The sequence below is a fragment of the Rhinolophus sinicus genome, chromosome 16 (assembly GCF_057876585.1).
Source record: "Rhinolophus sinicus isolate RSI-liver-muscle chromosome 16, RSI-T2T, whole genome shotgun sequence".
In the NCBI taxonomy this organism is placed as follows: domain Eukaryota; kingdom Metazoa; phylum Chordata; class Mammalia; order Chiroptera; family Rhinolophidae; genus Rhinolophus; species Rhinolophus sinicus.
The window spans coordinates 93,998,660-94,142,838 of record NC_142516.1 but is presented as its reverse complement, the minus strand read 5'-3'; the positions used below and the strand labels follow the sequence as shown (position 1 = coordinate 94,142,838).

General features: G+C 45.3%; 1 protein-coding gene across 2 annotated transcripts in view; it reads right to left on the bottom strand.

The window, feature by feature from the left end:
• GPR12 (G protein-coupled receptor 12) overlaps positions 1-2,543 on the bottom strand; it is a 4,345-nt gene extending 1,802 nt beyond the window's left edge. The window contains exons 1-2 of one of the 2 annotated variants that reach the window (XM_074330055.2): positions 2,005-2,543; positions 1-883 (exon numbers count right to left, since the gene is read on the bottom strand). The exon at positions 1-883 is cut by the window's left edge and continues 1,802 nt beyond it. In XM_074330055.2, the coding sequence (XP_074186156.1) occupies positions 268-883; positions 2,005-2,282 (894 nt within the window). In that variant the 5' untranslated portion in view covers positions 2,283-2,543 and the 3' untranslated portion in view covers positions 1-267. Of the gene's footprint in view, positions 1,291-2,004 lie in introns of both variants that reach the window. The other variant, XM_074330054.2, reaches the window with a different exon arrangement.
• Between the last annotated feature and the right edge of the window lie 141,636 nt (positions 2,544-144,179).

Genomic DNA, 144,179 nt, shown 5'->3' with positions numbered 1-144,179 from the left:
AACCCCTCCGCCCCTAAACAAAACAAAATAATATTGAGCAAAGAACTCAACAATTGTTTTCGAAGGGTGAAAACAACTGGTAACATTATTTTCACTTCAATCACTTAACTCATCTAAATGAATGCTTCACGAATGCTAAGTGCTCCTGTGGCTCCAGAGAGAATCCAATATAAAGAAGTCACGGAAAGTATCTCAACCATTGGCCAGGCAGTGGAAGTGCTTGGTAAATGCAGCATCGAGTGTGCGTATCCTGTAAGTGGGGTGCTGCTACACATCGCTGGGTGACCGCGCTCTCTGGGAGAGACTGGAGGGGATGCAGCCACAGCAAATGAGGCAGAGGGCTTTCTGGATTTCTTGGTTTCTGAAAGCATATATGACAGGGTTGATGATGGAATTGTAGGTGGCGGGCAGGAGGGTGGCGTAGGTGTAGATGGAGGGATAGGTGTAATCAGCTATCAAGGAATAGAGGGTGAAAGGCATCCAGCAAGCAGCAAAAGTCCCCAGGATGATGGCCAGGGTCGAGACCCCTTTCTGGGTGGTCACGTAGTGCGAGGTGGCCAGGAAGTGGTGCTGCAGGGCTATCTGGTGGGCGTGCCTCATCACAATCTTACAGATCTGGATGTAGAGCTGAAGCATGAGCGCGAACATGAAGAGGAAGGAGATGGAAAGGATGGCCGCGTTGTTCTTGGTGAGAGGTCTGACCACGCTGCAGGTGGACTCGTCCCTGAGGCAGTTCCAGCCCAGGATGGGCAGCAGTCCCAGGCAGATGGAGGTCCCCCAGAGCATGATAAGCATGGCATAGGTAAATGTGACCGTCCTCTCGGAATGGTATGTCAGAGCGTAATACAGGGAGAGATAGCGGTCAACCGTGATGGCCAGCAAGCTGCAGACAGAGGCAGAGAAAGAGGCGACAATGAGTCCTATTGTGACCAGCTTGGTGGCTTCTGACTGAAGCAGGTAGGCAAAAACAAAATTGATGATGAGTCCAACGCCGGCCAGCAGGTCTGCAAGAGCCAGGCTGCCTATGAGCAGGAACATGGGCGCTCGCAGGCTGGGGTTATGGAAGATGATAAGGACCACGATGGCATTTTCACAGGAGATGAGGGTCCCTGAGGTACACAGGACAATGTCCCAGGGGTTGACAACCAGCGCTGTGTCTGGCTGGGCACCAGGAACCTGGGAGGAGACAGCAGCCGAGACGTTCTCCACAGCAGCACCGGCCTCTGAGGAGTCCCGAGGCGAGCCGCTTAAATTGACCTTCAGCTCTTCATTCATTTTAACCCCCGTCCTCTTCAATGAAAAGACAGGCTTTTTAATGGTTAGATACCGCAGGGAGACAATCCAAAATCATGCAAGACCACACAATCAGCAAGCCAGCCCCTACTCAAATACTGCTATCAAATGCCACAAGCTTCGGGAATTATAAACTGTAATGAAATAAAGCAAAAGCCAAAAGTCTCCGTGGTTTAAAACCCGCCACAAAACCTGTCATGTGGCGCTGGGGAAAGTACAGGAAAGGACTTCAAACCCGGGCCGCGAGGGAGGCAGGCACACGGGGAGCAGCGCGGTCTGCCTGCTCAAGTGCGGGCAAGACACGCTCCAACATCTCAGCCTGCGTTCCGAGAACGGACAGCTGTGTGACATCTGGCTGCCGCGAGCACACCACGCGCCAGCCGCAAGTCGCGAGCCGGGCAGCCATCCCGGTTGGAATATTTAAATCGCGCGTTTCCACCCAGCTCCCACCCTTCAAAAAATCCCCGACGCGCGTGCACACCCCTAGCCAGAACAAAGAGGGCTCCGGACTTGCCCCGTGTGCACGGGAAGTCGGGGCAAGGCCACGAAAGGCGGGTGTGTGAATGGAGGTGTGGAGGCGGACAGACAGACAGACTGATGCTCAGGCACTGCCACCGCTCCCCTGGCGGCGAGGACGGGCAGCAGACGGAGGGGGGCAGGCAGGACGCCGGGAGGCGGCCCTCGGGGGCGGGGGTCATCGAGGGGGGTCACCTTGGCGCGCGCAGGCCGAGGGGGCTCCTCTGGTGCGTCCGAAGCGCGTGGCTCTTCGTGTCGCAGGTGGGCGCGGGGGCCCGCGCGGTGAGGGGCGGCGGCCGCGCGGGAGGGGCCGGCAGGACGGGGGCGCGCTCGGCGCCAGGTGAGAGGCGGGCGCCAGGTGAGCGGCGGGCTGGGCTTGCGCGCCCTGCTCTCCCCTCCCGCCCTCCGGGCTCGCACGCTCCCCGCACGCGCGCGCGCCCGGTCCCGCGCCCGCCCCGCGCGCGCTCGCACATGGGAGCCCTGGGAGGCCGGCGCGCGTCCCCACGGGTCGCGGCTGCGCGGGGCCCCGGCAGTCGGGGTTCGCCTGGGCGCAGTGAGATCCCCACGCAGCCCTCGGTGAGGGAGCGAGAACCCCGAGGCTGAGAACTGCACAGTCACCCTCCCGGCCTGCCGCCCAGCATCCCACCGCAGTTGGCGGTCCTGGGCTTGCACCCGGGCGGGGGCGGGGGAGCGCTGCCTGGGAGTCCCGTGACCTATTTCATTCCTGAGGTCTCCCGGGGGTGTCCCAGTCTCCAAAGGCCGCTTCTCCCCGCCTCTCCCTAAACTGCTACATTCACGGTCAAAGAATTACTTCAGCTGATACTCAGGATTAGCAGCACGGACGTGGGGTGAGCAGGTTAGGGAGATGGATTTTAAAGCAGCAACATGCCCAGCCAGCTCTTCTAACCACCTGGCATCCCAATCCCAAAAGGGCCCCTTCCTCAGGTGTGTCCTGGACCTGGTTCATTATTACTGTTCCCAGAGCACATTTGCTTAATTGGATGTACGGTGCTGCTGTGTGAATCATCGTTAGCATCATCACATCGCACTTATTAAGTGTTCCTCCGGCGGAGTTTTCAAATGGAAATCATTTACCGAGTTCCTGCAGAAGCTTCCTGCAGATGCTGACCAAAACCCAATTCACTTAGGTACTGAAATGGCAGTGTTAATTTTTTTTTCCATTTTAACACATCAATAGGTTCAAAGATTAAGAACCTGATAGCTGTTAGGAGCCTATGTCACCTCCAGATACAAAAATCAGAGCAGCTAGCAGATCCTAAGTTTAAAGATGACCTCGCACTTTAAAGATGGGAGAAGGAAAAAGTCCCTGTCGGCAATGAAGGTTTTCCCAACTACCTATCTTCGCCCTCGGTGAGGGGCTCCTGTAGGAACAGAGATGGTCTGCAGAACACCAGACGCTCCCATTATTCTCTGGCCCATCCTGCCTCCCCGTGGTGCTCACTATTATTCCTTAACCCAGCCTTGCAGGCACATCCACCCTTGACATCGTCCCCTTCTCCCTTCTCCTCCCCTTCTCCCATCAGTCACCTCCAGCCTCTGCGAGATCTGTGCCAGTTCTCAACTACAAATCAGTCATTCTGGGATAGGGCTCAGATTCTGCATTTGCAACCCTCTCTCCCAGCAATCATAATGCTGCTGGTGTGTGGACCACACTTTGAGAAGCAAGGTTCTATGGAGTTTTAAGAACCACTTATATCTGGTGGAGAGTCATCAGACACCTGTATACCTGCCGAGAACCATGCTAAGAGCTGGGCATACCAATTCTGTAAGACGTGGTCTCTCTATTCACAGGCAGGTACGGTCTGGTGGTGACAGACACAGAAAGCCACAATAACACCAGGTAGCAAGTGCTGTGATAAAGGGATCATCTTCCTCTCAATTGCTATGTGACAAATCAAAGCATTTTTAGAATGGAGCCATGAAAAATAATTGTTTAAAATGCACACAGCTGTTTCAGCATGCTGCAGTTCAAACTACCTGCCAAAATTTTAGGAGCCAGCACTGACACGGCAGTTTAGGGAAAGCGAAGGCACAGCTCCAGCCAGACACTCTCTCAGTCAGTAATACTGACACATGCCCTGACCTGAGAGCTTCCAGTAGTGGGATTTATTCCCTCTCTGATATGTTTGGGAAATAAAAAGAAAGAAAGAGCTGAGGGTTGGGAAAGAGGGAAGGTAATGAGGTGGGTGGCAGAGGTACGTGTGTTTCTGCAGTGAAATCTGGAAAGGCTTCAAGGAAGAGACAGGAAATCAGCTAGCTGTGCACTTGCAGTTCTACTCAGTTACCCTTTCCCCTTCAGTGATTACTGGTAACAAAACAAACAATTTCATCGTTACTGTACTCCTAATTCTGTGTTCATTGGTGTATTTGCTCGTACTTCCGTTGCCAAAGGGCAAAAATCCGGTTCAAAATAGCTTAAGCAAAACTGGTTGTTACTGTCTGGCATGGCTGGGAAAGATCCTGGAGTGATTCATGGAGGAGAAGCTGCAGGAACAGGATTCTACCTGAGTGCCGAGGCTCTTGGTCAGTCCCAACCCTTGACTTATTTCTTGTCTTTGCTTCTCTGGGTTTGCCAGCCTCAAACTGTCGTTTCCTAGACAAACATTTCCCATGTAGCTGTGAAGGTGGCCGCAGGCAGACCCTGACTTGCACGCTGAGACCATCTTCCTAGCTGGTGAGAAGAATTTCCACAAAAAACTGGCCAGCCAGGTGTGCTCCCAGCTCTGACCAACCATGGGGCTAATGGGATGGGATGAACTGGTTGGCCAGGCCTGGGTCATGTGTAGGGTCCCTCAGTGGCATTTATGTATGAACTTCACCGAATGGGCATTTCCCCAGAAGGAAAGTGAGGTGGAACACCAGGCGGAGAGATACCAGATGTCCTCTGCAGCTTCAAATGCAGTAGTCAGAAAGGAACGTTTCCACGGCCTTCTGTAACGTGGGTCATGAAGTATATGTCTGCAAGGCTGCTTCTCAGTTTATTCGCCACCCATTATAGGACACTGTAGCAGATGCCCTCAGTGTGTGATATTTACTGCCTTCTTATCACTTACCATTTTTGTCACTTTATATATATATATATATATATATATATATATAACTTTGGCAAGAAATTGTAAATATTCGAGCATGGCCTGGCATTTGTACAGCCTAGGCTAACAATTACTGCTTGGTGACAGAAAGTCTGTGTGCCCATCTTAATGTACACACAGTGTCTTTGCCAACGTCACCCTGTAGCTGCATCTACTAAGGCTTCTTCGTAACTGAATTTGTAACTCGTGGGGTTGTCCCAGATCACCGACTGGGCCAAGTCTGAACCCAAGCCAGTGCTGTAGGGAATCCACGGTGTCTATGTGGAAATGTTACTAGTCCGCTTCTTCCCTGCTTGTGTTGACGATTACCTCTCCATTTTTCTGTATTTGGTTAACTGGTGCACTAATCCTGACCAGATTAACCATGCTTTCTTCTGCTTAGCCAAGTGTCTCTATCACACCTGAGAATAAAGCATGACTCCAAGTTTAACTTTATTTATTTCTTCATCTTACAGTTAATTTCATTGCAGAGTAACCTACATACAGGAAATGCCTATTTCACAAGTGTACAGTGTGATGAAGAGATACCAAGTGAATCTAACGCTCCTAAGAAATAGAATGTTACTGGCACACCAACACCTTCCTCTTGCCCCCTCCCAGTTACTGTCCCCACAGGGAGAAGGAAACCACTGTTTTACATCCCAACACCATAGATTAGGTTTGCCTGTTTTTGAACTATACACAGATGGAACCATGTGTGCTTCTGTGTCTGGCTTCTTTCACTCACTATTATTTCTGTGAGATTTATTTAGGTGCTGCATGGAGCACTGGCATCACCTTTTTCATTGCTGTGTCGTAGTCTATTGTAGAATATGCAGTTTTTTTTAATCCATCCTTTTATTGATCAACATTGGGTTATCCTCTGGTTTGGCTATTGTGAATAAAACCATGATAAAATCTACACCTGAAAGTAATATGAAATAATATTGAATGTCAACTATAATTAATGTATCAATATTAATATATTAATATAGCAATATTAATATATATTGCTGATTACTATATTAATAATTAATTTATTAATGTATTAATTATAGTTTACATCAATATTATTTTATATTTGTTATATTATTATATTATATTACTTTATATTAGTTTATATTAGTTTCAGGTGTAGATTTCATCATGGTTTTATTCACAATAGCCAAACCAGAGGACAACTCAATGTTGATCAATAAAAGGATGGATTAAAAAAACTGTGGCATATGACATATATGTATATGTCATACACAATATATATGTCATATTTCAAACTGTGGTATACTATATATATATGTGTGTGTGTATATATATATATATATATTCATACGCCACAGTTTTTTTATATATATAATAAATACAGAGGGTGTCAAAAAATGTATACACATTTTAAGAAAGAAAAAAACTATTAAAATTGTAATACTCAATATATACCGATAACAAAAGATGAATACAAGTCACGTTTGACTTCTGCAATTACAAGAGGTGCTCAAAGTGGTTACCATCAGCGTCCAGACACTTCTGATTATGGTGAACTACTGCTTGAGCAACGCTGACCAAAGTGTCCACTTGTACACATTTTTTTGGCACCTCTGGTACATATATATATATATATATATATATATAGTCACCAGATGCTGGATGTAAAGTACAGCATAAGGAAGAGTCAATGGTATTTAACACTTACATACGATGTCAGATGGGTAGTAGACTTGTTGGGGTTATCACTTTGTGAGGCATGTAAATGTGTAATCATTATGTTGTTTTGTACACCTGAAACTAATAATAATAATAAAAAAGGAGACAGAAAAAAAGAACCAACACAGAATGAAATCCTTGTACATGTCATGTAATGCTCCTATGCATGTGTTTCTATTTGGTATGTCCCGAAGGGTGAATTGCTTCATCAAAGTACACTTTAATGTTTAATCCTCCATTTAAACAAAACCTGTCTGCAATTTAAGGACAGTTGGGGGCCCATGAAAAAATCCCTCTTTTCCCCTTTCATAAGTCCCTGTAAACTTCCCATCTGAATGGAGAAAGAATATATTTCATGGGAAAATCAAAGAGATAAAGAAAGGAAGGAAACACCACTGAAAATATTTAGTCTGAGATTTGGTATGAGAAAGGAGAGCTCTGATGTCAGTGCTAACATTGCCTCATTTCTCTATATATTTTTGTGTTTTTAAAATAGTATTAAATTTTAAAAACTGTCTTTTTCTGATTATAAAGTAATACATATTCATTACAAAAATTTGGGGTCCTGCAACTAAAATTAAAAAGTAAAATTGCCTGTACTCTCACTTCCAGAGATAGCCACTGTGAACGTCTGCTAATAAATATTTTTAATGCATTTCTTTGGGATTTTATTTTTGGCAATGTAACTTGAGGAATTACTTTCAGAAATATTTCATTCTCATTGTTGCAAGGAACAGCAGTTTTTCTTTGGATTTGAGCTTCTCATTAGTCTGGTCTCTATGTCGTATGATGCAGACGGCTAGGCAGGAACCGTTCTGGTCAACTTTACCTGTTCACCTGCCTCTTGCTCTTCTCCATCCCCTGCTCTGGCCTTTCTTCCAGCTCCTCCCAGTGCCTCCAGGCCTTTGTGTTCTGCTGAGTAATCACGTCCTAATCCCAGGAACCTGTGAATGCCAGCTTACGTGGCAAAGGGCCTTTGCAAAAGTGTTTAAGACTCTCCAGGTGGGGAGATTAATCCAGATGAACCCTAAATATAATCACAGGGGTCCTTATAAAAGGGAGGCAAACTACTTAGAGTCAGTAGTAGGAGATGTGAGGACAGAAGCAGGGGGAGAAAGACAAGGAGATTTGAAGATGCTATGCTGTGGCTTTGAAGACAGATGAAGGACGCCAAGAGCCGAAGGTCGTGGATGCCTCTGGAAACTGCAGAGGGCAAGGAAACTATTCTCTCTGGGGCCTCTAGAAGGAATATACCTCTGGGAACCCATTTTTGACTTCTTACCTCTGGAATAAATATGTGGAGTTTAAAAAAATGAATACACTATTATTAAGTAAAAATCATTGTTCCCAACTCCTAGCATTATACATTCTATGGTTTTGGCACATTCATAATGTCACATCTCCACCATTACAGTATCATACAGAGAATTTTCCCTGCCCTAAAAATCCTCTGTGCTCTGCCCACTCATCCCTCCCCCCTCCCCCTGACCCCTGGCAACCACTGAACTTTTTACTGTCTCCATAGTTTGCCTTTTCCAGAACGCTCTATACTTGGAGTCCTACACTAATGGAGCCTTTCCAGACTGGCTTCTGTCACTGAGTAACACGGGCACAGGCACTTGCCACAGGGTGTGGAGAAGCCTCTTTATGGAATCCTGAGTCCTTCTGTGACCCTGACCATCAGAGGCGGGAGCAGCAGGAGACAGGCCCCAGTGTCCGTGTCAGGCCCCCATCCCACCCCGGGCAGGGCCAGCATTTCCACCTGAGCTAGATGGGATCAGGGGAGGAAGAAATGGCCGTGTGAAGATGAGGGAGGCTGAGCTTCTGACACCTCTTTGGGGACTCCCCAGATCACTAGAGGACACTCTCAGGGCATCTAAGTTTTAGCAGTCAAGCTAGTGGAGGCTTGGGCTGCTCTCATTTGGGTCTAAAAAGGAAGTATTCACCTAGGGTTTCAGTCAGGTTGTAAGCAGAAGAGAACCTGTTTTGGTCTGGCCTTGGAACAAGGACAACAAGTAGTGTGCTGCCAGCTCAAGGTTGCTGCACACCATTGGTCTGAGACCTTGGAAAGTCATGTTCACGGGCTTGACACTCTTGCTATGTTTGCACAAGAGCTCAAGGAGAGAAGCAGAGTGATCAGGCTTCTACTGCTGCTGTGCATCACTAAGGAGTGAGCACTGTTCACACAACCGAAAGCCTTTGGATTCAAGATGAAGAGTTAACAGGCTTTGCAGGCCAGCTCGACAACACACACTTTCTTTGCAAAGGAACGTTCCAGGGGATCTGTCACTTGATGCCCCGGGAGGCGTGTGTTTGTGATCCCTCTTTTCTTGTGACTTACATTTCGTTGTACCTGATGAACTTCCCTGTGTGGTTTGGAGGAAATGTGTACTGTGAGCAAAGAGAAGGCCTTTTCTTCTAATGAGGTGTTACATTCGTGATGCCCTCCCATGGACGAGCTTTCTTTCAAAGAAGAAATAGACAGATAGTCCGAGAGTGGCTAGAAGTAGGAAAACCGCATGTTTTGCTCATGTGCTACCTTACATCCAAATTTTCTTTTACTCTATTATGTGGCGCAGGCAGCAACTGGAATCAATCAATTTTAACCAAAACACTATAATTTGGTGTGCTCCCCATCCTGTGGCTCTTAGAATCCTGACTTGAAATGCTGGTGAGTGAAACGGGAGAAGGGAGGGGAAGAGAGGAAGGCATAACCAGGTTCCGGGGTGCTGGCTTCATGCCCTGTCCTTGGCTTGTGTAGGACATATGTATTGTCCCCTCTGTTCAACTCCTTCAGCAACACAAAGACTTTGGGGACACTGAATTTGTACCCCAAATTCTACAAGGTGTGTACACAGGGTGACGTGTGACTAGAGCTCTGGCAGTGGTCTCCTTGACAATGAAGAATGGTTAGCTCTGTGTTTTATTTCTGGATGATGCCCACCTACCCCAGGGTATCATGTGGGTGGGTATTTAACGCGTGATTTGCTTGGTAACAAAGTTCAGCAGTCCTGACGCTTGATCATTCTACATTTGAGTCTCACATGTCTGATTGCTTTAGTCAACTGAAGCAAATAAGGGCAGTGATACCCAGAAATTTGGATTTCTTGGGTTGGTAAATTTCAGCAGTATCAGCAACAACAAAACGGAGAGACTGACATGGGGTTTTATTTTGCTAAATAAGTTCATTTAAGCAAGCAAACATAGCTATTTTCATTATTATTTCATAATAGGAAGGACATTTTTAGCACGCACACACACACACACACACACACACACACACACACACACATCCCAAACAAAAGCGGAGTGCTTTAAATGAAATACATCTGGTTTTATGAAAACTCACTGCATTGTTCTGACTTTTCTCACCCATTTTCCAGATGGGTGGAAACTGTAACAGCCCAGATTGCTCAGGGATGGCTCTTGAGAACCACGGGTGGATGGGATGAACTTGCATCCACTTACAGGAGTCAGAGCAGAATTGTAATACTTTTTGTCAAATCAATAGGGAAAATGTACAGGTCAAGTTTCAGACAACTCTCAGTTTTCTTCTTGGCATGCAGGCACATTCTTCGCCTCTCCACACCGATGGGCTGTGTTTGTGGAGCCCCACGGCGTGCGGAGCCCCGTGCCACGAGTTCTTCGCTTTCTGGGAGTTAGAATTCTAACGCTCAGGTGTCAGGAGAAATGGCGAGCTGGCTGCCCCAGTGAAGCCTCATGTAGTGACATGAATTTCTCTGCAAATTTACTCCGATTTGGGAGATTTATATTAACCTGACTGATACGTTCCCATCAACATACCACTATCATATAAATATTTAGTGTCTCAGGAGCCAGATGTGAGCACAACTGTGTGACCTTGAGGAAGTCAACACCTCACCTCTGTTCTCTATTGGTAAAATGAGAATGTTAATAGCATGTACCTCCTAGGGCTGGTGTGTGTGTGTCACAGGATAGAACACACAGCACATATATCCCAGCCTGGCGCAAACCAAAGGTCTGTCAATAATAGTTATGATTATTTTTGTGGCCACTTTTAGTGCATCATCTCCCTGACTCCTTGTGCAAATGGGATCCCCGTGAACACCTTGGCCTCCCCCCGAAGTGTTTGCTCACAAAACACCCAACCTGTCAGGAAATTCTGTTGACTCTACCATCAAAATACATACAGAATTGGGCCGGCCCAGTGGTTCAGGCGGTTGGAGCTCCATGCTCCTAACTCTGAAGGCTGCCGGTTCGATTCCCACATGGGCCAGTGGGCTCTCAACCACAAGGTTGCCAGTTCAATTCCTCGAGTCCCGCAAGGGATGGTGGGCTCTGCCCCCTGCAACTAAGATTGAACACGGCACCTTGAGCTGAGCTGCCTCCCAGATGGCTCAGTTGGTTGGAGCGCGGGCTCTCAACCACAAGGTTGCCAGTTCAATTCCTCAACTCCCGCAAGGGATGGTGGGCTGTGCCCCCTGCAACTAGCAACGGCAACTGGACCTGGAGCTGAGCTGCGCCCTCCACAGCTAAGACTGAAAGAACAACAACTTGAAGCTGAACAGAACCCTCCACAACTAAGATTGAAAGGACAACAACTTGACTTGGGGAAAAAAAAAAAAAGTAAATAAATAAATAAGTGTCAATATTATTTTAAAAAAAAATACATACAGAATTTATAATGGCCCCAACTTAGAAACAAACAAGATGCCCTTCAGTAGGTGATGGATAGATAAACACTGGCACATCCAGATAGTGGAATATTATTCAGCACTAAAAAGAAATAACCTTGCAAGCCATGACAAGACATGGAGGAAACTTAAATGCATATTCCTAAGTGAAAGAAGCCAGTGTGAAAAGGCTACTGCCAACCGTATCACATTCAGGAAAAGGCAGAAATATGGAAACAATAAAAAGGTCAGTGGTTGCCAGGGGCCAGGGGTCAGGGGGAGGGAGAGATGAATGCGTGGAGCGCAGGGATTTTCAGGGCAGTGAAACTTCTCTGTATGGCGCTGTAATGGTGGATACACGTCATTATATATTTGTCCAAACCCATAGAATGTACCAGACCAGGCGTGGACCTTAGTGTAAACTATGGACTCTGGATGATCATGATGTGTGATGTAGGTTCATAGATTGTAATAAATGCACCCTCTGCTGGGGGGGCGAGTGTTGACAGTGGGGGAGGCTTGCGTGTGTGGGGCCAGAGGATGTGTGCGAACTCTCTGTACTTGCTGCTCAGTTTTGCTGTGAACCTAAAACTGCTCTAAAAGGCAAAATCTATTTTTCAAAAAGAGAATATTGTAGGAGATAAATTCAATGAATCAACTATTAGGTCATCAAATAAAAATCTCAGAAAGGAAAAGGATACCACTTCCCACCGCCTTCCCTGCCACCACCTTGATCCAAAGGTCATCCCTCACCTGCGTCACCTCAGGAGCCTGCCCGCTGGCTTCCCCCATCTGCTCTCACCCCCCTTCAGCCTGCCCTCAGGGCACCCCAGTGAGACCCCGCTCCTCCCCCAAAGCCCTCAATGCTGTCTCGTCTCACCCCGAGTACAGCCCAATCCTCACACCGTCCCTAACCATCCAGGCGTCCTGCCAGTCTGCAGCCCCGGGCTCTTCCCTAGATGTCCCCTGACTGCCGTGCCTCTCTCGGGTCTTTCCTCAAATGTCACGTTTTCTGGGAGGCCTCACCTTGTCTACACTACGCCCCCAACACGCACGAGTGCTCTTCCCACTTTATTTCTCTCCTACACTCACCACCACTGACATGCTGGGTGACTGTCTTTTTACCTTGCTGTTCATCTGTCACCATCCCACAACACTAGCTCTCTTTGCTCCATTGCTGCATGACCAGCGCCTAGAACGCTGCCCAGTGCATACGACGGCCTGATTTCTGACGAATGGATAACAGAACTAGAGGGGAAGTGAGGAGAATTGAATGTTTCCCGGTTGGGCCAAGATCGCCTGCAGCATGCCTCTGACCACTGGGCCGATCTTCCCAGTGAGCCTGGGACACGGTGTCCAGTGGCCGAGAGAATCCCTGGGCAAGGCTGGGGGGGCCTCAGACCGTTTCCGCCATGACTGAAGAGCTCCCCTCAGAGCAATATGTTCTTGCAGACACACTAATCTGTGAGATCAGACCTGAGACAAATCCTGCTCAATTCAGAGCCCTTTTGTCTGTCTCAGGTGACTGCCTTGATGTCCGCAGAACTACAGATGGGTATTATGGCCTGAATCGTGTCTCTCCAAAATGCACGTATGGAAGTCCTACCCCCCAGGACCTCAGAATGTGACTGCATTTGGAGATAGGGCCTTTAAAGAGACAATTAAGTTAAAATGAGGTCATTGGGGTGGCACATTAATGCCTGGCTGGCATCTTAGAAGAAAAGGAGATGAGGACCCAGACACATACAGAAAGAGGGAAGACCGAGTGAAGGCAAGGGAAGGGGCTTCAGAAGGACGCAACTCTGCTGCTGACTTGGTATTAGATGTACAGACTCCAGGATTGTAAGAAAAATACGTTTCTGTTGTTTCAGCCACCCTGTCTGGGCTACTTTGTGATGACAGCCCTTGCAGATGAATATGACCAAGTAGGAGCAGACGGACAGAATTCTGACAGGAAGCCAAGCTCTTCTGGAGGGTCTGAAATTGGTCTAGAATAGAGTTTTCCAAACTGGTGGAAGGAACATTACTGTTCCATCAGCTGCTAGGACACGCTTGAGAAGTGTACTATGTACTGTCAATGCCTAGGGTTTGCCCCCATGACCCTCTGGCTACACCGGGCAGCTTCCAGCAAGCAGCCATCCATCTCTTGCCCGAGGACTTTCTCTGGTGTAGAGCCTACTTTGCCACATGTACTGCAGGTTGGAGTCCCAGAAACTGTATGCCACTGGAGCAGCTGTCGGCCAGTGACTCACGGGCATTTGTGTATAAATACCCCAGCTCCCACCATCCTTTTTAGATCACAGTTAACGGGACTAACAAATTGGCATAATCTTTTCAGATTGAAGAAGCCACCGCAGCCCACGTGACATGTAAATTGCTCTGATGACATGGAAATTGGCCTGGTCGGGCTGCCCACTCAGTTCCAGGTATGCCAAGCTCACAGGCATATCCTACTATTGTTTGGAGATTTCCAATTCAAGCCCTTCAGTTTCTTTCCTTGTGGTTAAATAAGCCCCTGGTGTGTTTTCCTCTTACTCGTTACTCACAGTGAAATGTCTTAGTCAGCTCCGGCTGACCAGGTGGCTGAAACAATAGAAATTTATTTTCTCACAGTTCCGGAGGCTAAAAGTCCAAGATCAAGATTCTGGCAGAGTTCAGTTCAGAATCCTCTTCTTGTCTTGCAGATGGCTACCTTCTCACTATGTCCTTACAAGTCCCTGGTGTTTCTTCTTATAAGGACAGTAATCAATCAGAGCAGGGCCCATTCTTATGCATTCAGTTAACCTTAATTCCTTCTGCAAAGGCTCTGTGTTCAAATACAGCCACACTGGGGCGTTAGGGCTTCAAAATATAAATTTTGAGGGAATACACGCATTCGGTCCATAACAGGTAACTTGCTTTTAAAAACGTGCTTATCACCTGCCTTCTCTTTCCTGTCTCACTTCTCTACCCTTACCAGTGTTTCCTGGGATCACATCCAAAATAAATTACTTATGCTAAATCTTTGTCTCAGGGTCAAAGTGTTCTGGGGGAACCCAAACCAGGACAGAAAAGCTGAAGGCTGTATGTCCTTCCAGGAATATCACAGCACTTATCACAGCAGCCTGTTAAAGGCTCCAAGAAGTCTTTCCATAAAGAACCACTTCACTGAATTTAACCCCGGGTTTCACAAACTTTATTAGCCAGGGAACCGTTGCTTGGCCCCCTTAGAATGTCCTTGAATATTTCCCAGGATTTATCAGGAAGTGCTCCTCTAGGGTTGATGAAAGTTCGAAGATGCATGTAGGTGGTTTATTTTATGATGGCTGCTGGGTGAGTGGGGTTTGGTCCTCATGGACCTGCAGGCTGCTGAAGCCTTAGGTGCATGAGGGCAGAACTGACCAACAGCAGTTACAATTCTCCCAAACGCACAGGCTAGAGGTTCCCGACACCAGGCCCTGCACTCATGGGGCGGACGGCATAGCGAGGGAGAAAGAGGACGGAGCAGCAATTACAGTGCAGCAAGCTGTGCTGTGACCGGCATCACACTTGCTCCCAGCCTGGCTCCTGCGGACACTAATGATGGAAAATGGAAGGGGGCACACACCTGCGTTGGGCTGAGTCCCCAGATGCCTCGGGGTTGCTTACGCGCTGGTCGTCAGTTGTGGGACAATGTTTTATTCATTCACTCCCAGATTTATTAGAATTTCAGGCAACTATTTCTATGCCCACTAAAATGCCTCCTTCGTTTCCCCTGAGATGAGTCAGATTAAATGATGTTGAAATAATATCTCCAGTTCAACATCAGATTGCACATATTCATATTCCAAGTATTTAAAAGTGTTATTTGTGGGCTAATATTCTTCCTATTAAAATTAAATGGCATGAAATGTGAATTAGCTCAATTGAATTCATTTCCTTCTCTAATGTATTTATCCATGACTCAGGGGAGACTGGGTGAAGGCCATCTTGGTTTTGTTCAATAAGACACATTTGGCTTTGCTCCCTAATTTGGATTTTGAAGTTACCCCTGGGCCTGGAGGAAGTGGAAACACCCCACCTGCTACCCTTAGTCTCCTTAGCTGGGTAACAGGTTAAAATGGTACCAGTTTCATAGGGCTGGTGTTTTGAGATGAAATAATTAATGCATCTGAGGCACTTGGAACAAGGCGTGGCGCCAGTAGGTGCTCATGAAGCGCTGGTAGTAAGATGCGGTCATCAGTCCTGAGAGTCCCCTCTTATTCAGGCACAAGTGATAAGCACTGGAGGATTCGACTGGGAGCCCAGAGACCGAGATGCAAGTTCCAGCGTGGTCCCTAGCTTGAGAGTAAGCTAGGTCTTGTCCTTTTCTCTGAGTCTTAATTTTCTGATCCACAGAGGCAGCCACACTGTTCCAGGTTGGAAGATGAGTCACAGTAGCTGTGCCGCCCCCTGTGGGCCTGGGTTTTCCAATCCCAGCACCATGAAGCTTGTTTAGGCCCCCAGGATATAAGGAAAACGAGTTAGCAGACTGTGGTTATCAGGCCACTGCTTGGAGGTCTCAAACGCAAGGTCCCTGTTGTGTTTCTGTGGGTCAGCCTCGTCCCCGAGCCTCGCACCTGTGCTGACAGGATTGTGCATTGCCCAGGGTGGGCTTAAAGGTGTCAGGCGGTCCCACTGGGTGAGCACAATGTTCTCACCTGCCTCTGTGGACGCCAACGAGGTTCCCAACTCTTTAACAATACTAGTCTCGGGGATCTGCAAACCTAAGGGTGGTAGACACGGAACTTTACAGCAGGAAGGAACCATGGCTGCCACCACCTCAACCCCTTTAAGTTACAGCTGCGGTGACAAGGACCTGAGAAAAGGACTCCCCTCTGTTCTCTTCACTGCCCAGCCTTCAGCCTTATGTATCACCAAGGACCGAGCTTTTATTCCCCTTGATGTAAATCCTGTGGGAACTCAGGGGGAGGGGGAGTTTTTAATTAACCTCAATCAACCAGATTTACCACCATTCTCTCTTAAGCAGAAAGTGATTTTTTTCCCCCTGCTGAACTTTTATAAGAATGAGGCAAATGACAAAGATGATGTGACATTGAATATCCAGAACAACAAATATATCCCAGTGCATGTTAAAGGTTTATTGCAACGCAGCTAGTTCTTCGTTGAGAATGACAAATCTGGAGTGGGCGTGGTCATTTTCTAATTGCCCTTGCCATCCATTAGCAGATCATAAAATCAGTGAGCAAAGTTTCTTAGAAAATAAAATGGAAAAAATAATAAAAGAATGCCTCACAAAAGAGTATTTTTCATAAAACCTTTGTTTCGATTCTATATAAACATACATGTGTGTGTTGATGAACACTGAGTAGCAACCTGCCTGGCTGTAGGGTGTGGTCAGAATAAGGGGACAAACACTGATGCTGTCCATCCATTCTTCTCAGACGAAGACACACAGGTCCCCACAGGTTAATTGCCCCGCTCCCAATCATCAGCCGAGTGCTAGGACGAAGCAGGACTCATTCTAAGCTCACTGATCTGAAGTTCTCGTCTGTGTGCCTGGTTTTCTCCACCTCCCCATTATCGCATGGGATTGTCACCTTGGGTCCCCATGAGGTTCCAGCATCACTGAAAAAATTACTTTTGTTTAGTAAATAGTGTTTATTATTGCAGGGGATGGACTAACTAACCCATTTTAGAAAGATTTACTGTGAGGGTTAAAATGTATGTAACTATAATCTAGTCTGGGGAAGCATTCTTAAGCTCTGGTGTATATTGGCTTAGTCCAGATGTGATTGCCCAGATGTGATTGAGCAGCTCCCCCAACTTTGGTCAGTAAGTTACGATGTGTTTTGATCTTAGGAGTCAAACAGACCTGGGTTCACAGCCCAGCTCTACAATAAACTAACTGGTTATCTTGGGAAGTTCTGTAATCTCATTCAGCCTCAATGTTTCCACCATTCATTCAACAAACACTTCTTGAGAGCCTCAGTGTGCCGAGCGCTGAGCGAGGAGCCAGCGGTGCCTGTTCTCATGGAGCTTAAAGCCCAGCAGGGAAGAGCTTCATCACCTTCATCTCAGAAATGGTTGTTTAATTATAATGGTAGCAAATCATCAAAGAAATATAGGGTTAATCAAAAAAGAAATATTAACTGTCATAGGGTTCTTCAATAAAAGAATACTACAGAGTTAATCGATAAAGGAGTATTTAGGGTACTGTCAGAGCAGGAGAACCTAACCTGATTTACACTGGGAGCACTAGAGAAGCCACTTTGAGGAAATGGTTTTTGAGGTGATACCTGAAGAAGGTACAGCCAGAAGAGTGGAGGTGGTGGTGGTAGGGAAGAACACGCCAGGTGGAGGACAGCACGTGCAAAGGGCCTGTGGTTACAGGGTGTTTTGTGCATGCACAAAAGGGCGAGAAGGCCAGTGCAGACTGCTGACCAGAGGTGGAGGAAGAGAATGGTATAACATGAGTGTCTGAGGGATTCCAGGAGTAGGAAAATAACACCTGCCCTGCAGAGCTGCTGTAAAAATGAAACAAGGTATCTAACGTAGATGAGGAGCTTAGACCACAAAAAAATAATAGCTATTATTAGGGGAGTGTTGAATAATTTCCGAACTGTGTTTGGAAGCCCTCGTTTTGGATCACACCACGATTTCTGTGGCCAGTGTATCTCCCTACAGAATCTCAGCAGACAGCATCACCCATCTAGTACTCCAGGCCCTAAATCTAGAAGGCACCCTCGATTCCTTGTTTTCCCTCCCATTTCACATTTACTCCCTCAGCAGGTCCTATAGCTCTGCCGCCAACACGCATCTTCAACCTCTCCACCTCGTCGTCTCACACTTGTCACCTTCGTATCCATCTATCGCAGACTTGGGGCAAGTTCCCCAGGAAACTGTCTAAAATGGAGGTTTGTGTGCAGCAAGGTCACTGGGACAGGTTGGGGCAAGACAAGCAGGGCTGGGCAGAGGGAGAGGAATTGAGGTTTCATGGTAACAGAAGCCACTGCCAATCCCATGGGGAGCTCTGGGATGGCTTGGGATGGCCCCAAATCAAGGCACGAAGACTTGGACCTGTCACTGTCTGCAGCTGCACCTGGGCGGGCAGCTCCTCCAAAGGTGCTCAGCTATGCATCCTGGGCCAGTGGTCCCTCCAGCTGGAAGGATGAGTGTTTGGCCCCAAAGGGGATCTGTCTGCCTCTTCTAGAAGGTGAGCTCCCAGGAGGGCTGGCAAGTTGTCTTGTTCACCAATACATCTTCAGTGTCTAGAATAGTAAGTGCCTGATAAATATTTGTTCACTGGAAACCAATTACTAGATTATAATTCAATCAACTATTTTGAGCAGTGAGGTAGGATATGAGTGGAGATATAAAACTCTCACAGGATTACTGGTGGGATTTTTAAGGCAAGAAGCACAAGAGAGGACAGAAAATGGAGGATATATTTTTAAGGAGAAAACACATATAGTTTTTATTACTCTCGCAGATATCATATAGAGGATTATAGAGTTACTTTCAAACAGAGGTCGCCATCACAGGTTTCAGCCACACAGATTCTGATTTTGTTGGGCTGGCGATATGGGCTGGGCACTGGGATTTTTAAAAATCTCCCAGGTGATTCTATGTGTGGCCAAGATGCAACAATGGCATTTGACTCCATGGAGATCCACCTGGAAAATAATCGTGTACATTGTGAAGAATTTCTCCTCAGTTTGATCACAGAGCAGACACAGAGATCAGAGCCAGCTGTGTCGATAGGGCCAGGATGTGAGGCTACGGGCATCTGAGGTAAAAGTCATCTTCACGGAATTCAGCAATTTGCCAACAGCCGTGAGCAAAGTTCCCTGCTTCATTTGACATGGTGCCTGCTTTTATTTATCATGAAGGTAGTTGAGAAAAAATTCCAAATAAAACCAGTTGCACCTGTTTCTATAAATGACACTGCGGCCTAGTTTTCTTCAAGCTGACAGTCACTTGGTTCCCCTTTTTCAAAGTCATTACCGCCGTAAATTCAAAATGTTCACACACACAAGCAAATTGTACAAGACCATATTACATATTCCGATTTTCTCCGTGGAGATAATTGGTTCCATTTTCTCTATGTCCGTGCCTTCCTTGTTCTATCGTTTCACGCTCAGGTTAGTACCTGAAGCAGAAAACTTTTCTGCAAAACAAGAGTACAATTCAGTGGTACTAAGTACATTCTCACTGTTATCTTTGCATTAGCAGTTCTTTTTTAATTGTGGTAAAATACACAATATAAAATGCACCATTTAAATAATTGCTAAGTGTACATACAGTTCAGTGGCACTCTGCACATTCACACTGTGGTGTAACTGTCACCAACATCCATCTCCAAAACCCCTTCATCTTCCCAAACAGAAGCCCCACACCCATTAAACACGAACTCCCCCCCACCCACCCAGCCCTAGCCCCCACCCTTCTACTTCCTGTCTCTATGAACCTGGTTCCTCTAGGGACCTCATGTAAGGGGAATCACGCAGTATTTGTTCTTGTGTGTCTGGCTTATTTCACTCAACATAACATCCTCAAGGTTTGTCCATATTGTAACATGTCAGATTTTTCTTCCCTCTCTTTAGTAGCTTTTTTAAAGTTTTTATTGTTAGTTTTGGTAAAATCCACATAATATAAAATGTACCATCTTAACCATTCTCAAGCATACATTCAGTGGTACTAAGAACATTCTCACTGTTGTGCAACAGGTCTGTAGAATCTTTTCATCTTACAAAACTGAAACTCTGTACCTACGAAATAGCAACACCCCGTTTCCTCCTCTACCCAGCCCCTGGCAACCACCATGCGATTCTTTGTCTCTGTGGATTTGACTGCTCTAGATATCTCATACAAAGGAAATCACACAGCATTTGTCTTTATGTGACTGGTTTGTTTCATTTAGCATAGTGTCTTCAAGGTTCATCCATGTTGTAGCATGTGTCAGAATTGCCTTCCTTTTTAAGGCTGAATGATATCTCATTGGTTGTATAGACCACTTTTTGTTTATGCGTCAATGGACACTTGGGTGGCTTCCACATTTTGGCTACTGTGAACAATGCTGCTTACCTGGTTGCACAAATAAAATTAGTATTTCTTAAGTGAATTGCATGCGACATGGAGGCACGGCCCACAACCGAGGCCACGCGAGAGATGTAAAACCAGCATTTGCCGGTGGGTAAAACAATTTCATACTCCTGTTTGGAACATCTGATTACATTCTGCTGGACTGTGCTTTGAAGATTTTATATCCTGGCATGAACAGTCGTGTATAACTCCGGGCTTCTTCAGAAAGGCGGAAAGCAGTTCTCTCCGAGTCTTGTGAGAACGGTTGCTTAGGAACCATTTGATAATCCTCACTGATTAACCAATGAATGAGGGATGAGGGAGTTGCTCACTGCCTGAAATGTCCTTTTAGTGTAAGCTCATCGAACACCGGAGATCCTATATTTTTTTTGTCAGTGGCCAGGTTGTGGAGCCTACAAAGCTGTGAAAGACAAAATCTGTAATCAGAAGCCTAAAATCCAAGTCCACTTCCCTCTGTGCACAAAGGGGGTTGCAGCTACAGGATTTGAAAATAAAAACTAGTTTGACAGTTTTACCTGAGATATTTAAGAAAGATAAGATTGAGGAAGAACAAGGAAAAAGTTCCAACATCAGACCAATAGCAGAAACAAAGGAAGGAAGATATAAGCAGGAAGAAGGAAGAAGGTGTGATAATTAATTTTTATGGGGTGAATCAAAAAATTAGGAATACAGACCCATAATCCATTATCTACAATGCCAATGTAAAAAAAAAAAAGAGGTTTCTTTGTCTTTCTCATTTGATGGAAAAACCCAACATAAAATGATGCACTTAGGGTTCATACCCTCAGCTACAGAAATGCTAATGAGTTTAATTATGAGGCACCGTCCTAGGCCCTGGGACTGTTAGATAAAACACAGTGTTTGCACACTACTACCTTCCTGAAATCTGGAACTCTCTGAAATCTGAAATGCATTTGGCCTCAAAGGTTTTGAATAAGGGGTTGTGGGTCTGTTCAGCATCCTCAAAAGGTAAAGAAAAATATAACAGAAAAATAAAGACAAAAATGACAGTAAAGGAGGCATTCTGATTGCTTTTGGCATGCTGTTTTATCTGTATGGTTCTCTCTTTGGAAAATGAATAACCTAGTGATAATTAGACACACTTCTGCACTTGCTTTCTGGATGAAAAAGCTTCACATGTGCGTTATTTCCCTGTGGAACTGAGTTCTGAGCAAGAGTGTTGACGTAGTGAATAATAAAGGAGACTGTAAACAATAGTATAAATGGAGCCACTCTGCAACAGAGCTGGAGCCGGAGCTGGGCTGCCATCCCAGACGGACCACCTTGCACGTCTTATGCCTCAAGTCTTCGGAATGTCAGAACCAGGCCAAAGGACCTCTGCACTGGGCCTAGCACCCTTATGCCTTGCAAAAGAACTCTTGGCAAAAATAACAAGAAAGCAGTTATTATGACTACTGGACTGAAAAATTAAAGACATTGTTTAGCGTTAACATCACTATGCTAGTTTATCTGCACCCATAGAAATGCGTTCCTTCTGGAGATGTAATTGTTCCCCTTCCCTTTCTCATAAATACCCCTTGCCTTTGTGTCCTAGTTGGAACACTACTTGGGCTTCTGCCAGAATCAATGCTTCTCGAAGAGCTATTCTTATTGATCTCAATAAATGCCTGTTGTCCCTCACTTTAAAAGGCCTTTTTATTTCAGGTTGGCAAAACGGAACTGGCCTACAAGTTCTGTGTGTGGCCAGCAGGAGAAAATTGCGGTCCTCCCAGCAGCACCGCGTGTGTGTGTGCGTGTGTGTGTGTGTGTGTGTGAGTGTCTGTGTGTGTGTGTGTCCACAGATGTTGATCATTTGTTCATTCATTCATTCATTCAAGAAGATTTTTGAACCCTTGTTAAGTGCCAGGCACAGAGAACGCGTTTTGCAAGCGTTCAATATAGTGAGAGATGTCACAATTACACCAGAATGTAATAAATGTGATAATACAGATAAGCACAGGGATTGTGGGGATTCACAATAGGTGCACTCAACCAGCATTGGGAGTAAGAGAAGAAACATTTCCTGGAAGAACCAAAGTGTGAGAAAATGAAAATGGAGGGGAAGGACTTTGCAGCAAACGGAAGAGCTTACATGAAAGCACGGAGGTGTGGAAACATGACTTGCTTAAAAACTATGTGAAGTTTAGTCAAATAGAGCAAGGAGCAGGGCTCGAGGGAGGTGGGACATGAGTCTGAAGACGGGGTGGGGTGGGAATGTCACTGAGGAGGTTCTGGAAGCCGTTATACCTGGCTGCACTCTCTGTCCCCTGTGCTGAGCTGTCCCTGCTGCCCGGTCACACCCCCTGCTCAGAGTTGCCCAGGGTCGGGGTGCTAGCAGGGCTGGATCAGGAGCCAGGACCAAAAGCAGAGCCGGAGAGAGTCAGGGAGTTGCACGGGATAGGGAGCGCACAGGGTATGCTTCAGGGGTCAGGCAGGCTAAGGAACCAGGAACGTCAAAAGTGAAGGCAGCAGGAGTCCACAGCCTAGGCAGGCAACCAAAGGCTGGCTGTCCAGGAAGGAGACCCCAGAGCATTTGTTTTTCAGGCAGATGTTCTCTGCATTTTGTGTCTGTCCCATGCCTCATGGTGTGCCCTCCAAATCCACAGGCACAGCTCCTGCTGGGGCAAAAGCTTTAGGAAGATAGGTGTTCGCTGGCTGCCTCCTGGGATCAGCCCCATATGACCCACCTTACTAACCTCACAGGTATGTGGGGTCCTGTGAAGTGGGACATGGTCCAGAAAGGGCTCTCTGTGCCTTGTCAAATTGTGCTCCTCTGACACTCAGCAAAATCGGGTGCTGCCACGCCAGGCCTGACACCAACAGGAGTGCCCTGCAGTCCATTCTCCACACTGCAGCCAGAGAGAGATTTTCAACTTCAAATGTGATCACTAAAACCCTCTTCAATGGCTTCCCATTGCTCTGAGTATAAAGGTCTCATGCCCTCAGTTTTGGCCGGTAGAATGGGTTTGCAAATCCTGCAAAAGTGGCTTCATTTTGCTCCACCTCCGCCTCACTCTCTGAGCTCCATCCCCTTACTTTCTTTCTCCCTTTCTCTTGAAAAGACCCAAATCTCTCCCATCTTGAGTCATTCGCACACACCAGCCCTCTGTGTGAATGCCTCCCCCACCCCAGCCCAATAATGCACATTCGTTCTTCAGGCCTTTTGTCAACCCTCACTTCCCCACCGCAGGCTTTCCAGAATTTTCTGTCTGGATCAGTCCCCATATTTACTCAACACTCTCATGGGAGACATACCCCTTCTTCATGCAAGTTTCACAGACGTAAGATTACATTTGCGATATGGTTTCATTAATGCCCTTCCCCTCAGATGCTAACCACCACGTGGGCAGGGACCACAGTGAGCATTTGAACCTCCATTTTTGGCTCACTGCCATATCCTCACTGCCTGAACGGGGAGTAGAACCACTGCATTTATCAACAGATGGCCCACAGGCCAAGAAACGTTAGGATCCAAACAGTCTGAAAACAAAAGGGCTATCTGGTCTCCAAGGACCTGGCGGCTATAAAATTGTATGACAGTGAGAGAGGATTTCTAGGCAAATGACTGATACAAAAAGGAACACAGAGAAAAGAGGCTATCAGAAGGAAAGAAAACAGAAAACATGGCTGAAAGGTATTCTTTTCTTCCCAAGCTGATTATGGTGATTTCTGCCTTACCCACTGAGGTGGAGGAGTGTGTCTTATTCATCTTTATATCCCCAGTGTTCGGCATCTCGCGTGCAGCCAATAGGAAGTACTCAATAAATGCTTGTTGGGTGGAGAGAGCAATACATCACCTAGAAACATATGAACACAGTGGCATTATTCTCCATGATCAAATCAAATTTTACATTAATAATTGATTGTGGTCATTGAATTCTTTTCTTGTGATTTCATTAACTGTTCAGCAATCCATGTGTTTATATTAACCTCTCGGCCTCTACCATGTAACTGAGTGCAGTGGCTCAAAAGGGTTTGTGATAACAGGGTTAGGAAGCTTCCCTGTCCTGTTTGGCAGGCAGAGTGGGTTTGCACAGTTCTGGGCAGTTGATAATCGTGCACCGGCTTTTTTTTTTTTTCCCAATATTCTGCTGTATTTTATTTTATTTTATTTTATTTTTTAAAATTATTTTTATTGTTTTAACTTTTTATATTAGCTTCAGGTTTACAAAACAACATAATGATTAGACATTTACACCCCTCACAAAGTGATAACCCCACCCCAGTCTATTACCCTTCTGATATCATATGTAGCAGTTACATTGACTATATTCCGTATGCTGTACTTCACATCCTGTGACCACACACACACACACACACACACATTTAATTATAGTTGACATTCAATACTATTCTACTTCAGCTTCAAGTGTCAGGCATGTACACAATCTATGAAGTGATCCCCCTGATAAGTCCAGTCCTACATACTCTTTACAACGTTATTGACTATATCCCCCAGACTGTATTTCACACCCCCGTGACTGTATTGTGACTATCGGTTTGCACTACCTAATCCCTTCACCTTCTACCCCATCCCCACTTCCTCCCATCTAGCAACCATCAGTTTTTTTCTCTGTCTCTCTTAGTCTATTTCTGTTTTGTTTGCTCATTGATTCTGTTCTTTAGATTCTACATATAAGTGAGATCATATGGTATTTGTCTTTCTTAGTCTGACTTATTTCACTTAGCATAACATTCTTTAAGTCCATCCATGTTGCTGCAGATGGTAAAATGTCATTCTTTTTTATAGCAAGGTAATACTCCATTGTATAAATGTACCACAATTCCTTTTATCCAGTTGTCTATTGATGGGCATTTTAGTTGTTTCCATATCTTGGCTATTGTGAATAGTGCTGTAATAAATATAGGGGTGCATATATTTTTTTGAATTAGTGTTTTGGATTTCTTTTGAATTAGTGTTTTGGATTTCTTTTCGATTTCCCAGAAGTGGAATTGCTAGGTCATAATATCACTCTATTTTTAATATTTTGAGGAACCTCCATACTGTTTTCCATAGTGGTTGCCCAATTTGCAATCCCACCAACAGTGCATGAGGGTTCCCTTTTCTCCACATCTTTGCCAACAATTGTTGTTTGTTAATTTATATTCTGACGAGTGAGGTGGTATCTGATTGTGGTTTTAATTTGCTTTTCTCTGATGATTAGTGACGTTGAGCATCTTTTCATATGTCTATTGGCTATCTGTCTGACTCACTCTCCTGCACCCTCTGCCTGGTGGGCTCCTCCCTGCTCCCGCCACCAGCACTTCCTTCTCCCATCAGCTCAGCTCCTGTCTTGCCTAAAGTCACAAATGCACTGGCTACTTCAGGATAGAAACACATAGACGCTTCAGAAGATACATGCTCTGTCTCTGTAAAAATATGTGTATTTATGGAAAGGGTTTATCTCAACTCATTTTGGTCCATTTTGTTGAGAAATGTCTGTGACTATTTTCTGGATGGTTCTTTAAAAGAGTTTTAGTTGAGTTTTTTTTTATCAAGTTGTTACGCAGAGACCCCGAGGGAAGGATGTGCATTTACAGATTCATAGAGTGGATATTTGGTAGGACATGTAGGCAATTGCCAGGATTCCTCTGTTAACCCCAGTTCCCTAAATGAGCCGTGTCTCCAGGCCTTTGCTCCTGCCAGTTCCTTCTGCCTAGAATACCCTCTCTCTTAGCCCCCTTGCCTAGATAAGCTCAGTTCATCCTTGGCTTTTCAGCTTAGACTGTACTTCCTTCCAGAAGCTTTCTCACATCCTCTAAGCCTAAGTGAGGTGCTATCCTCTAAGCTCCCAGCACCCTGTGGGTTCCCCTGGGACAGTTTCAACACACTATACTTACTTACTTCTATCCCCCATTAGACTGAAGGTTGAGTGAGGGCAGGGGCTGTGTCTTAGCTACTGCCAAGTTCCCTGGACCTAAAACAATCCCGGGCACACCATAGGGACTTAATAACTATTTGTTGACTGTCAGATGAATCAATTCAGGATCCCTCCCATTTCACATCGCTGGGAATAAGGCTCTCTGAGATGCAGGACAGGATGAAGCCAGGCTATTGCTCTGGGGCCAGAGGTTTGAGACTAACCTATAAGGAAGCATATGAGCAAATACTACAGTTTAGTAACCAGGGCTCAGAATCCAGAAGCAGATGTCCTAGGGCAGGTATCTGGCCACTGGAGCACCTAAAGATACAAAATAAGGAATCCAGTGTAGACCACACCTATTTCTTTAGCCACAGAGATGGCTGAGGATCAGAGAGACAGAACCTGAAATTTATTGAACATTTACAATGCACTGTAAGTGCTTTTTATATTAAAACTCCCTTAATTCTCACAATTTATGAGGTACCGGTAGGTACTGTTTTTATTGTCAACTGAGGCAGACAGAGGCTACCCAACCTGCCCTAAGGCTGGAGCACATTTGGATATGACATAAACTTTCTAAGGACTGTGGCTCGGCTGGCCTCAATGAATTGTTTCGCTGTCTTGGTCAGCGAAGTGGGATACAAGGCCTTGTAGGCAGGTTACAGCGTGGGCTGTGGATGGAGAGGCCTGGCATGAATACAAGTCAAGTTTGCGGCCTCTGGAATTTCAGTCGTAGCTTTTCCCATTTGATGGCCCCAAATAATGGTACGAACTAGTCACATTATTTTAGAGTACAGACTTTAGTTCCAATTAAAGTTGTTTGCCCCACTTGCCCCACCCCTGAAGAGAACCTTAAGACTTTCACAGTCAGAAGCAGTTTCCATTCAACTGGGCCTGAGGCCCCCACTCACTGTCCCACACAGGATTATTCTGTGGGCGCCTGAAGGCTCCAGGTCAGTCACAAGGGAAAACTCCAGGTCAGGAGGAAGAAACAGATGCCCTCTCCAAGGCCTCAAAGGTATTACGTCTCCCTAAAAGTCTCCTTTCCTATCTCAGAACAATTGAGGTCCCAGGGAGAATGCAATTAAGTACCATCCAACCCCTCCTTAGCTGGGAGGGGAGGGGTCTGGCCTGACACGGCCTTTGTTTACCAGGAGTTTCAGGCAAGTTTGGGCTTGTGTGGCCATTTATAGCACAGGCTGCCAGGTGACTATGTGTGTGATGGGACAAGGCACCCACGGGGAGAGAGTCAACTCAAGGGAAGGGGTTCCGGGCACACGGACGAGGATGGCTAGTGAGCTGTGGGGGCACAGCAGGGTCCCAGCCCCACTGTGTCTCCCTGCCTGGCCCCAGGGCCTTGTCCCACTCTGAGCCCTGGGGGAGGGGTGTGGGGAAAACCAAGAAGAACAGCCGTTCCCCGAATCGTGGTGAATGGGGGTTACCGACACAGAGGAGGAGTCTCCCTGCCCTGGCAAAGATCCTGGTCTGATGATGCGCTGAAGACTCTAGAACATTCTGTGCAGCAGCATTCGCACTGTCAGACGTTTCAGGCTCACAGTGGAGGCTTAGTGGGCAGCCTGGCACTGACCAAGGACCGGAGCGCCAGCAGGAGCTGGACGCGGCAGCTTTGGCTACGATGGGAGATGGCTTTCCAAGACCTTGGAGGGGCTCTTGTCGGCCCTTTGGCCCATATGTAGCATCAGGGGCCTCAGCAGCAGCCACAGAAGTGACCTCCCCTGAGGAAAAAAAAAAATGGCAAGGGTGAAGGGAGAAGCCGGAGTGTACCATTTATACTCTTATTGTGATCTTGAATTTTACTCCAGAGTAGGGGAAGACACATGCTACAGTATTCTAGATCCACAGGCTGAAGGGACATTCTTTTCTCCCCTGGCTCCAAGCAAGAGCAGAACCCCTCCATCCCCCAACACTAAGCTATAAGGGGCTGTTGAATCTCCCATAGTGACCCATTCTGGGATAATTAGGGCAAGACCAAGAGGTGTGGATGCCCTAGGCCAGGCAATCATTTAGCATAGCTGGGCAGGATGACTGATCACTCTTTCCAGTCAATCCCCTTTAAATACACGTTCACCCTTTATTTGGGAGAGAGAAAGGCAATGACCACTGGTGGCTGGAGTCCGAGCCCCCTCATTACCCTCAGCGTTTGGGTGGGACAATTCTGCATGGTGCCAACTTTCCTGCACATTGCAGGTATCCCAGCATCCCTGGCCACTGTCCCGTAACTGCTGGTAGCACCCCCTAGTCTCATGGCCCCTAAGGTCCCCAGGGAAGCAGTGTCACCTCACAGAGAATCACCAGTAGACATTGCTGAGCACAAAACCTCTGCAGGAACCCAGACCTTCCTCCTCACCAAGAAGCCTCTCAAACATCTCAGGATGTGGGGGCCATACCTTTTGGGGGTCTTAGCCCCCTAAGGCGATTTATCAGAAACACTCCTTTTGACCATATCTAGTGCAAGAGGGAGGTTCTGGAAAGCAAATTTTTTTTCATCTCATTATATTTAATGCAACCCCACTGAGCCTGCCTGCCTTGCTAACCTGCCCTTTAACCTATTTCTGGGGGGGCGTTGCTACCCTACCAGTCAAAAGGTGCTTTCTGCTCATGTTTGCTCATTTTCATCCTGCTGACTGGTTTGTGAATCCATAGCCTCTCACTCAGTTTTTGGTTGAGGATCAGACTTACTCCTGCTAAGAGCAGTGTGTTTGTAAGGTCATCTCTTTACCCTTTGTTCTCCTTTCCTTCCTCCCTCGGTCGATCAGACTTAAAGCCCATTTATCAAGTACAGAGCACATAGTTGACTCCGAGTTCACATTAATGACACCGTTGAATATTTAATTTTATAGAACTGCATATAAATCTGGTACTTATTTTTGCTGCACCAATAGCTTCTGCAAACATGTTTCTAAATGAGCAGCAGCTCACATAACTCTCAGTGCCTGTCCCCCTTGGTGGCTTCCCAATACCCGTGTGGGAGAAGCTGGAACTCGGGCTTCTTATTCAGACCTTTCATGATCAAGCCTCATCTTCGTTTCCTCTCCAAGATTCCCTCCCATGTACTTCACTCTGAACCCACACAGAAAATGATAAGCAAACCAGTAGCTGTGACTTTTCTAGGATCACAAGAAAATCCTCACAGAGACAGACAGCCAATTACCCAGCAGACTCCCAGGACACTGTGTGCACCCCTGATCCATCTGGGGAAACAATATGATGTGATATCTCCAGCCCAATTCATAGTAATGATACTTACAAGTGCAGCATCCCACCCAGTGCACAGTTCAAATCACTCATTATCTCCTCGTTGTCCTTATGTCAAGACAGCAGCCCACAACCCACAGACAGTGATGACCCCCAGCAAGAGAAAGAGGGCATAGAACTTTGTGTTTGTACTCTAGTGTTTCGTGTCGTTATCTAATTTTCCTCTCTCAGACCCTGGATACACTACAATGCACAGTCCTTAAAAGTCCCATGTGCATTAGGACAGGGAGACCTCCACGTCAGCTGCCCGTGACAGAGTCTCATGATCTCCCCCAGCCGTAATACATAGCAAACTGGGCAAAGCACATGACATAAGAGTTCTCATTCATTGGACAGCAGGCAGCACAGGACTCGGAGAGCAGGGAAATGAATGAGCCGTACAATTGCCTCAGTTTACTGCTGGTAGAGAGTTCCCAGGCTAGTGTTCAGAGAGGGGCAGTCCAGATAGAACTTGGCAGTTTGGCCGACTGGAGTAGTCAGAGTTAGTGTTTAGAGAGGCCAAATTGGCTAGAATTTCCAGGGGGAGATACCAGAGAAAAACGAGTTTTAGAGAGAGAGAGAGCATGCTCCAGAAGCCTGCAAAAGGGTCCTCTGGGGGGTTCAGTAGGGACTGATCATGTATGTGTGTGCAAGGAAACTGCCTGGCCAGGAGAAGAACCACTGGGAAGAAGTCGGCGGGAAAATTGATGGCAACCACACAGGGCTAGAAACAATTTGTTTTCCCATCACTCAGGGTGGAAAGACCTCCTAATACATGGGGTACTGGTAGAGATATGAGAGGGTATTGCCTCTGTGGGGCCAAATTAACCCTAGATCTAATATAACACAGGAGCAAGGATTGATGTAATCCTTGAAAGGATTGAATTGCACCCCAGAGCAAACCCCAACAAAGTACAAAGGAATACAATGTAAGCAGAAAATTTATAAACCCAATGCACAGCATCCAGCAAAAAATTGGCACACATTAGAATCACCTAAAGGGCCTGTTAAAACACAGATGACTGCCACCCTCCTCTCCAACCCCCAGAGTGTCTGATGCAATAAGTCTGGGCTGGGGCCCAAGAATTTACATTTTTAATATGTTTCCAGGTGATGCTGGTCAGGGGATTACACTTTGAGAAGCATCAATCAAGACACTCCGCTCTCACAGGACATGAAAGATGTTATATTCATCTTTGTGTCCCTCACACCCAGTATGGTGCTGGCAGAGTAGATGCTTAATACACATTTTAGTAGAATAATTAGCTGGATACATGAATTGATTAAAATACCGTCTACTAACACCCGTAGAAGAGGTCAGTGTAGCTTCTTTCCAAATCCTACACGGCAGCAGAGCGCCTCTAAAAACCATCAAAGGAACGTTTAGCTGTTGGTCACTGACATCTTGCTGTCTTGCTCTCCCACAACATAATTTTGAGACAATTTTAAAATTTAAAACACACATAAAAATGGACACTTAAAAAAAACAATGGTGGCTCAGGCGGTTAGAGCTCCGTGCTCCTAACTCCGAAGGCTGCCGGTTCGATTCCCACATGGGCCAGTGGACTCTTAACCACAAGGTTGCCAGTTCGATTCCTTGAGTCCCCCAAGGGATGGTGGGCAGCGCCCCCTGCAACTAAAGATTGAACATGGCATCTTGAGCTGAGCTGCCGCTGAGCTCCCAGATGGCTCAGTTGGTTGGAGCGCATCCTCTCAACCACAAGGTTGCTGGTTCGACTCCCACAAGGGATGGTGGGCTGTGACCCCTGCAACTAGTGACAGCAACTGGACCTGGAGCTGAGCTGCGCCCTGCACAACTAAGACTGAAAAGACAGCAACTTGAAGCTGAACGGCACCCTCCACAACTAAGATTGAAAGGACAACAACTTGACTTGGAAAAAAGTCCTGGAAGTACACACTGTTCCCCAATAAAGGCGTGTTCCCCTTCCCCCAATAAAATCTTTAAAAAATAATAATAATAATAACAATAAAAACAGTTTCAGGAAGTAGGTAAGTAGAATATTGGGGTAAGAAATCAAAGGCAAAAATTAGCTCTGTGCTTCAGTACCTCAGGCAAACGATGAAGACCTTGGGCAGCAAAGACGACAGACCAGACATAAGTGAAAAGAAAAGCCAAAAGCAGCTGTCCATTCCATCTCAACTTCTGCCTGCCCTTGGATTAACTTTCCAAGGTCAACCCCAACTCCAGTCTCATCAGCATCCCGAAGAGGGTCTTCTTCCAACTCCGCTCCTGGATCCTGGCCTCCTCGTGTTCTTCTTCTTGTCTGCTAGGAGTGATCCCAGCCCTTCCGCAAAGCCTTACCTCTGAGGCTTAAGAGTGGTGGCCAGCGTTATTCACATTTAAGTGGCTGACGGAGGCCCACTATTTGCATGACAAGAGAAAAAGACAAAAATTATGAAGGCCCATAAGGTGGGCAAGTAGAAAAGCACAGATAATGTTTACCTCTCCTTCAATCCCGGATGAGCCCCCAAATGAAGTAGTAATATTTTTCTGTGAGTCCCCAAATGAAGGAGGAATATGTCTCTGTGAGTCCCCAAACGAAGTAGGGGACTTTGGAGTGAGTGAGTGAGCGCCGGGATCATTTCTCATGAGACCAAAGAATGGAAACACGGACCCAGGAGAGGCAAAGAGTTTTAAAAAGAGAATAGTTTATTGAAAGCAAAGGGTCAGAGCTCCCGAGCAGGAGGGGGTCCCGAATGGTGTGCCCCCTGACTGAGGCAAAAGCTCTTACTTTTATACCTTCCCTTGCCTGCTTGGGGAAGGGGAGCTGTTTGAAGAAAGGAACTTGTTTGAAGAAGGGAACTGGTTCCTTCTAATGAAATTCATCTACCAGGTTTGTTCTGCTTGCCCATCCTAAAGGAATTAGCAAAGTAACCCACTCATCTATCAGATCACGTCCGTTTGTCAGGCCAAAAGGAATTTTATGATTAACCTCAAGGCCTTGTTACATTATGTCCTGGAGTGAAGGAGTGATTTCAAAACCTGGAGTTTTAGGATATGGCTACATTTGTTTATTCCATCAGGGACCTCCCTGTCTACCTAGGGACATGCTAGCTAACCTGTCTCACAAGGGTCTTCCTTACAGTTTTTCTTGAGTTGGTTGATGACAATTGTCCCAAAAACACTGAATCTGAAACTGAAGCCAAACCATTTCCTGTCAGGGCCTGAGCGAGGCCCTGGTGAACTGTCCCCTTAGATGGCATCTGGTTTTTCTAACCACACATGGTAAGAGGTTTATCATATGCTGTAGACATGTTATAATAGATAATTATTACTATTGTTATTCCCATTTACAGGTGAGACTTTACTGAGGGTCACAGTGGTTATGACTCACCCATAATCTCAAAGCTGGTCCTTGATAGGGCCATGACCTGCCCATGGCTGAAGGTGTCTGGCGTCTCCAGCAACTCTGTCAGTGTGGATTATATTCCAAATGGCGCTGTATTTCTCGATCTGGGATGCTGCCTATCTATTTTTGTGTCTATATTTGCAAGCTTTACACATGTCAAAATAAAGCATAATTTTGAGAGGAAAACAACCCACTAATAATGGGACAGACATAACTGACATATTAAATTTTCAATGTTGGATATAAATCCAGTATCACACTCCACAATTTCTTTTATAATAGCGATGTGTTGGAACAGGGAGAAAACCTGTTTACCATTTGTTCTGCTTTCATACTTGGCATCTTATGAAATGTCACTTTTCAACAAAAGAGCTGTCACCAATTTCAGGTCAGGAGCCATAATGGATAATTAACTTTATTACTGACAAACTAGAATTTTTGCTTCTGGTATCCTATTAATAAATGAATGGGTATATATTTCAAAGTAGAACTAAGAAGATTCTTCAAGTTGTGGGTTTTCCATTTCTTATCAAATATATGCAGTATTTTGTCATTTCTATCATGGTTCTGGTAAGGAAAAGGAATATGTCCCTTGACTTCCTCCAGGAAGAGCAGGGCCCTTCCAGCAAGTTCTGTCACCTGGTTGGGCAAATCCAGGTGCCTCAGCCTGGCTACCTCCTTGTTGATAAATGAAGCTTTGCAGGGAACCAACTCTGTGTCAGCTGGGTTAAGCATTTTAGGACCTAATCAATTTTCTTTGTCAGTTTCTCTGCTTTATCTGATTCCAAACTCTTTCTAAATTTCACTCTACATAATAATCAGGTGGGAGTACGGTCATTCATCACTCCCTCCCTCTGTGATAACTTATCCTGTGGTGTGAGATACAAGCTGTCAGGCCCAGAAAACCCTGCTGCCTGCGATCTGTAAGCTAGCCATCATCTGGATGCCTGAAGCCACATTCTAGAAAGCACAGAGTAAAGGGGATCAAATATATGGTGATGGAAGGAGAACTGACTCTGGGTGGTGAACACACAATGGGATTTATAGATGATGTAATGCAGAATTGTACCCCTGAAATCTATGTAACTTTACTAACAATTGTCACCCCAATAAACTTTAATTTAGAAAAAAGAAAAAAGAAAGCACAGGAGAGAGTGGGAGGTTGCATCCAGACCTAGACCACTCTCATATTTCTTTGGCAAATAAGCAGAGTTTGCGTCTCTCATTAATAGGTGTGCTTTTGCAGGGCTCCTTAGGTTCTAGGTCTTCTTCATATCACATATGATTTTGTCTGCAATATTATAACCACCATCCTCCAAGGTAGCTACTATCCTGACGTTCACTGCTTTTAGAAGAGCAAATTAGAGGAGCAATTTGAGGCTTAGTGAGGCAACATAACCTGCCCAGGGTCATGCAACACACATGCACGTCTGACTGGTTCCCAGGTACAGGTCCTTTTCACCTCCATACCCAGGTGACCCTGGCTGCTTGTCCCTATTCCTGGAGCTCGTGGGCTCTAGAGGCTGGGTTCCTTTGGGAGTCACCTTCTTTCTAGCCCGCTGCCCCTTCCCAGCTCCTGCCCAAATGGAAGATTGGTTCTAATTCTTGCCTTCCCTTGGCTTCTTACGGCCCTTCTGGCTTCGCTCTGTGCACGCCTTTCTTCGCAGCCACCTTAGAAGCTTCCTGAGGACAGAGGCGCTTTATGCACGAGAACGCTGAGCATATGCTGGGGGTCAGGACACACAGGCACCTGCTTATGCTTTCCTGCCCGATGGCCCACTTCAGGACAGCTGCGCGCTTCTGAGGCGAATTTTAACTTTTATCTACATTCTTATCCTCTGTTTCAAAAGTTGCTTCAGCGCCTTCCTGAGGTTTTCTTTTCTCTTTCTGGAGATGACCTTGAGATGTGCTGTTCTCAGGTAGGTCCTCACAAAGAGGCAGGTGCACAAGCCTTTCATGTCCATTATTTGGGCGGGTGGACAGGTGCCCTCAGCACTGTCCTCCTGGAACCCTGGACGTTCGGTGTCAAGAGCCTCTGGAGAGACTGAAGGAACGTGAGTCGGCATGAGCCTGGCTTTGGTGTCCTCTTCTCCGGCAATTCCTACCTGTGGAAGAGGGATTTCCCGACCAGGCCGGGCGCAGCGTAGCCTGCTCCTCCTCCCCTCTGTCCAGCCCTGTAATGCCCGTCTGGAGGATGACTGCTCGGGCATCACCTGGGGTCTTCCATCAAGGATTCATAAACACCTGCTCAGGATCTTGACATCCCCCTGCAGCTAGGTCTCAAGGTTATCTCCGAGAGGGCAGTGTGGGGTGAAGGGCAAACACAGCACTGTAGTTCTGGAGTCAACAACAGCAAAAGCAGAGCCCAGAGGAGTATGAGACGCTCCCTTTACTAAGTGGACCCAGGCCTGTCTCCTTCGGAAGCCTGGGACACTCGATGTTTTAATCCTGTCTGCTCTCCATCCCTACGGAAGTCATCCTCCCAGCCTTAGGGTGGACACCATCGGTCCCGGGTGGACCTGCCAGGGCCTCCGAGTGACCAGTGGGAAAGCTGTGAGTCTCCCCCCACACCTGCCCTGTCCAGGACAATCCAGTCTAGATCAGAGAAAGAAGGAGAGATGTGAACACCACACCCTCCCTGGTCAGTGTCATTAGGAAAAAAGATGGAGGCTTATATTGAGATTCAGTTGTTTTCCTCCAGGTTCTTCACCCCCTGGTTCCCCCATTATTCAAGCCAGTGGCTCCCAAACAGTGGAGCACAGGGGAGTGGGGCCCTCGGTCCCCACCCAAGAGCGTTCCTCGCCCTGCCTTGGTTACCTCTGAGGGAACCTCTGAGCCCAGCCAGGATGTGCAAATGGGAATGCAGCTCTGGACTCAGATCTCTGTGTCTATGGCTCCTGCTCAAGGGGCCCATGTGTCCCAGACAGGAGCCCAAGCCAGGTGTATGGCCGATCCCTCAGAACCACCAGAGGCAGAGGAGCCAGAAACAAGGCTGTAGTCATGAACCAAGAGGGAAGCAAAGATCAAGGTCAGTTATAAGAAAGACCCTGTTAGTCTGCTAGGCTGCCACCAAGTGCCACTGACTGGCTGGCTTAAACAACAGAAATTTATTGTCTCACAGACTATAGGCTGGAAGTCCGAGATCAAGGTGTCCACAGGTCTGTGTTCCCTCTAAAAGCAACAGGGAAAGTTCTGCTCCAAGCTTCTCTCCCAGCTTCTGGTAGTTCTGTGGCTGGTGGTAGCATTACTCCATCTTTACATGGCATTCTCCATACACACATACGTGTGTGTGTGTGTGTGTCTGTCCCTGTGTCCAAATTTCCCCTTTCATAAAGACACTGGTCACATTGGATTAGGGCCCCACCCTACTCCGGTACAGCCTCATCTTAAATAATAATACCTGTAACGACCTTATTCCCAAATACATAAGATCCCATTCAGAGGGATAGGAATTCAACATAGGAGGTTGGGGGACTATTCAGCCCATAACAAAGTCCACCTCTGAGGAGAACAATTTGTGAGCCCAAAGGTGGGGCGTGAGTTGAATGGGTCCGGGTAGATGGATCAGGAACCAGGTAACTTCAGAAGGCATTGGAGGACGGCTTCTCCAGGCACAGGCTGCAGGGCACAGTGAGATGTGGAAGAGGCAGGGAAGGGTCCAGGGCAGTCCTCCTGAGACCTGAGTGTGCTGGTGATCTTGACGTGTGCCTTCAGCTCCGTGTCCCTGACCGTGCGTTTCCTGAGCCCGTGCTGTGTGCCGGGAGCTGCGCACACTGTCGCTTCCCTCCCCTGCCCCCGCCAAGAGCTCACAGTTTTGTGGTTAAATACCAATGTATCTGCAGAGTTCAAAAACAGTTACATTACTTTTCTAACCACACGTTGGTCTTGAGCTAGACAGAAAGCTAAAAGGCAGTGAAAGCATCAGCGGGGTGCTAAAACTGCGGAACGAAAGTTGTGAGGTGTCAGCCTTCTGTTGGTTTTGAAACAAACAGTAATGGGCTAATAGGAAAAAAGCAGTGGGGGTGGGTCCCCACAGAGAGGGGACTATGGATCATGGTGTCACTCTCCACATATAGTTTTACATTTAAAGAAATGTCTCCATTATTGAGACATTGCCTCTGCTGATGGCAGCTGGTAGCAAATTCATGTCTCACGTGAGATCCAAGACAGAGAGCACCTCTACTCAAGCCTACTCGAATTGACAGTCATTAATTTGCAGATATTTATATAGTTTAGTCTCCGAAAAACAGTTAAATTTAATACAGTGCATTTTCATCGGGAAAAGCATAGATTTTAGAGCCAGACACACCTGTCTCCTGTCTGCCATCACTCTGCGACTGTGCCACTTTGTGCAAGTGTTTGGTTCTGGTTGTCACAATGGGAAAAGTGATTAAAATTTTCTAGAATTTTGATGAGGACTAGACAAGATAGCACACGAAAGGCCCTAGCCCAACCCCAGCACACAGTGGGTATTTATAAAAACATTTCCTGGGCTTGCATCTGTCCATAGAAGATTTGAGGAGCCAGAGCTAGAAAATGGTGCCCCCTGGGACCCAGGATGGGACTGGCCAGAGACGGGGACAGAAACGGGGAATCAGAGGCACCAGGAACTGTCAAGTGAGCAGCTCGGGGCCAGGGACCAGCCGACCCGTGTGAGAGCAAGGCCAGGAAACCTGGGAGGCTGTGAAGGGCAGGTGTGTCTACTTCCCAAACACCGTTTGAACCCGTACATTTCTATCACCCCACTGCCACTGTCTGAGATCTGAGTAGCTTAGCTCTGTCAAGGTTCTCCTAACTCCTCTCCCTGCCTCCTCTTCCTTCTGTCCATCTGCTCCTCCCCTCAGCAGTGAGGATGCAAAACCCAAGCTCACCCACCTCGCCTTAAAGCCCTCCGTGACTGCTAGTTGCCTTCTGTGTAAGGTCACATTTCTCCCATGGTTTACAGTACCTGCTGCGTCTGGTCTCTCATATCCTACCAGCTTGACTTGCTGACAACTATGCTGAAGAAACTCAGTTCCTCCATCCTGCAAGTTCCATGTGGTCTCTGGGCCTTTGCACATTCTGTTCCCCAGGCTTGGAACACTCTTGCCCCTTGTCCTCTTTTCTGGTGTCTTTTATTCATCTCTCAGTCTCTTAATTATACATGTTTCTTCTTCCGGGAAGCCCTCCTTGCCTATGCACCCTGCTCAAGACTGAGCTGATGTCCCCTCTGATCTCTAAATTGCTTGAAGTCACCGCACACAGGGGATGGCACACGGTGGCACTCAGTGTTTGCTGAATAAATCTACCCAGCAGGGGAGCTGCAGGCTCTATTGGCAGGTGATGTTGACATAATTTACCCTGAAGCTCTCACTAGGCTTTTCCTGGTTGTGTCAGGGTTCCAGCAGAAAACAGATAGTTCAGTAAACCAGAGAAATATAGGAGCTTTTTCACAAAGGTGTAAAGGGTCAAGAGATTCTAACAAGGGAGGGCAAAACCCCTGCCCTGGGACTAAGACGGCAGGAAGCCACCACCTGCTAAGGCTGACAGGACAAGCAGAGGAGGAGGTCACAGAACCTCAGCACTATAGCGGGAGGAGAACTGGCCTTTGGTAGAAGAGTGCAGCCACCGCCCGCCGGGGCCCCCTCTCCCACCCCTGCCTCCATCAGCCAACTCCAGCCACCGGAGGACAAGGAGCCCTGCCAATGCAGTCGTAACCCTGTGGGCTCGAAGCGGAGCAGAAAGGATAGTGTCACACGGGGACTCATGCGAGGTCTCAGCTCCCGCTCCCTGCACAAGAACGCAGGACATGGTGAGGCCAAAAAGGAACACCCACGGAGCCATAGGTAGGGGAGTCATACCACTATATTCTCTCTGGTGCCTGGGTTGGAGACACAGGAAGCAGGAACCACACAATCTGCAATCCGCCATCCGCTTCTCTGCCAACCAACCAACCCCTTGCTAACTGCAACCCACCGTGCTAACTGAAATCCGTACCTGTTAGCTTACCCATGGCAGTTATATTAGTGGCCAATGGCTAACTGGTTATGACTGATGGCCAACCAGCCACAGCTGATGGCCATTACTACCTGAGCCAGCCCCTTTGCACGGGAGGTCGAGAGCCTGGAAACTGCTTTCTGGGACTCTGTCCCCACAGATAGGGTGTGATCAGCAGGAAGAAACAAAATATCCGCAGTTCTAATAACCTGTCTCATAACCTGTGCCAATAACCAGTCCTAAACTATTACAGGTAATGGATTCCACCTGCTGGTATTAACGCTTCTGTCCCTTGGAATGTTGACTTGCCAACTGAACAGAGATTATATAGAAATAACTTTTTAAATATTTTCATTGAATTGAAAAGATTACGATGTTTTTTAAAAAAAACTTAGTTTGATTTGGACTCAGTGTTTTGTTCGCAATTTAGTAAAACTAGCTTTTGCATTTTAATTTAAGTTTAAAAATCTGCTTTGAGATTTGTTCCGAACTGGACTATACATCTGCCTCCACTGTGCAGGTGAGTTTGCACACAGCTAACGTGGCTCGGGTGTGAGCAAGGGCGTTGCATCTGGACTGAGAGGCAGAGGACGAACGGGGGCATCTCAACAGGAACAAAGATGACAATTTCCCCATCGTTTGGCTGTAGGTCCTAGAAGTTAGATGTTGGACCCAGAGATAGCCTGGAAGACGTCAATATGGAGTCAGGACTCTTCCTGCTTGAACAGACACACACTTCCTAACTTGCAAATCCACAAATAGTCTCCTGTCTGCTGAACCCCAGTGCGCTGTGATAATTCAAAAGTCAGACAGCGTGCAAAGGCTGCCTGTGTGTACAAAGTGCTTGCAACACCATCTGCTTCTGTCTGCATTTAGGTGCTTAGCTTGTTAGCTCCAAGTGCTAACAAGTTAAGGATGCAGGAGCTGGATGCTACCTAGACCTCCTTTTATCCAAAGCAAACCTAATAGTCAAACAAAATCAGAGGAACCACAACAGGAGACTTTCGCACGTGCCACCTCCTTCATTCTCCCCCCAAGCTCAAAGTCCTCTCCTTTAGGGAACTGGCTTTGAACGGCCACACGTGTGTGTAACGCAGTCTTAGGACTGCTTTAGGAGACCACGAAATCTTTGCTTGAGGCTGGTTACAAGGATGTAACTTAGGTAGGCAACACATGCACAGTGTGTGGGTGCTGTGGACTGAATGTCTGCTTCCCCTCAAATTCACATGTTGAAGCCCTAACCCCAACGTGATGGTGTTAGGAGGTGGGTCCTTTGGGGGGTGATTAGGCCATGAGGGTGGGGCCCTCATGATGGGATTAGTGCCTTTAGAAAAAGAGACAGGAAAGTGGTGCTTTCTTTCTCTACCACGTGAGGACACCGCAAGAAAGCGGCCATGTGCAAACCAGGAAGCCGGCTCTCACCAGACACTGGATTTACAGGTGCTTTGACTTTGGACTTCCCAGCTTCCAGAACTGTGAGAAATAAATTGTTGTTTGAGCCACCCAGTCTGTGGTATCATGTTATAGCCGCCTGCACTAACTAAACCAGCGGGGTGTGGGTATATACGGTGGACACTATGCTAAGATTTGTTCCCAAGATTCCTTGAGTGAAACAGTTTGTCTCTGGTTTGTTATCCTAAGACCCTAGGAAGCTGTGGCTATCCAGGAGAACTGGTCAAAAAAAAAAAAAAAAAAAAAAAAAATATATATATATATATATATATATATGTGTGTGTGTGTGTGTGTGTGTGTGTGTTTTGGATTTCCTGTTTATTTTTTAGCTTTTCATTCAAAGTGTGACTTGTGGAAGAGCAGCTTTGCCTAAGAAGTTTGGAGAGCAAAGCTGAGAAAGGGAGAGAGAGAGGAAAAGAAAGAGAGATTTATCTAGGTGCTGTCACGGGCCAGCCGTGAAGGATCCCTTTGAGTGGCTGGTGCAGAAAGAGGAGAGGAGAGCAGGCCAAGGCCATTAGCATGGAGTCTGGGGTGGGATCGTGCCACAGCTGCAGAACAAAGTCTCCCCATCTCAGTGTCCCCCGTGGATGGGGCCCCAACTAAGCAGAGGTGAGTGAGAGTTTGACGTCAGGACCAGAGAGGTGCCGCAGGCAGAGCGGGTATCCCAGGCCCCGAGGGATGTGCTGGCAGTGTGTCCCCTGGGCTGGGGCTTCCTTTGAAGGCCTGAAGTCCCAAAGGCAGGACATGATTTAACTGGCACAAGACAAAATTGGAAAGGGGAGGGAGGCCAATACGGCTTCAGAGCCATGGAGTCTGGCCTCCACTCCGGGGTCTACACTGAGCAGCTGGGACCGACACCATTCCTGATCGTCCCGGGACCTCCATTTCTTCCTCTGTAAGATAGGAGATAGTCGTGCCTCACTTGCAAGGCTTTGCTGAGGGCAACCCCCTCCCCCGGCCCCGCCCGGCACACAATAGGTTCTCTGTAAATGGCAAACAATCACCATCATTAATGCAGGAGGAGTAAACTGGATGGGGTAGGTTTTCCAGAATCCACAAATGCTTGCTGACCCAAAAGGCGAGATGTATATGCTGTCAGTCATGTGTTCCGGCAACATTCATTGTTAAGCATCGCTGTGCCTGGGGCCGTGGGCACAGGTATGGCCACGCTCAGGGTCTCCCCAGAGAAACTCCACAGGCAGACGAGAGTCCCGGCTACACAGATGTCCCCCTGCTCCATCCTCTCCCCAAGCTGAGAGGTGTCTGGAGAGATGGAGCAAGGAAGGTAATAAGCAGCTAAGCAAATAATCGACACACCCAATTAAAGATGATTTTTATAGTGTCTGGCCACCAAACACTCAAGTCAAACAGAGCAAGTGTAAGTTCCTTTAACCACCGCCTTCCCTGGGGTTCCATAGATAATCTCTGCATCCCTCGGAAACACATCTCGGGCTCACAGAGCTGCCATTGCCAACTCAGGATGCTGCTTGGTCTTCCCTCGGTCGGGGGACAGCTCAGATTTCAGGGCACTGCCGTTTCTGAGAGGCCTTCCCTGGGCCTCTAGTAGCATGGCAGAACTTGCCTGCTGCCCACACACGTGCAAAGGGCCTCGGGTTTACAGTAAGTACTGCAGACGATGGTTGCCCAGACTCGGAAAGCTCCCTCAGACTAGCACGGGGGAGCAAGGACCATGCCTTCCATGTTTCTGTGGGGCAGCCCCATACAGTACTGCTTTAGGGGGCTCCTGCCACGGGACCCACGCTGCATGTCACCAACACACAGAAAATCAATGCCTTGCACAACACAAGCCCCTCTGTCACACAGGCCCCAGCGCTCGCCCAGCTCTAACACCACACAGGCCCCATGGACACACTTCTCCATTCTCTTGCCCCGTGGCTCAAACACTGTGCAGATTTGCAGCACCTGCATGGTGCACCAGAGACGGACACTTCAGAGCACAAGGAGGGTTTGAGTCTGGAAGCTTCTAGATAAGAGAAAGACAACTTAATTAAGTTGTCAAATCATTCCTCTTAGCAGAAATGCAGTCGATTCTTGCCTGCTGCCCATTTCCTTGCTTCTCCTCAGGTTCCCAGTCCTGGCTCTGGAGCACACGCTGCCTGGTGTGGGGTTCACAGTAGAGGCTGGGGGACATTTTGCGCTGTGGCGCTCTCCAGCGTGTGCACTAGCATGTGCAGACAAAGACACCAAGCGTCAACCCTGACAGGAAGGACGCTGAATGCTAGCACTGTATATGGCTCTATTTTTATAAAAATATTTCATGATTTAATGACTTTTTCAAAAATATGAATAAAAAATGGCAGTTTTATTTAAATAATTTTGACTTATCTTGATATTCATGAATAGTAACCTACTTACATGCTTTTAAAATTTCATAAATGATTTTGTATATTTCAGGAGGATAATAAGTGTTTTGAAAACACAAATGAATTTTAATTTACATTTTTGATGGAAATATATTCAAAACTTATACACTTTAAATGCAATTTTATATGTATGTATTTATATATTCAATCCTTTGAGCCATTGAGCATGAGTGTAGTTGAGATTGTGAAAGGTATAGAAAATACAAAAATAGAGCTCAAAAAATAAAAAAAGATGAAACAAATAGGAAGTCTTCAAAGAGACAGTCCGCTTCAATTTTTCGAAACTAGAAACAATGAAATTTAGCAGACCTCTCATGAGCGTGGCCCACATAAAATGTACAAACAGGATGTAACCAATTCTTTATTTAATGAAGATTCAATTGTTGATCAACACAATAGAAATAAGAAGGAAAACTATTCTAATGAAGTCAATAATTTGAACAGGTCAAATAAGATCTCTGAAGCTTCCTATTCCTACTATATGAAGATTTAATTACTAATCAAAACAATGAAAATGTAAGTGGGCCTTCGTTTCAACTCCAATTGGAGTCCCAGAAATGTAAGGGGCGGTCCTGGGCCGTCTGGATTCTTGTCAGCAAACCCGCCTGGGCAAGGGGTGTCCGTGGGCATAGATTTCCGTGCTCTGAACCCAGGACTTGCCACCAGGCCAAGCTCATCACATCAGACCCTCCCTCTTGGCAAGTTTCCATTCAAGATTTACAGAATCACTTAGCCAATAGCACAATCGGGTAAGAACAAGAAATGATATGTAATCTCAAAGTTCCCAGCACAGTGGCTTGCACAAAAGAGACTTTAATAATGCTCTTTAAATTTGCTTGAAAATCGTCAACAAGCTTGCAGTCCCCTAGGCAGCAGGAGGAGTCACCAGCTCCTGAAGTGAATATATACTGAGCGCCAGCCAGCGATGTGGCGGACACTGAAAAGGACTGGAGGAGAAGACGGTGGACACCCTGGCTTCCTGGGGCTTTTAGTCTCCTGGAGAAGGCAGATGCGATACAAAGTATCAGGCAAGGCGACCTGCAAGGAAATACTATTCTCATCAAAGAGAGATGCTTCCACAATGAAAGCCGCCTGGAGGAAGGACTGGGTGGGCCGGCATCCTGCCCCTGGGAACCCAACCTCCATCCTCTCCCTACTCCCTCCAGGGACCTTCCTCCTCTCTGCCTCCCTTCTGCAAGTAACCCCTGTGGTGTTATGTGAGATGAAACATGCAATTTTTATTAGGAAGAGGCAGTATGCAAATGAATGGAAATTCAGAGAAGGGCGACAGCATCATTGAAGCTTATGTTTAAAAATAATAATTGTGACGAATGTCCTCAGAGAAATAAACTTGTGCTGCAGTGTATGAGAAATGGCTGCCGGAGGCAGCTGGGGTGTAAATGTGGCTCCCGAGATTTTAGTTGGTGCTATAAAAAAAAAAAAAAGGGCTGAGAGAAAAAAAATAAGAAGCTGGAGCCGCAGATGGGTGGAAATCTCACTGATTCCTATAGAAATAGAGCATTTTAAATTAGCGTGGTATAAAAATAATCAGGGCTGTGTGGTTGATTTACTAACTATATTCCCCACTGCCTGATTCAATTTCTCTTCTGAGAGATCCATCATGTATCCAGGTTCCTTTAAATGCTCCATCCCAGCTTCCAGCCTCAGGAACTATGGCTGTGGCTGCTTCCAGAGAGTCCGCAGGTGGGGGCCTGACCTCACACCTGTGTTTCTGACCTCTGAGTCTGCCTGTTGTCCACTGGGGCAAAGTTCTCAGCTTCCTCCTTCGTGATATTCCTTGTTGTATGCCTATAAAAGTCCAGAAACCCTTGAGCCTTTTAATTTAATTTTTAATTTATTTATTTATTTTCATCTTTTTCCCCTGAGACTAACTCCTCCACCACACAAGGGAGCTCAGGCTCAGATCTTGATAGTAAAGAAATAAGCAAGTAAGTATTTTCATACAGTTGCACATGTAGGGTCTCAATCAAGGCCACGGGCCTTCCGGGACTCATGAAGTCATATCGTGGGTATAAATGTGTTCCGAGACGAGAGGTACACGAAGTACATTCCTTCATTATTCTCAGGCCTCCCCCTGCCCATTTCTCCCCCCTGGGGTGGTAGCAAAGCAAACCTCTGTCACTTTGAGGGTGACCCAGCACTCGGGAAACAGGCTCTGGGGCACCTGCTGTCCTTGGGAGACGTCCCCGCCCTTTGCCTCTTGTCCTTGGCTTTGGGTAGTTACGAAGGCAGGGTCGGCGTCACCTTTGTCCCAGGAAGGAGGGCTTGCTCAGACCCACAAATAACCCCAGAGGAAGGTGAGTCTTTTCTTTCACCTCTCATGTATTACTTCCTCCTATGCTTATTGTGGTGATGGAGTTATTGCAACTAGTCCTGAAGAAACTAAAACACAGTTACTGTTTTAAAGTCAAGCCTTTGCAGACCAGCAAACAGGGAGGCACAGATACAAGGCCAGACACAGGATCAGGACCTTTGCATCCGGGCTCTAGTCTGGAAAATGAACTGGCTCTCATTAACATAAGTCTGATGGTCAAGCCAATAATAATGTTATTACCACTGATAGAAGATCCTACTAAGGGCGGGTGGCGGGTCTGGGATTGCCTCCTGGGTACATGATCAGGACAGAGCCATGAAATCTGGACATCTGGCGGAATCCTGAGAGGCCCTGGAGGAAGTGACACAGAACACAGGAAGCATGTAGCCAGCGCTGTTCCTCTCATGACAGTATCTGACCTGGGCTTTGATTTTCCAAGGCTAAGTCAAAGCTTGGGTTGGACGGCAAAAGCCTTTCCACGTCCTCACTTTGTACCTGAATCTCTTTAATGCTAGAATGTGCTTCCAACGCCCGACAGCAGCACTGGAGGATGTGGGCACAGGAAGACTGACAAGTCACAGCCTGTACTGTACCACCTCACTCCATCAGTCCGTGAGGCTATGATGACTGCCTGGGGACCCTGGGACACTTTGGAGGGTCTTGTGAGCTCAACGGAGATCAACAAATGCTTTGCTGATATGGACTTGGCACATCACCTCTGGACCCTTTTCACAGGAGGGCATGGAATAAATCTACCATGCCGTGGGTGACTGCAGAGACCAGTGGCCCCTGGGCCAGCGCGGGACCTGCATTTCCTTAGGATGTGAGCAGGAAGTAGAATGCAAGACCCAGTGTGTATACACCAGGCCTCAGCTCAAATCCGATTTCGATTTGGATTGGTAAACCCTTGGAGAAAATATTTAATCTCCCTGAGCCTCAGGTGACCCACGTGACAAGATGGAGAAAATCATATTCGCCAAAATTCTTTTTGGAAAGAACGCACTGAATGTGTGCAGAAGAAACACATTGTGGTCAGGTGTGAAACCTCAAAAAATCAGCCAAGGAAATTGCCTTCTGAAGAGAGTGGGTCTTGCTAACTGGAAGCCAGGCTATTCCATGGAGTGTCTTGTCAAATCAATACTCAAGACATATTTTTGGGTGGGGGAGATAGGGCGTCTGGCTGGGAGAGAGCCCAAGACCTCCCTTCACTCCCCTCACCCCCTGCTTGCAGCCCAGAAGATTCTCCAGGGGATGGGCTCGCCTTTGGGGGCATTTTTATGTGGCTTGTTTTAGGACATTTGAGGTAACTCCCTCCTCTGCCTGCCCTACGAAATTTTTAGCAAACTTTTCCTACTACTCTGTTATATGTGGATGGAATGTGGGCAGGGGACTCCAAGAGATGGTGAGGTCTCTGCTCAAGTTAAATGGAGAAAAAATGAAATTTGTACACGTGACTGCAGCTAAGACCTAGTTACATGCTAACACCTGGTGCAGAGTGGGTGCTCCACATACAGTGTCTGGGAGCACTTTCACCATAAGGAAAATGAGTCTCTCCAACCTGTTTCCCCACCCTCTCTGTGTCTCCACTCCCAGCTGTCCGGATGCCCCACCCTCCTGCCCTATGTCCCCTGAGCTGTGTACCAAGGCCCTGAGGTTCCCAAATTCTGCTGTAGGGAGGGCCCGCAATGTTAAGCAGGGTCCCTGGTCTAGGCTCCTGCAAGGGACCTGCTGCCAGCTGCAAGCAGTGCCAGTCAGCACCAAACTAGGCTGGGCTGCTTGCATGATGCTGCCGCCTCCAGGCAGTCTGCCCGAAGCTCTCAGTCACCTGTATCTACTCTCTGACCTCATCACTGCTCCGTGAGGAGCCCTTGCTTGTCTTCTGCACCTCCTGTGTGGCACTTTTAAGTTTTCTCTGGTTATTTTCACGCTTCTGATATTTTTATTATTACCCTGTGTTTGGCTTGAGCTCCTCAAGGATGAGGACTTCCGGTGCATCCCAGCATCCCTCGCAGGCCTAGATATGTGCTTCTCCCCAGATACCCTTCAGACTTTTGCATGTGCACAAAACTTCCCTCCCCCAAAGAGCTTTTGACAAGAGTTCTAGAAGCTTCAGTGTCTAGCCCATGACTTGGAGTTGTTTATGGCTCTGAACACAGCTGGCACAGAGGGCTGAGGTCACACCCTCACCCTCGTCTGTATAGCTTTATGACTGGGGCGACCATATAGCTTATTGCCCAAGCCTGAGAGTGAATGGGGCACTATTCAGAGTTGGCCAGGACAATAGGCATAGGATGGGGTTGTGGCCTGGTGCTCGGGGGTGCACGGACACCACGTGTATGTCACACTTCCACCCTCGGTCTCCCTGACTCACCCCATCAAGCAGTATTCTAACTGAAGCCCCACAGTCTCAGCCTTGTTCCCAAACCACAGGAGTCTCTAAAACAAGATAGGGTGCCAGTACTAAGAATCATAGAATAGCAGAGCTAGAAGGAATCTTTACAACTTTCTAAGCACATCTTTTATAGATGAGGAAACCGAGGCTGGATTTACCCAGAGCTGCTTAGTGGCAGAGTCAAGGCTGGAACCCTGTTTCCCAAAACTCAAGACAGAGCTTTTTTTAAACGCTACTTTTAGAATACCATTACACTCAGCGGTTCTTGTTCAGCTTATCTGTCTGCTCCAGGTAAGCCAATGTCTACTCATTGTCAGGCTTAAAAACATGAATGATTGTGCATCTTCTGAACCCTGGAGAAGGTGACAGCTGCCCTCAGGGGTGTGCAGGGCACCAGGAGACATACGTCTGGAAACAAGAAGATGGGCAGAAGCAGAGAGAGGCTCTGCAAGCGAAGGGCGGGGCTGCTCTGGGGGTGCAGGATGCAGGCAGGGAGGAGGGGCCCAGAGCTACATGGAGACCAGGTGACATTTCAGCATGAGCAAGTTTTCCGTTTGTTTTGGTTAAAGCTCCTAGATTGGATCAAAGAGCCACTCTCTGAAATCATGACGAAGGGGAGGAGTGCTACACATTAGGAATTTAAAGTATCAAAGATTCTTGTTCCAATTTTTAAAAGAACATGTTTTAAAACTATATGCCAGTTAGTCTAATACTGAGCTTTATTTAAAAATCTAGACAAGGGTGAAGAGCTAAGTGACATCGAATGCACAGGCTTTAAAGTCAGATGGTCCAGGGTACACGTGAATCTTTTTGGTTCTATTTCCATGAATAACTTTTTGAAGCTAGGTTTTATTGTCTATAGACCAGGAAAAAACTATGTATCTCAAAGAGTCATTGTGAGAATTGAGTGAAAATGTGAAAAGTATTTTGCACAGTGTCCAGCACAGAATAAATATGTAATAAGATATTATGCTATAATTTATAATACAGTACATATTATATACAGTATATACAATTTATGATACAGTATGGTGAATAATTAAGAATGAATTTGGGTTCACTTCGAATGTTATCCAAATTAATTTTTATTTTGCTGTTATTATAGCCATAGCCATAGTATGTCAGGATTTTAGCTGCGACGTTGACCAAAATCTCTAGTAACATCTTTATGCTTTGATGGCTAGTGATTACCTCAGGGGAGGGGACCAGATCAGGGACAAATATATGGGAGACTCTGTCTATGTCTGTACTAGTTTATTAACAAACACATTCTAAGGAAATATGACACAATGTCTGGGTAGAGAGTGTTCACTTCTGACCAACAGCTTGTTTTTCTTTCCACAGTGACTTTCCCCTTAGAATCTCTTTAACAGCCTGCAAGCTGACTAAGCCAGCTGTCTCCGTCTATCGGCTGCGCTAACGGAACACCACAGATGGGGTGGCTTATAAACAACAGAAATCTATTTCTCGCAGTTCTGGAGGCTGGAAGTCCCAGATCAAGTTGCCGGCATGGTTGCATTCTGGTGAGGACCCTCTTTCTGGTTCATTAGCCAACACCTCTCGCTGTGTCCTCCTATGGTAGAAGAGGCCGGGAATGCCTCTGGAACCTCTTTTATTAGGGCACGAATCCCACTCATGAGGGCCCCACCATCGTGACTCATCTCCTCCCAAAGGCCCCCACACCACCACACTGGGTGTCAGGATTTCAGCATATATTTGGGGGACAGGGGGTGGGTGGAGACACAAACATTCAGACCATAGCATAATTCTGGTTTTGGTTGAAACAGCTCCCTGGACAACCCCGGATTTTTTGTGACCAATCATTACATTTTGAACAACGTTTTTAAGTTGAAAATGGAAGTGATGCCGCAGATACCATCCTCAGAGCCAGCAGTGGACCTGGGATTGGTCGCTGAAAGTAGGAACGAAACATTACATGTGACAGCATGGTTGTAGTTCATCCTGCTTGGTTCCTCGTAGGAAATGACATTTTCAAGACTCATCCGGGAGAGCTGAGACCTGACTCGCCGAAGCTCATTAAAACGCAGAACGTTGCTTTCTCCACATAACTGGGGGCAAACACTTTCCTAGAATGTAACCTTGACTTTCAAGAAACCCCTTTTTAAAAGTTGACCCTGACATTTTAAAACAACTACTTGGAAAGTAAAATCAATTTTTAGTGAGCGTTTATGTTGCCAGCCACATCAGATTGACTCTTGATTTCAGTTTCTTTTTCTCTTTAAAAAGTAAAATGCAAGTTTAAAAGATCTCAATTATATAAAATATGACTCTGGCTGTCACAAAATCCAAGTTATGTTTTACTAGGCAGTGAAAAGATCACTTACAAATCCAGTTTATGCCTGGTTTTGGTACAGCTGAGATCATACTTTTTTCCCCAATATCCAATAGAATATTTTTCCAATATTTGAGGAAATAAGCTTTCAACAATGTCTGTGGAATAGGGTACACTTGCTGTGTACGTAGCTGTACCAGTTAGCTATTGCTGCAAAACAAACCTCCCCAAAACTCAGTGGCTTAAAACATAGAAACATTTATTATTGTCCCTGAGTTTGCGAGTCAGCTGGGCAGTTCTGCCAATCTGGGCCAACCTTTGCCGAACTTGGCTGGGCTCTTTCATGCCTCTTTGGTTAGCTGAAGGTCAGATGGCCAGGGGAGTTGGTCCAGGATGACTTCATTCGCATGACTGGTGGTTGGCTGGCTGTTGACCTTGCCATTGAGATAATGGAGGGTGTGTGCATGTGTACACATGTGCATTGGAGGGGTGTGAAGAACAGTGATCACCACCAGGGGAAAGAGGATGTCACACGTAACAGGCCTGTGGGGAGGCTGCTAAGAGCACATGTGACCTGCTTTGCATTTTGTCCATTGCCCTGGAACCTCCAAGATTAAGAGGACATACTTTGAAGTCAGGAAGGTCTAGGTTAAAACTTAGATTGGGGCAAGATCCTAAACTTTCCGAGCCTTAGTTTTCTCATCTCTAAAATGGGGATAGGGATACCTACCTCTCGAGGGCAAGATTAAGTGAGATGTGTACTTAAGTCACTTAGTATGGTCCCTGGCACATAGTAGATGCATAGTGAGTGGAAGAAAACATTAGATTCTTAACCTTTTAAGGATTTCATTGCTCCTATGACTAAACCTCTGCAGGTTCTTCCTCCTCTTTTGCATGTAGATATGGGTACCTTGGTACAGTCCTGGTTGCAATGAGACCCACATTCTGTGTATGTTACCATTAGCAAGAGGAGGAGCTCCTGGTTAGAGGGCCTGGTTGGAGAGACACTGGTCGCATCATTAGTCCTTAGACTGGCCCCTCAGAAAGAGATGGAAACGAGGCACTAGCTGTCCCTGCATGGTGACACTCCAGCCCTCAGGGAACTCTCAGGAAACAGAGTTCTGATTTTCCACTACTGTTGTCCACCAACTCTACCGAGACGAGTAGCACAGACCATGCTGCCCAGGGCTCTGGCCACTTGCATGCGGGCCCCTGTCCAAGAGGAGGCTCCACGGGTGCCGAACCCTGGGGCCCTCAGATCCATCCCTGCCTGTTGGCTTGTGGGGAGCCCACAGCAGAAGTCCCTTCCTCTACTTACGAATGTGCTCTCAAGTGAAATGCAGCAATCCTTGGGGAAGTCTATACTTGGAGCAACAGACACAAGCCACCAGCATCAATGAAGGCCTGAAGCTCTGCCCAGCATCGCTAGGGATTTGTGGAGCCCCGTTTGGAAATTACTGGAAAAGTCCATCTCTAAGATTCGACTGCCAAAATCTAAGCTCCTATCAGCGCTGCTGGCGCAGATTGTGGAGGTAATGACTCCAGTACTCACTGAGGGATCCACCCGTGTCTGCCAGTCACACCCATCCTGGCCCTGTGACCTCAGCCCCGCAGTTTTCTTTCCTACAGAGCATTTCCAAGTTGGATCTACAGCCATCTCACCGTAGCTGGAAACAAACACTAGAACCGTCTGTCAGAGGGCTGACCCTTTGTCCTTAGGCAGAGATGGACAGGGTGGTACACAGCCAGATGTCAGCACTGCTGCTGAGAATCGCATCCCTCACCTTCTCAGTCATGCACACACAGCCTGCACCCTTCCCCGCTGCCTTCCCGGCTGGCACTAGGCCTGCCATTGAGCTGACGCAATGAGAGTTGTGAGCACACGGCAGATTGGGAATTATTTTTAAACACCCTTGCTGGGAGGCAGCAGCAACCTTAAAGTAGGTTGTCTCTGTTTTTCTGACATTTCAGTTTTCTCATAAAAGCATTCATTTGTAGAAATAGAGAACACTAAGCTGCAAAAGCACCCACGTTATGCAAATGGCAGATGTTGGATGTCTCCCATATTGACAAAGCAAAACAGGGGACAAGCTGTGACACACCCTTGGGGTGTAGGCAAACAGCTGTCAGCCCATCTTAAGAACGACCATTCTCATGAACGTGCTCCTCCTTGGACCCAGGGACCCTGAGGCGACCAGGAGATCCCCGAAGATGAGAGTCAGCCCAGGCCCTTCCAGGCAGAGGGGGGTGGGTTTTCTGGGGGGAATGCACCATCCACTCTCCCCCTGTAGCTGGTGGTTGTCCAAAGCCGGTGGCATTTCTCATCCTCTCCTGATGGAAGTGAATACACTTTCCAACAAAAGAGAAAAGAGATGAAAAGGAGTCAGTTTCTACTTATAAAGCCAAGGAATGTGATGGATGCCTGAAGGTTTGTAAGAGTTCTCAGGACTCTGATCTCCGAATAACAATCATAACAATGCATTGCAGTGTGCTAATAGACTGTTAATACAGTAATTAAATAACACATGGATTATAATACACAGGGTGCCAAAAAATGTATACACATTTTAAGAAAGGAAAAAACTATTGAAATTGTAATACTCAATATATACTAATAACAAAAGATGAATACAAGTCACGTTTAACTTCTGCAATTACAAGAGGTGCTCAAAGTGGTTCTCATCATTGTCTAGACACTTCTGATTACGGCGAACTACTGCTTGAGCAACAGTGACCAAAGTGTCCACTTGTATACATTTTTTGGCTCCCCCAGTATATAAAATGAAATAATGATATGTTAATATAATATTTTATACTACTATTAACATATTATTATCACTTCAATGAGTAGTTCTGCAAAAATGTCTTAGATGCCTTCTGTATGTCAACACTGTGCCAAGTTGGGGTCCAAAACGCTCAGGGGCTTACAGTTTAGGGGGAGAGGGAGAAGCATACACAGAGAATAACAGTCAAGTGTCAGGGAGCCCGGAAGGGAGTAGGACCGGGGAGGGCATGGCCCAGGCAGGGATGGGGGCGAGGGGTGGGACTCGTGGAGGAGTTTCCTGTGCCAGTGCGTGTTGCAGGTCCCAGGCTTCTGAACGGGCAAGCACATGGAGAGGCCTCTGAGACCTCAGCCCCTGCTGAGGTTTTGTTCTGTGTCTGGAACACTCCTGCTGAAGGCCTCACTGAAAGGCCCAGCTGATTCTCCCAGGAGATGAGGGGCCCTCTGCTGTGTGCTCAGAATTTTCCGCTCCCTTCTGTTGCAGCACTTGGCATGTTGCTGACTCCTTACCTCTTGGCTCGACCCTCTCTCCCACTGGACCATGGACCCCAAACAGTCTGCTTGTCACCTCTGTGTCCTCAGGGTTGAGCAGAGTGCCTGTCACTCTGTATATGTTTCTGGGATAAATGAACGAATGACTAAATGAAAAGCATTAGAGAAGACTGAGCTGCTTTTAAGCTCAGTTTACTAAGGAACCTTGAGTTCTTTTGGACGGAACAGAGCAAACACTCACATTGCTGCTCTTCTGGGTTTCAGACCTAGTGTCATGCGAGCACTTTATGCTTTCAGAGGCAAAATAAGGAGCACCTGGGGTTAAATGATTTGTTAAGATGATGGTTACAGCCCTCTTCTGAAATGGAAAATCCATGGGTCAGAAAAGCTTACTGGTCTCATTCCACATAGAAAATGGTCAGCAGAGAGCCCGCAAAATCTCACTTCAAGACAGACTTCAATCCAGAGTACACAGCATCCATTCCTGAGCTTGATTTTGTTTTTCCAGTTTCACTGGAAAAGGGGTGACTAGATCAGGGTAATGTCCATGAACTTCATGAACTCAGAGTCTGACTTCAATTCCCAATTTTTATGGGAATAAAAACCCATACAGATGACTCACTATGGAAAACTAGTACCGATAAGACTAAATGATGAAAACCCTGGGAGCTCGACAAGTTAAAGAGTCACCTCCCACCACCATTCTCTTCCCATTCTTTCCTGTGGTCAGATTTTTTCTGACCCAGATGCCCTGGGCTTGCTTTGTGGAGCCACAAACATCATGAGGTAATATCAACTGAAATGAAAACCCAGCATTTACAAAGAAATAGCAGCATCTCCCCTTTATTCTGCTGGAATCATAACTTACGTACAGGCTGCCCATCTCCAAAATGTGAACCAAAGGGTCCTAGAAATGATCCTTTTCTGCCCTGACTGAGATTTGTTCAATGAAATATGATTCCAGCAATATAATTCACTCACCTCTTATTATCTCCTGAACATTACACGTGACCATGAATGTAGATATTTGAGATGAAATGTTGATGCTCTTCCTTCTTCGTAAAAAAAAAAAAAAAGAGTGCGTAAATTGGCATCTTTTATTGTACCTCTCTCTATATAAGACTGCATGCTTCCCTAAAGAGATGGAAGTTGACTGATTCTCTGAGGATATGAGTTACACTCGTTAAGATTGTGATGAACAGGTTTTTATTCCTGAGAGAACCTGGGCAAATTCAGAAAGGCCTTGTAACACCCATTGCTTCTTGTCATTTTGTCCCTCGTGATGAAAGGAAAAAAAGGATTTAAAAAACAATTCTCACCATTTTTCACCTGATTGTCTTGAATTTTCTATCATGTAACTAAATTGTCCACAAATATTTTTCCTCTGCTTTTCTAATATGTATACCTATTATTTTGTTTAATAATATGCAGCTTTGAGGAGCTGAAGTTAAATAATAGAGGTGCTAGGAGGGGACCTCAGAGGACACAGCCTAAGATTTTGAGTCCTGAGTCCTGAGTTCAAGACCCAGCTCTGAGCCTCCCTAGTCACGTGACCATCAGGGCCCATTTCCTCCAGGCAGAGTGGGGGTGAGGTTGTTTCCTTACAAATGTGTCCTGGGGCACAGCAACAGTATCTGGTGGGTAGTGAGGGAGACATTCAGACCAGCAATAACTGTCATTTTTATGATTGTAGTGTCACCATGCAGCAGCTTAACCGTCTGTTTCCTTCTACCTGCCCCCAAAGAAAGGAGAGTGTGTAAGACGGATCCTTTCAGGGACTTTGCTAAACCTTTGTGTTTGCACCTTATGCCTCCCTGTTTGGTCCCAGAAAGATGACTGGACAGTCAATAACAAGTAAGATTCCTTACGGAAGGAACAACTCAAGCCAGATGCAGTCGTGGGGACCAACAAACGAATCCACGGGGTTCACAGAGGTGGGCACAGCCCGTCACCTTCCTCAGGCTAAGGAAAGCCTCTGCCTCTGTGGCTGCATTCCTTCCCAAAACCTGCAAGGGAAGTGATTCAATGAGGTGCTCTCTATCTATTCATATGCATATAGGTTTTGTCCCTTGGGGAAGTTGAGACTTCCAGCTGCCTGCGGACAAGGGTGACTGACTTAAATCGGTTTCCTATTACAGTGTATGGAATTCGCAGATCTTGAGATTCACCAGCTTTATCACCTTTACTTCCCCACCAAACTAATAAAAGCTGATGCAAGGCCCGATTCGTGGCTTCCAGTCCTTGAGATTGGGGGTCCCTTGAGATTGGGGGTCCCTGCTAAAACTCTATTCATGACTACTGTCTTTTCTTAACCCTGCGCCACCCTCCTCGCTCCTCACAACTCTCCTCACTTGGGACGCGACATTGTAGTACACTTTTCTGTTTCACTGCATTTTCCTTAACCTCTAAGATTTCACACAAAGAAATGATTTTGGCTGTTGGGGGTTCTATGTGAGCCTAAGCTCACAAGCTAATGGAGAGCTAGACAGAGATCCCAGATGAAATTAACATACAACAGTCATTTAATTGCTGTTGAATTGGGATAATGCAGTTTGCACCCTGCCACTGGAATGGATTCTCTTTCTATCTTCCTTCTCCCGTGCAGTGTAGGCCTGAGACGCGCAGGCTGAGGGGGTGGGGTCGGCCTACACTCAGCCCACCATGGACAACTGCAGCCTGCCTCCCACCCCACGGAGCCGGATAAGTAAGACTCAGAGAGCCAAGCCATGGGACCAAGAATAAGCAGTTATATTCACCAAATGATTGTTATAAACCATCATTTGGAAAACAGAGACCAAAGAATGACAGATGTTCACCATTCGCTCATGGGGAAGAGAGCATGGGGGTGAGAGGGAAACAAACAAACAAAAACTTAGGCCCTAATTCTTCCCGACGGAGCCAAGAAGTATTGGGGACATTCCTGTGTTATGAGCCAGGGCAGGAATATGAAGGGAAAAGAGAATGCTTCTCTCTTTGTTGGCTATTGGTTTAAGATATCCTTCTCTATTTATTTTAAGATACGGTCCTAAAAGCAATGAAGTCATAAAATTCAAGGGGGAGAAGGGTGGTAGATGAGGGTAAAGGGGATCAAATATATGGTGATGGAAGAACTGACTCTGGGTGGTGAGCACACAATGTGATATATAGATGATATATTACAGAATTGTACACCTGAAACCTATGTAACTTTGCTAACAATTGTCAGCCCAATAAACTTTAAATAAAAAAATTAAATTCAACACATCTGTACAGATGGGACTCTACTAGAATGGTTCGACTTATGATTTTTTGACTTTATGATGATGCAAAACCAATACTCTTTCAGCAGAAACTTTCGTACTTTGATTTTTGAATTTCGATCATTTCCTGGACCCACCATGTTTGGTACCATACTCTCTGGTGACACTGGGCAGTGACATCGAGCCTCAGCTCCCAGTCAGCCACACGCTCACCAGGGTCAACAACCAATACCCTAGTGTCCTGTGTTGCCAGGGTGTTTTGGATATTGTGATTTTTGTTTTCCCATCCCAGCATGTCTAGAAGACATCCATCCATGTCTCCTGCTTCTAGTGAGAAGAAGAGGAAGGCATGATCTTCAGATGAAACTCAAGATAATGGCCCAACTGCCAGCTAATGTAAGTGTCCTGAGCACATTTAAGGTAGGCGAGGCTATGATGTTCAGTAGGGTAGGTGTAGTAAATGCATTTTCAACTTAAACGATATTTTCAACTTAGGATGGGTTTATCAGTATGTAAGCCCATCGTTAGTGAAAGGCATCTGTATTGAATATTTACTATATGGAAGACAGAGCTTGTTGTATTGAACATTTACTGTAAATAAACATGTGGGAAAGTTTTAAACTCACATATTTAAACTTGGAAAAGGTGGTATTCTGCCAAGATAACGGTCACGACTTTTCAGAGCCTTTCATATTCTAAAGTGCTCTGTGAGGTTTCAGTTTCACAAAAGCAACATAAACCCACTGGAGCCCACTCTGTCATCTGATTGTGTTTAACCATTCACCGGTGGCCAGGCTGTGCTGCGGATAGAATATAACATGAGTGGCCAGGGTTAAAAGGTACATAAGTGCCTCTCACGGAAGAAACGAGTGCACGATTTGAGATGACTGAAAATAGAGAACGTGTACCTCAGGCTCAATGGTACAGGGTTACCTTACACCAAGAGGAGAGAGAGTGCACGAAATCCAGCCCCTTGTAATGCATTGGTCCCCCGTAGCCAGTGGACCCATTCCACAGCTGCTGTGGGCAGTGTGATTTCCTGAAGCCCACTTTGTGCTGCAATGAAAGGACACAACCCTCCTCTGTGGGTTCTGAAATATAGAAATCCGGGGTGTCCCTGAGGGCCGTTGACACATGCACTTAAGCAGACCAGAGGAGCATACATAGAGTCTGAAACCGGGAACGGTATTCCCTCACAAGGAGATGAGCCCAGCCTAGGCTGTGAGGGCTCTTTGTCTCTCAGTAAGGCAATGTTGTTGGCTCAAGGCCCATTCTTATAGAGCTGAGCGGGAGTCCACAGACTGCACACAACTGCCTCTCCCAACAGATTACAACTCAAAATTCTGAATGGAAACCATGCAAAACAATAATAATAATACCTGAGGAATCTGACTCCAGAAAGTATATAAAAGCAGGTGGATTGTTGAGGGGACTCAAAACTTTGAGAAGGGACCACACAAGGTGAGCTTCCATCTCTTCCTCCCTCTCATGGCTTTGCTCTGAGAATGGCCTCTAGTCGCTGAGGAACGTATCAGGGGGGTCGCATAGGTAGCTGAAACTCCAAAAGAAATCACATCTTTATGGTCAGAAAACTAAGAATAGATACCTCCTGAGGACTGGAGAGTGAGACAGCCAGAAAGAGAGGGTCTCCCAAATCTGTATACAAACCTTCCCAAGTCTCAGCATTACCTCTGAGGATACACATGCACAAGACAGACAGAAGGTGAGACAGAGCTAAAATAAAACCACTGCCATCCTCTGCAGTATTACAATAGGACGTGGAGTGTGTATGACGTAACATTCACCATGTGCAGGACACAATCCAAAATTTCTCGATATACAAAGAACCAGAAAAATGTGATGAATTCTCAGGGGAAAAGACAACCAACAGATGCCAAAGCCAGGATGACCCAGACGTTGGGATTATCAGAAAAAGACCTCAAGCAGCATTAAAACTATACTCCATGAGGTGAAAAAAGAAAAAAAAATATATATATATATGTATATATATATATGTGTATATATATATATATATACACACAGATTTGAAATAAATAAAAATATAGGAGTTCTCATCAGGAAAATAGAAACTATAAAAAGGAATCAAGTGGAAAATTGAAATATTTAATATGTGAAATAGAAAAATTCACTTGGGGGTTCAGTAGAAGAGTCAATGAAATCCTATTTAATAAGAAGACAGACAAAACTGAAAATAAAGGAACACTCAGGGTTCTGTGGGACGATATCAAAAGTGTTCACATACATTTCATTGAAGTCCAAGAAAGAGGGGAAAGAATGATTGAAACAAAAAATATTTGAAAAAATTACGGCCATAAATTTCCCAAATTTGGTCACAAAGACATAAATTTACAGATTTAAGAAGCTCATGGAACCCTAAACAAGATAAATTATCTTAAAATGCCTAGACACATCATAATCAAACCGCCAAAAACCAAAGATAAAGAAAAAATTTTGAAGGCAGCTAGAGAAAAATGATACGTTATGCATAGGGAAAAATAATTCAAATAATCGTAGATCTCTCTTCAAAAACCATGGAAACTAATGGAGTAACACCTTCAAGATACATGAAAGAAAAGAACTGTGAACTCAGCATTCTGAATCCAGCAAAAATATCCATTAGGAATCAAGACAAAAAAAAAAAAAAGATTCTCAGATGAAGAAAAGCTAAGAAAAATTCACCAGCAGAAGACATGCACTAAAAGAAATGTTGAAGGAGGTTCTCTGGCTGTTCCAGAAATGATAACAAAGAGAAAGTTGGGTCTTGGAAGGAAGGAAGAGCAACAAAAATGGTCAAGATAAAAGACCATTTCCCCCTCTTGCATTCCATAATAGACATGTGACTGTTGAAAGCAAAAATTATAAAAATATCTTTGTAGTTTACAACGTATACAGAAGTAATACATATGACAACACATATAAAGATCAGTGTAGGAAGATTAAAGCTTGCAAGGTTTCTAATTTGTTTCAATATTAACTCTAAGTAGATTTTGAAAGGTAGATATATATTTTTTAATACCTAGAGCAACCACTAAAGAACAAACAAAAAAAAACTGAACAAATAAATTAAAATGCAATATGAAAATTATTCAAATAATCCCAAAAAGACAGCAAAAGGAGGGGGACAAAAACGAAAGAGAGACAAAAAGAAATCAAATGCTAAAATAATAGACCTAAATCTAATCATATTAATAATTAAACTAAAAAGTAATTGTCTAAACTCTGCAGTTAAAAAAGATAAATTAACAGAGAGGGTTAAAAAAGCAAGACTCTACTATATTCTGCCTACAAGACACACACTTTAAATATAAAGGCCCAAAAAGGTTGAAAATAAAAGCTACACCATGCAAACAGGCAAGAAGGGCTATTTTAATATCATGTAAAATAGACTTCAAACCAAAGAGTATTACCAGAGATAAATATGGGCATGCCATAAGGATAAAATGGAAATTTCATCAGGAAGACAGAACAATTTAAGGGTGTATGCAACTAAGAACAGAGACTCAAGATACATGAAGCAAAATGGACAAAATTAGACAGAGAGAGAAACCATTCTAAAATGATCTAAGCAATTGACAGAACTGGACCCAAAAAAATCTGTAATGACATAGAATACCTAAACACTACTCATCACCTAGACCTCATTAACATTTTCATGCATCATCTGACGACTGCAGGATAAACATTCTTTTCAAATACACATAGTATATTCACCATAACACAAATTCCGATAGATATAAAAGAAACCTGAAATCACACAAAGGGGAATTGCAGAGCACAACGGAATTCAATTGGAAATCAGTCACAATGTGACATGTAGGGAAACTCTTAATATCTAGACATTAAACAACACACTTCTAGATAACTCAGAGGTTAGAGTAGACCATGAGTGTCCTAGAGAAGGTATCAAGTATTCAATGTTTGCCTAATTTAATTGAACACAGAAAGGTTTTTTGTTGTTTTTGTTGAGCTCTTCATAAGGCTAGTGCTTCATGGAGCACATTCTGGAAAACATCCAGAATTTGCCCCTGAAACTATGGTGTCTTTTCTTTTAAGGAGAGAGTGGTATTTTCATCTGGACACGTAGGGAGCTTTCTACCTGTCCTAAATGCTTAGTAAATTCTTACTGATGGGGAAACTTCCTCTGGCATGTCATCCTCATCCATCTAACATTGTTTACTTTTTTGTTGCTGCTTTTCCTGGGTCCAGATTCTCCTACAGGGACACAGTTGGCTTGTGTCCCAGAAATAACAATTCATCAGGTAATTGCCAAGCGATCAGGCTATGGCTGGAGCCGCAGGCACTGACGGACGGCCACTCACCTAATAACAAAGCGAGTCCAGCTGCAAAGAGGAGGGCGGAGTCCTTCCCGGTTCCCGGGAAAGAATGACTCTTTCAGAAACATGAGAGGGGCATTTCTTTCTCCTTTCTGTTTTCTTTTTTAAAAATTCCTTTGAGCTGCCAACACTAGAGAGTGCAGCTTGTTCTTGTTTAAGGGTAATAATAGATAACATCCATCAGGACTTGCTGAGGAAACAAAATTAAAATTGGAAATAGTTTGCTGGATAAAAGCTGTAAAAGAGGGCGGGGGTGGGGCTGGAGTGTTGAGAAGGGTCTGGGCTGGGAGGGGCGTGGGAGGAGGCCCCAGTGTTCTTCAGTTGAAGCTGCAGGTTCTAAAGACAGCCCCCCCACACGCCCCAGTCCTGGGTTTCCTCAAAGGGCATCCCGATGACCTAGCAGCGACTATGCCCCAGGAGACGCAGCACCGCCCCCGTCACGCACTGAGACGGTGCTTTGCAGATGTGCTGTCTTTTGAAATAAATTAGTGTGTACAGACAGCATCCACTTAGGAGATTTCCAGAAGTGAATTTCTGATTTTCAGGTACAGATCAAGAGTCCTGGTATATTATCCCAATTCTAATGTTTGTCAATTAAGGTCCCTTGGCCAGAAAAACAGCACACAGCTCCTAGGTAGCTGACGATGTCAGCATTCCAGCTTTGGAAACACCAGCTACTACGGAGCACTAAGGCCATTTCCCTCTCTCTGTTGCAACCCCAATTCAGTGTCTGGAGACGGGAGGCATGCCACAGCCAAATCCTCAGGCTTCGGGGTCTCCTTGTGCAGGCGTCTGGATTTGGCAGGCTCTCCTGGTGAGCCCGTCTGCAGCCCAGTTGAAGGGGCTCTCCTTGCAGGAGCATCTCCCCACAGAGCCCTTCTGAGTGAGCACAGACCCCTTGGAGCTGCTGATCCATCTCTCCCTGCGCTGCTGATTGTTCTTCTGACACGGCGGGATGTTTGTGTCTTGTGTCCCCTGCAGCTGTGACTACGGGGCCCAGCACCTTGGCCTAGCCTGCCGCAGTCTCGGCAGACCAAGAGCAGTGCTGGCTGCTCTGGGGGCCTCTGTCGCAACTTGCTGTCTCTGGTGCTCAGTAAGTCAAGAGGCTCCCTGTGCTGCCCTCCCGCCCACAGCCCCTTCTGCACAAGGGCTGCCTCTTCCCTGCTTTATATGAACCTGCTACCCTAACAACTAAAACCTGTCCTCCTACCCAGTCCAATCATGGTGCTTCAAGTGTGGTGTTTGTCTGGTGGATTAGGTTCTCCGGCACAGAGTGTCATGCTCCTGGGGCCTGAAGACCCCAATGGGGAATGAGAAAGGCTCATTCGCCATAGAGAGACCCTATGCTGAAGAATCTGGAAGGACTGAGCAAAGTCTCCGCCAGAACTGAGGGCATCCACTGCAGCCCCCAAGGACGGGATTGGGCCCTGGGAAAGGGGGATGGGGCAGAGGGCGTCCAGCAACAGGCTAAGTGGCTAAGGGGATAAGTGGAGGAGAGGATGGAGGGAGCACAGAAGCCCCCAGAAACCCACCTGAGACTTGCCCTGAGCAAGGTAACTTGAGGGAAAAAGTAGAGAAAGGTGTTTGGCGTGATCTGCTGGTCACCTTGATGTGGCTGGTGGGGTGACTGGTTTGCCTCTGGTCATTGATTGTCCGAGCACACCTTTCCCAACAAGGCAAGGCAACCCCGAGGCTCTGCCTCAGTGAGCCACTAGCCCCAGGTTAGGAGAGGCTTCAGGTAGAAGCACATTTTCCCGTTTTGAGTAGTTGTGTCCTTTTCTGACAAACAGATGTCAGCTGGCTTTGAACTGAATCCAATCTCCAGTGGTCTGCTTTTCTCCTTTAAGCAAGTTGCTCTCAATTCCCTCCAGATGGATAACTTATTACAGTGCCTTGGGTGGCCTTGCTTTTAATTGCTAGCTTCTTCCCCCTCTAAGCATAACGTGCTTTATGAACCAGCTCCCTGTCGGTACTGGGTCATGGATTTCAGGAAAAGACCGGAACTGAGGTCTGCTCCACTGATTACGACAACCCATCCGCCGAGCAGCAAACACAGTGAAACAAACCGGTCCCCACTGCCCTTTGTCGTTCAAGGCTCAAAGAAAATTCGTGGAGAGCAGCTCCTGTGTCATCAGGTTTTTGCAGCTGAGTCTGTGTTTATCTGGTAACTGTGCCCACAGAAAAGATCATTTATGTTTGTTCACCTTTTCAGTTGGAGGAGTAAAGTGAGATGATACATAAAGAATTATATCCGCGTGATAGAATCTGTTAGAGATGTGTTTTCTGTCTTCCATTTTTGGCAGGCTGCCCTCTACTCGGAATGACGTCCATCATTCATTTGCTCATTTAGTTCTTCCTAATGCGTGGTCCCAAAATAGATTCCGTCTTTTTGCTGTGACTACGGTGTGCTTTCACCAAGCGGAAACAGGGAAGCTTCTCTGTGTACTAGAGAAGTATTAGTGGGAAGAAAGGCTTGTTGACAAGCCTGCCTGGAGAAGAAACAGAAAGGATTTCTTGACTCCAACAGGAAGAGGGAATTAAATCTCTGTTTTAGTCACAGGGCACCAGCAGCTGATGAGTGAAGCTTGGTTCTATGGGAGGCACTGATAAAAAGTTATTGAAAAACATTGAAAGTTTGTATGTAGTTATGGAACAAGAAAATCATGGAATAGTCTATACAGTTTTTTGTTAACTTCTAAGAAATACAGAAATTTTATATCTCACCATTTCTCTGAACTCAAGAATGAAATAAAGAATTCAGTTTTCCTTAAAGGCTTAAAATGCAAAGCAGTCTCTTTGGCAACGTGAGCAGCAGGGTTTGGTTTTTCTTCTCTGTTCTGGGACTAGATGCCACCTGCCTTAAGAGGTTAAAGCTTCAATTTTCTCTGCAGGAGACTCTGCCCTTGGTCCTGATCCAGCCAGGCTGTGTCCCAGCTGGCCCTTGAGACCTTCCCTGGGCAGGGACAGGCTGGGCCTGTCACTTGTGTGAACTTGGAAAAGTCACTTAACATTTCTCCTGGCCTCAACACTCCCATCTGCAGTGGGTAGAATACCCCCCCGGGGGGGTAGAGAGGACTGCATGAAAGGACATGTGATAAAGCAGGGGCTTTCCATGAACACAGCGTGTTGTGTCTCCATTGTTGTTACTCCTTCTATTCTGGAGCATTTTTCTCTGAATACTCAGGGTTTTCTAGGGGGCACTTTAACTTCATACTATTTTACAACTGACACTTTTATATGGTAATTGGACAGGGTGATGTTTGGTGATTTAAAAAAAAATTCCTAGAGAAAGTAAGCAGTGAGGGTCAGAGTGAGAGGAGCCAAGAAGAACGGGGAGACTTCTGACCCCAGGAAATAGAGAAGAGGAAGGGAGGGTTGTATCTTCTGCATTTGTATTCTGGTTCCACCACTTCTTGGCTGTGTGACTTTGGGCAAGATATCTAACTGTTTGGGGTCGTTTCCTCATCCGTACAATGATGATTCTAATGGTACCTGTGTCATAGGGCTTTGTAAGAATTAAGAAAGCACCCAGCACAGCACCTGACTTATAATAACCTCTCAAAAAAAGGTGCACTATCTATTATTATGCATGTCTATGCTGAATACGGCCAACAAAGATTTGTTGAGTGAGTGGATTCCTTAAGTAGTAAATAAAAAACCAAAATGGAGAAAATTAAAGACTGAATCCCTTCCAAAAATCATCTCTGAATCTCAACAATGAGAATTTGCAGGAAATTCAACAAGTGTGTATTGATCTGGCCTCAAGTGACCACCTGAGCCCTGTCTGCTGGAATGTCCCTTCCCCTCCTCCCACCCCGTCCTGTTCCAACCTCCTGAGGCACAGACTGTTTTCCAAGTGCTCCATGGTATTTGCAGAGTATTTGCGTGCTTTGCAGAGTTAGCCTAGAACACTGTCCTCTGTTTATTCACTGACTAGAATCCTCATTGAATCAAATGTAATCAGTTTTTTCAAATAGGCTAGCAGAATGTTATTGTTGTCGTTGATGTTCATTTGTTTTACCAGCCTTGTCACTAATCCCTCAACAGTTCTGCAGGCCCAGCCCTGGGGGGCAAGAGCGCCCTTCCCAACCCCAGGTTAGGCACTTTGACCTTTTCCCAGGCCGTGGTTTCCTCCTCTAGTGACACCAGCCACTGGTGGAATAGATGGGTGTCTGTTCTCTTATGAGGAAAATGAAGGGGTTGGACTAGTCATTTGAGACTCCTACAACTTTAAACTCTAGTCATTCCTCAGGCTGGATGACCCTTACAAATTAGTGGGGGACATTTGTCACAATTCTAGCCCAAGTCTCTAGCTCTCAAACATACCAAGATAGACGGAAGAATTCCTGCTTTCCTCCTGCCAACACACACACACACACACACACACACACACACACACGTGGAAATCATCCCCCAAGTAGACTCGTGATTGTCCCCTAGGAAGACTTGGCCCACAACAATGTTTCAGGTTTATAAAGAGTCTTTGGGACCCCTTGGTATGATTGCATTCTCCCAGATCCAATAAGATCTTCAATATGATTATGTGCCTGAAACAAAGCAATTCATCCTAGAGAGTCTGTGAAAGACAACATGTGACAGACACGTAAGCTTTGTGCGATCTGTAGGCGGCTGTGTTCAGATGTAGGGGGTTACAGGAGTCATCCTTTGCTTAAGGAAAAATGTACTCTATTCCCTGGCATCATCCCCCACCTCCACGCTCTGTACACAATGTATAGGGGAATTTTCAGGCTTAAAGTCCTTTGACAGAGGTAAAGCACGTAGTTAAGTCCTTTTTCACCCTGCAGTTCTGCGTCGGATAAAATGCCATTTCATTACACTGTGATAGTAGTCATGATTGCTCAGGGCACTGAAAAGGAGAGATGATGATGGAGCTACAGACCGAAATCCCATTTCATCATTTTTAGAGGTTCCATTATTCCAGGACCAAGTGCTGTTCTCAGGCATTCTACTTGACATTCTATAGCCAGCGCCTCAGACTAATTATAATTCATCCGACCATCTAATTCTAATGGTCTAATTTTATCATTCTGTAATTAAACTTCTTCTGGCAGCATGCTATTTCACCATAAAAGGAAAATATTCCCTTTCCCATTTTCAAACTTGGTTGAGCGAGATAAGGGAAGGTAGTCATACCCGCTTACTCTACATTTCTTTAGAGCAGTGGTTTTTTCTTATTGACTTAAAGAACTGATAGATTAGTCCAAGAAAAAGCTTTTTGGGTATCAAATGTTTGAAACATTTTTTTCAAGAAAGACAGCAGTAAATCAGTCAATACTAATCAAACACTTTATTCACTGTTTTACAGCTAAAGACCCAAGAGGAGAGTAAACAAAGTTTCCTCAGCAATATGTCTTACAACTGATAATATTATGTGTCTGAGAGGCAAAGGTTGTTCATTGCTTATACAACATCCAATATCCTCTGATTGGATTGTAGAAGGAAGGTACCTAGCTGAAGAACTACATTTCCCAGTCTCCCTTGCAGAGAGGGATGGTCAAGTGACAAAAACTGGCCAATGAGACATAAGCAGGGCTATCAGAGCTTCTGCAAAAGACTCATAAGAGAGGTGGGCTCAGCTGCAGGTATGTCCTAGGCACTCCTTCCTTCTTTCTTCCTAGAAAAAGAACTTGATTACTGGAGATGACGCAACCTCCAATGACCATGAGGGAAAGGCCAAGAGAATTGCAGAGGCCTTGGTCCTGACGTCCTGAAACCAGTAAACCAACACAGGCACCTGCTGGCCTCTGGGCTTTTCTGTTTTTCTTCTTATTGTTTAATGGGCAGTCAACTCAAGTATGTGCGACATTGGGCTGTATTGGAGGTTGTTTTATGAAAGCCAGTTAGTAGGAAAAAGAATACCTAACATTTACACAGTGCTTTATGAATTTGCAAAGCATTTTCATGTACGTTCTCCTTACCTCTTCACTTCTGTTTCTCAGTTTACTGAGATGTGAATTGGGATAATAATTTCCCCACAGAGGGGCTCTGAACTGTGGTATAGAAAATGGCTACACAGGGCCTGGCCCACAGTAGGCCCTTAAAAAATGGAGGCTGGTGTTACCTCATTGGGTCCTCAGCTTCCCAGGGTCTCCACACAGTTCCTCCCCATCTTCCCAACACCTGGGCCACAGCAAACCAAATCCCACTCCTTCTCACTCTGCCACGGAAGGTATCCTCCATGTCATTCTCCGAGCACATGGCTCCCTCTGGGGAAGGGTGCTTCAGCTCAGCATGCTAGTGTGTGACCTGCTCTGCACCTTCCACGCCAGGCCTCCGGCCATCCCTGCCCCCATCACCGTCACCTGACATCTTCCACAGATGCCTTCACTCACTGAAGATGTGGTTCACTGTCCTCACGTCCTCCTGGGCACTCTGCGACTCCAGTACACACAGCGAGGACCCACCAACACTTAGCTCCTCACGTCCTTCCTGTCACGGTGCCTTTCTTGGGGTCAGTGCCACCCCAGAACGTATAACCACTTCACAAGTAACAACAACAGAAAAAAAATCATCTCAAACAAGAAGAATCCAGTCCTTAATGCTGAGGCTGGGTCACTCGTCGCTCCCAGAACAGGCTTCTCAGGAAGGGTGTTCAACAACGGTTCCAGTGTTCCACGTCGTGTGACTTTTTACTTTTTGCCTCTTCACCTTAGTCCCTGTTATGAGCTGAATTGTGTCCCCTTTCAAAATTCAAATGCCTCAGAAAGTGACTGTGTTTGGGGATAAGGTCTTTAGAGACGTAACTGAATAAAGAGGAGGTCACATGGGTGGGTCCTAACCCAATCTGATTGGTGTCCTGATAAGAGGAGGACATTCAGGCAGAGACACACGCTGAGAAAGGACCATGCAATGACACAGGGATAAGACCACCATCCACAAGCCAAAGAGAGAGGCCTCAGGAGAAACCAAACCTTCTGACATCTGGTTTTAGACTTCCAGCCTCCAGAACTGTGAGAAATAAACTTTTATAGTTTGAGTCACCCAGTCTGTTGTGCTTTGTTATGGCAGCCCTAGAAGACTAAAACAATGCCTTTAAAATATTTTGTCTTAGTGTTGGAGAGGCTGGGAAGAAAAAGGAACCCTCATACGCTGTTGGCGGGAATGCAGATTGGTGCAGCCACTATGGAAAACAGTATGGAGGTTCCTCAAAAAGTTAAGAATAGAATTACCATATGACCCAGCAATCCCTCTCCTGGGTATGTACCCAAAAAAATCTTAAAACATTTACCTGTAAATATATATATATGCACTCTGATGTTCATTGCAGCATTATTTACAGTAGCCAAGACATGGAAACAACCAAAGTGTCCTTGACAGATGATTGGATAAAGAAGATGTGGTATATATACACAATGGAATACTATTCTGCCATAAGAAAAGATGAAATAGTGCCATTTGCACTATTGCTAGGCAACATGGCTAGATCTTGAGATTATTGTGCTAAGTGAAATAAGTCAGACAGAAAAAGCCAAGAACCATATAATTCCACTCATATTTGGGATATAAAACTGAAAGCAACAAAGGAACAAGACAAAGAAACAAAAACTCATAGATACAGACACCAGTTTAGTGGTTACCAAAGGGTAATGGGGGAGAGAGGGTGGCAGGTTATGTCTTCACAAGTGTCAAGGCTTGAGATATAGACTGATTTGTCTGCCTAACTGAAAACCGCATTGTTAAAGGGGGTCAAATATATGGTGATGGAAGAAGAACTAATTCTGGGTGGTGAGTACACAATGTGATATATACATGAAGTATTATAGAATTGGACAAATTGGACATTTGAAACCTGTGTAATTTTGCAAATCATTGTCACTCCAATAAATTTAATTTGAAAACATAATAATAAAATAAAATGTTTTGTCTTTATTTTGATTAATGAAAAAAACAATAGTTTTTCATCTTAAAAAAAAATACATAGATTCTGTGGGTATCTTGGAAAAGGACATAGGTTACTTTCCTCAAAATTAAGGGATTTATTTTTAATCACTTCTAATTTCAAGTCTTGGAACGCTCTTTTATCTGGGTCCCTTTTTGAACCTGATCCCCAAATAATAACATCTCATTGTCTATTTGGTCTTATACCCTTATCAAGACAAGCCCTATACCTGATCTTGTTTTCTGTGGCAGCGGCCCCTGAGGTAAGTGGGTTGCCCCCACTTTACAGGTGAGGAACCTGAAGGCAGAGAGCTTGCAGGACTCGTCCTGTCTCACCCCATCTGAAAGGAGCTCCAAGGACAACGTATTCCACGGGTCTCCCCAGGCCCCTCACAGCTGCTCCCTAAGCAGCCTTTCAAATGCAGAAAACAGACAGCAGAATCCTATGCACTGAGAATATAGTACAGACAGGCTTAGTGCCTGGCACAGAATATTGCCAATAAATATTGATTAAGTGACTGGCTTAAATTTTTACTACTACATATACATTTATGGATTATTCTACCCACCAATCCTTGTTCAAATAAAAGGGCACATTTCCAGTGTTTATTTACTCCAGCCTAGCGTGAGAGAATTAAACTGGGAATCAGAACGAGGCTTGGCTTCTGGCTCTGCCACGTTCTAGCTGTGGGGCCATGGGCAAGCCCCTTATTCCTCCGGACCTAGGTTTTTATCTGTAGAATGAGGCTGTTGCATCAGATAATTTTCCACAATTTCTTCCAGCTCTATAATACCATCATTGTAAGACTTTTGATAGGAAATGCTCATGGGTTCCTACCTTCTGCTTTGTCTCACTTTTCATGCATATAAAGCGAGTTTTACTTTCTCCTGACAGTCATCTCTCAACTACCCACGGGGAAAAGGGACACTTAGTGTGGAAGACAGCTCTGCTAGCCTGAGGCCGAAGTCCTGCTTCCTAGGACAGGAGGGAACTTCGGGCTGCAGTATGGCCCCGTGTGACCCAGGGAAGTGGCAGAGGGGACTGGCCCGTCCTTGGCAGGCCTCTTTCTCCTGCAAGGGCTCCCAGACCCCAGCCTCGTGTCCCCTGAGCTGGGCACTGTAGGTGTAGCCAGCATGCCACCAAAATCCTGGGGCCAGCGCCGATGAGAAGTGGGCACGTTCCATCAGCACGCCAGGTGACTGCAACTCACACACACGCCTGGATCGTGTGGTGTTCCCCTTCCCGAGAGAGTCTCTGTCACTGCTGCTGACCTGGGGTCACAGGGCCTCTGGGGGCAGGGACTGTGGCTCAGTGCCACCGAATGAGGATGCTGCCGGAAAAGGCAAACACACTGCAAGGGAGAGCGCCTGCGCTGGCGGCGTGGTGCGTGGATGCCCCGCTGCTGGCATCATTTCTTACTTTCCAACAGGAAACAAATGGAACTTCATTTCCCTGTCCCTTTCCAGTTGGTTGGAATTACGTGACCCTGAAGAAAGTCTGCACTTAGGTAGTTCAGTGTGGCCTCCTGACTTCCAAAAAGATGACAATACTTAAAAAGCAATAGGGGGCCGGCCCGGTGGCTCAGGCGGTTAGAACTCCATGCTCCTAACTCTGAAGGCTGCCGGTTCGATTCCCACATGGGCCAGTGGGCTCTCAACCACAAGGTTGCCAGTTCAATTCCTCGAGTCCCGCAAGGGATGGTGGGCAGCGCCCCCTGCAACTAAGATTGAACATGGCACCTTGAGCTGAGCTGCCGCTGAGCTCCCGGATGGCTCAGTTGGTTGGAGCTCGTCCTCTCCAAAGGTTGCCAGTTCGATTCCTTGATTCTCGCAAGGGATGGTGGGCTGCGCCCCCTGCAACTAGCAATGGCAACTGGAACTGGAGCTGAGCTGCGCCCTCCACAACTAAGATTGAAAGGACAACTTGACTTGGAAAAAAGTCCTGAGTACACACTGTTCCCCAATAAAGTCCTGTTCCCCTTCCCCAATAAAATCTTTAAAAAAAAGAAAAGAAAAGAAAAAAGGCAATAGGACTGAAATAGCTGACCTCTGTCCAGAGGTGATGGGAGGCCACTGCAGGGTGGAGGCGAGCTCAGCCCCCGCTCCCCGCCCACCATGGCTTCTGTTTGAAGCCACTGAGCTGGAGGGAGGTCTCCATGAGCTGTCTGCACCCACAGCAGAGCCCTTTTGGGCCACTGTGCTACCAGGGGTGTGCAGGCTACATCTTCACAGGTATAAGGGCTTGCAATATTGACTGATTTGTCTGTCTATTGAAAAACTGTATTTTTAAAAACCAAACAACTGGTGGTTTCACTACTCAGACAGATCAATGGTTTCTTTGGCTGCAGAAACGGTCCTGATTCCTAACCTGCCAGTTTGAAGAGGGTTTGTTCCTTCTTCATCCTTTGCCCCTTGTCCCTGTAAGCCATCACAAGCTCAAATATCAACTTCGCCTCCGCCTGAGAGAGCGGCTGCTGCCCATGTTCCAGACACAAACTAAACCCCCTGCCAGGCTGCAGCATGGTCCCCAGGGGCGGGGAGGAGGCTCCAGGAAGGAGGCTTGCTCACAAGAGAGAAGGGCGCGTGAGTGTGAGCTAGGGACCAAGGCAGTGTGTGGGTGGTGTGCATGGAACAGGTAACAGCACCGGCTGTGTGGGCTACAGAAGGATTCAAGCTCAAGAGAGAAGGATGCTGAGAGCATCCCACCTTCTAGGCGTGGCAGGATTTCCCACTTCTCTCGAGCCAGCTCCATTTCCACATTTCCAGAAGCTGGGCCCACTGCCCCCTCTACCACAGCTCCTCTCAAACAGCCTTCCCAGACACAATCCAGCTCTGCCTCCGCACCCCAGCCTCTTCCCTGGTCTGCTGTCCCATCTCACTCCCTCCAGCACAGAATCTCGCTCCTGCTCAGAGCCTGACTGCAGCTTTGCTGAGCACAATTTGGGGTTGATTTGTGACTATAAATCTCTCCCCAGAATGTGCTTCCTTCCTATGCCCTCCCAGCTCAGCCTCATACCCCCACTCCCAGTGGGGCCTCGGGTGGGCTTGGGGTGAAGGACGACTTCCCAGCAGAGGGCAGGGGCGGCGCCTGTGCAGGTCACTGAGTCCCTGAAGCCCAGTACCTGTTGAGTAGCAGCACCCCGCACACATTTGCTGAATGAAAGGATGTCATTCACCTTTGGGTCTATTTTTGGAGGTCACGAGCCAAATAGTCAACTGGATGACTGCAGTCTGACTCAGAAAATTGTGTACGTCCTCAAATGCGTGGGCTGGCTCCTTCCTTATGTAATTCATTCATTCTACCCACTGCTAGACAGCAATTTCTAAACACGGTTTTCGCTATGCGTTTCCTCCACTCAGAAACCTCTCTGAATGCCCCCCTCCTCAGCCTGGCAGCCAAGACCCTCCACAAGCCTGCCTGCCTCTCAGAACCATGCGACACAACACTTCTTCCCAGCTAGACTGCTCTCCTAGCTGTCCCTGGGCTCAAACTCAGCTCTAATCTTCTGGATAAGCCCACTCCTACCCCTGTGCCAGGGCCCCACCCAGTGGTTACCTTGTCTGTGGTCCTCCAACTCACAGCAACTCCGTCCATCCACAGGCCTGTGGAGACTGACAGCCTCTGCTATTCACGGACACGGCAGTCTCGTGATGTCCTGTGCATCGCTGCCATAGATGATGTAACCCCACGTGTGAAACTCCTGCCCATGCTAACTGGACTGTAAGCCCCACATTCTATTTCTCTGTGTCCCCCATATGCCTACCGGAGTCACACAGTAGCAGTTTCTGGAAAGTTGGTTGAATGAATGATTGAAAGACTAATACTTCTTTCCTTCTTTCTCCAAACAGGCTGACCGAAACCTCCAAAGATTGCTGGAAGTAGGAGTAGAGACATCTGCCTGAACACCTTGGCAGTAGCCCGGGGTGGTGGTGTGGCTGGGGCTGTCCTAGGCTGAAGGAGGTGGGGGAGCTCACATGTGAGCTGAGGCAGCCCCCGCCATCACACCTCACGGGACAGCCCCCTGTGAGCAGGCTGCACAGACTGGGGACATGCTTGGGTGCCCGAGAAGGGGAAGAGTGCCCCCAAGGAAGGGCTCTGGAGCCCAGCCAGTCAGCATGTGTGCTGTAACTGTGGCCACTGGGGTCTTTTCTCCATAAGAATTAGTGAATCACATTTCAGCTTATCTTGTTAAGTGTAGATTTATCCCTCAACTCTGAAAATATAATCTGTTGCTTCTGTATCAAACCAGACATATCGGCTAAATAATATCTATAGATGGCATATTTTCCAGGAATCGGTCTTTAAATCTCCACAGAAAATGTCTGCAACTGGTATTTCTTCATCGAATGTGTATTGTCCTTACACAGCAACATGGATTTTCCCTTAGAAGTTGGCATATCAGAGACTATCGTGCAGTGAAAGGACACGTGATACGTCATGATACACATTGTCACTATGACGGATGTGTTCACTCTGCTTGTTATTGAAAACTGAGAAGGCTCTGGCTCAATCTTGGAATTTCTCCAGCTGGTGATAGGATTTTTCCTCTGAGATTGTAACCAAAAGCCAGTTGTCCAGCAGCATCCAATCTCCCCCTTTTACTTAGGAAGAGAACCCTTCATTTTTAGCTGGACACAAACTTCTTGGCATTGATATCCCATTTCCAGCCCCCTTTGACGTTAGGTGTGCTCATATGACTAAATTCTGACCAAGTAAATGTAAACAGAAGTGTCATGCATGACTTCAAATGAGTGCCCTTAAAGTAAGAAAGTGTGCCCTTCTTCTTCCCTTTTCTTTCATCTTCCTGCATGTTGGAATGCCAGCATGATATCTGGTGCTCAAGCAGCCCTCTTGGACCATGAGGTAATAGGCTGAGAAAAGGGGGTGTGTGTAGCTAGATAGAAGAAGTCTGGGTCGCCAGTTATCAACCCTGGACTTCATTTACATGAGACAACCTTCTAAATTGTTTAAGCCATGATTATCCCGGTTGTCTGTCAACGCAGCCAATCAGAATCTTCATTGTGATGGTTGTTTTATGTCTGTTTCCACCCAGATCCTATGGGCTGCATCACTTGTCTCCCTTGCCCTCTGGCTTTCGATTACATCCAGCCAATGGGAGGCACTGGCAAGAGAATGGAGAGTGAGAGTTGAGAGAGAGAAGGATATTTTTCTTCCTTGCTTCCTTCATGCTCCAGTGCTTCGATGTGGCCGTTTATTCCTTCTTTCTCCCCAGTTCTTGCCAAGAGATCTTCCTTCCCTCTCTCCAGTTCTCACTGGGCTCTGGCAACACTATTTCTTCCTCTTTTCCCTTTAGACCTGAGGTAGTAATGGCTTCTCAATTCTGCCCATCTCTGGAACACTCAGCAACCTTTGTGGATTTCCTTAATCATGCCCACACCTATATAAATAGTCCTTTTATTAATTTCTCTCTAGTTACATATTTCAGGAAAGTTCTGTTTCTTTCTAGGACCTTGGCTGATAGACCAAGTGAGGCAGGGACCAATGGGAGAATTGCTATCTTACTAGTTAGCACCTTCATGACCAGTCAATAAACGAGCATTTTACTAGTTCACTCTACACAGACTCTTATATGTGACCCGTGAGAACTACAGCCTGGAAGGGCCATCCCAGCTATGACGACTAACTATCCTATGAGGTACATTAGCCTTTCCTCTGGGTTTACCTACTATAAGACATAGTTCTGTTCTCAAGGAGTTTTCAGTCCACTCGGGGACTGCAAAGAATGGTGATGGGGATTAATTTTCATGAGAGGGACAGAGTGAAACTATGTCATCCTTGGGGTTGAGCTAATGTGTTGGATAGTAATGTCCAACAAAGTAAGGACCTTCCAAACCAGACAGAGAAGACTGAATTTAATTGGGAATAATGGAAACTGGCAAACGTAAGGTGACATGATAAAAAGTGTTGTTTATCAAAATTAATTTGGCAAAAGCCAATTGGCTAATTCTCCCTGCTTTCTGCTTGCCCCCATTCCTTTCAGGCCTTGTAACTTATATTTGAATTAACTTTACAAACCTAGATCTGCTCATGTCCCCTGTCAGCTCCCCAGTGCCAAAATGGATAAGCCCACTCTCCCTTAGCATGACTTAAACTGCCTTTTCCCACCCACATCCAGTTAATCTCTCTAGTGCCATCTCCAGCCACTTCCATCCACCTACCTTTTGCTACGGCTGGTCAATGTTTCCAGCCCCGACTGGTCAATATTTCCTGAACACACCAAAGGCTTCTGAGCCTTTGCATGTGCTGCTTCCTCCAACCCAACACTGTCCAATAGGACTTTGTGCAATGATAGAAGTGTCCTACATGAACACTGTCCAGTGTGATAGCCACTAGACATATGTGGGTATTGACCACTTGAACTGTGGCCAGTATGACTGAGGAACTGAATTTCTAATGTTACTTAATTTTAATGAAATATAACTTACATTTCAACAGTCACATGTGGCGAGCAGATAATTATATTGGCCAGCATAGCTGTAGCCAAAATGTTCTCTGTTCTTTTCTCCTCCCCTTACCCATAATGGAGATTCAGAAAACTCCTACATATCAACAAGGACAAATTTAAATGTTACCACCTCCCTGTAGCTTTCTGTCACTCCATCCTCACTCCATGAAACTTAATTATTCTCTCAGCTGGGTTTCCCTAGCACTTTACACATGCCTGTATCTATCACACAGTATAGGGCCTCTCTTCCTTCCTTCCTGGCAGCTTACTCATCTCACACGGTAGCTGTACAGTATTAATTGCATTTCTTCAGCTGACCTATGCTGTCTTGCCTTTGGGCCTTGGCATGTGCTGTTGCCTCTGTCTAAAGCTCTCTACCCTCCCCCTTTCCCCTGGCCAACTAATACCTTAAGATTTCAACTTACATGTCTCTTATTCCAGGACATTTTCCCTTATACCATCTCTCATCAAAAGACTAAATTAGGACCCTTCTGTCCTGAGTGCTTTTATAGTGTCCTATAGGTATACACTCTAGTTCTCTATACTGTACTTGTGTTTGTAGCCTATTTATCCCTATGTATTTTAAGTCTCCCTGAGGACAAGTACTGGTTATTATTTGAACATCTATCACAGTGCCTGGCACACAGTAACATGGGCTGAATATGACCAAAACGTTCCTTGAGGGATGCAGTGGAGAGAAAAATAGTGGGACTGCTGTCCATGGTCCTGAAATAGTATAGCTGGGTAGCGTGCAGACGACTTTATGTCCAAACTCTCTGGCAAAGTAGAAACAGGTTAAGGGATATGTTGTGGGGAGAAGAGAGAGAACATAAGATATAGATGATAGGAGAGAGAAAGAGACAGACAGACAGATATTGGTTTTAATGAATTGTTTCAGGTGATTTTGGAGGCTTGGTGAGTCCAGAATCTTCAACGTAGATTGGCAAGCTGAACACTCAGGCAAGAGTTACAGTTTAACTCTAAAGAGTCCGCTAGTAGAATTCTTTCTTGCTTGGGGATGGTCAGTCTTTTGTTCTATTATGGCCTTCAACTAACTGGGCGAGACCAACCATGTTATGGACTGTAATCTGCTTTATTCAAAGTTTCCAATTTAAATGTTTATCTCATCTGAAAAATACACCTTCACAGAAACATCTAGAATAATGCCTGACCAAATATCTGAACATCGTGGCCCAGCCAAGTAGACACATAAAGTTAACTATCATAGAGGTTACAGGATATATCATGGTGAGAAGAGAGAGTAAATAAGATATAGGATGTGAGAAAGAGACAGAGATAGAGGAAGAGAGATGCAATGGCATGGCCACTCCCCAGGAAAATAAAATTTTGCTGTTATATCCAAATCATTCGTGTGAAAAAGAAAAACGCCAGAACCAGAATAAGATGAACTAGTGAACCGTTGATGGAAAGTAAAGATTGTGTGGGCAAGTGCCAACTTGCACTAACACATTCACACAGGCGATGTCAGCTAGGCAGAAATGGAGCAACTGAAGTGACATTCTCAGCTGCTGCTAAGTGCTAATAGTTTGTCTTTGTTTTTATCTCCTTTTTAAAATATCTGTTCTTTATATTGCCCAAAACAAACTAGAATTTATGTCCTTTGTTTCATAACTTGCATACCTGATTTCCTATGGGTGGTTGTTGTTGTTTTTGTTGTCAGTTTTATCAAGTCATTGATAGATAATTTGATGAGATTCAAGCCCTTCTCCTACTCTCTGGGATGCTGTTCTTCCTTTTTCTCAAATTGTCTCAACATTTTGGAACCATTTCTCCTCTTCTTCCTCCATCACTCTCAGCGGATGACCTTACTTCTTCTTTCACTAAAAAATTGAAAAGAACTTCCTTATCCCTCACCAAAAAAAATGTTACCAATATAAATGTCTTTGCATCCTTCCTTTTTCTCAGTGGGAGATTCATCCACATAACTATTAAAGACCAATCCTTCACTTAAGCTCTGGGAGCCATCTCCTCTCCTCTATTCAAGGACTTTGCAGTTACATTCTCTCTGAGTTGAATATTTTCCTTTTCCTGAATCATTTCCTGTGCACACAAAGGTGCTCTGATATTTCCAATCTTTTAAAATGCACCCTCACCAAGCTTAGATCCTCCTGTAGCTACTGCCCCATTTCTCTGCTCTCTTTAATAGCGAAACTTGAAAAGGATGACGATCCTTTCTGTCTCCATCCTCTATCTGACCCATTCTTATCAGGCTGCTGCCCCACCACTTTACTAATATCAGTCTTTTAAGATCATGGATGAACTTTCACCAATTTTATTCAACATAGTATTAGAAGTCCTAGTCACAGCAATCAGACAAGAAAAAGAAATAAAAGGCATCAAAACTGGGGGGAAAGAAAAGAAGTAAAACTGTCATTATTTGCTGATGACATGATACTGTATAGAGAGAACCCTAAAGATTCAATCAAACACCTATTATGACTGATAAATGAATTGAGTAAAGTAGCAGGATACCAAATTAATATTCAAAATGTACTTGCATTTTTATAAACTAATAACAAACTATCAGAAAGAGAAATTAAGAAAAAAATCCCATTTACAATTGCATCCAAAACAAATAAAATACCTAGGAATAAAGACCTGTACTTGGAAAATTATAAGACATTGAAGAAATAAATTGAAGAAGATACAAATAAATGGAAGCATTTATTATGCTCATGGATAGGAAGAATTAACATAGTTAAAATGTCCATACTACAAAAAGCAATCCATAGATTCAATGCAATCCCTATCAAAATACCAATGACATTTTTCACAGAATTAGAACAAATAATCCTAAAATTTAAATATAGAACTACAAAAGACCCTGAATATCCATAGCAATCTTGAGAAAGAAGAATAAAGTTGGAGGTATCGTGCTACTTGATATCAAACTATTCTACAAGGTTATAGTAATCAAAACAGCATGGCAGTGACCTAAAAACAGATAGATGGAACAGAATAGAGCACCCAGAACTAAACCCCCCCATATGGTCAGTTAATCTATGACAAACAAGGCAAGCATATACAATGGGGTAAAGACAATCTATTCAATAAATGCTGTTGGGAAAACTGGACAAATACAAGCAAAAACATGAAACCAGATCGCTTTCTTACAAAAACCAACTCAAAATGGATTGAAGACTTAAATGTAAGATCCAAAACTATAAAACTCCTAGAAGAAAACATAGGCAGTAAACTCTTTGACATTGCTCTTAGTGATATATTTTCTGATCTATCTCCTTGGGCAAGAGAAACAAAAGGAAAAAAACAATGGGACTGCATCAAACTAAAAAGTTCTTGCACAGCAAAGAAAATCATCAACAAAACGAAAAGACATTGTACTGAACAGGAAAACATATTCTCCAGAGGTTAATATCCATAATTTGTAAAAACTCATACAACTCAGAACCAGAAAACTGAACAATAGTTAAAATATAGGCAGAGGCCCTGAATAAACATTTCTTCAAAAAGGACATACAGACGGATAATAGACATATGAAAAGATGCTCAATGTCTAATCATCAGAGAAATACAAATTAAAATCAAAATGAGATACCACCTCACATCTGTCAGGATGGTTGTCATCAATAAATCAACAAACAACAAGCGCTGGTGAGGATGCGGAGAAAAGGGAACCCTTGTGCACTGTTAGTAAGATTGCAAATTTGTGTAGCAGCCACTATAGAAAATAATATGGAGGTTTATCAAAATATTAAAAATATAACTACCTTATGACCCAGCAATTCCACTTCTGGATATTTATCTGAAGAAATCCAAAACACTAATTAAAAAAGATATATGCACCCCTATGTTCATTGCAGTGTTATTTACAATAGCTAAGATATGAAAGCCACCTAAGTTCTCATCAACAGACAACTGGATAAAGAAGAGGTGGTACATATATACAATGGAATACTACTTGGACATAAAAAACAATGAAATCTTATTATTTCTGACAACATGGATGGACCTAGAGGATATTATGCTAAGTGAAGTAAATCAAACAGAAAAAGACAAATACCATATGATTTAACTTATATGTGGAATCTAAAAAACCAAAATAAATGAATAAACAAAACAGACACAAACTCAGATACAGAGAACATTTTGATGGTTGCTAGGTGGGAGGGGTGTTGGGGAGATGTGTGAAAAGGTGACAGGATGAAGAGGTACAAATTGATAGTTGCAAAATTGTCACGATGATGTAAAGTTCAGCACAGGGAATAGAGTTAATAATATTGTAATAACTACGTGTGGTACCAGGTGGGTACTAGACTGATAGGGGAATCACTTCATAAATTATATGGATGATGTCTGACCACTATGCTGTACACCTAAAATGAATATAAGCTAATATAAAATAATGTTGCATGTCAACTATAACTTTTTTTTTAAGTAAGATCATGGATGATCTTCACATTGCAAATCCAATGATTGATTTTCACTCCTATTTTTGTCTTGATCTCTCACCCCCTCATTTGATGCCATCAGTCAGTCCTGACACCTTGAAACACTTGCTTCACTTGGGTGTATTTGTTCTTTTTTTTCTGTCTCACTAGGTATGCCTTCTTAGTCTCCTCTACTGGTTCTTCCCCTTCCTCCAAACCTCTAAAGGCAGGCTCTGTCTTTGGATATTCTCCCTTCTCCATCTATATTCACTCTCATGTGATTGCATTCGATTCCATGGCCTTAAATCTACAGAGGGCACCTCTCTAATTTAATTCTCTAGCCCCCACCTGCCTCCAAAAGAAAAGACCAGAGGAAGTTGCCTCCTTGACACCTCCACTCATGACAGAGGGAAGGATGACCCACATCCCAGATTTCTCAGAATAGTTCTTATTTATGATTGTTGTCCTGTTTAAGTATTGATAGCACTTCTTTCATTCAAAAATGTGCCAGTTTGGGCAATATATTATGTAGACACCTGTATTCATCTCCTATGGCTGCTGTAACAAATTACCACAAACTAAGTGGCTTAAAGCAACACAAACTTACTGTTTTACAGTTGTGGAGGTCAAAAATCCAAAATGGGTCTCACTGGGCTAAAAGCGTGTCAGCAGGCTGCATTCTTTTCTGGAGGCTCCAGGGGAAAATCTGTTTCTTGACCTTTCCAGCTTCAAGAGGCTGTCTGAATTCCTTGGCTTGTGGCCCCTTCCATCCTCAAAACTATCAATGGTTGGTCCATCTTTCTCAACTCACATCACTCTGACACTGTTGGCCTCTTTCCTCCACACTTAGGGACCCCTGTGATTACATTGGGCCCTACAATATAATCCAGGATAATTTTATTTTAAAGTCAACTGATTAGCAACCTTAATTCCTCCTTGCCATGTAATATAACATATTCACGGGTTCTAGAGATTAGGACATAGACATATGTAGGGGGCCATTATGCTGCCTACCACACCATCTAATAGGCTTCCCAAACTTACCATGCCCAATAGTGGCTCTTGATTTTCCCCCAAAGCTTCTTCCTCTGTGGTTTCCCATCTCAGTAAGTGGTACACCATTCATCCAGTTGCTCTGGCCCAGAACCATACATTCATTCTTGAATTTTTCTTACTCTCAAACTCCATATCCAATCCATCAGCAAATCCTGTTAGCTCTTCCCTTACCTTGTCAAGTGGACAGCAGAAGGCCTTCTGCAGGCAGGTAGGTGGAAGGGAGCATACAGAGCCCGAGAGTGAAGAAAACCAAATCACACCTGTGGTTTCTGACCCCTGAGCCTGTTTTGTTACTGAGATGAGTATATCCTGATTGTGCAGTTTCCTTCTGCAGCAGTGCCATTAGGCACGCAGCTCCCTCTTTAACCCGTGGGCCTGGGTTTGCCATGGAGATGACTGACAGCTGTGCAGGCTTCTACTCCTTCCTTAGGATCCATAGGTGTGTGGGAGGACACCAACAGCTCTGACCTTTTATTTTCGTCTGGGGGATGCTCATCTCCCTGCCTAGCTGAGCTTGAAAACATTTTCCTACAAAGCCATGTCCCACGCAAGACCAAACTCTGGGTCGGGAGAGAAGCGGAAATCGCCCACCTAAGCCGGCCTTGCTCCTGGAACTCCGGGGAAATGGCGCCCTCTAGCGTTGACTCAAGACCTGTGGGTCAGCCCTGGGGGCTGCCCGATTTCACCTTCAAAGGCGGGACTCTCCAAAGCAAACCTATTATGGAATATCGTTAGGCAGAAATCTTTTTCTACAAGAGAAATTCTCTGGGTCAAATGCGCTGTGTCTTTAATGAGAAAGGGTCAAATTATTTAAAACTCAATTTTCATCAGACAGTGGTTATCATTTTAATGGACCAAGTCATTTGGCAAATATGCACTATGACTTCAGAATGGGAAATACAAGTCAGAGAGAGAGGAGGAGATGCCTCCTCAAACTCAGCCTCTCTCTCTCTCTCTCTCTCTCTCTCTCTCTCTCTCTCTCTCTCTCTCTCTCTCTCTCTCTCCTTTTACTCCGATAGCTCAAAAAGTGTTTTAGAATAGAAGAAATGACAGTCTTCCCAGTGCTACAAGAATAACGTACAGTCCTTTTTTTTAACGTCGTCCTTCTGAGCTTTGCCCAGAGAGGGCAGACCCCTGGTCCCTGGTGCACTGCCAACCCATTGACTCCAGGCTTTGAATTACACTACTTGCATGAACTGCCCGGGGTCTGGGGTGACAGGGCCCCTCCCTCCCTTAGATGGATTATTCCATTAGATTAGATGAGAGGGGCCTTGGGAGGTGGCATCTTTGGCTCTAGGACACTGTGACTACTGAATCCCCTACCCCCTTTGCTTCTCATGAGCCTAGGGAAAACTCCAAGGTGATTGTCAGCGAGCAAAACTAGAGCTGAGGCAAGTGCTGTTATTGAAAGGGAACATATTAGAACTATTTCATTCTTTGCTTATATTTAAATCTTTCCATAATTAAGAAGAAAATATTATTGACACTTAGATCCTTTCTCTGAGCTTTGTGGAATAAACCACCAGTGACCCAGTGGGGGCAGCTCAGTGGCAGAGTTTTGGCGAGTGTTACAGCATGACAATAACTAGGTTTACTAACAACCTTTGCACTACACCTCAGGGGACCCCTGGCAGCCCCAATTACTGTAGTTCTCATTTTCCTTTGCCCTGTATTATCTTTAGTCACCCTTGAATGTAGAGAGACTTTTAGCTGGGAAATTTAAATTTTCTATTTCAAACTCGCCACAAAAAATGTCCCCCTCTCCTACCCTATATTCTGTGTATCTGGTGCTTGTACTCCGTGGATGGTGCACACTGTGTCTCGTCTCGTGTGATTCTGCTTGCTTAATTATTTAATTACTGTTTTCTCCTCTTCGTTGCTAGCAGTAATCTAACTATAATGTGCTTGCTACTGAGCACAGCTTAGAAGTTCCACATGTAAAGATCTGGAGGAGTCGTTCTTCCATTATCATCTCTGAATGTTCCCATCTGTTTTATCACTTGGCATGTGTGGAGGCAAAAATAATGAAAATTCTATAAGCTATGAGGATGTATAGTTTTCGTACAGAGAGAGTTGTGGCTTTCACTTAGACTTATAACATGCTAGCATCGAAAGGACCTGGGAAGATCATTTATTTAGACCCCTCTTTTTATATACGAGGAAACTGAGGTTCAATGATGTGCAATGTTATTTGCTCGGGTCACACAATGGCAAAGTGGGACCAGAACCCAGGCCTCCCAACTCCCTCACTGTGGAAATAAAATCCTTAAAAATACATTTGCTTATCTTGCTACTTGAATTAAACTTTCATAAATAAATAGACATGGATGTTCACTGCTGTTTTATTCATAACAGTGAAAATCTGGAGACAATCTAGATGGCCAACATTAAGAAAATCATAAAATAAATGGTGATATACCTAGATAACATTATCTAAATAGTATAAAATTAAAATTATAGTTTACATATTATAGTTCTATAATTTATATAAACATTAAAAATTATTTTTGAAAAATACCTAATACCAGTTAGAATACTCATAGCGTAACACTGAATGAAAAAATATCAGGCTACGAAATTGAATACATCTAGTACGATAGCAATTTTGTTTCACATTTATACTAATAAAGTAGAAGGATTACATCAAAGAGTGATTTTTTGAGGTGGTAGGATTATGAGTTACTTTTGTTCCCTTTTTTAAACTTTTCTGTTTTACAGATTTTCTACAATTGGCATGTCAATTACATTTATAATTAGAACAAAATTGTGCAGGTTTTTTAATAGAAAAAAGATATAATCAAGCCCTAATAACTTGAAAGAGATTTTTCTTAGACTAAGAGACAGCAGTTACAGAGGATTAAGAAGAAATTCATGGAGGCTAGAGTTATTTGCATAGCTACCACTGCATTGCTAGTAGCAAGACTTTAGCCTAAGGAAAGAAAAGTCAGCTCTTGTGCTCTTGCATTTCCTCCTGCTCCTTCTTTCCTCACAGAACATCTGCTGAGTGCTCAGAGACTGTTGCCATGCGTCTGAGCTGTTGTATGTGTGTTGACAGCACTAACAAGGTGGAGCATAGCTTCCCTTTCCAGGTGAGTGTGGGAGTGTGTAAGTGAGGTGCAGCGCCGCCTACCCTCCGGTGCCGGAATCACAGCCTCCTCCCATATTCCACTTACTATAAATAAAATTAATTGAAATGAAACCAGCCTCATATTTTTGTATATAAAAAAGAAAGAAAATATTTGTTGACACTCAATGCTTGAGAGGACATAGTGAAAATATCACAGAATATAAAATTATACCATCTGTTTGAAATTCAATCGGCAGGAAGTCTCAAATGCCATAAGTTATTTAACTTTTGTTCCAATAATTTTATCTCTGGAAATTTACACAAGAGGAAAAAATTTAAAAGAAGAAACAGCGATAGGTGTCAACGTATTCAGTACCAAATTATTTCAAACAGCATAAAATTGGGAGCAACAAAAAGTTCCAAAAAGAGAAGGATCTGTAATAAAACTATAGCACATTTGGAATGATATTATGACAAAGGCAATACAAATAAATGCTAGTGATACTTGTATCATATTTAAAATCAGAACATAGAAAGTTACAGAACATAAATATAATTATATAAAATATATGCAGAAATAAAATACTATGTATTTTGTTAGAATGGTAGGGATTGTGGATTACTTCCTCTATTTTTCAGTTTTTAAAAATACTAAAAAAACAAACAAACAACAACAACAACAAACACAATGATGATTGCTCCCTTAGTTTTGTTCAGTTTTGTGGGGTCACCCTCTAGTAGGCTCGAGCATTTATAATTGCCAAGTACAGTGTCTACACGCGGCAGTAGTGGAAAGGCTGTCTCTGGGGTCAAGTTGCTTGAGTTCACAAGCCTGGTTCTACCACTTTCTAGCTATGTGGCCTTGGATGATGTACTTTTGCCTCTGTTTTCTCATCCATGAAATGGGAGATCATAAAGCATCTGAACTCTGGAGAAAATTTTTAATTGTTCACATCTCCCATGGTGAACCAAATGGGTGAAGGTTTTGCCACATGCGGAGAAACAAACATATTGTATTCTACGCAGTGGCAGGGGCCAAAATCAGAGGTGCAGGCGAAGCTGTGAATAAAGGCAGAATCCTAGTTGATAAGTCTGAGAAGCAGGTCCAAAGGCTTCACCCACTCCAAGAAAAGGACTAGGCCCCTCAGAGAACAGCACAATGGACACTTGAGAGACAATAAGTTGAGCAAGGGGAAAAGGGTGTTCCTGGGGGCACGGGCCTCATTCTGATTTTGTTTTGTTTGGTTTTTTCACTATACCCTTTACTATCCATCTGTCTGTCTATCTATTTATCTATCTTAAACTTTCGGAAAATTTTAAGCCTATCCTAAGTAGAATGAATGGTATAACAAACTCTTATGTACCCATTACCAGCTTCTACAAAATGAACATTTTGTCTATTACCCCACCTATACCCCTTCCCTGGATAATTTTGAAATAATAACTTTATCACTACATCTGTAGGTACTTTGGTATGGGTCTCTAAAAGATACAAGCTTTTTCTTTGATATGACCACAACACCATTATCAAACCTCAAAAGTTTGCAGTGCTTCTTAAGGATGCCATTTGAGGACTTATCCCTTAGGGAACTGAATGGAAGGGACTGCTGCATTTAAACAGTCACAGTGGGCATGTGGGAACCCTGGGCCCATCTGTCTGACATCACACTTTCCCTCAGCACTGCAGAACAGGCAGTTCTGAGAATGACCTGAGTCCTCGTCCACCTGCTGGGAAGCTGGCGATTCGGCACAGGGCTTTGCAGTAGATAACTACTAAAAGACCAAAATGAGGGCTCAAACTCTGGGGGAATCCTTCACGTAAACCAAAAACAGTAGCCTAAGAGGAAGCTGTAGGATGGTTGTTCTTAAGCGGAGTCCACAGGGCCCAGGGATCGCTCACGAGGAACAAAGAGGCAGAGGGGAGATTGAAAAGGCTGCACCCCACCCAACTCAACCAACGAGTCCACTTTTATCTGTTTCATCTGCCAGGCTTCTAGAACAATATCGTGATGAAACTGTTCCATGCCAAAGTAAAACTCTCCGCCAGAGAAGTGATTTTGCTGGTCAGGGAGGCATCCATGCAGAGGTGGACACAGGTGGGAGAGTACAAGACAGGGAACTTGAGAACCCCCACTTCCACCCGAACTCAGATCAGACACTTACCCTCAGACACATCACCTGCAAAATGAGGAAAACACCTGTCTTTGCACGGATTAAATGAAATTAGGTAAGGGATGACACTTAGCACACATTAGGGGTTTAACACATTTTAGTTTATATGATCTAAATACATCTGCCAATCTGATGAAATGCCATATTGAGAAGCTTGCAAGATACAATTTTTCAGGAAATTTGGAAAAAGATACTGTCATCTTTCTGCACATTGCTCTATGTTCATTTACATAAATTACTCTGCGGCTCTCCCAATGACCTAATTCTAAGCCTGTGGAATCAGCTACCCTCTGGCAAGTGAATTCCAGTCCAGCAATCACAGTTGCTGCACTAGGTGGAAAAGTGGTATTCTTTCACAAAAAGGGGACATCTAAGGAATTATTCTCCTGACATGATGTAACCAGAGGTTAGGGGACCAAGTGACAAGTTTCCTGGATCCTGGGAACATTTGGTGGCCTTAACGATGGGCTTCTTCCCACTATAAAATTTTGATTTTATTGTTTTATCTTGAGGAAATTAGACTTACTCAGAAACATTTTGAAGTGTGACTCATAGTGACTCCATGTGCATAAAATCAGGGCTCAGAGCTTTCGTCTCCCAGGAGAAAACATTAGGTGACGTTATTTGCAATGATTCACCTCTGCATATCAAAAAGAAAGATGGGTTTTGAGGGGCACCCTTTTGCAGGGGGAGGTGAGCAGAAAAGGAAAGGATGAGGGTGCATGTGGGTGCATGGGGTGTCAGCAGGCTGATGCCCCCTGAGGTCCTAGAGGGCAAATTTGTCTTTATGTATCTGAGTTTCTTTCCCCTATTAGCTCCCCTCCACCTCCACAGAGAGCTATGCCTGGCAACACAGAGGGGCTTTCTGGATCTTTAGCTTCCCAGGAGGGCCACTCTGCACTCCCCAGGGTAATGGGCTGTGACTTTTGCCTAATGTAATTGTCATTACTTCCAGCTCACAACAAAATCCAGCTCTTGGCCCAGAAATCAACATTGCCCACCACGCGTGAGAAAAACAGAAATGAAATGTTTGCCTGGCACTTGTCAGCCCAGAATTTTGACTGAGTGAATCTCTTTAATCCTCTGTTGTCATGGAGATGTGGAAATAAGAGCCTCCAAATCCAGTATGCACAGGTGAAACCACAAAGATGGGCAGTTGGTTTGAACGGATGGTTTCCTCTGGCTCCTCTGAGGTTAAAATTCAGGCAGGCAGGGCTCCTGGAAATCACACTCACGGACAGCTCTGATGTGTGGGGCCTACCACTGCCCGAGAACGCCTGTCCCAAACCCTGCAAATCCTTCTTTCTCTTTTTCTCAACCCTTGGCCTCATTTCCCTCAAATACACTCCGCTACAATTGACTGATTTTAATAAAGGGCTTGTTTTAACGGGGCCCCCATTCCTGGAGGGCTGCAGGTCCCAGAAGTTAAAGGTTCCCTCTAATCTTTTCTCACTCAAGGAACAAAATGAGAATTCCAAGCTTTTGCACAGACGTGTTCTCTTTGGACACTTGAAATAGTTAAGAAATATATTCCTGGGTGAAAGTGGTGGTAGGAAAATTCTATCTTCGGAAAAGAGGGTACCAATTAGCACCTCTTAGAAACAATTGTGATGGAGCTCAGGTTCATCTTGAAGGAAAGACAGGCAGAAAAAATTAATTACTTACTTAATTAATTAAAAAATGCATTCTAATTTGAGATAGCAAAAGATCTTAACTGATTCTGTTTTAAATGCCTGTAAGCCAGTTAGTTATGAATTTGATCATGTTATTCAAGCTGTCTGTAAAGTCACCTCTTAGAACTGAGCAGAGGGCAGTTGGAAACCCAGCGAACACAGGGGCTGGGGGAGCCTGTTGACATTTCCTTTGAGAAGTTTGCCTGGGTAGGGCAGGCTCAGGGCTCGACTGGTGGCCAGAGGGAGACCTGGGTGATACTGACATGCAGTGGGAGGGAAACAAAGAGGGGGAAAGTGACAAGCAAGACCCCAGGTCCTTGAGAAAACACAAGGGGCCGGAAACCAGAGCCAGGAAGGGAAACCAGACTTCGAGGGAGAAAATCCATGTTCCCTCTGGAAGGGGGAGAAAGGGAAGAAGTCTGCCTCGACTTGGGGATGAAAGCTTTGAGAGTCCACACTGTCTTCTTCATGAACCAGGAGGTGAAGACGTCAGCTGGGGGTGGGGAAGGAAGAAGAAAGGGTGGAGGGCAGGAGGCGAGCTGAGGACGCTTGAAACATTCACTGTGGAGAATGTGAGTGAGGTGACAGGGATTTCTATTGATGCTCTGAAAATCTTTCTTGACTAAATCTCCATGTGTCATTGTAGAAACTTTCACCTGCATTTTAACTGAAGGAATTAAAATCAAAAGGCCCGGTCCCCACCCATTCCCACCTCCCTCCAGCCTCCGTCAAAAGTTGCAATGAACGGGGCTCCTGCTCTTGTTAGAAATATAAATGGGTGGTTGTGCAGCCCTGGCCTGCATTTCTGGGTTTCCTTTCAGGCTCCTTGGGTCCCCTGGCAGGGAGTGGACAGGTTAGGTGGCCAAGCTTGCCAGAGGACAGGCCAGTGCTGGTTCTTGACGTGGGGCAGGGGGTGAACACGCGGTCCTGAGTGGAGCAGAGACCGGCTTCTGCTTTCAAATAGAATGATGGGGTCCCTGAAGCCATCTGCCCTGCTGAAATGAAAGTTGTAGCTTATTAGAAAGAGAAAGGCCTGAATGAAAATTGAGTACAGCCTGTGTAAATGCTTAATTAGAGTGAGTTTCTAAAAATCTTTCCATAGTTAGTTGATTCAAACGTGTGAGGAAGGCTATATTTATCACTCCCTCCAGTCCCAGGTAGCTCATTAAGAAGAAAATGAAAGGTTCTAAATTTTAACAACCTTTCCTTCAACAAAGCCCCGTAGATTGATCACTAAAGACATTTCCATTTAATTGATTGCAAAGCCTTTCCTTATGACCCACGTGCAAGGGGCTGAGGGAGAAAGTAACTGGGCTGATAGCTAATGGCTCCTGTGGATAAGAAAGGAGGAAAGGGAAGGCAACAGGGCTTTTTTTTGTTATGACCTACAATTGACAGATATTCTAGATCTCGAACTCACTTTATGCTCGCAATAACCATATACAGTACAAATCTCTCCTACCACTCTCCTCACCCCAGGTCCCGTGGAAATGACCTATTTCATATGAGGGTCAGACAGTTATGTAAGTTGCTTGAAGATTTAGCGATAATAAGAGAAGGATCTTCCTAACCCCAAAGCCAATAAGAAAAACGGTGTGTGTATGATCTTCTGGTTCAGACTGATGGAAAATTATCTCCATCAATAAAGATATATAGAGTGCCCGTTATGCCCCAGGCATTCTGCTGAGCTGGCTGGTATTTCAGAGGTGAATAAGGTATGTTCCCACCTGCAGGAGCCCAGAGAGTCCCAGATATATCTGGCACTCCCTTAGTGGAGTCAGTGCGACGCTATGGAGGAACCAGAAGAGAATGTGAGAGTCCCTGCCTGCAAGGAGCTTCACTGGGAAGAGAAGGCACAAATGTTTACGAATAAGACAACACCTTATGTGCCTGTTAATTCATGTAGGTGTTAGAGCATATGCGACAGGTATGTACTCCAGGGTGACATGGGAAGAGGGAGACAGCGGAGGCCCCAGCTGCTGGGAGAGAGTTTCTATACAAAATAGGTCATGACCTAGTGGGACCGTGAAGGGCCCCTGCTAATTTGTCTCCCCTCTGGGGTCATTCCTCATGGTGTGATGGGAAATCAATTGGGTGATCTAGCCCTGACTCTGCTCCTCACACTGGATGACCTTCACTAAGTAGCTCACCCCTTTGTCTAAATGTTGTTGTTCCTTTTTCTCATCTACAATGAGGAAGTGGGGCGTGATGAGTCTTTTTAATCCCATGGTCATTTGTCCCACAAGGAACCATTGATTCATGCTCTAAGGGTCTCTTGGAAGACAAAAGTTCCTTTGACTTGATGATTGTGTCACACATAAAGTCAAGAAAGTCTCCCAGGGCTTAAGGCAGAAAAAATGAGAGAAAAGTTAAAAGAAGTAGAGGAAAAATTCAGGTAACCTAATATCTGTCTAAAGAAAATGGAGGTGAGGAAAAAAGTAAGTAACTCAGAGAAGTACATGTCCTTCGCTGAAGAAATACAGGAATTTTCACATTGAAAGGACCCTGAGAAGCCGGCAATTTTAATGGAAAAAAAACAAAAAACAAAAAAAACCCTATCCTCATCCTGGTAAAACTACAGGACTGCAACAATGGAGAGATGGTTTGAAAACTCCCAGAGGGATAAAAGCAGTGGCTTACATAAAAACAAGAATAAAATTGTCCACAGTCATCTCATCAATGACAACAAAGCAATTGCTTCAATGGGCTGAAAGTTATTTCGAACCTGGAATTGTATCTCCCACATGATCAATCAAAGGATATCTGAATGGCCAATAAACGTATCAATAGGTATTCAACATCACTACTTATCAGAGAAATGCAAATTAAACCCACAATGAGATACTCACTGGGATGATGAAAATTGCAAGGACTGACAATAACAAGTGTGGATGAAGTAGATTGACTACGAGGCGTGTGAATGGCTCAACCGTTACATATGTACTACATATAGTTACCAAGCGGTGGTCACAGAAAAAGCCATGTACAGAAATGTTCGTAGCAGACTTGTTTCTAATAGCCAAATCTTGGAAACAACCCAAATGTCTCTCAACAAGAGACTGGATAAACTACTTACTACACAGCAATCTTAAAAGCACAAAGTACAGATATACACAACAACATCAATAATCTTATTGTTAATATGTTGAATGAAAGAAGGCAAATATGGAGTAGAAGTGGGGTGATTTAACTCATATGCAGTTCTAAAGCAGGCAAAGCTAAACTGTGGTGAGAGAACCACGGCAGTTGCCTGAGTTGCTGAGGCGGTAGCTCTAAGCCCCAAAGGAAATTTCTGGGTGATGGAAATGTTCTGTATCTCAACATGGGTGCTGGTTGCATAAAAACATTCATCCTGCCATACACTTAAGATTTGTTTTCTTTTACTGTAAGCAAATCATGCCTCAATAGTTACCAAGAAAAAAGTAAAAAGCCAAAAGAAATATCAAGCAAATGAGAGTAAAAGAAAGACATTTGGGGGTGTACAAAGACTCAGAAAAAGTGTGCATTTTCACGAACTTTATACAAACAAAGCTCCTGGATGCATATTAGCAAAACAGAAAAAGGAACAAAAGAAGGAGAATGATATGGGAAAAATAAGGAATAGTCACTGAGTTAGATATGGATAAAAGAAAAGCATTCTAACTTGAATCTTGGATAATTCTCCTTTCAGAAGCAAGATCTTGATGGTGAAAAGATTTATTTTCTTCTCTAGAGATTCAATAATGCTCTCATTTATGCAATGATTTTTTTTATACTTTTGATAGTATAGATCTATTTGTGCAATTTTAACATTTAAAATCAACTTAAAAGTAAAGTAGGAAAGACATATTTAGTCTTTCATATTTAGACATCTCAAAACTGGATGTCAAGTTTACAAGCCTAGACAAGGTAAAATTGGTATAACCAATGTAAACTACATCTCTAAAACTGGAGGTCCATAGATACAATCCAAGGTGAATGAATCACGAAAGTGGGGTTTATGCAAATTATTTAAAGCCATAAAGGTGACTTTTAGAAGAAATAAAAATAATACTGTAACAAAAATCTGGAAAGGAAAGGAGGAGGAGGAGAAGGTGAGACGCAGTATGAGGCGAAATTCTCTGTCTTTCAGAGCAGAATTGTCCACAGATACTATTTATCAGTCTATGGACAATCTGCTCAGAAAGATAAGAAACAGTGTTGTAAGGAATCACCGTAAGAGCTTTAAAAAAAGAAAGAGGAAGAAAGGCTCCTAGCTTCCCAAGAATGAGCCCAGAGACGGAATTGTAAGGACAGAGATACGTACACTTTATCTTGTTCATGCCCTCCTGCACGTTTAATTATTTTAAGTATATTTATGGCCTACTTTGGGAAGGAAGGAAGGAAGGAAGGAAGGAAGGAAGGAAGGAAGGAAGGAAGGAAGGAAGGAAGGAAAGAAGGAAGGAAGGAAGGAAGGAAGGGAAAGAAGAGAGGGTGGGAGGGAAGGAGGGGGGAGGGAGGGAAGGAGGGAAGATGAAGAGAAAGGAAGAAAGACAGACCACAGCTTTTTTGCCTGAGGAGCCCTGAGATGAAATGCTAAGATGGCAGAAGTAGGTCAGCTGAGCTGGAAACTAGGGTTTCTTAGAAATGCATTTAAAAGATCATTTTGGTGAAAAGTCAGAAACACATTCTTCCGCCTACAATGAGCCATGATGGGAGACAAAAGAAATTCGGGTCCAGCAGGTTTGAGAATTGAGGACACCAGAAGAAATTGGGTGCTCGGTTACAAGGGTCCAGAACTCTGCCCTCCCGGGAGGGAGCAGTCTTCTGTGGATGAGGTAACTCTCCACGGTCCCCTTCGGTTCCTACAGTACTTCTGACAGGAGACACCATCTCAGAAAATAAAATCCCTGAACGCCATTATGGATTCTCCAAAGGCACACAAGGCCAGCTCTGGCCAGGCCCTGTGCCAGCCTGGAATAAACAGTGAGAACACAGCAGCCGTGGTGCCTGGTGCCTGGAGTTTACCATGGGGAGCCATGCGAGGCGTGTAGACGGGCAGTCCCCAGGAAGAAGGGACAAGATGTGAGGGGCTTGTGAGCAGCACTTGTTAATGTATAGAGAGAAGCTGCTAGACTGCGGGCGTGGGAGCCGGACACGACCTGGTTTTGCAGCCTGTGGAAGGGACTTGGTCACTTCCTGGTTAGCTGATCTCAGCTTCCTGTCTGTAAGGTGCCAAGAACAAGGCTGGCAGGCCCACAGCAAAGGCTTCAGGAGTCAAGATATACACATGAGGCTACTCGGAACACGAGCTAGGACCAGGCGAGCACTGCTCTGGTGGAGTGTCACAGCCCAGAGCTCGGGGATCCCAGCAGGAGCAGCTCGGGGGAAGTGAGGCTCCATGGAGAGGTGGGCTTGGAGCTGCCCACCCTCACTCTAGACAAGCCAGCTGAAGCCCAGAAAGTGCCCCGAGGCAGCCTGGCTGGAGCAGAAAAGGGGCTTGGGGGGCCTGCTACCCCTGCCCCTCATCCCCCTCTGCCCTGCCCATGTGCTCCCGTGGTGGTCCTTTCTCAACCACTGTCATGTTTCCAGGCCATGGCCACCCGCCCTTTCCAGCAGGTGTGCTTGTAGAGAACAAACGCCTGGTAGCCAGACAGGAGGGATGGGGTGGGCGAAGAGAGGAAGGGGATTAAGAAGTACAAAGCCCAGTTATAAAATTAGTCACAGGGACGTAATGTACAGCATAGGGAATAGAGTCAATATCATAACTGTGTACAGTGACAGATGGTACTAGACTTATTGTGGTGATCACTTCACAAGGCATCTAAATAATTCTTCACTGTGTTGTACACATGACACTACTATAATACCGCATATCAACTATAATTAAAAAATAAATTTAAAAAATAAACAAGGAAATAGAGTGCAGATCTGCTGGGAGCACGTGCGTCTTCCCGTTGCTCTGGGGACGTGGCTTTGAGGCTCTGCCTGGTCTCGCCAGCCCTAGACCACAGTGTGCTACCTCCTCCCCTGCATACTTTGCACAGTTGCCCCCTCTGCCTGGAACCCTCCAGCCTACCTGCTGCTCAGCCCCCCACCTAGTTAGCTGCACATACTGCATTTACCTATCAACCTTCCCCAGTCTCTACTAAATCCCACTACGCTGACTTCTCCCACCATCACATCCTCTTTGCATCTTACGTGTATCCATCTGACTGCTTCCCTGAGGGCCTCCCTTATCCAAAGGGAAGCTCTGAGGACCGGAATATAATCTGCTTTTACCCCCCTGCCCCTTTGTATCCCCAACACCCTGGGCTTCACACGCAATGTAGGTGCTCAGAATGTTCCCTGCTGAGTGATTTGCTTGGCGCTGTTTCTTTGCCAACTTACCTGATCCTTGGTCCTTAGCAGGGCTCTTGCCAGCTTCACCTCCCCAGGGAGCTAAGACCACTCTTTTGCTTCTCTGGGCCCCTGGAGATGACCAGTTTTCACAGGATCTGGGTGGAATGCACCCAGATTTCTTAATTGTTTACACAGAATGTCAGCTGAGTCACCAACTCACCTAACTCTTAAGTGACTGAAATGGTTCATGGACATGAGGATATGGTGGATTTTAAAGTGTGATTCTGATGGGGGGAGCTGTGTGACTCGGGGCAGAAAGCGTTGCTGAGTGAGGGAGGGCACGCAGCCCAGGCAGCAAGCTGGAAGCTTGAGTCTATGTGGGCTGGGGAACAGAACAGGCTGACCCAGCCAAGAGCCAAATGGCATGACTTTACTGGCGGTGGAGTCTGTCTGCAAGGTGGCAGTGGGACAATGCCTGTTTTGGGGTGATGGAGCCCAGGGTTGGATGGAATCCTGGAACAGTGCATTCCAACGGGTGGGGAGGAATGTGGAGACACAAGCACAGCTCCAGATGTGGGTGGGCTGGGAGGCTATTAGACATGGGGGAGGTGTCCCCTCAGAACAGTGGCTTCAACTTCAGCTGCACATTTTTCATCTGACAGCTTTAAAAATATTAGTACTTGGGGGGCCGGCCCGGTGGCTCAGGCGGTTAGAGCTCCATGCTCCTAACTCCGAAGGCTGCCGGTTCGATTCCCACATGGGCCAGTGGGCTCTTAACCACAAGGTTGCCAGCTCAACTCCTCGAGTCCCGCAAGGGATGGTGGGCAGCACCCCCTGCAACTAAGATTGAACACGGCACCTTGAGCTGAGCTGCCTCCTGGATGGCTCAGTTGTTGGTTGGAGTGCAGGCTCTCAACCACAAAGTTGCCAGTTCGATGCCTCAACTCCTGCAAAGGATGGTGGGCAGTGCCCCCTGCAACTAAGATTGAACACGGCACCTTGAGCTGAGCTGTCGCTGAACTCCCGAATGGCTCAGTTGGTTGGAGCGCGTCCTCTTAACCACAAGGTTGCCAGTTTGATCCCTTGACTCCCGCAAGAGATGGTGGGTTGTGCCCCCTACAACTAGCAATGGCAACTGGACCTGGAGCTGAGCTGCGCCCTCCACAACCAAGACTGAAAGGACAACAACTTGACTTGGAAAAAAGTCCTGTAAGTACACACTGTTCCCCAATAAAGTCCTGTTCCCCTTCCCCAATAAAAATCTTTGAAAAAAAATATAATGGTACTTGGGTCCCACACCCAGAAATTCATAAGCAGTCGGTCTGGGTTGTAACCCAGACTGGGTATTTTCAAAGCTCTTCTGGTGGTTCTGACATGCAGCCGAGGTTGAGAAGGGCTGGCTTAGAGGAGGGAGGTAATTACGGAGGTCATCGACTCGCAGAGCGGTGAGAGAGGGAAGTGAAAGGTAGACCATGGTTGTGCAAGGAAGGAGTACCTTAAATGATGCAATCTGTGGGTTCTTAAAACATGAATCAGATTTTGTAAACTGAATCCTATTAAAATGGCCCACAGACATCTTAAAGCAGCCTGTGGTGGAAAAAATTGAACAATTACTTCATTTCCTTATTTAGTATGGGGAGATTACATTCATCAATCATTCTTTCACTGTCACATACCCTTAGAAACAAAGGGACAGTTGAATTCCCCAGGGGTTAGAATGGTGGAATCAGACTTCCGCCCAGCACTTCCTGGTCTTAAACCCCTGTGCAAAGTAAGTTTGTTTGAAATGCAAACTCCCCACTTCTGTGCCTAAAGATTTGAAGGCAGTAAGTCTGAGGTGGGGCCTCTAGAAGGTGTGTCTAACAAATTAACCAACTGCCCAGGTAATTACCTGACCAAGGCAATCTATGGCCCCACATTGAGAAATGCTGATTTAAGGACTGGCGGTGAAGGCTTAATATATTTGGTTTTCTTAAGAGCACTGTAATCCACCCTATTGGCATTGGGTGTAATAATATTTACAGTTTAATGGGAGCCTGAGTGAGGAAAATCAATTCCTAGGGCTCCAGTCTAAGTGTGTGTGTGTGTGAGTGTGTGTGTGTGTGCAGAGCCTAGTGGGGAGGATATCCCATTAGGTATGTCCTCACACATTGCAAAGTGACGTATACATAGCTTAAGCCTGTCAAGTAGTATTTTACACTCCACAGCTCAAAGCAGCCCCATCTCTGAAGCAATGTCAGAAATGCTGAAAGCCTTCCAGAGCCTTCCACCTGAGATTGGGGAGCATGGGGCAGCTGGCATCCCATCTAGTTTTCACCTGGGGCCCTTGTTGCCCGAGAGGGAAGCCCCAAAGATGGAGGGCTGCTCAGAAGTTCTGCCTGAGGGACATTGCATAATTTGGGGTATTCCATGAATACTCCCTCATCGCAGCCACGGTATCCAAGCTGGTAAACGGTGGGGTGTGTCCATCTTCCATGCTGTGCAATAGAAAAGCAGGCCTACGCCAAAGCAAAAGCAGTGACAGATCTGCTTCAGAGAAGATTCATACACCCTGTTTGTCTGTTTTCAGTTAGGGATTAGCGTTTCATCTCATGTTTCACTGGGGAATCATTTAACCCTAAATTTGGAAAGCGAGCACATGTCATGCATGGCCCTGAGCACAAGTAAGCTGGGCTAAAGGGAGGGGAAAGAACAACGGGGATGGGATTCAGCGGAAGGGGGTGGGTAGCCAAGTCCCATGAAAGCCTGGGAATCGCTTCCTCTGGGCACCTTCCTTTTCCCTCATGGGGAGGATTCCTACTGCCTGTCCTTGCCCCATCAGGGGTGAAGGAGATCATGCTGGCCTCCAACCATTTCAGCTGCAAAGAATGGAGGCCAGAATGTTAGCTGTACAAGGCAAAAACCCCTGCTTATGCTGAAACTCTTTTAGAAAGATCAAGGGACCATGACAAAGCAGCAAAATCTGTTTATGAGCAAACCACACTCCCACGAGTTGTGGGAGTGATGAAGCAGTATTAGGGAGAAACTCAAGAGCAAATGAAGACTCAAGATACTGGCCCAGACACAGCAGGAGATCAGCTAGAGAACTGCAGCAAGAACAAAAAGCTTCACACATCCCTGGAGGAACGTCAGGAGGCTCTGGGCTTTTATAATAAGTCAGTGCTGAGAGCACGTGCTTGGGTTGCTAATAGCTAAGCTAAAAGATGACTCTCTTGTAATAATGAAGTTTAACTAGCAGCATTCCGAAGTCTTACAAGTCCCTGTTGACCAGATAACTGAGATGGCAGCAGGAATGAGGAAAGCCACCGAGACGGGTAAACATCAGCATTGTATGAAACAGGAAAAAAATTTCAACACAGGAATTGAGAGAAAACTTTCAACTTCAAGATTCATACTTTTAGCCTCTTGAAAGATAATGCATAAGAAAAAACAATCTTTGTTAGGAGTTAATCTTTGTCAATTTTTGACAAGTGAACTCAGCCTACTGAATCAATTAATTAATGGACTGACAGGAAATCACCATCTCAATCAGCCCACCTTTTATTACAGTTAGATTATGTACCATATACAAAAATGACATTTTTAAAAGATGGTTTCTGGAAATGCATCCTAAAGGACATAAGCTTTAGTCTTACTAATATGTAATTTTAAAATAGTTCGATAGATGAGAAATTCTCATAATGACATCACAGGGTAACTGTGTTTACCATGTTGAGGAACTGCTGTTTTTCAAAATGGCTGCACCCTTTACCTTCCCGCCTGCAACAGAGGAGGGTTCCCTTTTCCCCACATCCTTGTCACTGTGTCTTCTTGCTTCTGGCCATCCTGGGGGGGGAAGTGACATGCTATTGTGGTTTTGATTAGAGTTTCCATAATGAACAATATTAGTCATCTTTTCATGGGCATAATGGCCTTCACATTTCTTTTTTGGAGAAATGTCTGTTTATATCCTCTGCTCATTTTTAAAGTGGCACGTGACTTCAAAGACTCAAATTAATCTTCTCGTTATAGAGTTGTAGGCATTCTGTACCTCTTCTGGATACAAGTTCCTGAGCAGATAGACAACTTGCAAATATTTTCTCCTAGTTTGTTAGTTATGTTTTCACTTTTTTGATGGTATAGTTTGAAGTGTAAATGTTTTTAATGTTGAGGAAGTCCACTTTATCTACCTCTTCTTGTGTTGCTTGCACCTTTGGTGTCATATTTAAGAAACTATTGCCTCGCCCAGGGTCATTCAGACTTGGTCTTGTGCTATCTTCTTAAAGTGTTATAGTTTTAGCTGTTATATTTAGGTCTATAGTCAGTTCTGAGTTCATTTTTGCGTATGGTGTGCGGTAAGGGTCCAACTTCCTTCTTTCGCATGTTGTTTCAGCACTATTTGTGGAAAAGACTATTCTTTCTCCCAAATAAATTGGCCTGACATCTTTGTCAAAAATAAAAGGGCCATAAACGTAAGGGTTTATTTCTGGACTCTTGCCTCTGGTCCACTGACAGCCTTGTGCCAGTTCAACACAGTCTTGATGTACCGCTTTATAGTAAGTTTTGAAATCGGAAAGTATAAGTCAGCCAACTTTGTTCTTCCTTTCACGACTATTTCAGCTATTCAGGGTCCCGTATGAATTTTAGGATTAGCTTGTCAATTTCTGCAAGAAAACCCAGCTGGGACTTTGACTCTACTAGATCATTTTGGAGAATATTACCATTTTAACAATATTACATCTCAGCATCACTGCTCTGATGGGTTCATTTAATACATCTATTTATCATCACTCACCAGTTACCTCAAGGAAGGACACAGAGCCCCAAGCTGCAATTTTTCTTTTGTCTAAATTCAGGTCGCAATACTTAGAAAGCAATAAAGGAGCCACTGGGAGAAGTAAGCAGATCGTACTTCAATTTTTAAAAGAAATTTAGGAAGATTATTTGAAAACCTTCAGCCTTTTACTCATCAGTTTGGGGTGGTTTTTGTTTGTTTGTTTGTTTGTTTGTTTTGTTTTTGGCTCCCATCTGTGCCTGTGTGGTGCTAGTCGCTGCACAAAGCCAGTTTATGACGGACGTGCTCTGGCTGTCCTCAGTGGTTGATGAGAGAATCACTGGCACCCTGGTAGGACAATAGTGAAGATGGAAATGTGGCTGTTTCACTTTTTTTTCCAGACATTGTCGTGTTTGTTACTAGTCTGTTACAGGTCAATGTTTGTGGCTGCGAGGAAGAAATTGCTTTCTCTGAAAACTTGTTGGCCCTGAACACAAATGGGCGGTGTGCTGGAGGAGACGAAAAATTCCAGTGGAGGTTAAGAGCATGAGTCCATTTCATAACTGTGCTCGGGTGAGCCCTGGGGGGAAGGAGGGTGTTGCGACTGGCACACAGCAGAGGGAGCGGTCATCTGTTTTTCCCTGCACCTTCATGAAACAAGACTGAGATACAGGAAATGCAAATTTGGTTTAATTTGCAGAAGTCGCAGTTACTAACCCCAGCAAGAGGTGTTGATTTTTGTCTTGGAATTGCTGATGTGAGCTCGCAGAGTCGCAGACCTCTCCTCCCCGAAGTAAACCATATTGCAGTTCTTAGACTGGGAACTTCTTCCCTGGGATTTGCACTGGGAGCCCTTCGGTCCGTCCCTCCCTCAGCCAGGTAGGCCTGGTGGTGATGCTTCCTGTTGGAGAGAGGACTCCCCTGCGACCTACGGAACCCACCTGGAAGGCTTGGCAAGAAGACTCTGAGGTGGATAACTCAGGAAGGAAGCAGAGCCTTTCAGGGAGCAGGGCTGGGACCTCTGACACATATTCTTGGTTCTCCTCCAGGGTCTTGATTTGAGCTGAATATTTGGGACCTAGTCACAAACACCCTCTCAAGAATTTTTAAATGTTCTAACCTATCACAGCAACCAGATACACTATCAACATAGTGATTTCTGTGGCACAAGAGAATCACTTTCTTTTCCTCTCTGAAAGCGGAATCTAGGAAGAAGGGTTAGACTGGTTGTGGAGGTTTCAGGGTCAGAAGTTTAGGGTCTGGCTTTCTCCCAGCCACCTCAGTTCTCCCCACGCAGCTCAAGGGCACTTTCAAAGGAGGGAATATTGGCCTGTGAGAAAGTCCAGACCCACTGAAGTTTGCAGGGGTTGGGTAGGCAGCTGTCAATCAGGGGTGGAAAGCAAGATCATGAGTCAAAGGGAATAACTGAAATTCTACTAAAGTAGAAATTTTGATTCTGTCCTTTTAGCTGCCAACCAGGAACCTGAGCATTGATCGAATCCACTTTGATTTTTTAATTTGCACCTTTGTTTTCATAAAACTAATATGAAGGACCAGATTAGTCAATAAATAGTGAGCAATTACTAGGCACTGGCTACCACCCAGTCCCTGTGTAACAGTGGCAAGTAAGAGTAACAGCCACTGCCCTGTCAGCTGGCTTTGTCTAAGGTAGAGAGGCAGTAAAGATGGAAATGAACACAGCCTACGTGCAGAGAGAGACAGCGGCCAGACGAGCATGGGTGCGGCGGGAGTGAATGAAAATGCACTGCAAGCTGAAGTTTCGAAGAGAAGTCAGACAGCAAGACCTTGTCCCAAGATCATGGTCCCAAGGAGAACCCCCACTTGTTCCTTCAGTCCCAGCCCCTGGTGCTCCTGACCAAGGAGCTCCCGAGCATCTCTGACGTGCCCAGCCAGTTCACCCCACCGCCTCCCTGCCAGGCAGTGGCCCTCAGGCTGCCAAGTGTCCTCATCACACACTGAGCACTGTCGCTATTTTTAAAGCCCTCTTTTCTGTGCCCTTTTCAACTGACAAGTGAAGAATTGCCATCATTTTCACACTGAATAACATTCATTATTCATTATCTGTGATGAAAGACCTTATTTACTACCTGGGTACTCCCTCCTCCTAAACCATGCCAAGGCGACCTTTCTAATACCGAGAGGGAATTGGTCCTGTTTTATACCTGCAGATGTGTGACAATAAGTGGAGGATGGGCCTCCATGTTTAGGGGGAGGGGAAGGGCTCAGCTGGAGACATTTTAAATGCAGTCTGGGGCCCTGAGTCAGTGCACAAGAAAGAAACAGCTTTCAAACATCTCTGAGGCTGTCACATCAGCAGCTAGGAATTGTCCTCTGTGCCTTGAACATGGTCACCAAACACAGGAAGTGGCCTCACAGGACAATAAGGGTACTTAATTTAGTGTGCAAAGTTCATTTGCCACCTTGTACAAAAGAAAATTACATCTCTGCGAGGCCTCGAAGCGTGCACCGTTCTTCATGGTACACATTTGAGCAGTTTCCTCTTGCCCATCACTAATGTGGTACAAACCCAACCACCATCCAATGAATGTAAGAGCTTCCGGAGCCCACCTGAACAGGTGGGAGGAAGACGCCTACCATGGGCCTACTAGTGCTCTGTGGCCTTGCTGCAGTCACCTGGGGCGCTGAACTGAACACTCGGTCTACTTTGCTAAGGGTAGGCTTTGGCCGTTTCTCCTTAGAGCCCCAGCTCTCCTCTGTCCTGCCTGGGACTCAGTGCCAGTCAAACAAATGGTTGACATAGCTTTCGTCTTTGGAGAGCAGCATGCTTTTCAAAGTGTGCTCCCAGACATGGGGCCCAGCGAGCACAGCAGGGAGTGGGCCCCAAAGTTACTCGTTTGCCTGGGGACAAGTCTGACTACAGAGGTTCTGGTGAAGAGGACCCACGCCTGGTGAGCTGAGACCCTGCCTCTCCTCTCCAGCCTGACGTTGGATCTTCAAAGAGCACTTTCATCTGTTGGCTTCCAGGTTTGATCTGACAGTGCAGAGACAGATTTGAACTTCGCACACTGGGCTTCTGTACTTGGCACCTACAGAAATAGTGCAAGAGGAAAGAGCTGGTGGCAGAAAGAGACCAGTTCTTCTGAAATGTGTTTAGTCGTGGCTCCCCTCCCGACCTTTCCCTTCTCTGCCGACGCCCCTGCCTTGGACGTGGTTGCTTCCTTCTCCTGTGTGCTTTGGGCTGTGGATAGACACGCTATTAGGGAAAGTGGCATGCCCACTCAGGCCAGCAAATGGGGAGGGGAGACATGTGGCTGTCCCCTGCGAATGTTCTTGGGATGCTGAACCAGATCAAGGGCTAGGGTCCTGGCGCAGGACTGACCGGAGGAATGCAAACACACCAGCTGGCTGAGTGTCCTCGAGCAGGTTACTTTACCTCTCTGAGTCCTGGTCTCTCCACCCTAACATACAGCAGACAATTCCTACAATCCTGAGTGGTTGTGAAAATTAGAATTTGTATATGGAAGGCTTAGGCAACTATGCTGAGTCCCACAGGGAGGACAAAGTGATGGATGGTGGAGGAAGGGGGACCTCTGGTTAACTGGTCTCACCACCATAACTGAACAACCATTCTTTGCACAGGTTCTTGGGTGGCATAACGGAAAGAGCCAGGGCACCACAGTCAGAAAACCTGAGAACACATTCCAGCTCAGCCACGTCCCAACTGGGGGACCCTGGAAAACTAACTTTGCTGAGTTTCAGGGTCTCATTCCATGAAATGCAGTTAATAATAACATACCCACAGTCAGGATGGTTTTAACCAGAAAATCCTTATGAAAGTGCCTGCTTCAAGGAGTTGCTCAAAAAATGATATATATCAAGTCCCGAATTTCTTTTTATTTGGTCATAGACTTTATTTTTATAGAACAGTTGTATTTTATGTTTTTTACAACATTATTGATTATATTCCCCACACTACACTTCACATCTCCATGACTATTTCCTGACTACTGATTCAGAACAGTTTTAGATTTACAAAAAAATTGAGAAGATAGTACAGAGAATTCCCACATCCCCGGACCAGGTTTCCCTATTACTAACATCTTCCATTGGTGTGGAACACCTGTTGTAATTAATGCACCAACGCAGACACATTATTATTAACTAAAGTTCATAATTCTTTAAGATTTCCTTAATTTTCACCTAATGCCTTTTTTCTGTTCCAGACTCCCACATGACATGTAGTTGTCAGGTCTCCTTAGGCCCCTCTCGGCTGTGACCGTTCCTCAGACTTTTCCTTGTTTCCTTTATAGATTTGGAGTGTTGGTCAGTATTTGGTAAGATGTCCCTCAGCTGGAATCTGTCTGATTTTTCTCATGATTAGGCTGGGGTTGTGAGTTTGGGGGATGAAGAACACAGAGGTAAAGTGGCATCTCATCACATCACAGGCATGATTTATTTATATTGACCTTGATCGTCCGGCTGAGGTAATGTCGGTCATTTTTCTCCCCTGCAAAGTTACTCTTTTTCTCCCTTTCCATATTTTCCTCTTTGGAAGGACATCACTATGCAAAGTCCACACTTAGAAAGAGTGGAGAATTAAGCTCCAACTCCTTCAGGGTGAAGTATTATATCTGCATAAATTAGAGTTCTCCTGCAAGAGAGATTTGTCTCTTCTTCACCATTTATTTTTTAATCATTTATTTATATTAATATTATCTCAAGGATATTTATTTTATACTTTGGGTCATAATCTGCCACTATTTTGTTGTTCAGATTGTTCTTGCTCTGGCTCTCTTCCTGTTGGCTTGGGTGTCCCTTTGACACACTCCCATCAATGTTCTTGCTAGAGCACTTCCTTGCTTTGTGACCCTACAAGATGTCTTTTAACTTATTTTGAAATAATCAGAGATTCACAGGAAATTGAAAAAAATGTACAAGGAAGTCCCATGTACCTCCCGCCCAGCCTCCCCCAAAGATAACCTCTTGCACACCTATAGTACAAGATAAAACCAGGAATTGACAATGGTCCAATCCACAGTGTTTATTCAGATTTTACCAGCTATGCATGCACTTGTGTGTGTGTGTGTGTGTGTGTGTGTGTGTGTCATTCTCTGTAATTCTCTCACATGTGTAGCTTAATGTAACCACCGCCACAATCAAAATAAAGAACTATTCAATATTCAATCACCACAAGGCTCTTGTGTGTTGCCCGTTTGTATCAGCTCCCTTCCCCTTCTATCTTTAATCCCCGTCAACCAGCAATCTGTTCTCTATCTGTATTAGCTTTGTTAGTTCAAGAATGTTATATATGGGCCGGCCCGGTGGCTCAGGAGGTTAGAGCTCCATGCTCCTAACTCCAAAGGCTGCCGGTTCGATTCCCACATGGGCCAGTGGGCTCTCAAACACAAGGCTGCCAGTTCAATTCCTCGAGTCCCGCAAGGGACAGTGGGCAGCGCCCCCTGCAACTAAAATTGATTACAGCACCTTGAGCTGAGCTGCCGCTGAGCTCCCGGATGGCTCGGTTGGAGTGCGTCCTCTCAACCACAAGGTTGCCAGTTGGACTCCCGCAAGGGACAGTTCCCCCTGGAACTAGCAACGGGCAACTGGACTTGGAGCTGAGCTGCGCCCTCCACAACTAAGATTGAAAGAACAACAACTTGAGTTGGAAAAAAAGTCCTGGAAATACACACTGTTCCCCAATAAAGTCCTGTTCCCCTTCCCTAATAAAATCTTTAAAAAAAAGACCTATCATTTAAAAAAAAAAAAAAAAAAAAAGAATGTTCTATAAACGGACTCATGCAATATATAACATTTGAGATTGGCTGTTTTCACTCAGCATAATTCCCTTGAGATTCACCCAGGTTGTTGCATGTATCACTAGCTTATTCCTTTTTATTGCTGCATAGTATTCCATGATATGGCTGAACCATGGTTAGTTTAGTCACTCCCATTGAAAGACATGTGAGTAGTTTCCAGTTTTCAGATATTATGAATAAAGCTGCCACAAACATTTATGTGCATAAGTTATTTGTTACATAGGTTTTCATTTATCTGAGAGAAATGCCCAAGAGTGCAATTCCTGGGTCATATGGTGAGTCCATTTTAAATTTTAAGAGAAACTGCCAAGGTGTTTTCTGGGATGGCTGTGCCATTTCACACTCCCACCAGCAATTATAAGTGTTCCAGTTTCTCTGCATCTTTGCCAGCACTTGATGTTATCACTATTTTTTATTTTAGCCATTCTGAAGTGTGTTGTGATAGCTCACTGTGGTTTTAGTTTGCATTTCCCTAATGTTGACTGATGTTGGACATCTTTGCATGTGCTTATTTGTGAATCTGATAGTTTTCAAATGATGAAAATAAATACGGATTACAAAATTACGAAACATGAGTACAGTTTTCTTTGAGTCAGAAAGTATTTACCACAGGCTCTTGGATCTCTCTTTAGAGACCCAGAACTCCTCTGCAGGTTGCTGAATGTGTGGAGGGTATAAAAGCTCGAGCCCAGAGGTTTCCTCTGTTGAAACAACAGTGGCTGTTAGTTGAACACTTACTTTACACTAAGTGAGACCAGGCACTTGCATTTCATTGAATTCTCTCCCAGATCTGCAGGGAATATGAGCTAAAAGAGAGAAAGTACTTCCCATTTGTCCAAACAGGTAGCAATTTGCACACCCAGAATTTAACATGAGGCCCGTGAGCTACCACCTGTCCTCTCCATCACAACTTTTAATGATGAACATCGGGAGCAGAATACAGATTGAGATTCTGGCTGACTGAACTTTGCAGTTATACTTTTGGATCCTAGATAAAGAGTGTGTCCTCTCTATTCAGTCTCCAGACCCAGATCGGTGAACCTAAAGTGCATTAAAATGCATTTTATCCACAGCTGCTGTTCCGCCGTTTACTCCTCTGCTTCCCGAGGCACCAGAAAAGATTCTGATTCCTGTCATCAAACCTTTCATCTGGGCGGGTTTCCGACTAAATACTATTCATGCCAACTTACCATCTCTCCTCAGGTTTTTACAGAGACACATCCTGCCACCAAAGGCCAGCTCCCTTCAAAGGCATCACATAGCTTTACGAGGTGTGCCTGGCATGGGCCAGGGGGCATGGACCTGGCGGTGAGCCCCCAGTGGTGCCCCTGGACCACAAAGTCAAGAGCAAGGCCGGGAGACGGCATGGTGGCATGGCTGATGACGACTGGGCCCCAGGGGCCTCTGCAGAGCAGACATCATACCAGCTCGGGCTGTTCTGAGAGGCAGCCATTCACTTCTCCTTGTTTAAGCCACTGCACTTTGGGGTCTCTGTCACACACCACCAGGCCTGCAGCTTAGCCAGTGCAGAGAGTAGGCCAACGAGCAGCCCTGTACCACCCCACCTTCTTTCTCTGCCCACTGTAGATGAGACTAATTTATCCCCATCCTGGGGTGACCTCGCGACTTCAGTGCTCCAGCAGATGCTACCAATCACTTAGAGCTGCCCCATGAAATGGATCCAATGCATCCCTGTCTGGAGCCTGAGATGCCATAGCCCTTCTGGAAGGCTCCTTTTACACGGAGGGCAAGTGTCCTACTGGGCCCCATGACATAACCCGTGGCCTAAGAGGTGACTGGCTCTTTTTGCACTTTGCAAGAGAGGGTGAAGAAGGAGGGAGCCCCCAACAGTGCCCAGGAACCTTTCGGCTTCTCGTGGACACCCAGCCACAGGGAAGAGAAGATCTGACATTCAGAGTTCATGTTATTCTAGGTCTGCGGCTCAACTTTCTGCTGCAAAACAGAGGCACCGCTTGGAGCAAGACTGCATCTCACAAACCCTTTGCCCCCAGCTGGCTCCTAACAGAAGTTTTGCAAAGACACCAGCAGAGAAGGCCACATCCATCAGACCATGGCAGCTCCACCTGCCTCGTGTTCGGTGCCTGGGGGCTGGTTGGCTTTCCCGCATCTGGGCTGCTCCTGGAATGGAAGACTAGACAACATGACCTGGGAGCCGTCTGGGCGCTGAGGGGGAGACCACTGCCACTGCCAAGAGTGCTGTGAGGAGGGACCCAAACAACGGGCCACCTTCTCCACTGGCCAGGTCCAAGTTCAGGGAGAGAGGCACAGCCGGGCCAGGCCCGACCCAAGGACACATTCCACCAGACAACGCCATTGCTGGGCCACAGGGACAAGGCCAGTTGTTCCCGAGACCCTGGCCACCACACTGGCATCCACAGCCCCATGTACGTGGGGCAGGAGTGCCATCAGCACTGGCAACATCAGTGACCCCACCCGGGCAGAGCTGTCGTCTGCCCTCCGCATCTGCCTGCAGACTCTGTGCTGCATGAGCCACCGTGTTGTCTATTGGAAGCTGCGAATAATGAAACCATCACGCAGGACAGTGGTGAGGATTAAACAGACACGTACGGAAAAGGACTGGTCATTCTACTGAACTGTGGGGCTGTTAGTTGTGCATCTGCCACAGAGACAACTCATGTCCTCCCACCCAGGCACCCCTGCTCTAGCTGCCATCACTGTCACCTTCAGACATACGCGTGTGACTCTCACCTCTAAGGTCACAGTATGACCTTGGCCGTGCACGGCAAGTTTCTTAAGAACCAGTTTCTTCATTTGAAACATTAGGATAGTTCAGAATTGCACATATTTATTAATATCATAATGATTTAAGATTAGAAATAATATCGTATATGTGTAAAGCGTCTGACTCATGATACATGCCTACTAAATCATGGCTTTTACTATTAATATTATGGTGACTCGGAGCCAGGAAGTACAGCTGTCATTTGGGAGGAAGGATTTTCAGGAAGTGACCTCACTAGTGTCCCCTGGCGGCCCCCTTAGTGGTAACGCTCCTGCCTTCCGCTTCCCCAGAGCCCCCTGCAGTATGCCTGCTTCTGCAACCCAGCTGTCTGAGTGTCTCACACACGCAGTGACCAGTGTCACTGTCATGACCCCCCCTCCCCCCCCCATCTACAGGTGAGGACATGGGGCCCCCTCTGGTCACAGAACCAAGAGCCATGCTCAGTAACTTCTAGCTCCAGACCCAAGGCCCATCCTTCGTCAGCCTAGTTCTCCCTGTTTGCATGACTTACCTTTGGCAGCAGTTTGGGGTGTTTTGTTGTTTGGTTTGGTATTTTATATAAACTCATGATTACTACCTCTCAGCATCACAGAGTGTAACACAGGGAAAGGGGAACAAGCGGCTGCCAAATACTGACTCGGAGATGGGTTTGGTGGTTTCCTTGTGTTGGTTCGTTTCTGTTTCACTGCAGCCCTGTGTTTCCTGCTGAGGGAGAGCAGGGAATGATCCAGACTTGGGCTGGATACCAGGTCTCCTATTCTCGATGCCCGGGGCAAGGAGCTTGTGTTTCCCAGGCAGAGTGGACTCCCAGACATTTGGACCCTGAGCCGTTTCTAGGGCACTGGGGTTGGATGTTTTCCCTCCAGCACATCATGTCTGAGCACTCACCTCACTGACTCACACCCTAGCCTCCCAGTGAATTCATCTGGGGCTGCTGCTGGTAACAGCTCCCTGTTGCCGTCCTTCCTGGCACCATCTGGCTCGCCGGATGGGGGGGAATAGCCCAGGTAATAGAGGAAATGGCCTAAGGTTAAACGTGGAGACCCATCACCAGCGCTATGGAGAGAGCATTCAGGGGTGGCCCTGTGGACAGAATGGAGGCACACCCCCAGTTCAGAGTTTCCAAAGAGGAACTGCCAGCAACAAGTTACGGGGCACTTGCCATGGGCTGCAGATTCATTAGATAATGTGGCGTGTGCAACCTGCCTGCCCTGAGGAGACAAGGCACATTTACTTAAAACTCAGTACAGTATACTGTATAATGCACGTTAGTGATACATACTGACCGTTGAGTTGCAGGGTACAGGCCAGAGGAGTGTAAAAAAGGCTTTGAGAGTTTACCTGCTTGCCAGCTAACAAGCCAGCAGCCGCAGTTTCATGGAAGCTGGTAGAAGACACAGGATTGCTGGGTCAGAGACAAAAGACTTTATTACTCATGGCACAGCAAGAAGCATGAGTGTCATAGTCACCTCAGTTCCCCTGTCACCCAAGTTCAGAAGCGATGCGAGCAGCTGGGTTGGTGGTAGGCATGCAGTGGGCCTTGTCACAGCTCAGGAGCCCTGTGCTTCAGGAAGCCCCCAATCCTATAAGGGGGCTGCTGGCAAACATGCCCAATCTCCGCCTTGGGTAGGGAGGGACATCATCATACTCATCAGGAAACAAATCAGCCTTGTGTCCCAGAAGGAGACACTTTTTCTCTCTATCCAGGTTGTTTGCTATATGAACATCCTTGAAAACTCATCCAGAACAACATTGCCTCTGCCTACAAGATACATGGAAATGCAAGGGACCCATGGAAAATGATCTCCCAAGAAGCTTTAAAAATCTATAAACCAGAAATTATAAATTGAAGAAGACTGCATTTAACTAAAAGGATAGGGGGCATATCCAGTTGGCTGAGGACACGAGCTGTGATTTTTTTTCAGCATTTTCCCTGTCTGATTCTATTTTACATTATGCCAGCAATCTGCATAGATGTTTCTTGAGCACACACCCAAAGGATGTTGGGCAAAAGGGTGTAATAAGCCTACAAGGTGTAGTTTGTTTGAAAATGATTTTTGAAAAATGGCTCGTTTAGTGCAGGGGATGGTAAACCCACGGGGGCGGTGACCATTAAGGGGTCCCCTTCACACCTGCTAAACCAGGAAGGGGGGGGGGATGAGCATGAAATACTCTTGCAGGGATGGGAGAAACTTCCCTGTTCTGTGGGAGGTGTGGCCTGGTGATGACGATGACCCTGAGCCCACCTCTCAGCTCTCTGAGCTCACAGAGGCGTGTGAAATCCCAGGAGGAAAGCGACCTGAATGTGTCTTGCTTCTTGTGGCTTTGAAGAGCCATCTGTGGCTTGGGAAATGTTTCCATCTCCATAAGGAGGAGAAAATGGACAGAGCAGCACGTTCTGCTTTCCTCAGGTCTGTGTACCCAGCCTCGTGCCAGAAGGTACAGATGCCACAGGATAAAAATAGTGCATTTTCCTGGAGCAGCACCTTTTATTCATTCATTCATTTATTCAATAATGAACTTTTTCATTTGTTTTAAACAATGAATTTACTCAATTTGCCATACATTACGTGATTTCGTTCTATAGGAAATTTAAACCATAGTGTTGTACCGCGTTTCCCCGTAAATAAGACCTAGCCAGACAATCAGCTCTAATGTATCTTTTGGAGCAAAAATTAATATAAGACCTGGTATTATATTATATTATATTATATTATATTATATTATATTATATTATATTATATTATACTTGGTCTTATATTAAAATAAGACTCGGTCTTATATTAACTTTTGCTCCAAAAGACACATTAGAGCTGATGGTCTGCCTAGGTCTTATTTTCGGGGAAACACGGTAGTAAGCTAACATAAATATTTTGAAGTAGGATGCAAAATTTACACTATTTTTTAAAAATATGCCTATAGACATTAAAAACATTTCCCTCTAGTTATTTCCTTTAATCATTTATTAAACAAAACTTTACCAAGCAACAGCTATGTACCAGGCATAGTCCTAGGAATACAAATAAACGAATAAGATAATTTTGGGAAAAAGACAAGTGTTGTGGAGAATACTGTGCAAAGCCAAAGGCAATGTTAGAGATAGGGATGGCTGCATTAGACATGGTGGTCAGAGAGGAGGTGACATTTGAGTTGACACCTGAATGGCAACAAGAAGTAACAAAATGTGAGATGACCTCCTGGGGGTAGGTCTTCTAGGCAATGAGAATGACAAGTGCAAAGGTCCTGAGGTCTGAAGTGTTCAAAGGGTAGGAAGGAGGCAAGTGTGGCTGGGGAGTCATGAACCAGGAGGTGGGAGGCAAGAAATGGCAGTGGAGAGGTAGAAAGAGGCCAACCAGCACAGGCTTTTATAAAAAGTCACGGCAAAGAGCCCCCATCTGACAGGAAGCCTTGGAAGGGCTTTCAACAGTGGAGCTATTTGATCTGATTTATGCTTCAAACAGCAACCTGGGCACAAGCAAAGGGGAGGTACTGGTCAGCAGACTAATGTCAGTTTATGTGCTCTTTCTTCTGGCATTCAAGCTGCCTGGATGGCAAAGGTAAATGAGAAGCCCTGGCTTACATGGACACTGGGCATGGGGGAAGAACACCCCAGCTCACATCTTGAGTACATGGGACAAAGAGACTCCAGACATGGATGAAAACAGATGCCAGGATTCTAAGTCCATCATAAACCTAGAGGCCATCAAATGGACTGCAGCTGATATGTACATAGAGGCAAAAGCCAGGAACTGGCCCTCTAAGAAAGACAAAGGGAGGACTTGCCGCCCACATCCGTCTCATCCCGCACCTCAGAACATCTGGCTAGAAGCAACATTCTGACCATACATGTACTTTTCCACCTGAATCCCCCTGCCCAGCAACATGGCAACTTGGGAGGAAAAGCTAGTGAGGAGGAGGGGACCAGCCAAGCCCATCCCCGCCAGGGAACATTAATTGAATTCTCCTGTGTGCACAGTATACAGAGATGTAAGGATTTGGCCCTCCTGGAACTCACAGCCTGGACAGAGAGGCAGGGCAGACGCCTCGAGAGGCACGTCACAGACTCCTACTGTCCTTGACCCTCCGGGCCCTAGACTGAATTTAGCACCCTTTACGGGGTTGCCAGGCCAGGGCAATGCAGCTGAGGGTCACATCAGAGTCAAGAGCTGAACCAAGGCCCCGGCTGCAGGAATTGCCAGAGCCTGGCTTCCCCGATCTCCACAAAGACATGACAGAGGACCCAGAACAGGCACCCAGACCACAGTGCACAGCCCACCGGACCCGCCAAGCCAGGCCAAGGCACAAGTTCAGCCTCCATCTTTGTCAACCATGTCCATCCATTGTACTCTCCCTAATTTGTTTCTCATTGTTCTCTCCCTAATGAATCCTTACAAGCCTGTTAAAGGACCTAAATTATTATTTTACTCTTTCAGGAAAATTGCACACAATTTAGTGAGTGTACTGGGGCATGTTCAGCGTTCCCTTGTATTAATAGCATCCCCAGGCTGGAATCCGAACCACTCCGGGTTTGTGTCTGAAATGCAGTTATCTTTCAGCTGAGTCTTCAGCAAGGAACGGGGCAGCCACCTGGCCGCCTTGAGTTCTCAACAGCTTGGTCACTGTATTAGTCATGATTTATGGTTGTAAACAACTAAACTCACTCTGGTTAGCTTATGCAGGACAGGAACATATAGAAAGAGTATCAGATAACTCTCAGAATTGAAGGTAAGTCTCAGAGAGAGGGGCCTGAAGCAGGGGTGGGATGGGGCTATAAGGATGGCTGAATTCACATGTAGGGCAAGTCTGGCAGGGTTTCTTCAAAAAAACATCAGTCATTTTTAAAAGGGAAAAGGGAAGTAAATGTGAGAAAAAGTGCTGTAGATTAAAAGAGACCTAATATAGTAATGTGTTCTTGTTTGTATACTGGTCTGAAAAAAACAAGCATAAAAGACATTTTGGGAACAACTAGGAAATGTGAATATGGATTGGGTATTGGATGATATTAGAGAATCATGGTTAACTTCATTTGTTATAATAGTGGTATTATGATTATATGGCAAATGTCCGTATTTTATATCTGCTGAAGTGTTTAGAGGTTAGTAATGATCATACTTTAAAATACTTCAGCCAAGGGGTGGCCGGATGGCTCAGTTGGTTAGAACGCTATCGCTGAACAGCAGGGTTGCTGGTTCAATTCCCACATGGGCCTGTGGGCTGCACCCTCCACAACTAGACTGAAGACAATCAGCTGCCACTGAGCTTCTGGAGGAGCGGTCGGATGGCTCAGCTGGTTAGAGCGCGAGCTCAACAACATGGTTGCTGGTTCAATTCCCGCATGGGATGGTGGGCTGCGCCCCCTGCAACTAAAGATTGAAAACGGTGACTGGACGTAGAGCTGAGTTGCGCCCTCCACAACTAGATTGAAGGACAACTCCCAGAAGAAACACACTGCCCCCCAATATTTCTCAATAAAATTTATTAAAAATGTAAATAAATACTTCAGCCAAAAACAAGGAGACAAAGCAAGGAGATAAAACAAATATAGAAAAATATTAGCAATTGTGAAATCTAGGTAATGGCTCTGTGGGGTGTTCATTCAACACTCCACTTCTCTGTGTATTTACAAATTTCACATTAAGAAAACAAAGGAAATAACAAAGGAAAAAGTGCATAACAACATTCCCCTAACAGGGCTGTTGTGAGATTTAGAAATAATGCATAAAAAGTGCTTATTCCAGTACCTGATTCATGGTAATTAATTATCGGTCATTAATAATTATGTCTCAATCCATTTCCCAGGAATATTAACAATGAAGACATGAAAATTAGATCACAGTTACAGACTTTTAGAATGTGCATAACTAGATGAGGATGGAAGGTCATATACTGGTATAGATTTACTTTTCTAAGAGAAAGGCCTTGAAACCTTGGTCTCCTCCTGCCCAAATATGAGTGACATGAAGAGGTGGCTTTCAGGTACCCTCTAGTGGTGACATGTGGTAACTGTTCTGTACTACCCTGCTGAGGCTTGAGTTGAAAAGGAATCTATTCAAGAAATGTTCAAGGATTGAACTTGACAGTTACCCCTTCCATTCTCATCAAATGGCCTTGCATTCCACTACCCCATGAAATACATAAGCATTTTCTCCTTTTCCTCACTTCCCATTTACTCCTTAACCTACTATTATCTTTATTCCAGCCCCCACTCCGTGAGAATGGGAACTGGTTTCACAAAGGCCCCAGATTCCCAAATTCCCATCTTTCGGTCCTCATTTTTCTTGACTCCTCTCTGCAGTTGGTGCTGTGGATTCTTCCTGCTTCCTTAAAACTCTTGTTTTTTGATACCACACTCTTCTGGGTTCCCTCCTATCTCTCCATTCCCCTACAAGGAATCGCTTCCTCAGCCACTACTTTAGATGGTGCCAAGGAAAACCCTGTCCCTAGATCCCTAGACGCCACCATTCTAGAGTGAGATCTTTGATAATAATAGATTATAACACTGAGCAATAGTGAAACGAAGAAGAATGTCTTAGCCAAGATGAGTGGGGTGGAGGGGCAGACTCAGCTTCAGACAGTTGGTCGTCTGAGAACTCTAGTGCCCACTTCTTCCTAACGTCCTCTATATATCCTTTTGTCTTAGTGTGTCCTCTGCTTGGAAGGCTTGTAGGAATCTGAATTGTGCCAAAGGGAGGTCCAGACCTTTGGAACCGAGAAGCAAGGCGCCTGGGGCTATGGTTTTCAAGAGAAAAAAAATATTTATATTACCTCTAGTTGTTCAGCTCAGCATACTAGGATAGGAAAGAGGCAGCGACAAAAGAAAAATTCTATGACCAGGAAAAAGCACTGGTCATGGAACCAGACCATCCAGTTCAGTCTCCCTTCAGAACCCAAGTTTCATAGATAGATCCTAGACACTGTTTTTTGTGAGTGTGATGGAGACCTATTGAGGGTATAGATTTTTGTTTATTTCCTCTTTTCAGTATATTTATGCTTCGTCACTCTTTTCATCTCTGTACTCCCTGCTGTGTGTATGCTATTCATTTATGAAAATAGTATTTATTGAGCAGCGTCTACTGCAGGCACCACCAAGCACAGAACACACAGCAGTGAACAGAACTGACATGGGCCTTTCTTCTCTTCCTTCTCCCACCAAGCCCCACTCCTGACTCCATCTGGTTCCATTTCTACCCCCCAATCACCCCATCACTCTCCATCCCTGTGCCTAAAACGTGCTTTCTACTCACTCGCTCAGTAAATATGATCACCACTTATGTGGCAAGCACCATTTGTGGTGCTGGAGAAGAGAAGTGAACAAGACAGATGAGTTCCCATCTTTCAGAGGCCTTACACGCTAATGACTCCGAAGGACCCAAGCAGGCCAGGCCAGATCTCGAAACATATCCAGCACCAAATACAGTTCACTCAGTATTCTGATTATTTTGAAAAATAGAGTGAACAGACCTTTAGCTGAAACTGGTCCTGATTTGTGGACTAGAGTACGCAAAAGGGAAGAGTGTGTGTGTGTGTGTGTGTGTGTGTGTGTGTGTGTGAATTTCCTTTCTTGAGAGCCAGCAAGTCACTAGACTAGTAGATTAGGACAAATACTGACATCATGTTTGTGATATTTAGGAAGATATTTAACATTTTATGGAGAGTATTTTTGGTCAAGATGAAGGAATTTGTATTAGGATAGTGATACGTGCAGGTGTTTCAACAACTGTTTCTGCCGTACTCAGACCTTTGACTAAAAGATTGACGTATCTTTCATATCAATAAAGAACACTATTTAGCCATTTGGCCATGGGCCCTGTTCTTGATACTGTTCTGATCCACTCAATTCCCAAAGATGTCACATAACAACAGGTGACACCACTGGATGAAACCACAGTCAGGCCTCAAGAAAGATTACTTGGCTACTTCTATGCGACATTGTACAGAGGACCTAGCAAGGCAGCTAGACAAGACAATGAAAGCAATGTAGATTTGAGAGGAAGAAGGAAAACTACCTCTATGCACAGATGACATGATCTTATATGTAGAAAATCTTAAGGAATCAATTAAAATCTGTTAGAACTAGTAAACATAAAAGTTCAGCAAAGTTGCAGGATATAAGATCAATATGCAAAAATCAGTTGTATATCTATTTGCAGTGAACAATTTAAAATAGAGTGAAGAAATATTTGTAATAGCAACAAGGAGAATAAAATACTTAGGAATAAATGTTAAAAAAAGAAGTGCAAAAGTTATATTCTGAAAACTATGAAACATTACTGGAAAACATTTAAGATCTAAATGTATAGAAAAACATTCCACATTTATGAATCAGAAAACTTAATATAGTTAAGATGGCAATATTCCCAAAGTGATCTATAAATCAAATGCAACTCTTATCAAAAGCTCAGCTGGCTTCTTTACAAAAATTGACAAGCTGATCCAAAAATCTATATAGAAATTCAAGGGACCCAGAATAGCCAAAACAACCTTGAAAAAGAACTAAGTTGTATAACTCACACAACTTAGGAAACATATATCAAAACTTACTATATAGCTATAGTAACTAAGATAGTGTGGTACTGACGTAAGGATAAACATATCAGTCAATGGAAAAGAACTGACCTTCCAGAAACAAATTCTCACAATATGAGCTACTGACTGAGATCAATAGTACAAAACAATTCAAAGGGGGAAAAACAGTATTTTCAACAAATGATATTGGGACAATTGGATATCCACATGACAAAAATGAAGTTGAACCCCTACTCCATATTAAACACACACAAAAAAGGGATCAAAGACCTAAATGTAAGTGAAAATGAATTATGTCAGCATCAAGGCAGCATAGAGATCCCTCCTTTTTGGCCCCCCTCAAAAACTAAAGTTGAGCATCCATCTATGAACGCAAGTGCCTCTGTGGGAGTTGGATCCAGCATCATGTGCCAAGGGCCCTGTGCATCAGATAATAGGCAGACAGACCTCGACATGAGCTATGCCACTGGCAGGAGCCTATAAACTGGCTTCAGCCCCTCTTGGCTATAGTCTGGGAGCGACTGGAGAACACTGACTTGGGCAACACCCACGAACAGAAGAGCCTTGTAGAAGTCCATGTTTTCCAGAGGAGCCATTCCAGCATTCTGTTGGAGCAAAACAATAAAAGAAAAAGAAAATATACAAGTTTGGATACAATGAAGTGGGTAAGAGGAACTTTACCAGTATCATGCGACCCCCAAGGCAGCACAGCTGAGAGCTATAGGATGCCAGGGATGTCCCTGTGAGGAGACCCATGAGCGAGCATCCGGCTTCCCAGCTGTGCAGGACACGGCTAAAGAAACCCATCTCTGTCCCAGAGTATTAAAGGGAAAGCTCCATGACGGAGGGAAGGAAGGAGATCAGGAAAGAGGCAGATCAGAGTATCAGAGAGCCTAAAGGAACACAGATCCTGCTAACTGTGCTCTGGACTCCAGGTGCAAGCCTGTCCATAAGCCGCTGGGAAAACCTCACATAGCAATCCCCACACCTGGCCTGCGGCCACCCCCCAACACCCTAAGTGCCAATCCCACACCTGCCTCCATGCTGCAGCCAGCTCTTTGTACCTGAAGGGTGGCAGAGAGAGTGAGCTGGAGTAGACAGGAAGTGCATGCAGGAAGCAAGCCAGGGTCTGTAAGCAAGTGAAAAACCACAAACTTGAGCTGTAGTGCCACCTTCTGGAAAACAGAAGACAGGTTTCCAGCAGCCAGCCTAGTACATTATATGATTGAGAGGTGACATAAGCTTAAGAATTCTGCCACAAGAGGGAGCAAAAAGCATGGAGCAGATATATTCAAACCAGGTCAGAGAAAGCCCCAGATATAAGCAGGACCAACAAAAATTACCTGTTATCTGAAGTTAGCTAGTAAAAAATAGAGAAGACTGCTACTTCAAATGTGAAAACAGCAATGCAAAACTCCTAGGAACATGAAGAATCAAGAAAACATGACATCGCGAAAACATCACGATAATCATCCAGTAAGCAAACTCAAAGACAAGATGGTTATGATTTACCTGATAAAGAATTCAAAATACCTACTTTGTGGAAACTCAATGAGCTACAAGAAAACACAGAAAGACAACTCAACAAAATCAGAAAAACAATACACAAACAAACTGAGAAATTTAACAAACAGAAATCATAAAAGAGAACTAAACAGAAATTCTGGAGCTGAAGAATTCAATAAATGAAATGAAAAGCAATAGACAGCATCAGCATTAGAATAGACCAAACAGAAGATAGAATCAGTGACTTAGAGGATAGGAAATTTAAAGCAATTTCCTATCCTTTAACTCAGTCAGGGGAGAACAAAGGGGGGAAAAAACGAAAAAGAGTGAAAAAAGCCTATGTGATTTATGGGAAACCATCAAAATAATAAATATTAGAATAATTTGAGTTCCAGAAGGGGCAGAAAGTTTATTTAAAGAAATAATAGTTGAGAACTTTTCAAACCTGGAGAAAGACTTGGACATCTAAGTTCATAAAGCTAAAAGATTACCCCATTATTTCAATTCAAAATGTCATCTCCTAGACATATTATAATGAAACTGTCAAAAATCAAAGACAGAGACAGAATCCTAAAAGTAACAACATGAAGAAAAAAATATATACTGTAACCTGGAAAGGAACCCCCATTAGGCTGTCAACAGTTTTCTCAACAAAAACTTTACAGGCCTTTAGAGAGTGGAACTATGTATTCAAAGTGCTGGAAGACTTTGAATCTGGCAATGGTGTCCTTCAGAAAGGAAGGAGAAATAAAGACTTTCCCAGACAAATAAAAGCTGAGGGAGTTCAACATCATTAGACTTGCCTTCTTGAAAGGAGTTCTTTAAGTTCAAGTGAAAAGACAGTAATTAGTAACATGAAAACATATGAAAACATACAACACACTGGTAAAGGTAAATATACGGTCCAATTTAGAAAACTCTAATTCTGTTATATGATGGTATATTAACTACTTAACTATAGCACAGAGGTTAAAGGAAAAGAGTATGAAAAATAACTATAGCTACTATAATTTTTTGAAAAATAACTATAGCTAATATAATTTGTTAACAAATATACAGTGTAAAAAGAGGTACATTGTGACATCAAAAACATAAAACGGTACAGTTTTTATATGTGATCGAAGTTAAGTTGCTATTACCATAAAATGGACAGTTATATCTATAAGATCTTTAAGTAAGCCTCATGGAAACCACAAAGCAAAAACATATAATAGATTCACAAAAGATAGAGCGAAGGGAATCAGATCATATCATCGTGGAAAATTACCAGGTCATGAAAATAGGCAGAAAAGAGAGGGGGAAAATGAGCAATGGAACTACAAAACAGGCAGAAAGCAATTAATAAGATGGCATTAGTAAATCCTTCCATATCAATAATTACTCTTAATGTAAAAACATTGAATTCTCCAACCAAAAGGCACAGAGTGGCCGGATGGATAAAAAAACAAGACCCAACTATAGTCTACATGCAGCAGATTCACTTTAGCTTTAAGGGTACACACAAGCTCAAAGTGAAGGGATAGAAAAAGATATTCCATGCAAGTGGAAACCAAAAGAAAGTGGGGATAGCTATACTTATATCAGACATAAACAGTCACAAGAGGCAAAGAAGGTCATTATATAATGATAAAGGTCAACTCATCAGAAGATATAACAATTATGAATATACACACACCCAACATGAAAGCACACAAATATATTAAGCAAATACTACCATCTGAAGGGAGTAATAGACAACAATACCATAATAGTAGAGGACTTCAATACCCTATTTCAAGCAGTAATAGATCATCCACACAGAAAATCAATAATGAAACATTGGACTTGAACCATACTTCAGATCAAATGGACCTCAGACATATATACAACACTCCGAGAGCTGCAGAACACACATTCTTCTCAAGCACACACAGAACATTCTTCAGGGTATATCATATGATAGGACAAAGAAACAAGCGCTAGAAAATATAAGAAGATTGAAACCATACAAGTATCTTTCTGACCACAATGGTATGAAACTAGAAATCAACAAGAACAAAGCTGGATATTTTACAAACATGTGGAAACTAAACAACACCATCCTGAACAACCAATGGGTAAAAGATCAAAAGGGTAATCAGAAATATTTCAAAACAAGTAAAACTGAAACACAACCACCAAAACCTATGGGATGCTGCAAAAGCAGTTCTTATAGAGAAGTTTATAGCAACAAATGCATATATTAAGAAAAAAGGTCCCTACTTTCTACCATAAAAAAACTGAAATAAACAACCCCACTTTACTCCTAGAGGAACTAGAAAAGGAAAACAAACTTAGTTAAAGTTAGCAAAATAAATAAAATAACAAAGATCAGAGTGGAAATAAATAAAATAGAGATGAGATAAACAATAGAAAAGATGAACAAAATTAAGAGCTGGCTTTTTGAAAAGATAACGAAAATCAACAAACCTTTAGCTGGGCTAAGAAAAAAGAAGACTCAAATAAATAAAATCAGAAATGAAAAAGGAGACATTACTACTATACCACAGAAATACATAGTACTATAATTATGCATAACATTATATATAATTATATGCCAACAAATTTGGTAACCTAGAAAATACTGGATAAATTCCTAGAAACATACAACCTACCAAGACTGCATCATGAAAAAATAGAAAATCAGAACAGACCAATAATGACTAAAAAAAATGAATCAGTAATCAAAAGTCTCCCAACATAGGAAAGCCCAGTACTAGATGTTTTTCACTGGTGAATTCTACTAAACATTTAAAGAAGAATTAATGTCAAAATTTCTCAAACTTTTCCAAAAAGTAAAAGAAGAGGAAACACTCCCAAACGCATTTTACAAAGCCAGAATTACCCTGATACCAAAGCCAGAAAAGAACACTACAAGAAAGGAATATTACAGACCAATATACCTGATGAAGACACAGGCAAAAATTCTCAAGAAAAAAAAGCAAACTAAATTCAACAACACATTAAAGGGATCCTAGACCATGAATAGGTGGGATTTATCACTGAGATGCAAGGATGGTGCAACATACACAAACCAATAAATGTGATACACCACATTAACAAAAGGGAGGATAAAAATCATATGATCATCTCAATAGATGCAAAAACAGCATTTGACAAAAGTATAGCATCCTTTTGTGCTAAACAAAACAAAACAAAACTCAATAAATTTGATATTAAAGGAACATACCTCAACATACTAAAGTCCATATATGACAAACTCACAGCTAATATCATATTCAATCATGAAAGGCTAAAAGCTTTTCCTATAAAATCAGGACAAGACAAGGGTGCCCACTCTCATCAGTTTTATTCAATAAAGTATGGGAAGCCGTAGACGAAGCAATTAGGCAAAATAAAGATATAAAAGACATTGAAATCAGAAAGGAAGAAGTAAAATTGTCTCTATTTTTGCCTATAATTTGATCTTATATCTAGAAAATCCTAAATACTAAACAAAAAAAAAAACACTATTGGAACCAATCAAGAAATTCAGTGAAGTTGTGGGATATAAAATCAACATACAGAAATCAGTTGCATTTCTATACACTAACACTGAAATATCTGAAAGAGAAATAAAGATAGCAATCCCATTCATAAGAGCATCACAAACAATAAAACACTTAGGAATAAGTTTCACCAAGGAAGTGAAAAATCTGTATAATAAAAGTTACAAGATTTTAAGGAAAGAAATTGAAGAAGGTACAAACAAATGGAAAAATATCCTGTGTTGATGGATTGGAAAAATTAATATTTTAATATTATATATTATATATGTCATATACTTTAGCAAATGTCCATAGTACCTGAAGCCATCTGTAGATTCAATGCAATCCTTATCAAATTTTAATGGCATTTTTTACAGAAATAGATAAAAATAATTCTAAAATTTGTATGGAACCACAAAAGACCTTAAATAGCCAAAGCAATCCTGAGAAAGTAGAACAAAGCTGGAGGCATCACACTGCGTGATTTCAAACCATAAAACAAAGGTATAATAATCAAAACAGTATGGTACTGGAACAAAAACAGACACATAGACAAATGGAACAGGATAGAGAGCCCAGAAATAAACTCTCACATTCATGGTTAAATAATATTTGACAGGCAGCCAAGAACACTCCATGGGGAAAAGTCTCTTCAATAAATGGTATTGGAAAAACTGAATAACCACATGGGTGCAGAAAAATGAAATTGGACCCCTATCTTATACCACTCACAAAAATTAATGACCCAGCAACCCCACTCCTGGGTATGTATATATACAAAGGAAATGAAACAGGATATAGAAAAGATATTTATGCTACCATGCTTATTGAAGCGTTATTCACAATAGCCAAGATATGGAAACAACCCAATAAATTTTTAAAAATTGGTATACATATACAATGGGGTATTATTCATCCATGAGAAAGAAAGAAATTGTACCATTCGTGATAACCTGGATGGACCTTGGGGGCATTATGCTAAGTGAGATGAGTCACAGACAGAAAGACAAATGCTGTACAATATCACTTACATGTGGACTCTAAAAAAGCTGTACTCATAGAAATAGAGTAGAACGGTGATTACTTGGGTCTGGGGGCGGGGTGAAGGAATTGGGGTGATATTGGTCAAAGGGTACAAATTTGCAATTAGGAGATAAATAAGTTCTGGGAATCTAATGCACAGCATTTTGACTACAGTCAACAGTACTGTATTACATACTTCAAAGTTGCTAAGAGATTAGATCTTAAATATTCTCACCACAAAACAAAATGATAATTATGTGACATGATGGAGGAGTTAGCTAATGCGACATTGGTAATAATATTGCAATATATAAACATTGATTTTTTTTTAGCAAGAGAGAGAACTGTAAGCTCTTGAAAAAAAAATACAAGTAAATCTTTATGACTTTGGATTTGGCAAACTTTTCTTAAATATGAGACCTAAAGTATAAGCAACAAAAGAAAAAATAGGTAAGTTGGACTTCATCAAAATTAAACACTTTTGCATTTCAAGGGACACCTCAAGAAAATGAAATGACAACCCACTAAATGGGAAAAAATGTTTGCAAATCACATATCTGATAAGGAAATTGTATCTAAAAATATATAAAGAACATTTACAATTCAATATCAAGAAGACAAATCACCTAAGTTTAAAATGGGCAAAGAACTGAAGCAGGCATTTCTCCAAAGAAGATACACAAATGGCCAATAAACACATGAAAAGGTGCTCAACATCCTTGGCCATTAAGGAAATGAGAATCAAAACATCCATTTCATACCCACTAGGACGGCTAGAATAAAAATAAAAACAGAGAGACATTAACAAATGTTGGTGATGTGGAAAAACTGAAACATTCATACACTGTTGGTGGCAACGTAAAATGGTGCAGCCACTTTGGAAAACAGTCTGACAACTCTTCAAAACATTAAACATATTTGACCTAGCAATTTCACTCCAAGGTGAAAGAAATGAAAACATATGTTCACACAAAAAACTCATACCTGAGTGTTCACAGCAGCATTATTCAAAATAGCCAAAAAGCAAAGGGAAAAAAATCCCTAATGGCTATCAACTAATGAGTGGATAAATTAAATATGGTACATGCAACAAATATGGTTCAGCAACAAAAAGGAATGAATATTAATACATGTTAAAATGGATAAACCTTGAAAACATTGTAAGTGAAAAAAGCTAGTCACAAAAGACCATATAATTCTATTTGTATGAAATGTCCAGAATAAATACATTCATAGAGAAACCAATCAAAGGTTGGCAGGGCCTCAGAGAGATGAGAGGATTGGGGGATAATGACTAAAGGCTATGGAGTTTCTTTTGGGCGTAATAAGAATGTTCTAAAATTGTACACTCTAAATAGATGAATTGTATGGTATATAAATTGTGTCTCGATAAAGTAGTTATGAAGAAGGAGGAGGAGAAGCAGGACGAGGAGGGGAGGGAGGGAGGAAAAGAGACTTCCTGCCTGTTCTAAGCTAAAGACAATCAGGAAATGCATCCTAGGCCCAGGTTTTCCCTCCTTGTCCCTGTGGGGAGAGTGAGAGCGTGGTTGCTGGGGGAAATAGCCCTCTCACCAACACCCCAGTAGCTCCAGCCTCAGTTTCCCCACTGGCAGTAGTTTCGGAGGAGCAAAGGGAATAATAAGGACTGTACCTGCCATTGCCTCCGTCATCGAGGGGCATGATTCTGACTCTGGCCCTCAATAGTATAAATTACTTTGAGAGAACATGATTTTTTTACCTCCTCTTGATCAGAAATAGATCTACACAGTTCTATGTACAGAATTTGCAGAATCCTAGCTTTAGGGGTAAGTGGCTACAGGTATAAACAGCCGCCTTGTAATTTCCCACAAGATGGCACTATTGTCATACTCACATTCTAACACACTGGTACATACAGAGGTACAAATGACATGGATTCTAGTTTTCTGCTCCTCTGAAAACAGGTAGGCTCCAATTTTATTTGAATTGATGAGCATAAAATATCTACTAAGCTATTACTTAAAGAGAAAGACCTATGATGATTTAGAATTAAACAACTCCTCTATGAAACCTCCTTACTTCCTTTCAAGAATGAAAGACTTCATTTTGATATTGTTTTGAAGTTATATTGACCCCATGTAAGCTAGAGCTACCTCGCGTCCTTTCACTTATTCTTCCTGCGGTGGAAGGATCCCTAAATGAGATCATGTACCCAAGGGCTAAACAGCAAAATGGCCAAAAGACCAGGGTCCTGGGGCCCACAGATTGGAATTGAATTCTGGTCCCATCACTTACTAGCTGAGTTATCTTCACCTCTGTGTGCTTAATTTTCTCATCTGTGGGAACCAGAATGGTTTCTACCTCACTGACTTGTTGTGGGGGATAAATGAGTACTTAGGACTGCCTGGGAAATCATACATGACCAAAAAATTATAGCCATTAACTCGGCCATTCTCAGCTCGGGTGCTCACTGGCACCTCCAGGGGAGTTTTTTAAATTATCAATTCCCAGCGCAAATCAAAACTATAATGAGATATCGCCTCACACCCATTAGGATGGTTATTATCAAACAAACAGAAAATAACACGTATATGCCAGAAAGCTGGAGAATTAGAATTTGTGTGCATTCCTGGTGGGAATGGAAAATGGTACAGCTGCCACAGAAAACAGTCTGATGGTTTTTTTCTAAATTAAACATAGAATTTCCATATGATCCAGCAATTCCACTTTGTAGATATATGTACACACAAGAATCAAAAGCAGGGACTCAAAGAGATATTTGTACACACGTCTTCATAGCAGCATTACTCACAATAGCCAAAAACTGGAAATAGCCCAAATGTCTGTCAACAGATAAACAAATGTGACATATACATAATAATGGAACATTATTCAGTTTTAAAAGGAAGGAAATTCTGACACATGTTACAACATGGATGAACCTTGAAGATTTTATGCTGAGTGTAATAAACCAGACACTAAAGGACAAATACTGGATGATTCCACTTATATGAGGTCTCTAGAGGAGTCAAATCCATAGAGACAGAAGCAGAATGATGGGTGCCAGGAGCTGGGGGTATGAAAGAGGGGGTGTTATTGTTTAATGGGTACAGAGTTCCAGTTTTGCTAGATGAGAAGAACTCAAGAGATGGATGGTAGTGATGCTTACACAACTTTGTGAATGTACTTAATGCCACTGAACTATACACATAATACAGTTAAAATGCAAATTTTATGTTATGTATACTTTACCACAATTTTTAAAAAGCTGACTTTTACAAATTTTTAAAAACACTTAAAACAAAAAAGTACCAGAACGGAAATCCAAATGTCTGAGGCAGAGCCCAGGCATCGAGATCTTGTCAAAGCTCCCCTAGGAATTCTGATGCAGAGTAAGTGTTGAGAAGCCCTCGCGTGGGATGGGCACTGCCGGAATGAAGCCAAGGGAAAGCAGTGGAGACACAGACTCAGAATGACCCCTTCCTGTCCCCAGGTGCCACTCAAGCTCCAGATCCTCAGGTCTCACAGTGTTCTCAGCAGCTAGGATTCAGGGTGAGTACTGGTGTCACCGAAGTTCAGATTTGGTTAGTGGCTTTGTACCAAAAGCCCCTGCAAGTTTCCACGGGGTCTGAATCCCAGAAATGAGCCCATTTGGTAGGCCTTGTTAAGTTGTACCAATGAAAAGCAGCAGTTACCTTCTCAGCGGTGACTGGGTGGCCTGGAGGGCACGCATGCCCACTGAGAGCCTTCATTCATCCAGCAGGATGGTCTGAGCTGGCTTGGGCCCCAGATGAACACGACGCCCTCATAGGAGTGCCCCCTCCAGTGGTTTGTAAGACCCAGAACCACAAGGTGACCCCTCCAGGCCCAGGGGCCTCCTGAGGCTATGAAGAAGGGAGGGTAGCCTTCGGGTCAGGGTGACATTTCTCTGCCGTGATTGTGATTGCAATTGCCCCAGAGCGAGGCCCTGAGGAATGCAAAGCTGTGTGAGGAATCCTGCCCTTCCCGCTCTGGGAGGAGGTGGGCTTGGCCTTAGAACAGCAGGTGCAGCCTGCAGGAGGGTGAAATGAGTGGACAGATTCAAAGAAATGTCTAATAATTCAGTGGTGACAGGGGCTACGAGAGGGCTATCCTGGGAGCCAGGAAAGGGGCCCAAACCTCTCTGCTGCCACCACTGGTCTGTGCCCCAGCTCCCAACCTGTCCTTGGCCAACGAGCCAGGTCAGAGATGAGGCTAATACACAGTTAAAAGTCTCTCCTGGCTCCACTATCACGTACGCATGCACACACGAGCACATACACACACTCGTGCACATGTACATACACAAGTGTATACTACACGCCTGAGGAAGTGGCTGCAGCCTCCACGAAACTAATCAAAACTATCTGTGATAAACTGTCATATTTTTCTCTGGGAACAACAATGATGTCACACCTCCCCAGAAACCCCCAAACAGAAGCCAATCGGTGGCCAGGGGACACCTGAACAGAAAATGCTCTTCTCCGCATGTTTCCAGCCCTGACTATTGCTAATAAGTAAACACCCAGCCCTGGGATGACCAGGACGCATAGGAGCAGAGGACCAGCATGGTAACTGTTCGTGCTGACAGCCCCATTAGTTAATTAAATCATCCCTTTACTGAGCCCAAAGCGAGCTGTGCAATGAACCCAAGTATTAGCAGCTTTATGGGGTCTGCTGGCTCTTTACAAGCGTCCTCTGCTCACAAGTGTCAAATTAGGGCTGTACTGACAGATCAAAGAGAAACCACGCTGTTGTGATGGCAGCCCTCGCCTCCGATATCTTTATACGGTGCTATAAAAGCCTATTACGCTTAATTTAAAGAGTGAAAATTATTGACATCTCTTTCAATTGCTAATCTTTAGGAAACCGCGCATGAATATTATTTGAAATGAATAACGTGCTCACTTTATTGGAGAGTAGTAAAAATCTAATAGTTGGCAAAACAAGATGGTGTTTATTCTTCAAGATAGTCAGGTTTATTAGCTTAAGCACCCAGAGTGTTTTACAGTCAGGCTCAGCCCTCATCTTCTTAGTGTTTTACCTGGGCTATAGCACCTGAGGTTTCGTTTGTTGTTGTTGTTGTTGTTGCTGTTCCTTTTTTTCTTTGTTCTTCTTCCTCCCCTTGCCCTACTTGGATCAAAGGTGACCCTTTTAAGGAACATAATCTCAAATGTGGCATATACTCATTTAACTGAAAAATATCCCACGGAAGGAAAAAAAAAATGTTTGTCAGATGCTAAATTTTTACAAGTCATACTTTCCCAAAGTGAGAACTTCCAGGTCAGGAGGAGACTAGGAGCTCAGAGGCATGACCAGGTCTGGGGGCAAGTCTGATGGACATGTGTGTGTCCATGCTGCTCACACACACGCACACACACACACACACACACACACACACACACCACAGCAGTACTGGAAGAAATGAGGCTGGCGTAGGGCCTGAGCTCTCTGTGCCATCACATTTAGTACGCGTGTTCACCTCTGTCTCCTCCACTCCCCTCGGAGCTCCGGGGGTGTGCTGGGCACAGAGGAATTTAATAAGTACTTGTAGAAGGAGGTGGTAAATGAGTAGGTTTGGAATTGGAGAAATCAGTTTTTATTATAGCATTTTGGGAACAGATTTTTGTTGTGCTAATGACACCCACTTCTTTTTTCTTTAGGCCTCAGCTTGGCTCCCACCACAGAAGTTGCAGGTCACATTTCTCATGGAGAACCTCTGTGAAGCGGTATGCACCTCAGGCTAGTGTCTATTTGTACGGAACTATTTTCATTGCCATGTGCTTACATCAGAGCAAACACTCAAATGTCCAAAGCAGGGGAGAACCCCTAGGCAGTTCACTCATTAGACACTGACCATGCCTTTGTAACTACAATCATTTGTTTGTTTACAGAAATAAAGCTCTCTTGCCTCATCAGCTTCTCAGTAAATGGTAAGTGTGATTTTTTTCACTTCTGAGACCAGGGCCCCCATTCTTCATTCACACTACAGGGTCAGGTATCCAGACCTTGGCTTAGAGTCCCCCAACTTGAGTGTATCAATGGCCCTGCACAGTAGCCCTGGGGAGGGTCCCCAGGAAGCAACATTTTTTAACCAGTGCACCACAAAATTGCAAGTGCTGGAAATTACTTCATCCTAACAGGCCACCTTTCTCCAGCAGCACCATAAACAGAGCCAGGATTGACAAGTGTGCTATAAGCTCCACTTGGGGTTCTTAGCTCCCTGCGGGCAGGCGTTAGGCCCTAGGCCGGCTCTGGAGCCTTGAGGCCCGGCACACAACAGGACCCTAAATATTTGCTGCCATCCTCTCGAGGGGCTTCAGCGTGTCTTGGAATCAGGAAGAAAAATTTCACCACCATGGTATGCTGACTAAGGTGGGGCCCAGGTCCAGTGTCTGCCTCCTCTCTGTTCACTCTCTCATGCTCCCTACCTCTAGAGATTATGAAACAGCAAAGGGGCGTCAGGTCCCAAGTTCAAAAGGTGACGAGGCCTCCCAAGCAGGCCCCTCCTGCTGGGCCTGTTGATCCCTTATGCCAAGAGACGCTGCTTATCTCTTGAACTTTCAGCCTGCTGATTCCAACCAAGGTTCATATCGCTTTGCTTTAGGCAATAAAAAGTGGGGGGGGAATGTGTTTATCTGCTATGGCCAAATGCAGACTCTCCCCGATGACTCTTCTCTAGGACTATTTCCTTGTTCTCCAGGTCCCGGTTTCTGCAGTCAAGGCCAGCCAAAGAGCAAGTCTCGCCCTGGGGCTTAAGAACCAGGCCAGTCAGAAGGCCCTGACCCCAGTTACCCACAGGCAGTGATTCAGGGTCACCGCCAAGGTCAAGAGTAGGTATGCAGAAGAACATTGGCCCCCAGGCTCTCTTTCCCATAAATAATGGGGGGCTGGTCAACTGAGATTCAAAAGGAATTCAAGATATCTAGGTAAATCGCTTCTTTAGGCCCGACTGGGCCTTTGAGATGTCCAGGAAGACTAATACCTAAAGAAGCCACCCACCTGACTCTGGGTGGTACCTGGGGCCCCAACGGCAGCAGCCAGACCTGAGTCAGAGACATAGAGCCCACTCCTACTGCAACCTACTCCACCCCACAATGGTCCATGCATCTGGTTGGCAACACTACCATGGAAGGGATTGGTGGCAAGTGGCAGATGTCACTTCTTCCCAATGGCCCCAGAGAGTAGGGACCAGGTGGAGGATGAGGTAGACACCTGTACGACGTGTTTGGGATGTGTGCCCCTGACCCGAGTGGATCCCAGGCCCACAGACTTGACCCTGACCTTGGCTCTTTGGTTTTGCTGTTGGCCAAGGCTTAGGTCAGCTTGTGCACATGTAGGAAGGGTGGGGTGGGAGTGGGAGTGCCCCACTAGTTATTGCTCAGCATGGCAGCTCCAGAGGCACATCCTCAGACAGGGGTGGCCCCTGTGAGTCCACTCCTCCATGCCCAGCCGTTTTACCACCCCCACCTATCGGAGGCAGAAGAGGTTTCTATGACCCATCTGTGAAGACCTCCTTGCTATGACCGAGCTGCTCGAACACAATTAGCATGGCGCCGATTAAGAGTTTGCATTTCAGCTCCCTCCACTGAGTCGTGGTTTGGCAGGTTTCTTTTCTCCAGGAGCAGCATTATTTGGCCACATGTGACACTGTCTTGGTATAAAGCAGAGGCCCCATCGGAGCTTCTGGAAATGTACCACATCCAAGAGTACCAGCCGTTAAAGCCTCCAGGGCCCACCCCTAAAGAGCCAGAGGACCAGAATGGGCAGTGGGCTGGAGGGTACCCCTGGTTTATTTGGACCTGCCCCTCGGCAACAGGCGGTGTGTCGTGGAGACTCCAATCCCACCTGGCCTAGGTGACCGAGGAGAGAAGAGCCGGAGCAGGATTTTGGGGCCCGTCTTATATGCCTTGTTGTCTCCTCACCCAGCAGGCAGCAGCATCCACTCAGCGCTGATCCTGCCAGAGCATTAATGATGCTGTAAAATAATAAGGCTGAGACCGCCCGCACGAGAGCAGCACTTGATAAAAGGCAGATTTACAGCCACATCCATCAGTTTAATTATCTTTTACTAGGGTTTAAACTTAGTAGTAATACTAATCTCTATTTAGCACAGTTTACGGAATCTGTGGACACTTTACAATCTTCCTCTATTCACAAGTGTCAAATTATGGCAATATTGATAAAACGGTGGAGTAAATGGGAGGTGAGACAACCCCAGAACCAGCTAATGCGCTTTTTACTGCACTGTAAAAGCCTATTATTACTCTCTGATTTCAGGGCAAAATTTGTGGCCAATAATCTGAGTCAATAATGTTTTAGAAACAATTTCACAGATAATTAAAGTTGCTTCTTTACCTTCTTTAGCACCCCCACCCCAGCCCCAACCCCAACCCCAAGCCCAGCCCCCTCCACGGACTTGACCATAAAAAGCGAGGCCACAAGCCCAGGTGGAGCCCAGATGGCTCATTCGCAGCCACTGCTCCCTGCTCTGGGCCTGCCTTCCTGGGGCCCAGGGCAGGTCTAGGAGGACTTTGGCAGCCACTAGAGCAAAGGGACTTGTACTGCCCATGTCCTGTGCTGCGCAGCTCACTCTTCCTGCCACCTGCACGGGCCTCCTACAAGTAGACAATTTCCCAGAAGCCTTTGCAGGAATCTATACTCTACACTTTTCAGGGAAGAGAAGGAAGGAGTGGCACAAACCATGCGCCCCTGGAACTGCCTCCTGGTACATCTCTAGCCAACTGTGTGGCCACATTGACGGGATCTAGGACACATGTCGTGCTTCTGAGCCCAACACCCCCAGAAGAAACCGTGGCCTTCACAGAAGTAACTCCCATTGTTTCTAATCCACTCCCTTTTGCTGTCACGCCTATCAGTCTTCCCTAGTGCCCTTGAAGTGTGATCAATCTAGGTTTTCTTTATCTAGAACGTGGCATCAAAACATTTGGAGCTACCTAACCTGACTTGTTTGGATGGAAATCACCTGCGCCCACCTCTCAGCCCCGGGTCCCATGTCACTCAGGCTCCCAGGGACTGGCTCGACCCGCCCTGCCTCAAACACATTGCTTCTGTCTCTAGAACACCTTTTTCCATGTGAATTTGGCCCAGTACCCTACACATGCTTTGATCCAGGCCAGAGCTCAGCCCCGGTAGAAGCACTGGCTCCAGACTCCAGACACTGCGTTTCTCAGTATAGAAGGTTTGGCTTGGAGTTTGTACTCCAGACTCCCCATCTTCCCAGAGCCCTTGCCTCCTGGATCTACTTATCTGCCTACATCATGATCCAAATAGGGGATCGTGGCCTAGAACACAGGGACAGAATGATAGAGGACAGAAGGAGATGCGACTGCCCCACGGCACACAGCAATCCCACCAGCCAGCCTGCTGAGGACAGCCCGTGCCCAGAGACAGCTTGCAAGATGACTGCACTCACTGTCCCCACACCCACTATCCTACAGATGCTCTTGAGAGGTGCTGTGGGTGCAAACTTCTTTTACAACCACGAACCTAATCCTTGCAAAACAGGCGCCTTTACCAACACAAATAAGACATATCCTCCTGAATCACAGATGGCCCCAGGCTGGGCGTCTGAAAAAATTCGCATTGTGACTATCCCCACTTCTCTGACTCACAATGTTTTGATTTGCACAATGAATTGACTTGCCCCCTCCAAGAGTCTTTATGAAAATCACATAAGTATGTAATATATATGGAAGCTCTTTGTAAACTGTAAAGTGCTGTAACGACAATAATTGTAACTACACCTAACAGTTACTCACTGTGTGTCGGCACTGAGCTAAGCATTTCATATATACGAATTCCTTCAAATACCCCCCAAAACCCCATGAGGGCGGTATTATTATTATCCCCATTGTAATGATGCAAAAACTGAGGCTATGCAAGGCTAAGGGACTTGCTTAAGGTCCCGTGGCTAGAAAATGACAGAAGTGGCCATGCCCTCAACCATACAGTGCTGCTCATGAAGGTGTGGGGTGAGGGTCTGTACAGCTCAGAAAACAGAAATTTGGTCAGTGTGGCCAATGGGTCTTGTGGTTGCAGGAACTCGGGGTCAGGCTGGCACACGAAGCCATTGGGGAGGGTTAGAGCATTCCTTTCCCAACATGGTCTTCCTGAGCAAAGGAGAAAGACACACTACCCTCCAGATTTGACCCAAACAAATAACTAGATACTAACCCAGACTCTGAATTTTGGATGTGGTGTTAGGGTTTGAGGCTGTGGAGGCTTGAGGGTCATATAACCCACCAAGTTGAGGTGCCTTGTTCAAGGTCACGTTGCAAATAAGAGGCAAACAGGGGACTAGACAAATGGCTCTGCCACCTCCCAGCTCAGGGCTTGTTCATCACATCAGATCAGCCTTTGCAAGGTGTAGACCACATCCTGTGTAAGAAGCATCTGGGGACCCACGCTCAGATGTGGGGTCACTTCAGCGTGCTGCTGCCTGCCCGGAAGTGAGTCTGCACTTTAAACAGATGCATAAGTCTCTGACATGCCCCCTCCCCCTTGTCCCCAAGGAGATGAGGTGAACCAAGTGCTGTCCTTAGAGGCCTCTCTTTGCCACATGGACTGGAGACAGCAGGGCTGCGCTCCATGTTTTGAGGATTAATTTTAAATGAGGGACTGGAGAAAAGGCCACCCCATGACAGTGAATGAAATCTATCTCCCAGGCATACACTGCTACTTCTGAACCTCCACACAAGTCTTCAAAACCACCTCTCGTTTCCCCAACCCCCAAATATTTTTCCAAGTGTCTTTTCCTCTGTCTTTCCAGGCCTGGTCCAATCCCAGGCAGGTCCTTCAGTCCCTGTGACAATCCCACAGCACCCCTGAGAAGTATTTACAGAACATGGTGTGCTGTTAGCCTCCTAAGTGCAACTTGGACGATGGAGTCCTGGCCCCAGCCCGTGCCCAGAGCTGGGGAAGAGGCGTGTTTTTAAGCCAGGAACCATCACTGCATGTGCCCTGTGCCTGGACCCAGGAACTAGAGTGGATGGGCAAAGAAGTGGCTCAGAAGACAATGGGTTTTCATAGAGTAATAGTCGGATTAGAGTGCAGGGTTGGGGGTAGGTGGGGTGATCCCCGACTAATGGTGGAAATACCACCACTACCACTCTGCAAGTTTGCAAATTTGAGAGAGGGGAGTAGGTATAAGAAATGAGAGCTACTGATATCCATCTCACCTTAGTGGGAATTAGTTTATCCAGTTGCTTTCAAAGAGTCCTCAGGATACACAGCAGGTGCATTTGAAAGAGAGCCACATGGAGAAGATAGCCTGCCTCACTCCGGAGGGCAGGCTTGTGGGCGAGGGGAGCACCTCAGCAGATAAAAACTGGGAAGCTCAGGGGAAAGCTCAGGATGGGGAGAAGGGAGCTTAGACACATAAAATCAAGGTAAGCAGAGCAGCCTAAACAAGATTTCTGCTCTACACCCTTTCCAGAGCAATGCGGATTATAAAGCGGTCCCTTAACATTTTGCTGAGGACAGACTCCAGCAGCGGTAACGATCAGTTATGTGGATGTGTACTTACCATTGCCTGAACACGTTTCATATCCTCAGAATAAATCCAAAATAGGCAGCGGCCTCTGGGTCCATCTGTCTGGCCCAACACCAACAGGACAGCCTAGATCAAAAGGGCCAGGTGAGTTACGGAGAAGATGAATGGAGGGGATATTTCTGGAAAATCAGAGAAACTTCTTTTGACTGAGGAAAGAATTATTTCCTCTGTCTCCAAAGGTTTGTAGTGATAGAGAGAAGTTTCCAATTTCCAATAATAATGAGACAGATTTTAAAAGCATTCTGAAAGATATTCAAGGCAACTATAGTAAAATGTTGGGAATAAAGTCAATACAATTTCTCTACCTGACAACATTAATATTCAAGAGATGATTTACTTGACCGTAGGTGATTTTCATTATGCTCGTTTTTTCTATTTTCCATTGTACATTTTTAAAAATTAGTGTCACTTGGCTGAACAGAGCAGGCAGTGAAGTACTCAGATAATTTAAAACTTTTAAATATATACTTTTTTTTAATTCTAAAATTGTTTAGGAGAACTAGTCTTGGCTTTCAGAGACAGGAATTGCTTGGGAGGTCCACTTGTTTCTACAAGGGATGCTAGGAACAAAGCCGGCCAGGCCAGGGAAGCAAAAGGCTCCAGATCCAGCCAAGTTGTTTACCCCGGGGCATGGAAGCCAGAAGTCAGTCAGTTTGGGATTCCGCTCTATCTTATCCACCCAATCTTATCAGGTGGTAAATCTGTCCTTTGATCTTGTCAACAATGTGGAAAGTTGGAGACAGCTGCCACCACCCCTAGTCAGCAGGGCCTCACCATTCCCCCATAAAACATTTATGAAACCTGTAATAAACAGGCCTGATAAGGAAGAGGGCTCAAAATTTCCAAAGTCAGCAGCTCCACAGAAAATGCCCTTCTCTGCCTCCAAGTTTCCTTTATTTGAAGAGCAAACACAAACCATCCATTCCCACTGGCCATAAAGTTTCTGAGCAAAGAGTTTCACCTGAGATTAGCAAAACTTGTTTGGAGCATTACCCACATTCAAAAACCACCTCCCCCTCCTCCCTTCCCGAAATTCTCCACAGTTATGGGTACGGAGGGGCAGGTAAGACAAAGGGCTGGGGCTAGCGCGACAATAAAAATTCAGTCCAGGAGAAATAAAGAGTCATTTAATACCACAAAGTAAACTAATAGTCTATAATTGAGAAAAGAGAAGAAGGGGTAGCATTTTAGTAGCACATCATAAAGTATAACTTTGGACATGTTTATTTTAACTTCTGTTTTAATTTTCTGGGGGAATTAATGGAGCTGTCTGAGCTTAGCAGAAGTAGACAGGGTCCTAACAATTGCCCCACCCTTGGGGAATTTCATCAGTTGACTTTCTTGGGCAAGTGTCAAATGACTTGAGTTGCTTAAACATGAGATCTTCAAAGAATCAGAAATAAAGAAAACCTGAGAAAGAGAGGGAAATGCCAGGAGAGATGCTGTCTCTTTGGCATACTCCAGTGAATGAAAGAATGAGTGATGCCACAGGCATTGGAGGGAAGAAAAGACAGCAATCAGAGCTGAGAGAGAAAGAGACAGGAGCAAACTTACTTACCTATTTCCTCTCATTCAAGATAAAAGGCAACTGAGCCAGAGGATAATTGAATTGATTGGGGGAAAACCACCCAGGTCTTTCATCTCTTCTACCCCAATGAAAAGACCAATTAAAGAGAAAGAAATGTAAATAAAAATAAAATAAAAAGAGAGAGAGAGAGGGAAGCAGGAGGAGGACCCTCAGGGAGGGGGCCTGCTGAATGAGACACCCCAGGCTGAGCAAGTCCCTGCCTAGAAGCCTCTCCCCTCCAGAATCCTAAACTGGGAGAGATACTTCCTGTACCGGCCTCCTCAGGGTCCAGCTCTTGGGAAGTTCCGCTCAGTTGTCTTCCTTTTCCCCAGCTACCTCATTGTTTAACATAAAGTAAGTCCTTGCACATCCTTACACTTGGCCGCTGAGTAACGGGGGTGTTGTGTGTCCACTGTGTGCTTTCCATTCAATGTTTCTGTGTTCAGGATGGGGGAGGCCACCTTGATTAACCTGGCAAGCACCTGCCCCAGCCCTGGGCACCTGAAGCTGGTGCTCATGGTGGTCCCGGGGCTGGTGCCCAAGAGTAGCTGCCTGGAGGCCCTCCCATCCCCGTGGTCAGCTTCTGCATGTCTGTGGCGCCTATTTAGACTTATCCAGAGCAATGCCCAGCAGGTGGGCTCCATGGGCAGGTGGGCTCTGCTGGACATTACTCTGCACTCACTGGGGATAAGGATGCCTAGGCTGGTGGAAGAAGTAAAGGTGGGGCTCAGCTGTGACTGGGTACCAAGGATATGCAGCTGGAAGCATCTAAGCTGCCCCAAAGTGCTGGTCACCAGCATTGGTCAATAGTGGCCTGACCAGAACCCATTCAGGTAGGAGATGAACTGATCACCCTGGAATGCGTAGGACCCCGTTAGTGACTAGGTCATGTTATTTAGCATCATAGTTGTAGTATCCTGAGAAGCTTCTGGACCCAGGGACCAGGACTGGACTTTCATGGAGAATGCAGCCCTACTGGCCTCCCAGGAAGCCCCACCAGATGTGTCACTTCCTGTGCATTGTCTCCAGGCCACAGGACTCCGGGCTGGTGAAGCACAGCCTTGGGGAGAGGAGGATCCTGGCTGCTTGGGGAGGACTGTGAGGGAGTCAGTGATGAGGAGAAAGTCTGCAGTGACCACCTGTAAAACAGGTGCACAGGTGTCCGCAGGACAGGGGGCGGTCCCAGCATTTCCCGGAAGTCAAGAGACCGGGAAGTGCAACGGTCAGGGCGCAAGCTCTCTGTCACCTGCCCAGGTTCCATGCCGGCTCTCACACTTACTGCTTCTGTGACCTTGAGCCCCTTTGGTCAGTGTTCATGACAAATGTCAAGCGGCGCAGACTGTCGGTTGGAATTCCAACCCCCCTCGCCACCCACCCACGCTCCTGCTGGGGCCCTTAGAGGCAGCTGCTCCTTCATTGCTTCTCAACATCCAGTGCAATAAACTCAGAGGCCCCATCCTGTGGAGATGAAGTGTATTTCTCCTTCCCCGCTGCCCCCACCCCTGCACTGCCTCCTCCCTCTCGCTCTGGGGCCTCCTAGGGCTCCCAGCTCCCGACCAGCCCCGCCTCAGGCGGTTCTATTATCTGCACAGACTGTTCCCAGGCGATAATGCTAATGCAGCTTAGGTCAGGCGGAGGGGAGCTTTGTGGACGAGAGGTGCACACTTTTTTCTCAGCTCTTCGCTGCTGTTTGCTCACCTGTCATTTCAGCTTTGTGACAAGGCTGACATGAAAAAGGGGAAAGGGCAAATTTTTGGCAGGAGAGGTAATTTATTAGAAGGCTGCTGGCTATAAACATGCCCATTCGGTTTTTGATTGCAGCCCAGGGCCTGCCACGTGGCCGGGCCCCTGTTAATGCATAACCAGTGAGCGCCCCACTTGAGACAGGTGCAGAAATGTGGTTTCACCTGGGTCTCTCCTTCCCACTCCTCCACCTTGGGCGACCTCAATCTTTGCTTGGGAATAGAGCCACTGAAAAGGGAAGGCCAGGACCCCTGCTCTCAGTTCAGCAGTTATAGCCTCTACCTGTCCCCAAAAGGGCCTGCTCCTCTGGGCCTTGGTTCTCCAACAGTGGGCAGGCGTGGTCACCAGACACAGGTGTGGTTCAATGTATGACCTCCAGGCGTGGTGGCAACGTGTTAAAGAAAGTGCAGGGTGAATATGAAGGAGTGATGGCTGAGAGCTGAACTTGGCCAACTTGCCAGTGATTCCACCTTCAACCCCAAACACATTTCCTGGAGGAAGAGAAGCCATGTGCCAGTGCAAACTGGACACGACTGAGGCTGGGGGTGATGAAAGACTCACGTTTTTAGAGGAAATCAACCTTTTAGAGTTTATTAGAAGAAATGTGCAAAGAGTGAGGAGCCAAAGAAAGTAAAGCCAGACAGATGTCTGTAAGCCATGTCCAAGGTGCTCAGGGTGAGTGGTGGCAGTGAGAGCTGCAGGAAAGGGAAGATGGGTCTTGGACGCACCCAGGAAGTCCAATACTAAGAGCTCTTCCTGGAGCCCCCACCGGCTTACAGAGTGAGACCGGCAGGGGGCGGTAGAGAGCCCAAAGGCGGTGGGAGCCTGGGGTGGGGGTGGGGGTGGGAATGCTCTAGACTTCCGTGGTGGGAACTTGTCTGTCCTTTCCTCCTGGACTTCGTCCTATCAATGGCCCACTTTCCCCATCCCTTTCCTCCTCTTTCTCATTCTTCTGGTCTTCCTTAAAGGTTTGCCGTCAGGGTCAAAGCCAGATCCCTGAAAACCATGTAGTTAGTCATCATGTCTTGCAAAATTCCTGTCTCCCTGGACAAGCCCTCACTTTACAAATGTGGTGTGATGGGCAGTAACATGGGGTCACTGAGAGCCTTTCTGTGCACCTTGGGCAAGGCCATGACCTCCTAAGCCTCAGTTTGCTCACTTTGCAGTGACAGTCAGCCATGGGATGACTGAGATGGCACCACTGGCATGACAGAGCCTGACATGTTGCCAGGATGCACCTCTTGCTGTCTACTGCCTGCCCCTCGGCTCCAAACAATAAAAGAAGAAGACAAAATCAATGCCTTTCTTGTTAAAGATGCCAGTATTGCTGCAAAGTGCTTTGGAGTAGAATTAGGTGGCAGGAAGCTATGAAAAATCGTGACACAGGTTGGAAGCCATCAGTGGCTGTGTGGATGTCACAGAGCAGTCCTCGGGAACAGTTGAGGAAAGAGGTCATTTAGATGACAAGTAACTGGCTGAAATAACAAGTTCCTAAATGACACCAAATCCAGAGTGAAATTGGTGTTTTCCAGAAAACCTTTTCTTGAAATATTACATACATACAGAAAAGCACGCAAATCACAAGTAGACAGCTAGATAAACTCGGACCAGATGAACCTGCCTGGGTAGCCTGTGTTCAGATTAAAGAATGGAGCATGACCAGCACCCAGAAGTCCCTTGTGCCTCCCAAGGGTGACCACCATCCTGGCTTCAAACACCACAGAGTTGTGCCTGCTTTTGAATTTTATGTGAAGGGAATCATACAGTAAGCTCTCTTTTGTGTCTGCCCTCTCTGGTTCAACATGACGCATGTGTGGTTCGTCCATGTGGTGGCCTATAGCTGTCATTCATTCATTCTCATTGCCGAATCGTATTCCATTGTGTGACAATCCACTGTATCACAATCTATTTACCCGTTCTACTATTAATGGGCACGAGGGCTATTTACAGTGTGGGCCATTATGAGTAAAATACATGTGTATGTACGGTTAGTGGACATACGTACACATTTCTGTTGGGTACACAAGCAGATGCGGCAGGGGGTCTGTAAAGTTGTAAAGTTAGGCAAGCCATGAGTATGGAAAGGGAATGTTTGTATAGTATTGACTTTTAATGTAACCTGGGAGAGAAAGATAACATGCTACTAACATGCAGGCCAATGGCTCTTAAAACTCTCACAGCTCCCAGCAAGTGGGCCATAAATGTGGCTCGCTGGCAGAAATTGAGTGCGAGAGCATCTGGGTTACAGTACTGTTGGGCGGTGGTTCGGTGCTGGGCAGAACTGCCTGGAGAAGGATGGAGGCATTGGTGTTACTGGCCTGGGATTGGGTCACTCATTCCCCTAGGACTCCAGCCCCAGGGAGGGAGCAGGAAGTGCAGGTTGTATGAGAATGACATCACCACCTCCAGCCCCCACTCCTGGGTGTTGGAGGCTGCAGACACTCATCTGAGCCTCCACCTCTCTGTCTCTGACCTCCCTCACTCTCCTGGGCCACAGGCAGGGCAATTTCCCTTCACACTGTGTCTGGTAGGTTCTCCCTCTCTGGCATGTGAAGTGGGACCTTCCAAGACTCCCCACCCCATGGGACGTCCCACAAAGAACCTCCTCACTCTCTGTGAATGAAAAAGGAGTAAGTTTCCAGTAGGACGGGTGCCTCTTTTTAAAAATATCCCTGTGGATATCTGGAGTTAGCTGAGGATTGGAGGAAGGGGGCAGTGGAAGAAAGGAAAACGGAAACAGGCAGCGCTTCACAGGGGGTTTCCATCTGACCCAGTGACAGCTGCCCGCAGGTGAAGTCAAAGCAGTTAAGGCCACTTTAATATGGTTCAGACGCATGAGACCCGTATGCAATTCAAACCTGGCAGCTAAGCAGAGGATGGAAAAAGAGAAAGCCAGAGCCATGTTGGAACCCCGGCCAGGGGCCAGCTGTTCCCTCTTCTCAGCAGCTACCACTAGTCCAATAAAGACTCTGCTTGGGCTCCAGCTGCTGGGAAGAAAGGCAGCCATGCTCTTTGCTCTCTCTCCTGAAGGGCCACACAGGGTGGCTGATGGCGCTGGTGCGGGAGGATGGGGTGCTAAAGAAAAGACCATTCTGTACCCGTAGAAGAAATGTGATGGGTGCAGGTGGGTTCTGAGGAAAATTGGGGCTCCCCAGGTGGAACAGTTAACCTGACAGTGAGGCGCTGTGCCCTCTTCTCAACCGAATGTGTCTGGATCCTCTCTGGGGACACAAGACCAATGGCATCTCAGGGGATGCGTCTTCCCCTTCAGCCGTATTTGTGAAGTTCGTGGGTCACAGACAGGCCTGCTCCAGACTCCCGCTGCTGTACAGCACTGGGCCAGCCTGTCACAGGGTACGGACCACCATCCTGAATCTCCAAAGCGGCGCTGATGTATTGACGAGCCCCTGCACTTGTAGCCAGCACTCCCCCTTACTCCAGAGAGCAGAGAAACGTTATCTAACTCATCGAAATGGGCCTCCCTGCAATAGTTCACTCCGTTATTATTTTATGAGATTTTTATCACTGGCAGCCATAAGATTAATAAAAATTGAGGGTAATAAAAGAAATCACAGAGGAAACTAATGCTGTCAACTATGTAATAAAAGGGAGGAAGCAGGCTTTGTTTGTAATGACAAATTCTCCTTGTCTCACAAAGCTCAGTACTAAAGCCCAGGAGGAAGGGACCACACGGCGCCTTAGAAGAGCAGAGAGCACACTGGTTCCAGGTAACTACCTCTCAGTGGCATTGGAACTGGAGCACTCTCCTCCAATGCACCCCGGGGGACAGCAGGGGAAGGGGTCTTCTGGCCTAGTCTGTGTCTAACCCTTCTCACAGCTCCCCCGAAGGAAGGTGCTTCCATCAGTGTCCCCACCCTCTACCTGCTTACAGCGGCCAGCCCAGGACCTGGGTCCACAGCTGTTCCTCTCTGTACTCACAGCCCCCACCCTGTCTCCTCAAAGATACCCGTGGGGCGCCCTCCACACCCAGTCTGCAAAGCCACCTGGGAAGCAATGTCCCAGCAACCTGCCCTGTCCTCTCAGATTTCCTGAAGCTTCCTGGGGGGGACCTCTCCTTCAGCATCTCCTAATGGCTCCCTTTTGCCCCTCTCTTCACCAGGTCTACACAGCGGGGCCTAAGAAGGCAGCACTCTGACGTTGGTGAGGCGATGGCCGTGGATGAGGTGTGGGTGCGACGAGCAGAGAAGGAAGAGGAGGAAACCCATGCCCAATCCAGCTCTGTTCCCGTCTCCTGCCTTCGTATAGCCAGTGCCTGTGCTGAGGTTTCATCCGAGAACTTTCTGCTGAAGGACATGAAGCTGTGGACGGGCTGTGATGCCTACACTCGGTGCAGCCTCCATGTCCCTGTCACTCCACGTGGTGGGAATGACTTGTAAAATGTACACCAGAGGGGAGAGGAAGTATATTTTGAATCACTCATGTTCTCTGGTGCTGTACAAATCCTGATCCCCATCCTAACCTGATTTCCCAGCCACACAGATGTGGTGGTGAGCGACTGCTGAGCTCAGTGTCACCACTCTGATGTCCCTATATTTGAAAGAGCCCTGAGCTTGGAATGGGGTAAATAAAGGAAAGGGGAGCCCAGCCCCAGTCTGCGGGAACTAACTTCAAGGACAGTACAGAATCATCTCAGATCAAAGAGAATGTAGAGTGTACCATGCAGACCCCACTCTGAGGCTGGTGTGCACCCTTAGGGCAGGCGAGGACAGATGCCACTGTCCTAAAACGGAAGGACATCTTAGGCCAACAATAAGAAGGACGGCCTAGATCAGGAGACCAGCTGAAGGGCAGGGTCTAGGAAGTGACCAGTTAGGGGAGGAGATGCGAAAGCAGACTCTGGGGGCCAGAGACCCTAGGGCTAACGGCCGTGAGACGGCATAGATGAGACAGACGGCTGGAGAGGTACACCGGCATGGCACACCGAGGTACAAAGTGGCTTTTCCATAAAACCCAATTAGTTCGGGGCAGTCATTTGGGCAGATGACCTTGGTACCCTCCCCAACTTTATTTAATTACTAAGAACTTTCTGAAGAAAGTTATCAAGAAAGCTAGGAGATGCTTGTGGGGAAAGTCAACTTGCTTTTAAAATATACATCTCAAACACCCCTGGCTTGTGTCAGCTCCTGTGTGGACAAATAGAGGAGGAAAAAGAGGACACCATGAGGGAGAGGATCTCAGAACAGGATACACAGGCAGGCCCCAGTGTTTGGACTCTGAGCAGAGGCCCTGAGGATGATGACCGTGACTCATCGGCCTCTTTGTCTCTCCGACTCTGAGGATTCCGTCTCTGGGTCTGGGCTTCCTGGGCCCTGACTTCCTTTCAGCGCTTTCTCCAGGAGGAGCTGTGGGGTGCTCAGCGCCAGGGCCTCTCAGCGGCTTGGGGCGGAGGGTGCTGACCACGAAATGGTCCAGTTTCCCAAGAGGGTCCTGACTCCTGTATCCAGCGAAGGCTGAGCTGCGGCCAATGGGCCACCTATCAGTGTGCAATCCAAACACCAGCCAAGGCCCCTTGACCAGTAATAAACCCAGCTGGCTGCAAAACAGGCCAGAAAGCCCGAGGAAACAGCCCTGCCCATGTAATGATTAACCGGCAGCGAGGGGGCCCTGGAGGTCACAGTGATAATGAGAAAGTTTCCCTGAGCTATCTCAAGTGCAGAGGGCCCAGGGAGGGGCCCTGGCTGGCGCCCAGCTCTTGGGCAAACGCTTCCTGCCCCCTCCAGTGCGTGCTCTTTTCAAGGACCAAACACTACGCCTCCCCACAGGAACGGGGAACTGACATCACAACCCCAGCAACACAGGCTCTAGCAAAGTCCACGGTAAGGACGCCAATAGGGGTGTATTCCCAGGAGGTAGCTTTTCCCCAAATCTGAGCCAGATAAGCCCTTCCAAGAAGATGGAGGATTAGTGCTTATCTTTATTGCCTGGCACGTCCTAAGATATTGAGGGGCGCTCTGCTTGAGTGAAACTCAAAAAGAATTTTCAGTGGGAGGTTCTGCCCTCTGGTTTTCTTACTAGTATTTTTGCATCTGGCAATGGAACTGTCCAGCAACTTACTTCTGAAATTCCTACACAACTTCAACAGTAGAACTAATGCCTCCATTTAAACTAATGAGCCTACTAAGCCCCTGCTGTGTTGACCTGTGGTGCTTAGCACAGAGCTCAAAAGAATTCTTTTACTGGGGAGGCAAAGCCAAATAATAATAATAATAATAATAATAATAATAAAAGACTATAAGATGAAAAGTGTCAATGAAGCCTCTCAGGATTCTAGGAAATCTCAGTGTCAGTTGGAGCAATGGGGCCTCCTGATTTGCAGATAGAAGTGAAGGCACAAAGGAGTGACTCACTCAAGGGCACATGGTTGTCAATGACCAAGATGGCGCCATGAGCTGCTGCCCCAGCTCTGGCTCCTGTACCTTCTACTGAAATACTCAACACGTTGGCGGTGAACTCATTCACCGACAGGATCCTACATCACAGACATTTCCACACCGTCTTTCACTCCTTCTTCAGCTCCACCTCCAAGGTGGAGTAACCACCTCCACATCAAGGTGACAGTTAGAAGCATCATTTCTACCTAATACTGAAGCCAGGAGGCTCTTCCTGCAGTTTTTAAATTCTTCACGTAAACAAGGAGCCATGTATCGTTCCTTGAGAAAGCTGGTACCGATTCCCATGGACACACCCATCCCATGTTACACAAAGCTGACCCAGGACATGCTCAACTATCGACATCCTGTCCTGTGCGAACAGGTAGCCATGCTGAAGTAAGACAAGCACCCAGTTTCGGAATCTTCTTACTTCCGGTGGCCGATCACTGAGCAATGTTCTTCTTTTATTTGTTACCTAATTCATCAAGTAACTTCTATTAAGACACCACCCAGAGTAAACCATTTCTATTTCTAGTCAGTGTCTAGTAAGTAAGCCAGTTTTCACATTTTTCAGATGTGTCTGATAACCCTGATCTGCTTTTAAATATGTTACACTTTAAAATGTCCACAACAGTGTGTGCTCCTGAAGAAAATAACACCACCATCTGTACAGTAAGGATTCTTGACAAAAAAAAAAAAATCAAGTTTTCAGATCTAACTGCTAGTTTACAAGAAATACAGAGTGGAGGGGAGGAATGTTAAATGACACCCAGGATTGCAGTCGGCAGCGTCTGGAATGTGGGAAACTGTACATCAGTCGATCCCTGTTGTAGCTGGATGGTGGGTACAGGGGGTCATTGTATAACTTGCTCTGCTTTTGTGAATGTGAAATTTTTAAAGTAAAGGGTTAAAAATATGTACATGTGTTCTGCGCATACACACGTACACAAATCCAAAAGACCGTGTTTCCCTGAAAATAAGACCTAGCGAGACAGTCAGCTCTAATGCGTCTTTTGGAGCGAAAATTAATATAAGATCCAGTCTTATTTTGCTATAAGACTGGGAATATAATATAATATAATATAATATAATATAATATAATATAATATAATATAATATAATATAATATAATATAGTCTTCTATTAATTTTTGCTCCAAAAGACGCATTAGAGCCGATGGTCTGGTCAGGTCATATTTTCGGGGAAACATGGTAACATTCAATCGGACACCTCTCCATAACCCATTGTAATGGGAGACAGTGATAATGAAAATCTGAAGAAAGGACCAAAATTTCCACCTCACTCTTTCTCACGCCTCACCTTCCTGCTGGTGTCAATGCAAGCCTTCTAATAAGTGCTTGGTGAGCAGCTTAAAGCGCAGTCTCCAAGCCCCCTTCCCTGAGACCCATGAACTAGCCCCATTACTGAGCACAAGAGATGAGGTGCATCGAAGGCTTGTGACACCCTCGAACATCACTT